At 32.7% G+C, this 144,179-nt stretch overlaps 13 protein-coding genes across 22 annotated transcripts; 6 read left to right on the top strand and 7 right to left on the bottom strand.

Moving 5' to 3' along the window:
- Nucleotides 1-4,857: 4,857 nt before the first annotated feature.
- LOC144852781 (uncharacterized) lies at nt 4,858-8,637 on the bottom strand. Its single transcript, XM_078710757.1, has 7 exons — nt 8,299-8,637; nt 7,722-7,921; nt 7,230-7,317; nt 6,856-7,011; nt 6,475-6,578; nt 5,905-5,999; nt 4,858-5,764 (listed from the first exon to the last, which is right to left on the bottom strand). Exons 1-7 carry the CDS (start codon nt 8,485-8,487, stop codon nt 5,691-5,693), a joined length of 906 nt encoding a protein of 301 aa, XP_078566883.1. The 5' UTR covers nt 8,488-8,637; the 3' UTR covers nt 4,858-5,690.
- A 4,341-nt stretch (nt 8,638-12,978) lies between these two features.
- On the top strand, nt 12,979-18,543 carry LOC144851780 (uncharacterized). The gene is made up of 5 exons (XM_078709387.1): nt 12,979-13,159; nt 14,985-15,363; nt 15,677-15,733; nt 16,163-16,462; nt 18,234-18,543. Exons 2-5 carry the CDS (start codon nt 15,220-15,222, stop codon nt 18,300-18,302), a joined length of 570 nt encoding a protein of 189 aa, XP_078565513.1. The 5' UTR covers nt 12,979-13,159; nt 14,985-15,219; the 3' UTR covers nt 18,303-18,543.
- A 1,927-nt stretch (nt 18,544-20,470) lies between these two features.
- Nucleotides 20,471-27,963, top strand: LOC144851435 (radial spoke head 10 homolog B-like). Its single transcript, XM_078708899.1, has 17 exons — nt 20,471-20,706; nt 21,527-21,602; nt 21,744-21,812; nt 21,928-22,101; nt 22,417-22,623; nt 22,818-22,994; nt 23,232-23,510; nt 23,732-23,918; nt 24,248-24,362; nt 24,584-24,758; nt 25,086-25,247; nt 25,581-25,748; nt 25,888-26,016; nt 26,241-26,319; nt 26,544-26,672; nt 27,005-27,162; nt 27,631-27,963. The coding sequence occupies exons 1-17, from the start codon at nt 20,471-20,473 to the stop codon at nt 27,733-27,735; spliced, it is 2,625 nt and encodes an 874-aa protein (XP_078565025.1). The 3' UTR covers nt 27,736-27,963.
- Nucleotides 27,964-33,233: 5,270 nt separating this feature from the next.
- LOC144851697 (gamma-butyrobetaine dioxygenase-like) lies at nt 33,234-39,515 on the bottom strand. Its single transcript, XM_078709285.1, has 6 exons — nt 39,496-39,515; nt 35,751-36,408; nt 35,263-35,368; nt 34,413-34,609; nt 34,070-34,233; nt 33,234-33,758 (listed from the first exon to the last, which is right to left on the bottom strand). Exons 2-6 carry the CDS (start codon nt 36,392-36,394, stop codon nt 33,589-33,591), a joined length of 1,281 nt encoding a protein of 426 aa, XP_078565411.1. The 5' UTR covers nt 36,395-36,408; nt 39,496-39,515; the 3' UTR covers nt 33,234-33,588.
- Nucleotides 39,516-40,470: 955 nt separating this feature from the next.
- LOC144851522 (gamma-butyrobetaine dioxygenase-like) lies at nt 40,471-51,183 on the bottom strand. Of its 4 annotated transcripts, XR_013614187.1 has the most exons (8): nt 51,053-51,130; nt 47,007-47,111; nt 45,519-46,177; nt 45,302-45,407; nt 44,552-44,748; nt 44,063-44,226; nt 43,122-43,236; nt 41,133-41,272 (listed from the first exon to the last, which is right to left on the bottom strand). XR_013614187.1 is itself a non-coding variant. In XM_078709031.1 (7 exons), the coding sequence occupies exons 3-7, from the start codon at nt 46,166-46,168 to the stop codon at nt 41,109-41,111; spliced, it is 1,281 nt and encodes a 426-aa protein (XP_078565157.1). In that variant the 5' UTR covers nt 46,169-46,177; nt 47,007-47,111; nt 51,053-51,126; the 3' UTR covers nt 40,471-41,108. The 4 variants fall into 4 exon arrangements, 3 of the variants coding, with proteins under 3 accessions (XP_078565157.1, XP_078565158.1, XP_078565159.1); XM_078709031.1 differs by lacking the exon at nt 43,122-43,236 and having other exon boundaries at nt 40,471-41,272; nt 51,053-51,126; XM_078709033.1 differs by having other exon boundaries at nt 41,261-43,236.
- A 5,350-nt stretch (nt 51,184-56,533) lies between these two features.
- On the bottom strand, nt 56,534-62,051 carry LOC144851959 (potassium channel, subfamily K, member 16-like). The gene is made up of 2 exons (XM_078709632.1): nt 61,572-62,051; nt 56,534-58,104 (listed from the first exon to the last, which is right to left on the bottom strand). Exons 1-2 carry the CDS (start codon nt 61,885-61,887, stop codon nt 57,338-57,340), a joined length of 1,083 nt encoding a protein of 360 aa, XP_078565758.1. The 5' UTR covers nt 61,888-62,051; the 3' UTR covers nt 56,534-57,337.
- Nucleotides 62,052-65,258: 3,207 nt separating this feature from the next.
- On the bottom strand, nt 65,259-70,239 carry LOC144851747 (potassium channel, subfamily K, member 16-like). Its single transcript, XM_078709343.1, has 2 exons — nt 69,762-70,239; nt 65,259-66,288 (listed from the first exon to the last, which is right to left on the bottom strand). Exons 1-2 carry the CDS (start codon nt 70,075-70,077, stop codon nt 65,453-65,455), a joined length of 1,152 nt encoding a protein of 383 aa, XP_078565469.1. The 5' UTR covers nt 70,078-70,239; the 3' UTR covers nt 65,259-65,452.
- Nucleotides 70,240-70,433: 194 nt separating this feature from the next.
- Nucleotides 70,434-100,814, bottom strand: LOC144853013 (Fanconi anemia group M protein-like). Its single transcript, XM_078711069.1, has 24 exons — nt 100,316-100,814; nt 99,834-100,006; nt 99,546-99,623; nt 98,980-99,138; nt 98,636-98,767; nt 98,259-98,500; nt 97,923-98,032; nt 97,474-97,661; nt 96,764-97,196; nt 96,369-96,514; nt 95,647-96,234; nt 93,947-95,477; nt 93,416-93,687; nt 91,657-91,780; nt 91,249-91,334; nt 88,577-88,715; nt 85,957-86,813; nt 82,107-82,284; nt 80,734-80,860; nt 77,999-78,078; nt 76,275-76,372; nt 72,349-72,443; nt 72,174-72,258; nt 70,434-72,099 (listed from the first exon to the last, which is right to left on the bottom strand). The coding sequence occupies exons 1-24, from the start codon at nt 100,812-100,814 to the stop codon at nt 72,073-72,075; spliced, it is 6,447 nt and encodes a 2,148-aa protein (XP_078567195.1). The 3' UTR covers nt 70,434-72,072.
- Nucleotides 100,815-106,057: 5,243 nt separating this feature from the next.
- LOC144851446 (retinoschisin-like) lies at nt 106,058-110,071 on the top strand. 3 transcript variants are annotated; one of them, XM_078708928.1, is made up of 5 exons: nt 106,058-106,257; nt 107,090-107,418; nt 107,926-108,079; nt 108,578-108,778; nt 109,248-110,071. In XM_078708928.1, the coding sequence occupies exons 1-5, from the start codon at nt 106,185-106,187 to the stop codon at nt 109,319-109,321; spliced, it is 831 nt and encodes a 276-aa protein (XP_078565054.1). In that variant the 5' UTR covers nt 106,058-106,184; the 3' UTR covers nt 109,322-110,071. The 3 variants fall into 3 exon arrangements, 2 of the variants coding, with proteins under 2 accessions (XP_078565054.1, XP_078565053.1); XM_078708927.1 differs by lacking the exon at nt 106,058-106,257 and having other exon boundaries at nt 106,470-107,418; XR_013614180.1 differs by lacking the exon at nt 106,058-106,257 and having other exon boundaries at nt 106,475-107,418; nt 108,578-108,931.
- Nucleotide 110,072: 1 nt separating this feature from the next.
- LOC144853012 (lactadherin-like) lies at nt 110,073-112,932 on the top strand. Its single transcript, XM_078711068.1, has 5 exons — nt 110,073-110,226; nt 110,512-110,840; nt 111,102-111,255; nt 112,744-112,759; nt 112,851-112,932. Exons 1-5 carry the CDS (start codon nt 110,130-110,132, stop codon nt 112,930-112,932), a joined length of 678 nt encoding a protein of 225 aa, XP_078567194.1. The 5' UTR covers nt 110,073-110,129.
- A 216-nt stretch (nt 112,933-113,148) lies between these two features.
- Nucleotides 113,149-116,955, top strand: LOC144851447 (uncharacterized). Of its 2 annotated transcripts, none has more exons than XM_078708930.1 (5): nt 113,149-113,332; nt 114,839-114,982; nt 115,393-115,538; nt 115,946-116,107; nt 116,388-116,955. In XM_078708930.1, the coding sequence occupies exons 2-5, from the start codon at nt 114,847-114,849 to the stop codon at nt 116,808-116,810; spliced, it is 867 nt and encodes a 288-aa protein (XP_078565056.1). In that variant the 5' UTR covers nt 113,149-113,332; nt 114,839-114,846; the 3' UTR covers nt 116,811-116,955. The 2 variants fall into 2 exon arrangements, with proteins under 2 accessions (XP_078565056.1, XP_078565055.1); XM_078708929.1 differs by having other exon boundaries at nt 113,149-113,335; nt 114,848-114,982.
- Nucleotides 116,956-117,183: 228 nt separating this feature from the next.
- On the top strand, nt 117,184-119,255 carry LOC144851448 (E2F-associated phosphoprotein-like). The gene is made up of 4 exons (XM_078708931.1): nt 117,184-117,344; nt 117,856-118,028; nt 118,160-118,264; nt 118,356-119,255. Exons 1-4 carry the CDS (start codon nt 117,286-117,288, stop codon nt 118,862-118,864), a joined length of 846 nt encoding a protein of 281 aa, XP_078565057.1. The 5' UTR covers nt 117,184-117,285; the 3' UTR covers nt 118,865-119,255.
- A 6,906-nt stretch (nt 119,256-126,161) lies between these two features.
- LOC144851443 (threonine aspartase 1-like) lies at nt 126,162-143,465 on the bottom strand. Of its 4 annotated transcripts, XM_078708919.1 has the most exons (12): nt 143,355-143,454; nt 139,785-139,852; nt 137,988-138,056; nt 137,108-137,228; nt 136,623-136,707; nt 136,073-136,200; nt 135,783-135,820; nt 127,819-127,935; nt 127,469-127,658; nt 127,119-127,264; nt 126,801-126,899; nt 126,162-126,465 (listed from the first exon to the last, which is right to left on the bottom strand). In XM_078708919.1, the coding sequence occupies exons 1-11, from the start codon at nt 143,389-143,391 to the stop codon at nt 126,822-126,824; spliced, it is 1,077 nt and encodes a 358-aa protein (XP_078565045.1). In that variant the 5' UTR covers nt 143,392-143,454; the 3' UTR covers nt 126,162-126,465; nt 126,801-126,821. The 4 variants fall into 4 exon arrangements, with proteins under 4 accessions (XP_078565045.1, XP_078565046.1, XP_078565044.1 ...); XM_078708920.1 differs by having other exon boundaries at nt 126,162-126,899; nt 143,359-143,465; XM_078708918.1 differs by having other exon boundaries at nt 126,162-126,899.
- Between the last annotated feature and the right edge of the window lie 714 nt (nt 143,466-144,179).

Genomic DNA, 144,179 nt, shown 5'->3' with positions numbered 1-144,179 from the left:
TTCAAATGAAATAGCAACAGATGAGCCTGTTGACTTATTGACAGCTACTTAACATTTTCTATTGAATATGACTTGAGGTTGCTGAAAAATTATGAGTTCAATCGTAGTCCTGTATTTGGTTTTCCATTAGTAAAATTGAAAAACTAACTGTGAAAAGCAGCCTAGAGCTATCTTTAGCTTTGTTTCTGATGTAGTTCATTGGGAAAATGGTAGATGCTACAATGTAGCAGGCAGGATGAATTTCCAGCCAAACACATTGAGGGTAGCAGACATGTATAATATTACAGAATTAATTATTACGAAGCCTGGAAGTAGGCTAGTAAAATCCTTCAAATTGTGATAACGTTCTGAAACTTGGCACAGTTTTTTGGGATTCTTTTTTGAGGTGTGCTTTTCAAAATTAATCTCAGGCTTCTTTGTCAAGGTTTTAGGGTATATTTATTTATTTAAAAAAGAGTAAAAGATTACTGCCAATTTACATTGTTGAAGCAGATTAAGATTTGCTGCAACGATTTGACAAACATTTCTGTGTCATCTTTTCATTGACTATAGTTTTGATTGCAATAATAACTTTGCATTCTAAGTCCTGTAAGTGTAATGCAGTAGACTATACTTTTTCCAATAAGACCCTATGATTAGTAAATAGGGTGTGGTCTAATAAGTATTTTGAAAGTTTACTGAAGAATACAACATTTTTTATAAATCTACTTTACTACATTAATATGATATACAGTATAATGATAAAATACGATAAAATAAAAATAAATAAATAAAATGAAATAATATAATTGAAAAATTACTACAAAGTACTGTATTCAAAATAAAAAAAGCTATCCCACGATACCAAACAGTATGGTATTTGGTAAAATTAGATGTTGACCTTTTGACCTTCATTGGTCAGGTGACTTGTTTATTGCCAAATAATTGTGTAATTATGACTTTTTGCATATGGGTATAATTGAATAAAATGATCAGTATTAATTTCTCTTTCCAATGACACCATGGATGACCATGTTTAGTGTGGATTGTTTTTGGCCATTGTGAAAGCCAAAACGGCCGCTTTCCCCTGGCCAAATTTTGTGCAACCCATCCATTTTATGTTGTTGATACACCAATGAATAACTGGGTCAAGTTTTAGAATGTTGTCACAATTTGAAGGATTTTTGCCTCAAATAAGCACCTTAACAGTGTTAACACATTACCTCCATGGTTAATACACCTACTATACTGTAATTTAGTATCACAATATCAAGAAGGAATTAACAATAGGCCTACCTTAATCATTTAAATTGGTTTTTCACGCCGCGCATTTATTCAAGAGAACGAAAGCTCAGAACTGCAACACACGTGTGGAAGCTTACTGCTTACTATGTCAGTCAACGCCCCCGCCCCCACCACCTTTATTTTTTTGTAAAAAAAAAAAATAACTGACACATGCCACGTTTACGTATTCATGTACTGCAATTTTTATAAAATTGATTCCATCGGATCAATTTTTAAAAAAAAATGTCCATTAAAATCTACATCCAACCAATCGTAATCATCTACGCACGTTTCAACGGCCGCGGCCGGTATAGCTTTCTTACGCCAAGATATAGTTCCAAGTACATGTGCTTTTTTTGTCTGAGAAATATGCTGAAGTGCTAAAAAAAGTTTTTTCGATATACCTTTATTATTCAAATCTTTTAGAAAAAAAAAGCACCATAAAAGAAGGTCCATTTATTTTTTTAGTTTGTCACTATTCCGTGAGACTCGACTAAAAACCACGTGTTAGAGTGTTGCGCTTTTTCCCCGTGACGTGTTACGCAAACGCCAAGTAGCGGGCCACGAAACACACCTATCAAGGTTTAATCATAACTCCGTGGTTTCATCTGAACAGATCTTCACTGAATTTGATTACACAACAAACAATTTAAAATCTGTATCTGTATACAGTTTAGTTACTCGAGCAATTAATAATTCTCAATGTAATTGGTATCTTTTCAACTGATCTTATCTCAGTCACCATTCAACAACCAACGGAGACAAACTATCTGTTTAAAACATGTTTCTAGGACGATGCGGCCACACACGCCAAAATTGCTATAAACTTTTATTCATTAAACATACCAAATTATTTTGCATGAAACGGATATTTCGCTACTAATGTAGCAACAAATACAGTATAATGTGGTACGATGTAGAATAATAATCTTCTAATGTAAAAGATTAAACAGAATCGTGTTGACCGCGAACTAACAATACCATCTTCCTACCCCGTACTACACCTGCACAAACTCATTTGCATAACAACGCGCGGCATACCAAACTATACCTCTGCCTATGGTATCATCGTACGTACTGTAAGCAAGCTAGCTTTTTTCCCCATGAATACTGCTTCGTTATTCACTATGATTCACTTTATTTATTTGGAATTACACCTTTAGATCGGTGGCATCCGGGGTGGCATCTTCAAAAGAACAATATAAAATATAACAATTAATTAATTTACATACAGAAATTTAGTATAAAAGCACAAAGAAGTATCAACCCCTACCCTATCCCCCACCCAACCAATTTGAATCGATACATACAGTAGATCATTACTTGACACAAATGAATATACAAAACAAAATATAGTAAATAAAATCTTTACAATTACAAACACCCAGCATTGTTACTTAAGTATGCTGCGTACTCAACCAATCCAAGTCTTGAAATTTCAGAAATTAATGTGAGAAATAAAATAACACTTTAAAAAAACTTTTTTTGAAATTATTTATTACAATAATGCATATGTATTTAAACAAATAGAGAGAATACACTAGTCAGACTAGGCATCGGCATCTTTACACATGTCTATTTATTTGTTCCTACTTTTCTGACATAACTTAGATGTTCTTAAAATTGATGGCGCCAAACATAAAATTTACTAGATCGAAAGGAGACCACAGAATAAAAAAAAAATTATGGTGTGCTCCCTTGCCTCTAGCACGGTAAGGCCCTCTCACAGCCTTGGGTCACGACATCAGATGCTTTGATGTTATTGCCTCATGATGACGTGGTGGAAAGGGGGGCGTTTAAATCTGTGAACCCCAAACACAGAAGCTCGCATAGCTTTAACTCTTTTCCACCGACCGGCATGGGGTTTGAACCCACGATAATTGTGTTCTACGACTCTCTACCAACTGAGCTATCCGGCCCTCTGCTTTATAGCAAGGTTAAAACTAGATTCGTTTTCTCAATCTTACGTCATGAATATGCAAATTTATGACGTACGATTACAATGACGTATGATAAGCGCGTATCGAATATACTATTGTCATCCTTCATTACTCGTGTACATTGTGGCATAACGGGTAGTGCTCTAGTAACCATCGTTTGAATTCTCTCAGCTCTACTAGCTGGGGTTCGAATCTCTATGAATTTTTTTTTGTATAATTTTTTTTTTTAATTTTGAAAGAGAGATGTTTAGAGTTTTTTTCTAGACCATGGAGTTCTCCATGTGTAGACTTATAATTTTGTTTCATATTTTAATTTTTAAAATTCAGATGACCATGATGACGTCATAACATACTTACGGTCTAAATCTCACCTAAATCTTTTATAATTAGTTAAAAAATAGGGGTCATCGGCCATTCTCTAGAGAGCTATAATTAATTCAAAAGAGACATATTCTTACACAAATTTGCATAAAATTACCCATTTTCAAGCACACGATTTTTAAAGTTTGACGTTCATGTGTGTCATTATTTTACATTAACAATTCATAAAAAATGAAAGGAATTTATCATAAAAAGTACAAAGAACAACAATCAAGTGTAAAAACGGTCTTTCTAAGCTGCGCACGAGCTCAGTGCGCAAAGGCGCGCGCGCAATGCAACATTTTTTTGAAAAATGTGAAATGCTTAAAATGTCCCTTGACAATCATAAAGCATATGTGTGTCCAAGTTTTATTTAAAAAATACTTTTATTTATAGTAAATTTAAGAATTTAAGAAAATCGTTTGTAGTCTAGTTACGCCATGCGACCATATTTTCATTAAACCAAAGTCAGGTGGACAATTACATAATATATATGTGTACCTAGTAGCCGAGTTACAGCTGAACTGCTTTCGCCGTTTTAGAGATCTGCTCTACAGAGAGCGACAGCCTAATAATAAAGATTTTATACAATAACAATAGGTGATCATTTTATTCTAAATGATCACCTAATAATTATTATTGAATAATAATAGTGTAATAAAAAAATGCAGTATATACATTCTCAATGTATTTCACCAGAAATATCCAGAACAACTCAAAAGAGGAAAGAGACATTTAAGAAATGTATTAATAATTAATATTGAATCATTGCCATGTATCAGTCAATAATTGATGTGTTATTTGCATATTATCTGGGTCGGTTCCAGCCGGTTCATCTTATTCTTATGAACAGCAATTGCCAGTTGATTAGTAGGCTAAAGAAATCTTTGTGTCTGCTTTTTAGTTTGAAATGCCTGTCATATTAGTTTGTAATCATGTATATTGACATCTATACAATGATTGCTCATGTATTTTAAATACGGTATGTGTAAACTGCTTGCCATTGAAGTGCTTACACAATTTTAAATTATTCCTTTCTTTTACACAAAATGTTACTAGCATTTTGCAATTTAAATGATTGAAATCCGTTTCTTTCTTCTTTTTAAAAAAATGTACGATTTTCGGTTATTTGGCAGAAATGATTATAGAGGTTATAACTTTTACAATAACTCGCGAACAAACCGCCTCCAGCAGCCTTTAGTGAGTGGGAGACGCACGTGGAAATGACGATGTACAAGAATATCTCCCCCTACTAAAACAATGCAGAAAAAAGTTGGTACATTCAGCGTGACAATTACAATGATTACTTTTCAGTTGTTTATTTACACAAAACAATACAGCAAGTGAAATAAAATATTTAAATTGTAACAAGAATGTAAACTAACGGTTAGCTTATACCTTGATCTACTTTTACACAATATTTACATAAAGTTTAAACCCACATATGAAGCAAGATGAGTGCATTATAATGCTCTGTCTACACTATCAAACTAGTTTAACAAAAAAAGTGTGATGTGCCCAAATATGGTAGTGATATGACATCATCATGTCCATATATGGCATTTTTGTGTCCATGTTTGAAAGTGTAGGCAGAGCTTAAGAAACAAAATTTGAAACTGGAGCAATCTCTTTACTTTGTAGTACAGTACTACAGTAATTCCAAGCAATGATTATGTTGAACATTGGTCCAAATGAATAGAAACAAATGTATTTATTAATGATACAGTAATTAATCAACAATCAAAATGTTTTAATGGTCATTTAAATTGTTTCCCTCAATATTTCCCTACTAAAAAATAAAAGGACCATTTGACATCTGCTGCAGTATGTAGACTTAATAAACCTTCCTTCCAATGGTATTGATGTTTCTTAAGAACATGTGGAAGCCTCTCTTATCTCCTATCACTACATATTGTAATAGTGATTATGATGATTATGATGATGATTATGATGATGACATGGTTTACTATTCACAATTATTCCATGTTATCATATTAGATGTTCAAACTTGAGTTAAGAATATGACATGACTGCTTCTTATCCACCGACCAGTCATGTAGTCATGAATAATATCAGGACCATCAAGTAATTACAAATGACTTCTTGAGGCCTTTTAAATAAATAATGTCACTTCTTGTATGCTTTCAGGATTGGGTAGATGTTGTTAAATGCATCGTTAATTTCTGATCTAACTTTAGCACCTAAAAATATAAATAGTATAAAACAGATTAATAAATAATATTTCAAGTAAGGATAATCTTGTGACGTTTTAATTAAGTTCATTCTTCTAGCTTGTCAAGTAGTCACAATTGAATGTCCACATATGACATGCACAACTTACCGGTTAACACAACTTTACCAGATACAAATATAAGTAACACAATTCTGGGCTTCACCATTCTATATATCAGACCAGGAAACAGTTCAGGCTCATAACTAAAGGAACAAAGGAAATTAGTTCATGACCATACACTATGCAAACAGTTTATGCAATTTTGTCTTTTTAAATAATAATCAAGGTTTATTTATTACAATTGTTATATCTCAGACACCGTTGTATAAGGCTAATTTATTTTGTTTGGTTGGTTTTCCAGTGGATCATATTTGTGAACTTTTATAACAATTTGAGACAGTCAACAAGGGAGCTCCAATTCATTTAACATGGAATAACCCCATTTAGGATGCAGTATAGCTAAAACTACTAAAAGACATTTTGCTATGGATGACAAAATAGACACAATTCTACAAGTCTATAAACAATTAATTCAGGTGATAAGTTGGCATAATAAATTGTCTGCATTCTAAAGCACTTGCAAGTTGCGTTTGCGCATATCAATGATTAATTTCATGTCTGTTAAGACTTGACTTTTCAAATAAGAGAATTAAAAGAATGTACACAACGCATATTTACCTTGAAAACTGCCCATGTGCTAAAACAAGGCCTTCTAACCGGATAGGAAACTTCACATCACAACTTCCTACCATATTTTGTATACGAAACTCAATGAACTTAGCCTAGAAAACAAATACAATTATGAAAATGCGAGAGGCTTAGAGCAGCTACAGTAAGTAGTGCCTTTCATGGATCTTTTATTTACATTTATCACAGAGAGAAAACTATATTCATATTTTTGCTCTTTTCTTTGTTAATGGTTTCTGCCCATGCAATACATGGTCAAGCTGCTTTAGATGAAGGTCTGAGCCATGGATTCCTCTAAGCCAGTTTTGCCAAATCATTAATAAATAAATTATTTAAAATTTAGTTGGATAGTAAAAAAGCAATGTTTATTACCGGAAAACCCAGTTTCTGTATGACACGGGCATATTTTCTGGCTGCTAATCTGGACAAATCTTCACTTTTTGCACCTGTACAAACCATTTTTCCAGAACTGAAGATCAATGCTGTTGTTCTTGGATCTCTGATTCGCATTATAACTGCTGCAAATCGCTGTAAGAGAAGGTTTTTATGTTTAAGAAAGGACAATATTGAAATTATCAACCAGTATGGAAATGTAATGTTTTCATCACTCAACAACCATTCTTGAGTGGGACAATCTATTTCCAAAGGCAAATGCTTCAGGAAGAGTATTGCTTATTGGAAATCTTTACGTTGCATTTATGCGTATCCCCTAACTCGTCATGGTGACTAGTTTAAATCTAGTTTACCTTTGGATTATACTCTGCATTTCTTGCATGCAACGCTATTTTCTTTAGATCTAATTTACAACCAAGGTTCACAGTTGACACAATATTTCTGAAATAAAAAACAAAACAAGTTTTAAATATATAAGAGTCTCTAGGACCCAGGCCTCACCATGCCAGAGGTCGTAAGTTCCCAGAAATGTGTAGGTTTTTTTTCTATTCCCCCCATTATTTAATTCCCCCAAAATCTGTGCATGGACTTTGCTAGTTTTCAGAACAGCAACTCTTAAAATTATCAAAACATTTAAAATACAGTAGTATACAGCATTTATAAAACATTTCCAATAAAATTGTCATTGATAATACAGAGAGTATACATCTAAAATAAAAATTAATATCATTTAAAAATCAACAAAATGCACAAAAAATAACTGGCAAGATTCATTAAAAGTAATGCAAGAGATAATAAAAGTAATTGTAAGTAAAATGGAGTAGAAGTTAGCAAGTACAACTCACTGTAGTTGTGGAAGAATGCCTGTGTATTCACTAGCTGGAGTTGCTGGGTTTATTGGCGTCATAGGTGAACTACTTGGTGTTGCAGGATGTTGCCATGAATATGGTACAGATGGTGTTGATACACTGGCACTGTGTGAAGATGAAGATGCGCCAGATTGTCTAGCTTGTATATTTTGTTCATCTTCTGATTGTTCACTCACCTGCAACATTTTAAAAGAAACTTGTCAATTTAAGCCCATTAATAGTAGATAGTAATGAATTTTTTCCAACATAATACTGTACTGTATGTGTGTATTATAATTGTGTGTGTATGTATAGTCATATGAATATATTTCAATGTATGAATCGTCTAAATGATAAATCGTCCCGGATTCTAATTAAAATAGTAAATACTCTAGGCCTACTGTATTAATAATAGGCCTACTAGCCTAGCCTAGGTAGGCCTAGCCTAGGCTAGGACTAAATTAAATAGGCCTAGGCCTAGCTATGTGAGTCAATCGAATCAGATAATAATTAATTAGGACTAGGCCTAGTATTAATTTTGTAACAAGAAAATTATGAAAATATGACAACGTACTTTTGGGGGGCGTTGAACCGGTGGTTGCATCAGAAGGGCGGAAGGTGTCATCGGTGCATGGTAAATGGGATTTGGAGTTCGTCCACCAGCAGCACCAGCAGAATTCGTTGTTGTAGCCGCCTGTTGTTGGACCAGGCCTAAGCCTAGGCCAGGAGAAGAAAGATTGGGAGCAGATTGATTAGAATTCATTTCCGAAATGTATTACTATCTTGCTTGTTTGACATAAATCTTTAAATATTTATGAATAAAGTGAAGTCATCTCTTTATGAAAAATACTAGCCCAAGCAAGGCCTACTCGGCCTCCTGTTATTAGCAGCCGAAAAATGAGGTATATTCAGAGCGTCATTCTGACGACTGGAGCATTCTCTACTTCTCTACGGAGCGCCATTTATGCCTTTATTAACTTCAATAATACAAATAGTACTATGTTAACTGCTCAAGTGGACCCAATTTAGCACCAGGGTAGCACAGTGATAGAAAAAAAAATAGAAATAAAAGTCACTAAATTTTAATATCATTTCGTATAAAACACTGTGCTCAAATGGACACAATTTGGTACCAGGGGAGAAGTGATATAAAATAGAAGTAAGTCACTCAAGTTTCAATCTTTTATGTTAATACTAATACACTGTGCTCAAGTGGACTCAATTTGGCGCGAGTGGATTTTTTTTAAATGGAAAATAATGAATATTGTTTTTCTTTTATTTTGAAAGAGAGATATTTTGAGGATTGTAAATGTCAAGTGGACTTTTTTTTTGCATAGACATTATTTTCAATTAAATAGACTGCCATAAAACCTCAAAAAGAAGTCCATGTGCTCCTTCATTTTTAGTACTCTTGGGTGGGCTTCTTTTCCACATGGAGTTCTTTTCGAGATTACTTTTGCAAACTAAACGAGGGGAACTGCTAGCTTCCCGCCCGGAAAATATTTTATTTACATGATTTGAAAAATCTTCTAATGTAAATAATTAACAGCATCAACATTTAACAGTGTGGCGTGTTGACCACGAATGACTAACATACCATCTTCACCATAATACACCTGCACCATAATACACCTTCACAGACTCATTTGCATAACAACACACGCACATACCAAACTGTTTAAAATAGAGCTAGCTACAAGGTACCCGAAAATGACATCTATTATGTTTTCAAACAACATGCATAAGAATCTTCAGTACCCCACTATGCTTGGGGCTGAGCAAAGACAATTAAAGCGACTGAGCTAACTGATCATTTTGGTTTTAGCAAGGTTAATAGGATATTTATGACGTAATGATGAATTACGGAATACACGTATAAATAGACTATTATCAGCTGTTCAGTCATGTTTCAGTTTGTGGTGCAACGGGTAATGCTCAGTTTTGAGTAGTATCAGCTGGGGTTCGAACCTCTACGGATATTTTTTTTATAAATATTGTTTTTTTTAAAGAGAGATATTTGGAGGGTTGAAAATGTCAGGCCTAGGCAAGTGGACCTTAAATCATAAACAAAAGTGTATGGAATTCATTTTTCCATTAAATAGACACAATAACACCCCGAATGTTCCTAATTTTTTAGTACTCTTGGGTACGATGGCTTCTTTTCAACGGATAAGCTTATTTTCCACATGCGGTTCTTTTCAAGATTACTGTTGTAAACTAAAGGAGGGGAGTTTCTAGATTCCCGCGCGGAAAATTGTATCTTTACATGATTTGAATTTCTAATAAAGATTAACAAAATCAAAATTTAACTTTTAAATTTAATTTTGTGGCGTGTTCACCGCGTAGGACTAACAACACCATCTTCTCCATTACACCTGCACAAACTCATTTGCATAACAACGCAGGGCTTACCAAACTGTTTAAAATAGCTACAAGGTCCCCAGAAATGACACCTATAGTATTTTGAAACATGACATATAAGAGTCTTCACTATCCCACCATGATTATGAAATACAGACAGAGCTAGCACACAAAAGCCTACTTAGTAATTTTAAATTTAATTTTGTGGCGTGTTCACCGCGTAGGACTAACAATACCATCGTCCCCATTACACATGCACAAACTCATTTGCATAACAACGCAGGGCTTACCAAACTGTTTAAAATAGCTACAAGGTCCCCAGAAATGACACCTATAGTATTTTGAAACATGATATATAAGAGTCTTCACTACCCCACCATGATTGGGGCTGAGCAAAGACAATTTTGAAAAAAATATTTATTGAAATATGAAATTAAATATTAAGTCTCCGGTTAAGCTCACCATGGTTGGGGCAGAGCTAAGAATGAAAGCTTAGTCCCCGGAAATTATGAAACGACCAGTCATTCAATGGTGATTGTTTCCCAAGTGTGGGACATGCAATGCACACGGCCGTGACAGTAATTCAACAAAACAAAATTATGAAATACAAACAGATCTAGCACACAAAAGCCTACTTACTAATTTTAATATTTCTATAATTTAGAAAACAATAACAATTATCACCTTTGATAATTATAATGTTAAATTTCAACTATCCAGATGCGAATTTTAGGTTGGTTTTTAAAAAAAACTCGACTTCATATATGCTTCAATTTCGAAGATCTGCTTAAAACATATTTATTTATTTATTCTGCCATAAACTTTTATTCACAACATATTAGTAGGCCTACAATACAATATCTTGCATGAAACGGATATTTAAAAATACACTATAATGTGTAACGGTAGAATTACAATTCTAATGTAAAAGATTAACAAAATAAAAATTGAACAGTGTTGTGTGTTGATCGCGAATGACTAACAATACCACCATCGTTCCCACAGCACATGTGCACACTCATTTGCATAACAAACGCACGGCATACCAAACTACGATGAGATAAAATTAATTCTCTTCTAAACACGTAACGAAGAGAATTAATTCCCTTTTTTTTACATTAAAATAAATTGAGGGCGCTAAACATAAAATTTAAACCATCAAAGCAGTTGGCGAGAGCGAAAAAAAAGATGGTAAATGTGCTCTCCCTGCCTCAGCACTAAGGCCCTGCCACAGCCTTTTGGGGTCGTTTCCACCACATCACCAGATGCATTGATGTTTTCGCCTCATGATGTGTGGTGGAAAGGGGGACATATGAACTGTGAACCCCAAACACAGTGGCTCGCATAGCCTTAACTCTATTCCACCGACCAGCGTGGGAATCGAACCCACGACATACGTGTGTTAACACGACGCTCAGACGACTGAGCTACAGATCATTTTGGTTTTAGCAAGGTTAATAGGACATTTATGACGTAATGATGAATTACGTAATACACGTATAAATAGACTATTATCAGCTGTTTAGTCATGTTTCAGTTTGTGGTGCAACGGGTAATGCTCAGTTTTGAGTGCTATCAGCTGGGGTTCGAACCTCGACGGATTTTTTTTTTATGAATATTTTTTTTTTTTTTTTAATTTTGTATGGCATTCATTTTTCCATTAAATAGACACCATAAAACCCCAAAAAGAGCCCATGTGTTACTCATTTTTTAGTACTCTTGGGTACGGTGGCTTCTTTTCAACGGATAAGCTTTTTTTCCAAATGGGGTTCTTTTCGAGATTACTTTTGTAAACTAAAGGAGGGGAGTTTCTAGATTCCCGCCCGGAAAATTGTATCTTTACATGAATTTCTAATAAAGATTAACAAAATCAAAATTTAACTTTTAAATTGGTGAATAACAGATAAAGCATGCGTAATCACGACGGAAACAGCTCAGCTTAGCTTACTGTTACACGTACGATGATATCAAATATACTACACAACGTGGTTTTGTAGCAAGGCCATAGGCATATGAGGTATAGTTTGGTATGCCATGCGTTGTTATGCAAATGAGTTTGTGCAGGTGTATACATGTAGGTGTATTGTTAGTCATTCGTGGTCAACACGATTCTTTTACATTTGAAGATTATTATTCTACACCGTACCACATTATACTGTATTTGTTGCTACATTGGTAGCGAAATATCCGTTCCATGCAAAATGATAATTTAGTATATTATGAATAAACGTTTATGGATAGTTTCTTATATACTGTATTTTGTTCCCATATTTCAAATTATAGGTGTAATTTTAATTTATAGGGAACTAGCAGCTCTATTTATCAAAATTTACAATTAAATGTCCTTCAGCAGACAGCAACCATCTTACGCCTCTGATTCCGCTTATTCCATGATTATACTTTTTGCGCCGCGCCTTTTTATGCAAGAGGACGAAGGCGTTAGGTAACTGTATCACGCGGAAGCCTATACCATCATGAAAGTTTGTTTATATTTGACATGCTTCCTATTTGAACAAACCACCAATAACGACTTATCGATCGATGTTTACGTATGGTCTATTAATTACATCACGTGACGTTTTCATCACAAATAACCAAGCATACTAATCCTATATTGACTGAAATTAATTAATTAATTAATTAATTGATATTTCATATTTTCAGCTTGTTTTTTGCGACTTTATTTGATGTCGTCTTAAGCTAAACCGGTAATTTTTTGCTTGTATTTATTTGCATTTCCATAACCTATATCGATTATTATAAATGGAATTTATATTTTAAAGGAAATTCCTTAAAATGTAAGAAAGCTCCAGTATTGTCTCGTTTGTAATAATCAATGGCCTTAATTGATCGACAGCATATGTCTCATCACAAAAACACGTCATATGCTCGTGAATAAAGTTATCCTTCATTAATATCGATCCTGGATGCTAGCTACAGTATTTTACGATTAATGCTGTTATTCAGTCTCCGCATATTAGATTTAGTAAACCGCCATCGCGTCGATATACTCATTGTTCTGTGTAACCATACTTGCTTACACATCGACTGCTGCTGTGTTTCTAAAAAAAGAGGTAAGATGCATACATTTATTATGTTTATTTGTTAGGCAGCGCGTTTCTATCGAAAGATGAGAACCGACTATACTGACTTGAAGCTGTTGTTTTTGCTTACAGCCATTTTCACTTTGCATAAGCAAGAAACACAGTATGAAATAATATACAGTAATAATCAATTCTATTTTTGTAATTGCGAAACGTATGGAGCATGTTGTTGTAACAGTGTCCTTCATTGTTACAGTCGTATTATATCTTCTATGTCGTTTTCATTGTTATATACCGTAGTGTTCATTCTAGGCCTCTAATAGACGTTTTCATTGTTATAGAACCATTACCTCCGTCTTGGAGGTTAATATTTAATGCAATGCATCCAGAATTCTAAAGACAAGAATAAATAATGTTCGGTCACAATGTAGGCCTCTTCAATTTGTTACAATAATATGGTTATGATAATATTTAGGTAGGCCTATATATTGACAGGCAACGATAACAATAATTAAATTTAATATGAATGAACCGTATCGGATTAAATAAAGATGTTTTTACATTGGCTGTCAGGGTTAGCTATTATAATGTTGTCATTTTCAATACTGTATCTTTATTAACGATTACAAAAAGGTTAAAATGACTAATGTCATGGTTGATCATTTGGATAGGCCTATACTCCAAGAATGCACTTTTCTTACCAAAATTTTGATTTTCATTCTCAAATGACATTATAACTATATTTCAATGCAATTCAAATATTTGCTGAGAACCTCCAATCATTGCTAATTAATTACGAACGACATTACGAGCGTTGGATGTTGCTTGCTTACCAGGGAAGCTATACCGCTAACCACGCTCTCATTATAATAATATAATAGTAAACCAGACGTTTTATGTTAGGGCCTACGCCTGTATATTTTAGAATGATTCTATTATCGGTAATTAAGGTAAGTGTGTTATCTTTATCTTCTTGGATACTGGGCTTGTATACTTGTTTTGTCATGTGTCTGTCGGTAAAATTCTCTTTACAGAATATTAATTAATCTGAAATACCCAGAAGATGAATAATTGATAACATTGAATTGAGATAATTAAATTACGAAAACAGACAAGATTGACTGGGTAACGATTGAGTTAGCAATTTCATTGTACGATAGTAGTCTACCGAATATTAATCTAGGCTATCCTCAAGATATAGGTAAATTGGTCGTTAACTGAACTTTCTAATAATAGAATTAGCAATAATTGCCGCTGCACTATTTAGTGAGACATCATGGTACTAAATCATGTGTGTATTAGGCATTTGATATTATTAAAATATTTCATAATCAAAGAGAAACATCTTTTGAAACTATAGTGATAAAATTAAGACTGATAAACCGTTCACAGGTATTATTTTTATCTGAATATCGGTAACTTTATCGACTAGGCGTATTGCTCAAATGCGAGAGGCGTTGTAAACTCTTCTTACTTTTCTAAAAGGAGAACTGGCCATTAACATCGCTCGACATTTGTAAAATATATTTTTTTAAATAATTGTAATATTATTGCGCTCCGTGTAAAACGCAGTCAAAGTAAAATAAGAGAGAGTTGATGACAATAAACAGAGGATACTTATTTATTTATAAGGCATCCAGGCGTTATTTCTTTGGCTGTTGCGATAAGATGAAAATGATGTGAAATAAAATGAAACGAAACGGAACGTAGCACAACGAAATGTGCACTAACATTCGAAATGAACATCTTCTGTATTTTATTAATTAGACCTCTATACTAAATCAAACATATTTATATTAGATGTTATTATTTGTTCTCAAGAAAGCTTATATCGTATTTTGTTTAATTTTAATAGAAAATAATGTGTTGGAATGAGAAGTCATGGTTAATATAATATGCAGTTCCGCCTCATTAATGGAATCGACAAACATTTAGCACGGTGATGACGTTGCCATCTCAACACTGTGTTGAAGGAATGTGGGTTGCTGAAATAATTTAACCCGAGGCAAATATACAGTATAACTCTCGTATTTACTGACACATAGGTCATCGTAGCCGATTATGCTGATAGTATTTTGAACTAAACTAAAATGTGTTTATCAGCTATTTTGGGCATCTTCGCATTCTTCCATCTTACGTTGGGTTTAGTAAGTTTCACTGTTGGATGTATCTCGTCCAGTCAAGCTATGGTGTGGTTGGCACATACAGTGTCACCAATATGGAGTGGAGTTTGTGTAAGTCTCTTTTGTTTTAAAACACAGTGCATTGGATGTGGAATAGTAGTATGATTCTCCTATTCGAGAGCCACTTATAAGCATGACACAAAATACCTATTATATATATATATATATATTATAGCTTATCTTCTTTCAATAAGCTACATGTGCTTATGGATTGATCGAACAAAACAACAAATCTATACATAACAAATTACAAAAAACAAAAGCGTTTAAAATACAAAATTTACAAATCAAAAAACGCAATAATTACCAGATGTTCCTGTTTTTAAATCATAGCTTTATTTTGTCGACATTTTATTTGTTTCAGTTTATTGTTTGTGGTGTGCTGGGTTTTATTAGTGCTCGGAAACAGACACCATACACGGTAAGTATAATTATCATTACGTTTTCAAATGTCAACCATGTCCACATGAGGCATCTCTCAGCATTGAGTGAATTCCGTGGGAGAAGTATAGTAGGTTGCTGAACAAAGTGAAGTACGTGTTCCTTTCCACTGTCTTTGTGATACGATGCAATGGATCATAAAATACAATATAGTATTGTTTTTTATTTGTATTTTGTGGAAACCCACCTTTATTATTTCCTCTCTTTTTTTCTTTGTTTTATCATTACTTCTTACATTATAAGTGTACACCACTTGAATGAATGAATGACAGAATGAATGTGTTAAAATGGTAAAAGGTCGAATACTTAATTTATAGGAATTATACTCTAATTATTGCAATTTGTAGCACACAAACATAATACTCATGATTTTCAACAATGCATTAAAATATATGTTTATGTATTCTAGGTTTTATGTTTCACGGCCTTCTCCGTAGTAAGCATTATCATAGGTATTATTAATATTCAACTGCTACGACTTGGCCTTGTTGATCACACAACTGATGGAGAGACGTTTATGAAGAAAGATAAGGATATTTTAGTAGTTATTGCATTGATTACCGCGTGTACAGAATGTGGCATTAGCTTAATCACAGCACTTGTCAGCTGCGGAATTGCAAAACACATTAAGAAACTGACACTGGGGAAAAATGCTAATATTTTGTCGAAAGAAGAAAGAGTTGCTGAGCGTCAAGAACAAATCCGAAAGGTAATTAAGAGAGCTTTGCCTCTCATAAAATACAGCTCACTTTACGTAACATCAAACGACATGGGTTCACAAAGGTAATTAAGAGAGCTTTGCCTCTCATAAAATACAGCTCACTTTACGTAACATCAAACGACATGGGTTCACGCAAAGATTCTTACATATACATTACAAGTATTTGATTTTTTTTAATTTAACGAATATTTTCATTTCATATATTTATTTTCCACACATTGAACAAAATACTACAGATAATTATACTTCTGAAAAAAAGGATACAAAGAGGACAATGTGTGAAAGGAGATCAACATAAGTAATAATACTTTAAGCATTGACCACCTAATTATAATAGTGTTTCTTTTTAACTAACTCATTAAAATGATTATACTAATAAGTCTATTGGATAAATTAGGCCTACATTTCATAATTTTGTTTCGAATTCTTTCAAACTCTAGTTCCTGATCTAGAAATTGTTTCTATAATTTATTCATACAATGTCCTACTTTAGAAAATGGGCTCTATTTTTTCAGTAATTGAGCAAAACGCGTTTTCATATAAAATGCAAGCTATAATTTTCTATTTTGATAAATCTCTCTCAACAAAAATCGCATTAATAAAACATAGGCCTAATTGCAATATAGTTTACATAGAAATTAGCAAATAATATTATTTATATATAATATATGTAAATTGTATTATAATTTGTTAGAAGTTCATCAATAAAGAATGCAACATAGTTTTCACTTTAATTTTAGGAAATTTTTTAAACATAAGCACTTTTCTAAAGATATTAATTTTACTTGAAAATTGGAGCAATCACAGTATATATTTAGTCATAATAAATAAATAAATTGGCCGATAAAATAGAAAATTTAGTTACGTTATGTATAAAAAAGGTAATTTAGATAGGCCTAAGGCAATTTTTTTTAAGATAATGGAATTTAAATATCGTTAAATTTACTGAATATTATATCTAAGCAATGTCAATGTAAATTGTTCAACAGAGATGAACTAATTTGCTCCATGATTACCATTATAATTTTTCAAATAATGATAATACCATGTGATTATAACGTCATAATTATGTGATTTGGATTGAACGTTTGTACCGTATATTATTTATTTTACAATATAATTTGTTGTTTTTATTTTTATTTTGTTTTTAAGTTTCATCAGCAAAGAGTGAAATTACAAGTAGTAATGTCACACTTCACTGGTTTTATCTACTATTCTTTTATACAATTATTTTATACTTTATTTCCAATTGTCTTTACAACTTTAACTTCTTTCTGTCTTTTTGCGTGAGTTTACTTTTAATTTCTTATTTCACGTTTGTTTCATTTTTTAAATATAATAAATGTCGTAACTCATGAGTTTCTTTAAATTATGCATTATCAAAACACATTCAACAAAACTTAAGTTAATCTTGAAAGATATGGTGCATTTCTGTTGTTATTTTGCGCATGTTGCTTTATTACTTTACATTTGTATTTTATAACATGTATTTAATTCAGCGTCGTTTAGCTTTGAAACTAGCTGCTTTCGACAAAACAAAACCTCATATCATATCTCCACAAAACGATACAACTGGCAACATATTAGCAATGGCTAGTACATTTTAGGAGAAAATGGAGATACGGGGTTTATCTCTAAACTAAAGTCATTTTTGTTCATTTTCCTACTGTTTTCAAGCTGCTTTCGTACGCATTTGCTTAAATGAACACTATTGTAGCTTTGTATAATTCTCAGCTTTATTTGTCTCTTTCTTATCCAGCAAAAACAGCAAGAGAGAAAGGCAGCCGCTAAGGAACGAAGTCGAACTGAACGTTATAAACACGTATAGTATTGGCTTAAACACGCCACATGACTGCTGACACCACTATGGACTAAGTCTTTGATCTGATTACTATATTTTGTATCTTGGCAAAATAGTTGAGCATCTTGAACTTTGAACTTCAGATGACTATACGACCAGTGTTTCTAATCTTATAGATAATCGTACTACTGCATGCTTCTTATTGTTTGCTTTATCTTTCAATGGAATATCCATGGTCTGTATTGTAAATAAAAATAATTAAATAATGCATACTAGTACATGTTATAAAATCCAGGCCTAATGAAACAATTACCAGCTAGAAGTTGAAGGGATTATACATCTTACACGAAGGCATGTGATCTATTACGTGTACATGTTATAAAATCCAGGCCTAATAAAACAATTACCAGCTAGAAGTTGAAGGGATTATACATCTTACACGAAGGCATGTGATCTATTACGTGTACATGTTATAAAATCCAGGCCTAATGAAACAATTACCAGCTAGAAGTTGAAGGGATTATACATCTTACACGAAGGCATGTGATCTATTACGTGTAAGATGACTATATAAAGATATTCCCTTTAGGCCTAATGAAACAATTACCAGCTAGAAGTTGAAGGGATTATACATCTTACACGAAGACATGTGATCTATTACGTGTAAGATGACTATATAAAGATACTCCCTTTAACTTCAATGTATCGATCGATTAATTATTATGTCATCATAACCTCCATGAAAGGTCAATTAACGACGTTAGAAGAAGAAAACGAATACGATTTTGAACACCATGCGTACATAATGTAGCTTTAAAACATATCATGGTCGTGTCGTCAGAAAACCTTGCAAAACTAGTTTCCGAAGACCACCTGAAATGTTTGAAAATTGTATCTATTGGATAATTCAGCAGACCTAACATGGGACTATTCCATGAACTAACAGAGATGTAGTAGGCCTACCCCGAATATTCTCTATACAATAAAATAAATTTCTTTTGAATTGAATACAGTATATACTTTTACATTATCAACCGACTTAACACATCAATGGATTAGAAACCCACAGATTATCCTATAGTAGACCCTCATTGTGTTTGCTTTATAAATGAGGATGCACGACCGTATGACAGGTACAGTACGGACACTCACTTGGGATAGGCCTAGTGCTGTCTACCATCTTGTCAAATGACTTGCGAAATTATATGCCAAAATATCAAAACTTATCTATCTATGAAGAATTACAATTAATGCATGGTCACTAGACGAATAAAAAAAGATACTTAGGCCTATAATAGTTAGAGCAGGGAATTAAGAGTGAACTTTACTCTTCCCTGGTTAGAGTAGTAGACGACCACACTGATAAAATAAGCCTGTTGTTGGCGAGCCCCCTATAAATTGTGTAGCAATGGATACTGTTCGTCTATTATACGTTCCTCATATTACATAATTCATCGTTACATCATGAATATTATTCATCAACGTCATTGAGGGAACGAAGCTTGTACGAACCTTTTTATTATAAACAAGATGACCGGTTAGCTCAGGCGACTGAGCGTCGTGTTAACACGAATGTCGTGGGTTGAGGTCCCACGCTGGTCTGGTGGAATACAGTTAAAGCTATGCGAGCTACTGTGTTTGGAGTTCACAGAATTATACGTCTCCCTTTCCACCATCATGAGGCAGCAACATCAGCATCTGGTGATGTGGTGGAAACGACCCCAAAAGGCTGTGGCAGGGCCTTAGTGCTGAGGCAGGGAGAGCACACCATAACATCTTTTTTACCCCTGTGGCTTACGCCACCTCCGAAGTTACTTAATTTTATGTTTACCGCCCTTAATTTTAAGAAGACAATAAAAAAAATAATTTATTATTTCGACAGGGAAAAAAAATTGTTTTATTTTATTTTTTTGTAGCTATGTTGAATGTTGAAATTTCGACATACGTATGTCTAAATTTTGACATATTCTTTTTTTATTTATTTTTTGCTATACACTGTACATAGCTACATGTGGCTGCTGAGACGTAATGAACTGTTTATTATTCATTCACACGACGACGAGTGTTGTTCAGCCTAGCGTGACAGTGTATGCAAATGAGGCAATCACCAACGTAACCACCGTTGTTAAGTTGTTGCTAATGACAACAACAACAATATTAACCTATAATCGAGGGCGCTATTTCTCAAAACAAAAATGGCTTCGAAATCAAAAAGTAAAGAGAAGAAAAACTCCAAAAAAGATAAGCCTGTTGTTATAGAAGAGCCCCCTACACCACCTGAGAAAAATATTGATAGCATAGATAATGAAATTTTAGAACAAAATCCTACAGATGATACTAAAAATGCAGAACAGGAGCTTCCAACAGAGCCAGCGAGAAGTCCGGTACCCGATGTTGAGGAGCCGTCGTTATGCGAGCTTATTGTAGAATGGTAAGTGCCCTACTGTACTAGAGAGGAGAGCCTATCTACGGTGGCTAGGTATTAGGTAGGGATGCTAGTCAAGTCGCCCTATCGCAAAGTCGCCCTATCGCAAAGTCGCCCCATACAAACTCGCCCCTTCCAAACTCCCCCAAAACAAAGTTGCCATCTGTCCCTCTGCACAGTCGACTCACCCCATTTTGACCCATTATTACATACAAAGTCGCCCCAACGCAAAGTTTCGTCCCATCACAATAAAGTCGCCCCATCACAATAAAGTGGCCCCTAAACGTTAAAATACCCTAGGCCTAAAATAGTGTAAAATTAGGGTGTGTAAAATTATGCAATGATATTCTTGCGCAATTTGAACACAAAATTACACAGATAAAATGGGAACCCCTGCAATTCAGTCTCAGGTCGCACTAGCTCGGCAATGCTCCCATCCAATCCATGAATTTCTTAGTAAAATGATCATTATGCGGTTAATTATAAAAACTAAAGGCGACTCACAATTTCTGAAACCAATTGGAGCTGCGCCTTCTGGCAACTGCTTCCTCATGTTTCTGCTGACTGGGAATTCCCCTTTTTAAAAAAACATGCACTAATCATGGACGAAACGATATGTACGATCGTTTTTTCCATGGTCAAAATGTGGCGTCAACAGTTGTTTTTGCCCATGCACGCAAACATACTAGTTGACGCAACAATACACACATTATTCACACATTTTTGTACATTCTTGAGGATGATCGATTATTTAACATTTTTATGCCAAAATCGCTTAAAAAATATGAAGATGATACATACAGTATTTTACCATTACTATTTTCAGTTTTAATGGAGAGGTTATGCATGGGCTCTTTGAAGGAAATGGTACCGCATATTTTTATGGAGGTCATGTTTATCAAGTAAGACACATGATCATTGCTCATTACAAGCATTTTTTAGCTTTCATAATGCCCCAAATTATACACTTGTCCATCTGTAAATGAACTGGTATGAAATGTTTAGATTAGACGTCTAGATTATGATTATACTTCATTTTGCAGGGTGAATTTATTCAAGGTTTAATGCAAGGTCATGGTATCTACACATGGGCCGATGGGGTCAAGTATGAGGTACAAGATAATTATTTAGTATTTGAGATTGTTATGTTTTAAAAAATTACATTTTATCTAAAATAAGTAAATAAAGTTGTTTAAATTGATATTGATTGATATTTTCTTTTTTTAGGGTGATTTTAATAATAACAGTGTCACAGGAAAAGGAGTTTACACATGGCCAGATGCAAGTACCTATGAAGGAGAAGTAGTGAATGGCAAACGGCATGGGCGTGGCACATTCCGTAGTGTATCATCACCATCATCGTACACAGGCAACTGGGTACATGGCAAAAGGGAAGGACCGGTAAATGTCACATTAAATCAAACCTTTAGTAAAGTTCATGATTGGTAAAGAAATGGTGAACATAAATGTGTCTTTTTCTTTACCCAGTCAGCTTCAGCTTGGCAACTTTTGTACAGTTCAAAATCACTATGTCTTTTCTACTAGCTGCGATTTTCATTTTCATCGCTCATTGAGTAGCTTTCCGCCCAATCGTCTGCCCTCCCCGCGTTTTTTGTGTAAATCGTTTTTTTCCACGTACCGTGTAATGTTACAGTGTAAATTGGTCTTAATCCATATAAATTTAAATTAAATTACTATTCAAATCATTTACTTTAGGGAGTGATAAGGTATGACACAGATGGAATGTCTTTCTATGAAGGTGATTGGCTGGAGAATAAGCGTCATGGTTTTGGAGTGAGGAGGTATCGCTCAGGTAATGTGTATGAAGGTGAATGGCAGAACAATCAGCGACATGGTGCAGGTGTTATGCGCTGGATAGACGTTGATCAAACTTATGACGGACAGTGGTACAGAGGTGTACAGGTAAACTGCCTAAATTTTAGTTAGACAGGTAGTACGATATAAAGTCCAAATTCAATTCAATGTACCGTAATCCTTGATAGAAATGTGGAATGCTTATGTTGTTGAAAACATGGTTTATGCACATACAGTACATTAGTTTGATGGCTAGAAGTGTTAAATGAGCCAATACCATTTTATGGTCCTTTTCATTATAGCATGGACAAGGTGATCACAGTTGGTTCTTGAAAAGACTACCTGGTTCTCAATATCCATTGCGTAACCAGTATATTGGACAGTTTGTGTATGGCAAACGTCACGGTTATGGCACATTTTACTATGCTAATGGAGCCAGGTATGAAGGAGAATGGGAGAACAACATGAAGAATGGTAGAGTAAGTACACTTTCTTGAAATTCAAACTTCAGCTTATATGTTCATTTATAAGCTATTGTAATTAAGTTAAATGGTGGTGGGAATATTTCATTGACTGCTCTATTTAACCGCCGTCTATATATTTACTCTCACCATTAGATATCACTTTTCCACAAAACTAAAACACTCTGGTGTGTCATAATGATAGATAAATTACTTACTAAATTAGAAAATAAACTATTTTTATTTATCCATTAGGGTGTGTTTACCTTTAAAAATGGTCGGGTTTTTGAGGGAATCTTTCACGATGATCGAATGGTTGAGTATCCAGACTTTGCTATGGATGGTACAAATACACCTGATATTACAGGGATTCGAACCAGAACACCTGACCCACTAGGTCCAACGTACGTAGGTGACAACACCACTGCCAGAAGTTTTGAAAGTCGTAACACATTAGGGCCAAGTCTAACACTTGATATTGAACATCTTCTGAACCAGTTTGATGATAGTGATAGAGAAGAAGAGCTACAACAAGTATGTTTTATTAAGCTCTTCTTTGAAATTATTCCATTTAAATCAAATAATTCTTGGTGAAAATATCTTACCACTAAACATTTATTATTTTACTTTTTTATTCAATTTTCAGTTAACCTGCACCAATAAAACTAAATTCAAAGCATTAGTTTTCTTCGCATTTGTAACATAACATTACAAATAACTTTTATTGCAATGAATATATTACATTTTGACACTAGGTTATGTTTGTAACACTGCGTCACATCACACATTTGCGTAAAGTGTACAGTTTTTATAGCAGTTTGGGCCATGACATGGCTTTAGACAATACATTCATCATGACCCGTCTTCAATTTTGGCGTTTTTTGAAAGATTGTAAATTTCATCAAAATGGAATTACTCTCATGGAAATGGACAGAATTCTTGGTAAGTATTTTATAACCTAATTCTGTTTTTCAAAAGCACAAACTGTTCCTGCAATATCTTGATAAATTATGCATTTAAATATTCATGACTATTGTACTTCTCCCCAGGCATAATGGAAACAATGTCTGTAGGTAGGCTTACTATCTTTATCAACAACATTCAATAATCATGAATATTGAAATTAAAAGCCAGCATCGTTAAATAGTGTGTCAGACCATGATATTGACTTGGTGATAAATATCTTACAATTTTATTAACAGCCCACATGCGTACACAATATTTCCATGATTGTTTTATGCCGAGAATGACATGATTTTACTTTCTTCTAGCTCCTGAAGATAAGAAAGCCACAGACATCCATTCTCCATTGGACAAATTACTATTAAGAGAATTCTTAAACCACATCATCACTTTGTCGTACCACATGTATGAAGAAGATCACAAGTAAGTAGTGATTTAAATTTTCCAGGATGATTGAAAACTAATATTTTCCATATTTCGTGCTACTCAGTCTACCTGTGGCGCACTTTATACTGTAGCCTTGTAGTGGGAATATCCTGTAGGAAAGTATGTAGCACACATTGGACAATGTTTTCCACTTTATGATGTGATCTTTCTTAGATTTAATTAATAAAATTATACATTTTCAATTTCATTTTTGTTAGTGGCGAGGGAACGATTGTGTCATGGTGCTTTTCCAAAATGATTAACAACAATATCATTCCTTTTGCATGTGACGTGCAGGGACGTTTCCTTTACGAGCCTAGATATGCTGTTAATGCTCTTGGTTATTTTGAGCGGACCATGGAGCTCTATTATGCTGTTTGTACTCCACGAAATGTAGGTTACATTTATTTGACTAATTGAAGAATTTGCATTCGTCAATCAATAACAGAACACAAAATAGAAGAAGCACAAATTTGCAGATTTTTAAAATGAAACCTTTACACACACCAATCTTGCTTAGATTTTGTATTTTAAATGATGTATTTTATCTGTATTTTACCAAATTTTAACCTTTTTAACTCATTTTATGTGAATTTTTAACTTTGAACAAACAAAAATAATTTCCATCCATGTACTATATGTTAGGTGTTTGACCATGAATAAATGAATACTGAATATATTGAAAATTGGTAATTTTTACCATTTTTGTATCTGATATAGGAGAATGAATGTGAGTTGTCGCTTACAATGCGTGAGTTCCTGTTCATGCTCAAAGACTACAAACTTATTAATCAGAGACTCTCGCCTAAAATGATCATTCAGATTCTAGCCTATGAGGATCCAGCCGCTTATGATTCTGAAGATTACAATCTTGAGTTGGAGGTAATTTTATTGATATTGAATTTTAGGAAACTATTCTCTACAAATGAAGGTTTGGTATGTAATGTGTAAATCTGTAATTTATAAAAGATAAAATACAATGAGAAAAAAATATTATGCAAAATCAGATAAACTGGATAGAGGTAGAGCTAAATAAAATAAAACGATACAAGATGAACTAAGATGACTTATTCACTACAAAAGTAATATATATATATATTTTAATTTAAATGAAAAGAAAAAGAACCCCAAAAATCAGTTACAAATATCTCACCTGGAAAAACTAAAAATGAAATTTGGTTTAGAAATTTCTAAAGTTGTGGTTTTTTTTTTCAGTTGACATTTCTAGAGTTCTTTGAAGCTTTGATTGGTTGTGCAATGGAATTTGTTACAGAAGAAATTGTAAAAGACCCAACGACTCCTCGGCCTAGCACCACTATATCAAATGCTGCACAGAGTAGCTATGGAACATCTACACCTGCCACAGCATCTAGAGCTAGTCAGGTAAAGAATCAGGAGTACCTTCCTCAATAGCATTCCATTCCTGTTTTTTCAACTAGACTTTAATAACTAAATTTGCCTTTACAAACAATTAATTACAAACATTACAATTAAAGTGATGCTTTAATTCTTTACATTATAGGTTGATGAAAATGAAGAGCAAGGAGTTACTAGAGGAGCCTCCCCACATCAAAGCATGTCACCTCCAATATCGCCAACACAAAGAGTTAGATCATCAACAGAGGAACTTCCTCATAAAGCATCTAGTGAGGTATTAAATATTAAAATACAATTTATATTGACATACATCTTCGAAGGAATTTGAAGGAATTAAAGCTCTGTCTACATTATCAAACTAGTTTGACAAAGAAAGTGTGATGTGCCCAAATATGGTAGTGATATTCCCAAATATGGTAGTGATATTATTGTTGTCACATAAAGTTTGGTGTAGACAGAGCTTTAAGATGTATTTTGATGATTTTGTTTTAACTATAGAAGCAAGGATCATTTGCCGTAAGTCCAAGAACAGAAGCAGGACCTGAAAGTGCGCTGGACATTAAACAGTCTAAATCAGGTAGACATCATTTAGTCATTTATTTTGTTATTGCTGATGTGCAGAGTAAATAAGTTAATAGAACCTCTATTGAGGGGACACCTTATACATAGTTACTTCATTCATTTGTAGTATACAAACTTATGATGGTTATCTATTGGCTATTAAATTAGCAGATAACTGAAATAATAAACCAAACATAAATCGATCAATCAGTATAACATTTTTTTTTTATATTTCTTTAGATGTTGGTATTGAAACCAAGATAAATTCAACACAAAGCATTGCAACAATGCTGTCTGGTGGCATTGATGAAAGTCAACCTCTTTTACAATCTATGTTGTCAATGGGTGAAGTCAATGAACAAAATCAAGGTATTCATCTCTATTTCATTCAAAGTTAAACATTCTAGCAAATAAAGTAATTCCCAAACAGTCATCTCATCATCATCTTCCTATAGTGTGCAGAACCTCATTTGAGTATAGTCACACATGGTTGAATTGAATTGAATTGACCCAGAGGGCCCAGTTATGATCAGTGGATGTGATGTACTAGTACACCGGGGTAACCCCCTACTCATCTCAAAAGATTTACTAGGTTAAGTGCACATGAGATAGATGTGTAGATTTTCTAGATTGTAACTCAATTTTACAACATTTATATGCTGTATAATTATTTAAGATTTTGTTTTGCATGTTGCCTTTAGATGATGTAATTGAAGAAGAAATGGATGATGAAACACGCGAGTTTAATTTCTGGACGCATCAGATTAATATTTTCTTCTTAAGGAAGTTGTTTCCTACATATGAACATATGGAAGCAGTTAAACAAATTCAACAATCAATCAAGGATGAAGAAGAACAGGTGAGAGAAATTCAGTGACTAATCACAATTACAGTTCCATCATCCGTAGTATGATGATGATTATGATTTTACTAAAGCAGTCAGGGAAAAATGCCAAAAGGCTTCCTACTTTCTAGGAGTTTTATCAGATAATCTATATTGTTTTGACAACTCTTGTAACATGAAGACAGTGATGATTTTGCCATTTTTTCCTGTAAATTAAACAAGAAGTTGATTGTAATTCTATGAGTCATGACATGGGAGTGGAGAGAGATGTACCATGCATGTATATCACAGCCTTTAGAGCATCAGACATGCCAACCCCTGGGTTATACAAATCTGGTGAATTAAAAAGACATGGAGATTTAACAAAAAATTTCCAGAATAACCAATAATGATGCAAGGTGTTAAACAAATAAATATTTTTGGGCGTTTCCCTTTTTCACTTGCCTTTTAGTAACAATTTGTTGTTTTTTATTTGCACTTTAGGCTCAGTTGAAACAATCTCTTTTGCTGAAACAACAACAAACCAATATGGAGTATACAGAAAAACATTTAGCATTTGAGACCAGTGTAACAGCAGTTCAGGTGTGAAGTATTTGTCAGAACACAATGCAGAGTTCAGATCTAACAAAATACACAAAAGAAAACCTACAGAATACATTGCACAATTGGTGGTGGTGGACACAATATAAACTTTCAGCAAAGAGAGATGTGATTCATTGATAATTGATTGAACTACTTATAAAATTTGAAATGTAAATGTACTGAGTGTAACACAATTATTTTGCTGTTTGAATAAAACTGGTTATTAAATATGATATTTTGCTGTTTTTGTTTACTATACATACCATTCTTCATTTCAATATTGTTCACTACTGATAATAAGATATCGACTTTTTAATATTTATTTATTATCCAATAATAATGCCATATATGCACATATATTGCATTATCATCATCTTATAGAGTGATAGTAAGCAGTTTTGTCAAAAAATAAAAAGGTCGAAATTTGGTCATTTTTGGAAAATTTCCTTGTACTATAGAATAGTACAGTATTATAGTATAAATAAAAAAATTATTTTATACCAACTTTATTCACATCATCATACATAAATAGTACAATACAATATGTATGTGTGTGTGAAAAGGAGCCAAAAATAGCTTTCGCTAATCAAGGTTTGACTCCTGTCACAAAAAATAAATTAGTCATAATGCATACATTTTCATCTATCAACAATAATTCAATAAGAAAGAAACAGCAACTATATAAAAGAAATAACGTAAACAAGGGCTAACATTAATATTTTTGTAAAAGTAAACATTTAACTTCATTTATGAATTTAAATCTAGAAGAGGTACATTTTATAACTAAGGGTAAATTATTCCAAAGTTGAGCTCCATTAAAAGAAATTCTAAATTTACCAGCATCTGTGCGAGCTTTCGGAATTGCAAAATTATATCTATTACTAAATCTGGTACTAGCATTATGTGTAATTAAATAAAAGTATTCCATTGTTTGATGTGGTGTTTTGCCGTTAATTTGGTCGTGAACAAACTTAACTATACTTAATTCAAACAACTTAAAAACGTCTAAAATACCCAGATCTTTAAATAATGGAGAAGATGGAGCCATAAAATCAGAGAAAGTTATACATCTAAGACACATTTTTTGGACAAGTAAAATACTATAGGATATAGATGCGACTTATACGTGCTACCCCAGACTTCTAAACCATAAGTAATATTTGATTGAATAAGTGATTTATAAAGCATAAGTAAAATATTACGGGGTACAATATGGCGTAAACTAAACAGAATTCCAGATTTCTTTTTCATCCTATTTTTAATAAAGTTTATATGGCTCTTCCATGTGATGTGTTTATCTAATTTAACACCTAAAAACTGAATTTCATTGACTTCTTTAATCATAACATGTTTGTAATAAATATTGTTTGATTTATTAATAGTTTTAAATCGGTTACAAAAAATAATATAATTAGTTTTAACTAAATTAACAGTTAATTTATTAGCGTCACACCAGTTTGATATTTTTTTTAAATGATGATTTACCATAGACAAATTAATATTACTGCCTGCAAAATTGTGATATAAGGTAGTGTCGTCAGCAAATAAACGATATTCAAAAAAACTGGAAGAATTTGGTAAATCATTAATATAGATTAGAAAAAGAGTGGGTCCAAGAACCGAGCCTTGCGGAACACCGCATTGAATTGATAATTGATCGGAGCTTTGACCGTTCGAAAAAACAAGTTGGGATCTATTTTTTAAATAATCGGTAAACAAAAGTAACGGTTGCCCTCTAATACCATAATAATATAATTTGGATAACAAAATTTGGTGATTAATTGTATCGAAGGCTTTAGAAAAATTAATAAATATACCTAGTGAAGACTTATTATTATCAACTTGGTAAAGAAAATTATTAATTAGATTAATTAGGGATAATTTTGTACTATATTTTTCACGAAAACCGTACTGGTGTTTAAAGAACAAATTATATTTTTCAAAGAAGATAATAAGTCTGTTATTGATAATTCTTTCAAAAATTTTACTAAATAAAGGCAAAATGGAAATTGGACGATAATTACCGGGGTTATCTGTATTACCTTTCTTAAATAGAGGTATTACTTTTGCTACTTTCAAAGCAGTGGGGAAACGACTATGTGTAAATGATAAATTAATAATGTAGGATAGCGGCATTACAATGACGTTTGCAGCTATAACAATCAATTTAGCCGGTAAATCATCATATCCCGCTGATTTTCTAATATCAATACCTTTTAATAAATGAAGAACTTCGTCATAACATGTAGGGTTTAAAAAGAAAGATTTGTCTGAAACATTTGTCAAAAAATCAGAATACATTGATGTAGATGCAATTTTCTCTGCAAGGTTGGGACCGATGTTAGTGAAATACTGATTAAAGGTATTTACAATTTGTTCGGGAGTATCCTGAACTATTTCATTACCATTATCGTGTTTAATTATTAATTTTTCAGGTAGGTTATGATTAGATTTGTTTTTCCCAAGAAGATTATTGATAGTTTGCCATGTTTTCGAGGAATTATTCTGGTTGTGTAAAAGTAAAGAAGTATAGTAATTTCTTTTAGCTAGTCTAAGTACTTTTGTTAACGTATTTCTATACTTCTTATATATGGATACTTTACTAATTTCATGTCCTGATTTAATCACCTTTGAATACAACTTATATTTTTTATCAATTGATTTTTTAATTGATTTGGTAATCCATGGTTTGTTTTTTGTTTTTGCTTTTTTTTTTTTTTTTTAATCCTAGTAGGAACGGTTATGATTTGATTTAAATTAACACAAGTTAAGGCTGTAGAAAATGCATCTATCGACTTATCATCGTCCGATTTGGACAGATCAATATTAAAGTCTCCTAGCAGAATACATTGATGTTTATCTATTTTAATAGAATTAAGAACATTTATTAACCCGTTGTGAAATTCATGTATACTAGTGTTTGGCTTTCTATAAATAACACTTACAATAATAAAGTTATTACCATCTGAAACCTCTAACCACAAAGATTCAGTATTTGGAACAGTATAGGGAAGAACTTTATATTTAATTGAAGAGTGAATATATGCAGCAACCCCGCCGCCTCTACTATTTTCCCGACAGTTATATTCAAGAGAATAAGAATTTAAATGGAATAATTCTGGGTTGTCTATTTTCCATGTCTCTGAAACTCCAATAATTTTAAATTTGCCTATCAGTGTGTCTTCATAGAGCAAACGAGTTTCTTCAAAATTTTTTTTAAGGGAACGAGCGTTTATGTGTGTTACAGTGAATGCATGATTGAACACAGTGCTGTAAGACGCATTAAATGCAGACGGTGTTACTGCATTTTTCACACTTTTGTTATTTAAATTAATGTAAAGGTCCTCCTCAAGATAGGAATCTATAAAATCCTGCATACCAGGTTACTGGCATATCTAACTAAAGTAACGTAAGCCCAACTGAGACAAAGACTAAAATAAATACACAAATACAAACATTTTTTCAAAAACGTCATTATAAGAAAAAACAAAGTTTATTTCTTCAATACAAAGAGTGGAAACACGGTAGTCCTCTCACCGCCAACAAAAATTAATCTCAGTACAGTATAAGTTAAGTCTACTTCTTGGTCTCACTTACTTCATTAGGGTACACTCTCTTTAGTTTACCATCAGTACCCTTTATTAACATGTATGCTGGAACAGTAAATGGGATTATAGCAAACTGTCCTCTTTTTCGTATTTTAATTAAATCAGCTCTTAGTTTTGCCCTATCCGATCTAACTGAAGCGGATACATCGTCGGTAAAAACACCGTGTTTTCATGGTAATATTTACCTTTCAATGCTTTCGGCGCTGAGCGAAGAACTAGTTCCCTGTTCGCGTACCGAAGGAGTTTTACATGTATAGGGCGTGGCGATGATCTGGTAGCGGCTGCAGCAGAGGCTAATTTTCCCATGGGGCTACGATGCGCTCGTTCAACTTCTATTTCTTTATCAATTTTTAAAATCGATTTAACTATATCTAAAAATACTTCAGTACAGTCCAAAGAGTTTTCCAAGCCTTCACACACACCACATAGAACAATATTATTTCGCCTAGATCTGTTTTCCAAATCATCTAACCTTTTTTCTAGCTTCAGTAGCGTACGTATCCTTGTTGACACAATTTTCAACTTTACTTTTAGTTTCATCTAGATCGCTTATTAAAGTGTTAACTCCTACCTCGAGTTGGTTAGTAATATCCTTGATTTCATTCTGATCCTTTTCCAATTGCTTTTGTTTTTCTTCTATAGTAGACAGCCTGGTTGCAATACCTTGTAAAAGTTCTTCTATGCTGTCGCCCAGCTTACTTAATTTGCATAATATTTGTTCACCTTTATCTCCGATTCCAGTGGTAGTATTAGTTGTTTCTTCTACTTCTTTATTTCCTTGAGACTTTCTTTCAGGCTTTTTATCCTTTTTGTCATTCATTATGTCTTCTTTAATAAATTGCCAAAGCTTAAATAAGCTTAAATAACTGTGACAAATAATAAAAACTAGCTTGGCGCCGAGAAGGACGGGAGCGGTTTTACAACACGTCTGCACTCAACAGTTGCATTATGAAGGGTAGCTGACTCATTTGACTGATGTATTTTGCTTAAGCTGCCCCTACCCAGCATTGCATTATGAAGGGTAGCTGACTCATTTGACTGATGTATTTTGCTTAAGCTGCCCCTGCCCAGCATTGCATTATGGGTAGCTGCCCCTGCCCAGCATTGCATTATGGGTAGCTGCCCCTGCCCAGCATTTTTTTCATCTCTTCTTTTACTCTTTCTAGGATCTTTCTACCACTGTTTAAAAATCTTTTTGTTCATTTTACGTGTTTCAAGTAAAAACAAAAACAATTTTTTTAGTTATATAAAATATACTTTAATATGTTTGATACAGTGTGCGCACATGCTTATTTCATTCCTTAGCTCCAAATATGGAAAGCTTTGTACTCCCTGAACATTGGAAGATTCCAACATTATTAATTGACTCTGTCTTTTTACCAATAGAAATATATATATATAAAATGGTTTCTACCAAATTATGTCTAATAAGATAATCTATAAAGCAAGCAAATCATAATTGACTGATAAATGTTATGTCCCATGTCCCATTAATGGAAATCTTGAACAATTAATAAAACGTTCATATTTTATAAAAATAAATTCTATACTACGTTATAGCTCATTAAATAAATAGGGTTTGTGAAATATCTATGGTATTCCTTCTGTATTGTACAACCTAAGTGAGTCATCATATGTTATAACATTACATTTTTTGGCCCAAATTAACTGAGCTAGTGTGCAAATACACTAGAATTATACCCTAAAATCAGCTGTACTCCAGTGACTTGGTTTGACTGTTAGTTAGTTAGTACACTGGAATTTTTTAATCCACCTGACCGTCTGATTGTTTAGTTTGACTTGGTTTAACCAAAGAAAGTTCAGTGTGTAAATTCAAAAAACTAAATAAAAACTTAAATTATGGAAGATATTACAATAACAAGAATACCCAAACAGTTATACCAATAAAAACATTATTACTTTAATACATACACTAATAGTAAATTGCAAATAATAATATTTACCTCTCAATTACATTTAATTAACAACCAAATCTTTTATAAAAATAATAATGAAGATAAATAAAATTAAACTTTGAGTAGGCCATTTTGTAATTTTAATAAGTTATTCACTTTGGCTGATTTCGGATTTCGTTAACAAACTAAAAGTTGAAGCAGAAACCCATTTTCTTTTGTTCAATAGACTTCTAAAAAAAGAATTTTTCTCAAAATGTTGGGTTGGTCAGGTTTGTTACTATTACTAAAAAAGACATTTACAGTCAATAGTAGGCCTAAACCATAGCTTAATAAACTTATTCCTTCTTTCCAAGTCTTTCAAACAACACACGATAAAAAGAATTCATCTCATCCCAGTCAATATAAGCTCCCTCTAGGTGGCGCTGTACACCTTCAATTGATGGATCAATTGTGTACTCTGCACGACCATGGACCAGACGTCTGTTGTCCATGCAAATGATATCTCCTTTAAAAAGAATATAATAATAATTTAAACTAAAAACCAAAGATGAATGAATTCTCTGGTCCATTCTATAGAACATAGACTTAATTCATCAGTGACAGAGCAGGTATGCCAGTGAGCGCTCACTGGCTTAACCCAGGAGCCCCTGAGCTAAGTGCCCAGAGGAAGAAACAGGCATTAAAATATGTCAAAAAGGGCTAAAAGCACCCAAAGTGGTCTCAGGTCTCAATGTTACGCCACTGGACCAAACCGAGTACTGTGCAAAAGTCAACTGAGCAAATTGGAAAAAAAGATAGTTAAGAGCAAAAGTTTACCTTCAGACATCTTGTATTCCACAATGTTTTCTTTTTTTTGAAGATAGTAAACAAACACTTTAAGGGCTTTGTAGACATCATAAACTTGTTCAGCAGGAACATTCATACTATGGTGACGACCAAAATGGATGCTTACTTGCCGAAGACGTCCTTCATAATCGTAACTACATAACAATTACAACTTTATTAGTACACTGTACATACACTTCTTTTCGTTAAGATAGACTTTTTTGATGAAATTTTGGAATGAAATGAATTGGTTATTAAATAAATGTTCTAGAAATGAACTACGAATATGTTAAAAAATGAATGTGAAAAAACAGTATGATATTTTAAAATGTACCTAAATGCAGGTTTGGAGCTTCTGAAGTAGAAATCGTTGAATTCTTTGCCAATGTCTGTAAACTCAAAGAGTGTGTTTTTGAGAGTATTGTAAACGTCTGGCTCTTCTTTCTGTAACTCTGGTATAATTTTGAATGTATCAGCCAAGATATTGCTGCCTCCTGATGATGACTGCTTTATGCAATGAAGCATCTGCATCTAATTACAAACCAATAACAAAATAATTTTAACATTAATTATTTGAGGCACTGTTTGCGTTTTGGAAGGAAACGTTTCTATTATTAAATTACTCTCAGTCACCATCATATCACTCAAAGCAGTACCTAAACATATATTGTATTTTCAAGGGAGGGATTTGTTTGAGTGGGACATTATATTTATTATTTTTGGGCTTAAAATTATGACATTTATGCTCGATATGAAAAACACCAAACATCAAAGAGTAATCAAATATAGTACACATTTTTAAAGTAAGCTTTTTCAGGTAAAAAAATATTATATGAGGTAAATGACGTTTGGTTAGACAATTATTGATTGTGTTTCCTGAAAAATGAATTGTTCAGTGGAGTCGACCAATGAAAAGTTTGCTTGAATTAATTGTCTTTCTTTTTGACAGAATCTGTTAAATACAAATCGGGAAAGACTCTTTTCTTCACAATCGACTCAATCACACCAAAAGTGGCCCAGAGTGGATCCCAGAAGCAAAATAAAAATAAAAAAATGTATTGCTCAAACATCAATTCACATTTTTAAATGTTTAAAGATGACAACAATTTGTATTATAATGTTTTTACATAAAATGTAGTTTTGTGACCTTAAATTAGATTGAAGAACGTGTCTTAAATACTTACTCCTGGTTGATTGTACAGAGCACAAAGATCAGAGTGGAAGTCAATTGCTGCACCCGTGTAGGTAATGCTGCTTGGATCCAGTTTTGACATCACATGATACGTTTCTCTAAATAAAAAAATGTGACCATTTCACCAAATTAGTAAAGTAAATCATCAACAAAAATAAGATACTCCATTATGGATTGATGTACTAGAGATGGATCCTGGTATGCAGAGAGATGAACTGTCTGTCACAATGGCAGATAGGAAGTTATGAAGGAATCTAGTGATAAGTTCGGGTCTAAGTAAAGTACAAGTTTGGACTTAATAAATCATGAACCTATAAATTATAGATCCATGAATAAATTGCGGTGCTATCAAGTATGCATGGAAATCCCACCGTTTTGACAAATGAAGAATTTTCTCTCTTCTAAATCGAGCTAAGTATGTCAGGATAAACTACATAAAATATATTCCTTCTGTTTTTCAATTTAAGTTTTAATACATACCCGTAATATGTTCGTTTTAAGTATGCCACCTTTTCGCCAATTTTGTTTACTTGCCCCACTTCACAATCCGCATTTTGTATAACTGCAATCCCTTTTGTGTGCAATGCAGTTAACCACGCAAACAGATCTTCATCCTTTGTTAATATGTCAGAGAATTGAAATTTTGGAATTTGCAACTCATTACCCCACAATTCTTGTTTCAACTGACGTAATGGATCGGAGAACGCTGGAAAATGTTCGCCTTCAAGAAAGGACAATGGGTAGAAACCTTCATGTCCATCAGACCAGTTGATGACAATATCCTTTCCACTCTCACTTACATGCATACTTTTTGCTTCAACATCAATATCCAGGTCAACAAACTGCAATAACCTTTGTGATGCTACCTCATGGTAACACTTACTACACTTGCAGTTATCTCTCAGCCAGACATATGGGTAGTTTTTTTGCTTTTCATCAAATTGAAGTGAGAGCCATTTATTTTTGGCATTTAAAAACGCTGGTGGCACATGGCTTGCATCAGACTTCGGCAATTGGGACATCCACTGCTTTCTGATACTTACACGCTGATGCTTAATGTAAGAGCCACATCCTAGTAACTTTTTTGTTTGAACAAAAGTTGATCTTAGTAATTGAGATGCCATAGTCTACAGTACTACTACTACAAAAAAAAAACCTGCTTTACTGTTAGTGCACTTACATTGAGTACCTCAAGACTCTATGTTAATTTTGAATGCAATGTGGGTGCTTCCACAAAATTTACTATTGAAATAGTAAAATTAAAGCCCCCTTCCCTACGTTTTTTAAATCTAATTTAAGATCACAAACTATATTTAATGTAAAAATAATACTATATGGTCCTATTGCGATAACTTTTTTCGTCTTTAAATGGTTAAAAATGTGAAAAATAAGTCGATTCTAATAATTATAGCGGCCCGCTATAAATCCCAAAATGCATTGCGCACGGATTGATATTTTTGTTTTTCACCTGTAATTCGCCCACTTTTCGATCGATCGTGAGGCCAAAACAAATAGAAGACTCCTAACTTTTCAGCGAAAATACCGGGTTTTCCCCAATTTGTATCAACGGAGTCTGGCAAAAATAGAAAGACAATTAATGCAGCAACTATACAACGTCAGGCTAGGTATATAGCTAGCGTACGATGTTCGTACATTACCGATGTTTACCAGTTAGGCCTACAAAACTAAGCCTAGCTAGGCTAGGCCTAAGACCGTCTACGAGAGGTCGATCGCCGCGAGCTACTTAGGTAGTGCATTGTTTCTCACTTTTTATCATAATTTACCATAAAACGTACATTTAAGACAAGGAATGACATGGTTTAATGTTTTTAAAGTGATATATATGTATTATTTTCCAAAAAACGTCCAAAATTGCAGGGAAGGGGTCTTTAATAATGTAGAAACTGTATTATGTAGTTAATTATTGTAGACATCATGCACCATATAAAAAATCACCTTTTATGTGGAAGCCTAAAATATGGTTCCCAGGACCAAGACGCAGTCAAGCAAATGTTAATATGGTTTGATTTGTAAGCCTGGGTGGAAAGAGACAAATGTAAGTCAAGTGTCTTGCCAAATGATACAAGCAATGCGCCATGAGCAATGATCCATTCGTTGGAATAGAATTTAAGAACTCGTACAGTACATTATTTTATCAAAAATGTTTAAATTGGAAATGAACGATAAACAATAATAGAGCCTACTTAAACCATTGAACTTATAGATAAATCATTTACTTTTTTCATTTTACACACAGATGTTTAAAAAAAAAAAGGTACCTCCACTTTATAATGGTATATACACTGTCTCTGGGTAGTAGACACACAAAATTGCATAGACATTGTTCTGGTACAATGAAGAGATAGGAATTGGTGTGCTTAACTATACACGCTAATTATATTCCAAAAAACTCCAACAATTAACAATTCACGAATGGAGCAAGCAAATTAAGCTTGGGGTCGCGGACATGTGGGCGGGGAATCGGATTTGAAAGTGTGAGATAGTCGACTCTAATACCTAAGTTCACTCCTCAGACCCACGATCATGGTTAGGGCACCGAGGTAACAACAAATCAGTGATTAATTGCTGTAAGATACTAGAGGTATACATTACATGAAGTTAGTTTAGTTTGGTGATTTTTTTTTATGATAAAATATTTTGAAATGCAATTATTGAAAAAACTGAGCAATACTGTATGATAATAATTAACAATAACATTTTACCAAATCAAATCGGAAATGAACCCCAGATTAAAAAGTACAGACCTTGTCTGCAGCTAAAAGAGCAGGATAAACTCTAAAAAGGATGGCCTAGATGAACATTACCTGACACAAGCATATTATACCAGGTCTTGGTAACAGATTAGGGTTAGCCTCCTGGAAAAATCTGCTTTATCTTTAAAGGGTGGCTCCTAGATGGGCTCCTAGATTATCATTTATTTTCAACATAAAAGTATATAACAATATAATTATGGGAGTATGTTTCCATATATGTTGATACAAAATAAATGACTGGGGTAATAAATTTCAGCGCTTAGAGGTTTCACAACATTAGGCGCTATATAAATCCAGGATATTATTAATATTAATTGTCAACGAGAATAAAATTAAATATCAGTTGGGATTCACGTCATCCATTTGTCATCAGTCTGTGTTTCCTCAGCAAAAAATTAACTGATAAAAATTGATAAACTGCCTGTGGAAACCGATTACGCTTGAGAAAAATTAACCAATAATTATCTTCAAATCGTATAATTATCGAATAAATGCAACAAATTTTAACCTTTGACCTGAAGGACAAATTGTTGTGTTGTGATTGGGCACTTAGTCGTTTGGTAATGAATGATCATGTACACTTTTTTCACGCTGCTGCTCTAGCCCGCTACGTCCCATTAGGACTACTCAATCAGAAGCTAAAGCAGGCAGCAGTTATAGTATCTAAGGATGACAGAAATGCGAAAATGGAAACTCCACTATAATTTATTGATTCCAGCAGCTACAACCAAAAAACGTCTGGGAAAAGAGTCTATTAAGACATGTCATGCTAAAATTACAAATCCCAAAGCATTTCTTGTATTTATGAGTCTTATTTGACTGTAATTCACTGTCAGATATTCATTGAATTATTATCAAAACAGTCCATTAAAGTTTGTGTTTGAAATAGGATACTTCACACTAGAAATATCTAGGTTGATGAAGTGACCTCCAGACTTGACCTTAGCAATAAAATTAACTAAAGTGACAGAAATTGAGTATTCACTTCTGTAACCAAAAAATAATATTTATTCACATATACAAAAGAGAAAAGAAACTACAATTTAAGTATTTGTTGCTTTAAATTACCCTTTTTTCAGGTAAAATAACTATTATGTGACAATAAAATGACACATTCAAAAACAAATTTGAAATAAAAAATATTTGTCAATAAGCGAGCAGCGTTTTTTGTAAGGAATATTTCTTGTTTTATATATCACGCCTCGCTCAAATATTCGGCGTGCGTCGCATGCCTCGCACTTTGTCAACACTTGTGATTTGAGTACAGCATGCAGCAGCTATACATGTTTATGGGACCTCATCTGGGCCCTGGGATTTTTGATGAGGAGCTGAACCTGACTAATCCAGAGGAGATACAACCAAACAAATAAGTAAAACAGAAACAATCAAAACCTTGATGATACGGTAGGTCTATAAGCTAAAAATGATAACCATTATTTATAAAAACTTACGTTCTTCAACGTATATTCACTATTGGATCATCTAGGGAGATCGCGTTACAGACCGTCTATTGTAGCAGCAGGCGTCCGCGACGAGAGTTCACAAACCTCGACAATACCATTATATTTACATAAAACAAGTACTTTCGTTTTACCATGAACTCAGAATAGATACCTACTGTACTATAACCAGTTTTAACCGGATTTCTAATTATTATTTCTTTATTAAATGATGCTTTTTTTAAATGATATTTAAGAGATAATAATAATAATTATCAATTATTATTAGTTTAACCGTCAGTAGTACCGTAAACATTTTGTGTAATGTAAAATATAGTCTGAAATTTATGTTCCTAATTTTCTGCTATTATGACGGGAGTGTTCTTAAAATTGAGGGCGCTAAACATAAAATTTACAAGATCAAAGGAGGTGGCGTTAAGCAAGAGAAAAAAAAGATGTTAAATGTGCTCTCCCTGCACTAAGGCCCAGCGCCACAGCCTTTTGGGGTCGTTTCCACAACATCACCAGATGCATTGATGTTGTCGCCTCATGGTGTGTGGTGGAAAGGGGGTCGTATCTGTGAACCCCAAACACAGTAGCTCGCATAGCTTTAACTCTATTCCACCGACCAGCGTGGGACTTACATTTTTCCTTCTGTAGTTGATTTAGCTGATCAATCAATTAATTCAATCAGCAATCAATCAACTTTTATTTCAGAACTAAGTCCGTCGTCGCCGTCGTCGTCATCGTCGTCATCATCATCTTTAATGTGCATTAACTTTTTGTGTATGTAGTGAGTTTTTTATGTTCTGTGTGGGTCACTATATTTTCGGTGATAGCGTTACATCTACTTTTCCATTGTGTTTATTTGTAGTGAAAGGAATGGCCCGGATTAAAGGACGCATTGAAACAAAATTATTGGTATGCCTGGTTTCGGTTGATTAGGTCTTACTATATCGCAATAAATAAGACAAGCAAGATAGCAAATTGTGAATACTAGTATTTTATTTCATTTTCATTAGCTTGGCTACTCTGTGCAATTTATACATTTTGCATAAAAGAATAAAGTAGAAAACAAAGACTAGTTTATTGAAGTTCACAAAGAAATTATTAGTTATCTTTTTATGTATTTTTTTTAAAATATTTGATTAACGTTAAAGCAGTTATTCTGTTTTGGCAAATGCCTATAGGTGAAATTTATACATTTTTATCAGGCCTACTTTTCTGAACTTGCCGAATAAAATTATATACAATTGTTATTATCAGCTGCATGTTAAGACTCACAGTACCATTTGTGGTTATGAGTTTTTATTTAAATTAGTGGTAGCACTAGATCAAAACCTGAACCTCCAAATTCAGTCTCATACTATTGGTTCCCACTAGTACGCAAAACAAGGTCATAGGTCGCAACGCAAGTGAATCGACCAATTACAAGTCAAGCTACAGAATCGCGCTTTTGAATGATTGCATTGTGGTTTGTGTCCTTGTGTTGCATCCTAGTGGAAACAGAGCTTAAACATGAAATCTGCTAGATAAAAAAAGGAAGAGCCAGTATTTGGCCATATCCCGTGTATTTGTTTGTATTTACATTTTACAGTCAACTAATAGACTGGCCGCTTACGTCACTATTTTGTAAATCTTTCGAGCAGCACACGATAAAAGGAATTCAGCTCATCCCAGTCAACGTAACCTCCCTCTAGGTGGCGCTGTACACCTTCAACTGACGGATTTACCTTGTACTCTGCACGACCATGGACCAGACGTCGGTTGTCCATACACATAATATCTCCTTTAAAAAGAATATAATTTAAATTAGTAAAAATGTTCTCATTGCTGGAAAGGACATTTGGGTCATCAATTTTGTCTCTACAGAAAGGGAATTGTTGGCAATTGTTATTAAAGTTGGAAAACGACTCTCTGGGTATTACTAAAATACAATCAATGGAGAAAACAGTTTATTTAAACTTATTATAGGTGAGAGAACAACTAGCGTAATTTACAGTAACAGTAAATATCTTCTTTATAATATTACAACATATCATCAGTACAGTATTCATATTTTAATCATGTCAATTTTAATAAAACTTGCACCCACTACTTTACAATGAAAAACAGTTGAGTTTAATTTCTATTTTTTTCTGAATTTTATGATTTTGACCTTTTTACGTATCAATCAACCAATCAAAATTGATTCCTCAATTAGACTACGTAAAATGATCCTCTGCATTATGCTGGTCAAAATTAAGAAATATAAGTTGGTTCGGTTGTCCAGGTTGTTTTATATTTTTTTACTACAGCTAACTTGGTTATATTTAAGTTACTGAATATAAACATTAAGGTGCCATTTATTCAACCAGTCTTCAACCACCATTTTGAATTTCAAAATGGTTGACATTCAAAATGCTAAAACGATTCCTCTACTCATTTTTATTCCATTCAATGTATATAGTTACAAAGTTATTCGACAATTACAAAAAGTCAGTTATTATTATTAACAATAAACCAATAATTGGGATTAATTTATTACGGTTATAGTTTGTTAAACAATACAGGCCCCACTGCTGGATATGGTAACAAGGAGACGATGCTAACTAATGTTAAAAGGCAGGTTACGTTCCCATTAATTTATATAGATTATTTTTTGTATAAAACAATGGATAATTATATTGCAGCAGAAACAGATCCATAAAGCAAACTTAGCATACTTACTAAAAGTGTCAAACCATTGGTCATGTGACTTGTTTTATTGCTAAATAACTATGTTTTTGTAATGAAATAAATAGATAAGTGTTATATCATCTTTTCAATGACATAATACATGGCCATGTTTATTGTGGAATGTAGGTCTTCCAAATGACGTTGAAGGAATGGTTGAAAATATGGCTCCTAACATTTTAATTCAGTAACTCGAAAATAACAAGGTTGGCACCATATCCAACGCACTAAAATTGAAAGCTGAGGGATGGAGTATGACAAGATAGAAGAAGATGGAAGTTCCCAAGGGCCAAAATCACAGGTGAAACAATGCTATGGAAGTTCCCAAGGGCCAAGATCAAATCACAGAATCAAAGAAATCTTCGTGGAATGGGCTGTGCTGACTGGAGGAGTTTCCCAGGGTACGTCACTGGCTGCTTTGATATCTTAGCAAAAGTTTGCTACTACTGTAATGATTCGTTGACAGGTGTTGACAATCGATGCCTGGAAGTATATCGACGACCAAATCATTGAAGACAATTAACTTAGGTTGTGCTTAGCCCCCTTGATCAATGGAATGCTGAACTTAAATTAAATCTATCTAAAGGCCAGGAAAAGCAGGTTCTATTTTGGTCATCGACATCTTCCAGGCATCGACATACGTATATCTAACCATCTGTTACCCGTTTTTCACAGGTTAAACTTCTTGGCATCATGTTTGATGATAATTTAAAATGTACAAGTAACACGTACTGTACCGCTTACTCGAATCGAAAAATGTTGATTGTCACTAAAAGAGCTGGTCTCAATGCTTCTGAACTTGTTGACATCTATGTTCGACCTGTTGCTGAGTATGCTGCCCCCGTTGTGGCATCCTGACCTTACTCAACAACAGTGCACACATTGAACAAGTCCAGAAACGGATCTGTAGGAAACCAGTATACCTCGTACGACAATGCCTTGTTGGGCGAGTTCGGTTTGGAGAGACTGTCCAATCGTAGAAGTACACTATGTAAAAAGCTGTCTGCTTCTAAATCTGAACGTCACTTGGACTGGTTTCTAAATACAAAATACTCTCCGTAATACAAATATATACAAGCAATTACAATTTAAAACGATATGCGTTTAAAAACAGTTGAATATTCCCAACCCCCTTGAATTATGTATGCTTGCGACAGATTTAAGTCCTATCCCTGCTCATCCTGGGTTTAGTAAAAGACTGGTAATTATAAAATTAATATTTTGCTTAAATGTTTGCATGCAGAATGTATATTTTTGTTTTGCCGCTATTTTGAGGTAGCCTTTTTGCATTGTGGTTCATGATTGGTGATGATTTGTTGGTGCCCTTAATTCACTTGCAATAATTGTATGCTTACTGACAAATTAGTTTCTTTTGCAAATACCAAATATTTTGTGCCTTTTTTTAAAGAAATGCGTCAGCTTGAGAGGCGTTGAAAGTATGAGACTCGCGCAGACGCAAGACTCGCGCAGGCGCAAGGCTTGGCAGGTATGCATCAAATACAGATTCAATAATATTATACCTACCATCATCTGTTAATTCAAGTTAAAAGTTAATTAAATTAGCAAGAAACAAACATTTATTTATATTTAAGTAACTTTTGTAAATAAAACTTTGTATACTTTATAAAAATATTGTAGTCTTTGAGAACTACAAAAAAAAATTACAAGGTCACGCGCAAACAAATTAGCAATTAAATTACGCATTATATACCCTTTATATAAATCTGCAAAAAAAATGTATTCATATTTAAGTAACTTATATTAATAAAACTTATATTATTAGGCATATAGGCGCGGACAATTTAGCAATTAAATTACGCATTATATATCTTTTATTAAAATCTGCAAATAAAATTGTATTTACCTTCAGACATTTTGTATTCCACCAAGTTTTCTTTTTTGTGGAGATAGTGAAAAAACACTTTAAGGGCTTTGTAGACATCGTAAACTTTGTCAGCAGGAACATTCATACTATGGTGACGACCAAAATGGATGCTTACTTGTCGAAGATGTCCTTCATAATCATAACTATATAACAATTACGACTTTATTAGAACTTATATCGTCATTTATAATGTTCTTATTAAAGTGTGGTTCCCACTAGATACGCAACGCAAGAATGTACGCGCCACCGAGTTGACCAATGACAAGCCACTGTTCGAATCGCTTGTGATTGGTCAAATCACTTACGTTGCCAAGCTTAATGTATCTGTATAGGACTATATTGTAGGCATTGCATGCAACAATATCACAATAAGCATTTTAGATGATACGTCAGTTAAATTATTTTTTTCTGTGTTCCGTCGTGTGATATAACTTGCAATTGTTCTTTTTATGATATTTTAAAATGTACCTAAATGCAGGTTTGGAGCTTCTGAAGCTGAAATCGTTGAATTCTGTGCCAATGTCTGTAAACTCAAAGAATGTATTTTTAAGAGTATTGTAAACGTCTGGCTCTTCTTTCTGTAACTCTGGTATAATTTTGAATGTATCAGCCAAGATATTGCTGCCTCCTGATGACGATTGTTTTATGCAATGAAGCATCTGCATCTAGAAAATATAAACTCAAAATTTAAATAATTAAATTTAATTACGTTAAATAATTAGGGATGCCGAAAATCATTGATAAGTATGTTACAGCAGGTAAGAGTAAAATGTTTAATCTTCAAATTAGAAATAATTAATAAAAAATCATTATTTTTTAAATTATTAAATAGAATATCAATAAAAAACATAATTTATGAAGAACAATAATAAAAGTTGTTACGCCAAAGAGTGGAGAGGCGTTTTTTGTAAGAAATATTTCTTTTAGTTTTGGACTGCCATGCCCGCGGGCTATAATTTATTGATTTAATTTTCTTCTGGCGACCTTGACCAACGATTAAATTCTTTTTTGTATTATAATTTTTATTGTACTTTTATTGGCTGAATATTTGAAAGGAGCATACATTGTGTTGCTTCGTGACTTAGAAATACACAATTGAGTTCATTCATTTAGTTAGCTAAGACTACAAGCACTTTCTCGCGATTTTAAGCTTGAATTTTCCTACTTTTTTTCTTCTCTGCTAAATAAAGAAACCTGGAAATATAAGTATGTACTTACTCCTGGTTGGTTGTAAAGAGCACAAAGATCCGAGTGGAAGTCAATTCCTGTACCTGTCCACGCAATGTTGTTTGGATCCAGTTTAACAGTCACTTGAAACGTATCTCTTAAAACAAAATATTATTTGATATATTTCATAATACTATCGCTGATAATCATTGAGACAAATTGGTTTTTTTAAGGATAACATTTTCTACTTTCTTTAAATAATACATACCCGTAATATGTTCTTTTTAAGTACGCCACTCGGTTGGCAACTTTGTGTAATTGCCCCACTTCACGCTCCGCATTTTGTATAACTGCAAACCCTTTTGTGTGTAATGCAGTTAACCACGCAAACAGATCTTCATCCTTTGTTAATATGTCAGAGAATTGAAAAGTTGGGATTTGTTCTTGCAACTCACTACCCCACAATTCTTGTTTCACCTGACGTAAAGGATCGGAGAATGCTGGAAAATGTTCGCCTTCAAGAAAAGACAATGGATAGAAACCTTCATGTCCATCAGACCAGTTGATGACAATATCCTTTCCACTCTCACTTACATGCATACTCTTTGCTTCAACATCAATATCCAGGTCAACGAACTGCAATAACCTTTGTGATGCTACCTCATGGTAACACTTACTACACTTGCAGTTATCTCTCAGCCAGACATATGGATAATTCTTCTGATTTTCATCAAATTGAAGTGAGAGCCATTTATTTTTGGCACTTAAAAACGCTGGTGGCACATGGCTTGCATCAGACTTCGGCAACTGGGACATCCACTGCTTTCTGATACTTACACGCTGATGCTTAATGTAAGAGCCACATCCTAGTAACTTTTTTGTTTGTTGAAAAGTTGATCTTAGTAATTGAGATGCCATAGTAATCCACTAAAAAAAGAAAAAAGAGAAACAATAATACAATACCATTAAAATATTTATAAAAAATAAAATTGAGAGCACTTGAGAAATTGTACACAGTAGTAAATGAGGTGTCCGAAGAATAAATTACTGACTTTACTAAGTATGGTAATAATGTGGTATTTTATTTTTATTTCTTTTGTATTTCATACGCATCCAACAACAGCAAGTAACTTGTCAATTACAGGATGGATAAACTATTTAATAATTTATCGTGCTTATAAACTCATTTGAGGCTTAGCGAGTGGAGTTGAAAAGTCGTGAGTTACAACCCTGGCACTCAGGATAGAAACTCGGACCTTGGGATTGAAAGTAAGCACATTAACCACCAAGCTACATCTCCACTACATTATATATCTTAAGTTAATAGAAAAAGGCCTGACCAATTATTTCTTTCGAAAAACTGAAGGTTGTTACATCCGGATGGCGAGGTTTTCTCATGAAATCTTAGCTTAATATGAATGGAACAACAATCCACACTGGACAATGTCAGATACAGATACGGTTTAAACATTATGTTGCTCTAATGATAATGAATTTAGTTTAGATGTTATTTGACTTCCCTTGAAATCATCAACCAATAAATAAACAAATCGTCTGATTTTTCTTATTGAAACAATGGACTACAACGCCATTTTCAAAGCTATAATGCATGCCTGTGCCTTTGCACTATTTAGATTAACACATAAAATGTGATATTATCCACATTACTATTACAAATTGAACTAGGTCTACTACAAAAGTATAGCAATGAATTATGGTAGCATAAATTAAAACAAAAAATGGGAGCCAAGCTTACCAAAAAGCTACTACTACACAAAAGGGATTCGTCCTTATGTCTTCACAGCGTAGCCTACACTGAACAAAACAAAATACACAAAGCCAACGCAGCCAGTACACCTGGCTGAACATATGCAAATGAGCACGATATAACGTACAAAACAGGTGGCAGAAAAATAATTACAAAATATTTCAGGTGAGCTCCTGTAAATTAGAGCAATTAAGAATTTTCCAAAAATCTCTTTAAATAATTGAAGTTAGGATGAATTTTGAATGAAAAACATTAACGGCTGTAAGAGCAACTACTATGAATATGTCGCCAATCAAAAGATCGAAGGAATTCCTATCTTTGCAAGGTGAACTCGGCGTCATGTTGTTAGATTGCCTTGGTACAAGTTTGTACATTTTGGACTAGACTTGCCCCAAGTCTGTATTCATCGTCTTATTTATTTCTTCTTTTTTATTTCGATTTTTGTCTGAAAACAACTCAGAATAATTTTGTACCAATAGTTATTTCTCTTTAACAAAACCACGCTGAGATAAATTGAGTTAGTTTTCTAATACAAATACTGTCCATGCGCAGATCTACAGTTAGATTATTAGACATAAGAAATGTGTATCTTGCTTTATAAACGTTTTCACGTTTCCATGATTTGATTCAATAGGCAGCAGTTTTTCACAATTAAAAGATAATTTTGTATGCGAAAATACAAACCACAGATGGGGCGAGTAATTCAGAAACAACTTAAGTTTAGGTGTACTCTAATTAGATTTCACTTTTGTTGTACAGTTCAAGGTCACTGTTAATTTTATTTTATTTGGGCTCTGTCTGCAATTTTGTTTTAAATTACTGATTTAGATTCTATGGCTGAAAACTAATTGATAAAACAAAATGGTTACTGAACCGTTTTATCTTAACTTAAATAATACTATTATTGTATCACCGCGACAGATCGACGAATAAGATCTTTGACTTCAATTGACAAATGTAATTATATAATATATAATACCTAAACGGTTTTAGCCTAAGGGTGGTTTTCCGGATATGGTGCAAATGTCTATGTTGTCAATTATAATTATTTATAATTGATGAAATTCGGTACAGCTCGAGTACAGGATCGTAGTGGTGACCTCTTTATATATTATGCACTTTTTTATTTCCTGCAAACAGGACTGTATCATCTGCGATTACTTGATCATTTCGTTTTACTGAATTCCAATTTCCAATTCAATTAAAAATAATACTGTTGTTATACTGTTGACAAACCTAATGCATGCAGATTCTGCCTAATGTCACATTTCATTTCAAACCTATCCATTATCAACAATGACACATTATCTATGTTGTTATTATTTGCATTGACCTATTTCCAGTAAAACGATATCTTCTTCATGTTATGTTAGCAAAGTAATGCGTCTCCAAATTTCTGGTAGAACATTTTCACCAGCTACCATGTTGTTCTTGCAGTTTTACATTGTCCGAGAAAGCCCGGGATCGTTGCAATGCAACAGTTAGTTCAGAATGGTATAAAAGCGAAGATGTTGCATTGTAAAATATATTGTGTTGGGTGTGGTCTACAAATTGTATACACGTTTTGGATGTTAGCCTATACAATCGCGTGAAGATGACATTGCCTATATAATTAATTCTCAAGTTGAAAATCATAAGCTTGACTTTTATAGGCGAAGGTGAACGAAATTAATGTTAATATTTACAGTCAATTTTGATCTTAACAAATTATGTGACGATAAAGCATAATTAAGTTTGTTTTCCAAACTTTGATAATTAAATTGTTTATGCCACAAACGGTAGGCTATAAACAAATTACGCCCTCTGTTGGTGTATTATGACATTTGACATGAAATATGATGTTAAATGTTAACAAAATGTTATGTTGTTTGTTTAGTCGAATTCGACAATTTACATATCCCATTATTTGTAGTTACCGTACCGTATTATATTATTAGTGCAGACAGACCATGTGACGTTCTATGAGGCGATTTGCATCAACCAATCAAAGCACCACCACAATTTAGAAACACAGCCGATCACGAGAAAGCTCAGCTTTGATTGGCTACGAATACGTGAAAGCACATGGTGTTTTTGGAGTTGAACCCAATGGAATATTCCAAAACTTATTATTTTTTTAATAATTTGATTAGGCCTGAACTGCCGACAAAGTATACTATTTGGTACCGTACAAAACCCAGATTGGCGCCATGAAAAACACCGATACTCTTCCCACACTTTCACACCGTTATAACAACACGTTTGGATTATTGAACTTTTATAGAGAACATTTAAAAGGAATTTTATAATGTATTTTATAACCGCTTTGTATTTAATTGGCGAATATAATAATTCCAGGTGTAAGTTAATCCACAACACCCACATGAATATTTAAACATTTGATCTTTCATGTCTATTTCTTACATGTGTGTGGTTTACATGTCTATTTCTTACATGTGTGTGGTTTACATGTCTATTTCTTACATAAGTGTGGTTTTGCTTGAATTTTATGACCGTTACTTGCAGAAGAAAGTTTCTTGAACTTACTCTATTTTTATAGTCTGATTAGTAAAATTGATCTTAATGTTAAACAGTTAGATTTAACGATACTTAGTACGGGCCCACAAGGCCAATAATAGGTCGATAATTTTATTATTGTAAAGTTTAACGCTGATCACCACAAACAATATTTTCCAACGTATTGTGCTTTTGTAGAATTTAAATAAAGAAACGTTAAAACGCCTCCAGTTTTTATACTTTATAATTTATATCGAACAAGTTCTTGGTGGTTGTTCTTGTGTAACTTGCCAGTGTTCCAAATGTTGTCATACTTTAATAAAAATGTTTTGACTTTCAGTCACTTCTGTATATCGCGTTAAAAAAATGTAATATGGTACTGACCGTTCTAGAGGTACATTGTTACCTTGATATCTTCCCGTCACTGGTTACTTTTTAAATTGTTGTTATAGCTGTTACTTTTTCCTAATGTTCCATTTATTCTTATATGAACTTTTATAGACATTTCAATAATTTCCAAGTATTAATAGAATAATAAAACGTTTAAAAAAGAAACCAGGACCAAATCATCACTACTGATCATTCAGCTTTTCCAACCATTCATCATAGACCTATCTAGATAAAGGCAATGCCTGTAGAATATCTTCAAGTTCGTTAAAAACAAATTGATCAGCGCTTCTTATATAATGGCATACTTAGTTCTTTCCCTATAAAAATATTGTTTTGGCTTTTCTCAATCCAATCTTCCAGAACGAGACCAATTGATACGGTAACTTTTGAATAGGTATAAATGGGTTCAAATATTTGTTTCCATTATATCAAGGTTATTGCTATCAAACAGACCTGAAAGTTGTTGAATACCAACATTTTATCACATCGAAAATAAATACATTTATACGGGATGTTTAGATTCCAAAGTATATTATTTTCAAAGGATTGGTAAAGTTTCTCTTTTATAGGTAGTTCCCACGCTGAATATTTTATTTGAAGACAGTATATAAAACTACTATCGTAAATACGGTACATAATGTACAGTTTATAATTTTCAGTTATTTACGACAACATTTACAGTATCCGATAACCATCTGTTGGCAGTGATTCTTGTTATATAATATTTGGAAATGATGACAACGAATAATTAACATCATTGCTAAAAATATATAAATAATAATTCGACACCAAACGAGATATAAAATTTGAAAAGAGACTGAAAAACAGGACATAGAGTTGATTGGTCAATAAATTTCGAAAATTATCAAAACGTAATATTAACGGGTACTGTTCGGCTGGCGTAATAGTGAACGATCTATGAAACGCCAGCCATGTAAAATGCGGAATGTTTGAACCAAAATAAACTAATTATTTGCCGTTATCTATTAATTACATATTTTAAAGTTTAAAATGCTTCTGATCAAGCATCTTTAGCAGCACGGCATCACCTGGCCCACCCCTGGGCATTTTACTCACTCAGGAGAACTGAATCTGACTAAATACCCCGTGAAACAATAAAGTAAAATAGTCAAAAAAAAGTTTTTTACCTTGATAGATGTTTAATATAAAGCAACAACAAGATGATTATCGTAAGTTCTTGACAACAATTAAACGCGTCTTTTCATAAATTCTAAAGATCGCAAACTGTGTGCCAGGCAGGCTGTTCAGGAGCTGAGGAACAGCATCTCGACGATACCATTATTGAAGAGGTATAAGAAGTTACTGTAGACATTGTTAATCTTTGCCGTATATGGCATATATTAAGTTGAACAAATATAAAAACAGAAGGATGTCAATGGAAATTAAAAGCAGATTGTTTAATAATTCATAGAAAGAGAAGAGTGGCAAACTGAAACTTAACTTCGTTGAAGAGATCCTAGAATAGTACTACAGTACTGTTAAAGATGTTAAAGTCCCCAAAACCTGAAAAAAAAAATTAAGATTAATAAAATCAGACTTTGAATAGGACATTTTGTAATTGTAACAAAGTTATTAACTTCTGTAGAAGAATTAAAAAATTAACAAACATAATGATTTTATTTATCGAAAGACGGTTAAATTTGACCAAATATAATTGTTCAAGGTCATTTAGCAGTTTATAAATAAAAATAATCACATAACACACGAATAAACATGGACAAAAACATCCATAACCTAACCGGGCTACCATTTAAATCATAATTCAAGTCAATCAACTATAGGATAATTGATGATTTTCCTCCAACAAAAGTTTCAAGAAAAGTTTTAAAAAAGGTTCATTTTTAGAAAATTAAAACTGCAGATGGCTGACGGAAATTATACACTGTTTTGTAAATCGTTATCTTTATATCAATATACAGCAAACTCAGCCCTTACGACAACTTCCGCAAATACGGTTTTAATAGGGTTTATGTAACGACTTTACTGTCACGTTTTACGTTTACTAAAAAGTGGAAGGGAAAAGAGGGTCGAGGGTCCCAATGCTATATACCAAGTTGCAAACATAAGTTTAAAATTGGTTCTTCTAACCTTTATTTTATAACCTATGCTAATTGTGTCGCTGCTGAAGCTACATTTCGCTTTGCTATTGCTAAGTTTCCTATTTCAGTATAACTGCTTTAACTTTTTCATGAATGCTATTGCCAAAATTCTACTATTGTTTATTAGCAACGTTGTTGCTAATATCTACTATTACTGCTTTTACTGTTATAGTGCTCAACGGTTGCTTAAGCTGCTAAAACTTCTATTGTTATTTTTTTTCTCTGGAATTTTACCGTCATGTGCTACTATTTAAGTTTTAAATGTATGTGTTAAAATACCTACTGCAAAGTGGAATCGCCGGGTTGTTTTAACAAGGTACCGGCTGCCGGGGAAAAAAAGCCTGCAGCATGATATTGGCTTTACATAACCCGGCTATGTATTGACAAATATTTTGCGATAATGTAAATCATTTTATACAATTTGGATTGTAGTTAAATATGGTGTACTTTTGGATGGGAGTGGGCGCATGCGCGATGCGAACATAGGGTCACATTTATGCTGCTGTAATAGTTTGATTGATAAGCCAACAGTTGTATAATACAAAATGTACCTATAAATAATGTACTCAAATGAAATTACCCTTTTTCCTTCACATATTATATATACTATCAATTTTATGTTGTTCGTCGTAGTTCTATATCTGTAACTTTATTTTCTAATAAAATCTTTCTGTTTGATCACACATTTTGTACATTGTATCATAAAAATTGACGTGTATCACAATAATTAAATTATATATGTAAATTATGTTATCATCATGAAATGAAACTTAAATGTAAAGTACAGGTTTAGGTTCAGAAAAAAAATCAGCGACACAATAATAAATAATCAGAGTTAACATAGTATTGGTATTATTAATAGAATTGTTTGCATGCATGTCATATACTGAGCTACAATCAGGTTGCTGCGAAACACGCTGTACAATTTGCGATTGAGGTCATCGAACTATATATATGTATTCAATCTGTCTGTGTATTGTTATCACTTGTTTACATAGAAAGTGTTATGGTATTATGTTTTATAGAAATATGATGCTGTAGGCCCACTTACTTACACACTCGTAATATTATTTACAGAGGATAAGGAATATTTAGGTATAATACAAATAGCAATATTGAAGATGTAAGCGTATCGCATCATAAATCATTTTTGCAGGCAATAATCAATAGTAATATAAAGGTTTAGATGTTTTTTTTCACTGACGGAACTTGTCCAGAACTTGTACTATAGTACAGGGATTTTTTCAAAAATGGCTAAAATATGCATTTTTAAAAATTCAATTATTATGCAGTAATATTGCCATATATGCGCATATATTGCGTTATAACCATCTTAGAGAGTCATAGTAACCAGTTATATCAAAAAATAAAAAGGTCGAAATTTGGTCAATTTTCAAAAATTTCCCTGTACAGGGATTTTTGCAAAAATGGCCAAAATATGCACTTTTTAAAATTCAATTATTATGCAGTAATATTGCCATATATGCGCATATATTGCGTTATAACCATCTTAGAGAGTCATAGTAACCAGTTATATAAAAAAATAAAAAGGTCGAAATTTGGTCATTTTTCGAAAAGTAAAGTTCAACGATGCAAAAATAACTAGATTTATTTGTCAATGAACTAAACTAATTCTCTTCAATCGAAATTGTATTTGATTCTTTTAAATTGTAGGCTTCATTTGAGAAATTAAGTCTCCAGATGGCCGGAAATTATACACTGTTTTGTAAATTTGATATCGTTATCATCATCATCTTTATATAACAACCCTTGGAGCAAACTCAGTCATAGACAACTTCCGCATTTATAGAGAAGGGAAATAATAGAATAATTTAATATACCTCCCTGGATAGATTTAGAGCTTCAGAGATACCAACTGCACGTAGTACAATGAATAAAGATGACGATCTCAGTCAAAATGTTGAAAATATGTCATTACAAATAATGGTGAGTATGTTGCTGATAACATGATCCTGTCACCGCCAATTTCTGCTTAGTTTTCAGGTCTAATTACTATCATATAGGCTTACATAACACTTATTTTTTAAATTACTAAAGGTTACAAAATTCATATATTGGAATCCCAAATTCTAACAAAAAAAACCCAAAAATGAATTGATTCCAAAGGAATTTTCTATTCTGAGCTGTTGCTGCTGAAAATCTTCATAATAATTATATCTAACTGTAATGTCATTCAATTTTTATAATGATTTTCCAAATAAAATTAAAATCAAGTTACAAGTTATTATTGTAGTACACACAAATATTTTATACATCTCTCTGAGTACACATGACTTTATAAACTATAGAGCGAGCTATTGCGCAAGAAATGTTTAACAATTTATCCTTTTCGCTGAATATAGTACGTCGTCTGTTATCGTCTGTTCTCACTCGTGACACGCAAGTCACTTCTGTCGAATGCCTAGTATGAAGTTGGTTACTTGTTCCTAGTCAGTAATTCACATTCTATCAAAGAGACAGTCACAAATATTAAACAAAAAATACTAATTTAAATCTAATTTAGTTGATATTTCATCAATATGTTAGCCTTCAGGTCAAAGTTTAATTACTTTTTATGCATTTACGCCCTCTACAGCGAATAACTACCTTTACAAACGTTATAACACAAGTCTTGACCTACATATTATTATCGTCCTGAATGTCGGTGTTAATATGTATATAGGCCTACTTACAGAACATGCCTATTATGTTTCAGAAAAATTGATATTGGTGACGTCACAAAAGCTTATATTAAAATCTGACTCACCTGTGTCTTCTATATGAGATGAAATATTAAGTTATAATTATTAAGTAGTGAGCCCTCTATCAGAATATAGTTTTCACTGAGAACATCTTTTGCAAAGTACTTCACTCAGTTTCTGGGTGAGTGTTTTCATTTCTGTTGATTGTTCAGCGCTTAGAGAGGCGCCCTGCATTTTGCGCTGTATTAAATTTAACTTTATTATTATTTTTTTTATTATTGTGTTTATCATGAACCATTCTTGATAAAAAATGTGGTAGTTGCAGAATTTTCTCTATAATAGGTTCTTTTTTAGGAAAATTAACGAATTCGATTAAAATAATCTAAAATACGTACTTGCTTTGAATGATACCGGTAACCGCCGAACTCAGACATTAAATGATAAAGGATACGCGTTAAAATGCGTTATATTTATTTCCCTTTATAAAACATTACATAATTATAAACGTATTATTCAAATTGCACAAAGAGCAAGACTAAATAAAACAAGTTCCATTATTTTAAACCATGGATGCGGCCACAGACAAATATTTGATGTAGGTTCTCTCGTTCTTTCATGACTCTTACTAGGATTGATTTACTGTAGTAATTTATAGTTAGTCAGTTAGATCTATATATTATTCTAATATTGCATAAGCATTATAAATTCAAATACAAACCTATTGTTATTTAGGAAGGCCATCTATGAAATGCATCTTAAACTATGCCCGCTATCTCTATTAATAAATTTATTAAATGTCTGTCATTTGATTGGGCGATTGTGGTTCACACGGTATTATATCATCTAATTAGATTCCGGTCATTTTGATTGGACGATTAAGCTATATAGAGGGTAAAGGTACCTTCTTTAGATGTTATAAAAAAACAACAAATACCATGAAATAGTACCTTTTTCTGTTTTTTTCTCACGTACGAAAAAAAATAATTCCGGCCCCGCGTAAAATCTAACAGCGCCGCCTGTTGTTTTGCAACAACTATTAACCGCAGGGAGATGTGACATCTTCATACGATAAAGTATTCAATTCTATTTTCATCTCATAAATTATCTGTACCATCGAACTCATAAATATTCATTATTTTTATAATATTGCATAAGCATTAAATTCAAATACAAACCACCCATTGTTTAGACCATCAATTATAAAGTCCATTATCAATACCCACTAGGTCTATCTACTACTATGTTCGATCGATTATCCAAAAAGTATGTTTATCTGAATCTGTGTATTAAGAATATTATGAATCATAGATAATACAAGTAGGTTAAAAATAATCCCTTTCGTATAGTTTAGTATAATTATCTTGTTATATACATTATAAATAAATTGTAACAGGCGTATTGCCTAACTTATTTTGGTTGCACAGCCGTTTGAACTTAATAAAATAAGGAGGAACTCAGCAATATTGAAATGCTTTTTTGAAATGACAGCCTTATAAGCTTCCCCGTGAAGTTTTCTGAAATATATGTGTGTACCATTTATTGTAGCTCCAGCCAAAACAAAGACCATCAACGTGACCTCTTAAACCATCTTAGAAATTCGATTGACACTATTCGTTCAAGGAAAAATGTCGAGGTTTCAAAATGATTTAATCACTGTACCCTCAAACCATTAAAACAACCCGATCGATTTCATAAAATAAATACAATTTAGACCCTTTTAAAAAAAAATCCTACTTACTTAAAGAATTGACAAGGAGACGAGTTGCAAGTAGATATTATAACATTTTTTGAGTAGATTATTGTCACTTGATTGGAGGAGGAGTGTGCTTGTCACGTACTTTTTAATAATACTCCACAAGGCCTATATCAAGCATTCGTACTAAGTGCAAATGATTGCGAGGAGCATGACTTTATACCCTCAGACCCAAACAAATTGCCACTTTAATAGTTCAGGGAACATTTAACCAAAACACTAATAAGGAGTTTTCACGGCCAAAAAAACCAAAAACATTTTAGTATTTGATTTTACATTGTTTAGGCCCTATTTCAAAATCTGGATCCGGGATTTTGGTTAGTAACATTTCACAGCAATTTGGCTTTACTGTGCACGGGCATTAACTATGGAAATGTGGCGATACTATGGGGGGAAAATGGGTGTGGGTTATGTATCAGTTAGTGTACTTTACAAAACATGCATTTACACAGTATAAGTTACTGTCTTTATAAATATGAAGAAGAAACTGCTGAATGTGGAGTATCGGCAATGAAAACTATTATGCATTTGGCAAAGAAAGTATCACAATTATTATGCATCTATATTTAAAAAAAATCCACTGTAAATGAATATAATGATTTTGGTCTTTTTATTGATGGAAAATTCCTTTAAAGGAGTTTAAATCAACCATTTGGCACATTCAAATGTCCGTCCCTTTAATAGGTGTCCCTTTAATGGTGATTTTTGTTAAATAAAAATGGTAGTGATAGGTTATGCAATGGAATGTGCACAAGTTTTTGGATGTCTGATTGCAATAACGTCATTAATTCATCGACTTGCACGGTTTATCATATCATAGAACTCCTTCCTGTGATTGTCGTCAGTTCTTGCTAATTGTTACAGTATCGTTTTTAATAGATCCTCTAATTCTGTATCTAAAATACTTTCAAATCCCGACCCAGTAGTATTAAAAGATGTTTCTTCATTTTCGGATATTGTGTAAAGATCAGGAATTGCTAAAATTGTACCCCTACGACTTGCTAAATCGGCCGGAATGGAGAAGCTACTATTGCCACTACATGATGCTATAGAAGCTCTTCTCAACTCCATCAAGACTAAAACTCGTTTTACAGCTCCCCAAAGTCGCGAACGTACACTCTTTGATAATTTGTTCCTCTGATAACGCCTGGTTGTCGCTTTAAAAATTGCAGCTAAGACACCTAATCCAAGAAGAAGATACAAAATAATTACAATTGCATAGAAGGTGTGCTCTGCTGTTTTCGAACTAGATCCCTCACTTCTGGAACCCTCAGCAATTTCAAGATCACCAAAGCCGATTGTACTTAACGTAATAAACGAAAAGTATATTGCTTGAATAAAACTCCAATCGTCTTCAAGTAAATAAATGAGTAAAGAAGGCAGAATCAAGATAACACTCGATACGAGAGCACATGTAATAAATATTATCAAATTATTACGTAATCGAGGAGCGCTTATAAAACGTATCAAACAAGAATTCAGCCTTAAGACAAAATCTTTGACTTTTCCCTCGAACAAGTCTCCGATAACGGATAGTAGCCATCCTGTCAAAGGGATACCAAAAAAGGCGTATGCCACACATATCACCTGGCCTTCGTTGGTTTTTGGAGTTATATACCCATAACCTGCAAGATAAAAACAAAATCAGACAGTGGTGTGTTTGTTTTTTAAGTGTGAATTTCTTGATTAAAATATAGCAACAAAAATGTCACATTAGCCGTTTACCTAAAGTTCATTCTCAACGTCACGTGAACGTATCATACAGTTTATATATTTTTAAAATCAATGTAAAATATAAATTACAATATATACGGTTTGCAATGTGTTGATGTTTCATTGCAGAAAATATAATTATTATAACCTTAAATGAAGTGGCGATTAAATGTAATAACATGCATGACATTATAAACTAATTACGTGGCCTAATATGTAATGCCTTTCTACACTAAAAACTGGAAGAACTGTAATACAAAAATCGTGTTGGAACGCGGTACTAAAAGGAATTAGGCAATGTGATAATCTGGGAAAGAGGTTTGAGGCTATATTCTGAAAGATTAAAAAACAGTTTGTTGGTTAAGTAAGCTGATGATAAAAAGTGTTGTGTTGTAGAAATATGATAATCACTATAATCTTTAACACTCTAAGACCATATTTCTACAACACACACTCATCATCAACTTACTTCTAACCAGCAATTTGTTTAAAACATAGACGGCTTAACCGGGAAAATGACCCGTCAAGAAAAGTGTGCAGGCAGATAAAAGTCTAGGTATACATTTTGTGTATTGTTAAATAACCATTGCTATTTTATTAGATTTATGGTAATTCAAAGAAAGATTGTTGGGGACTCCATGACCATATGTTGCTTCAATTATATGATACGATCCCTAAATGTAATCTAAATGTCACGGGGGTGGGAGTCTGTGGAATATGAAGAGAGGTAACTTAATTCTGCAATTCAACAGAACTGAACAACGTAGCGGAATAGATACAGTAGTATCAATAACATTGATTAAAATAAACACTCACCACTTCAATAACATTTAGTTAGATTCTAACATTAGCATTAGGGCCTATTTGTGTTTGCACATTTTCTCATAGCAAATACATTGGTTGTGTTATACAGGCTTTAATAACCAACACATTAAGTTCTATAGACCTACAGTACTACTAATGATAATCAGCTAGCTAGGTCGTAACTCTCGACTTAGTAGGACGCGTCATATTTCATAATTAAAACGTTACAGTTTATAAATTAATTACCATACTAATAATCATAAACGGGACTGGAACACACTTTCACCATATACAGCACATACTTCAGCAGTCATTTAGGGTGAACCGCCATTTGCTGATGCTGCTTCTTTTGTAAACGAAAACTAACAATTGCCTTGGGCAAACCATCTTCCAAAATTGGCCTATTTTAAATGTCAATAGAATCATGAACCTACTAATATATTGTTATAGCATAGTTTTCTTCAAATTTAACATAAATCATGATACTATCACTTCAGGAAAGAGTGAACATTTCATACTTCTCTGGTACAATTTTATCTAAATCTAAAGACACAATAAAAGACTATAATATTTACGTATTATTTCTCTTTCCAGTGACTTCTAAGTCTACGTTCGTTATGATAATGTGGTTAACAGTTGGCAAAGCAAGTAATCTTAAACTCAGCAGTTGTGTTTCTAACCACAAAGTGGAGAGTCGACAAAATACGTAGAGGCCTACTTGTAAATTGCGCTTGACCATTTTCAAAAACACAATTATTTTAATGATCTGAACGTTTTATATTCGGCTGGAATAACGTATGTTGGGGATTAGGGTGACGGTGGACAAAAGAAAACGCATCCTGAAGTAATAATCAAAATGATTGCAATTTTCATAGTAGAATGGCGTTTATTTGATGATCATTATATTCACTATACAAATTGTGTGACAAACGTTAGTATGTTAATGCATTGCATTTCAACGGCATCGGGGATCCATAAAATTAAAAGTAGACTATAGATAGTATAAAATTAATTGATTTCCTTTAAATACATCGTGTAAGTAACACGGTTACATATAGAGTAGGCATATATTTTCAATGAATTCTTTGAAATACCTCACGTTAGTAAATGGCTGTCAGTACTTTGACTAATTGCTACGTGACTCTAAATCATAAAGCAAATTAGATGTTCAAATAAATATCAACACACACACAAGGTAATGAACGAGCGATGAAATGAAACGACACAGACGATGATAATAATGTAATGAGTAAGGAAGAAGAATTGATAGAAGTGATAATGATGATGATGAAGATGGTGAAGACGATGATAATAATGTAATGAGTAAGGAAGAAGAATTGATAGAAGTGATAATGATGATGATGAAGATGGTGAAGACGATGATAGTAATGTAATGAGTAAGGAAGAAGAATTGATAGAAGTGATAATGATGATGAAGATGGTGAAGACGATGATAGTAATGTAATGAGTAAAGAGGAAGAATTGATAGAAGTGATAATGATGATGAAGATGGTGAAGACGATGATAGTAATGTAATGAGTAAGGAAGAAGAATTGATAGAAGTGATAATGATGATGATAAAGATGGTGAAGACGATGATAGTAATGTAATGAGTAAAGAGGAAGTATTGATAGAAGTGATAATGATGATGAAGATGGTGAAGACGATGATAGTAATGTAATGAGTAAAGAGGAAGAGTTGATAGAAGTGATAATGATGATGATGAAGATGGTGAAGACGATGATAGTAATGTAATGAGTAAAGAGGAAGAATTGATAGAAGTGATAATGATGATGAAGATGGTGAAGACGATGATAGTAATGTAATGAGTACGGAAGAAGAATTGATAGAAGTGATAATGATGATGATGAAGATGGTGAAGACGATGATAGTAATGTAATGAGTAAGGAAGAAGAATTGATAGAAGTGATAATGATGATGAAGATGGTGATAAAGATGATGACGGTGATCATGATATATGATGACGGTGATCATGATATATGATCATTACTATAGAGATGATAATGACACTGATCATGAAGATCGTTATGATCCTTGGAGATGACGACGGTGATAACGATGGTGATGAAGACGACGACGGTGATCAAGATCACTATTATGCAGATGACATTGATCACGAAGGCTTGATCTTTGAGGATGAAATTAATTGATAGAGAATAGGATGATAACGGTGAAAAAATGATGTTGGTTACGGCACATGAATACTATGTCCTTGATGATGTAATAATGATAACAATTAAAAATCAATATTATCGTGTCAATATTAGAAGCGTATTTGGACAGCTTGTTAGCTGAAATTTTATCTTTCAAATTAAATAATAAAGTAAAGTGGTGTATTATTTATATTTTCAATAGTCATAAAGATTTTCCATTATAGGCATAATTAGGTAGGAGTAACTCGTTGCCAATTAAAATTACGTTGTTGAAATAACATTAGTAGATATTGATAAAACGAATAATGTATTTTCGTAGGCCTACTGTACTGATTTAGTTGTTTTAGTTGTTAGGCATAAGAAATAAAATTAGAAAATGATAATTATGACAATTTGCTTACCGATGGTAGTTATAGTTGTGGCACTGAAGTAAAGAGATCTTGGTAGTCTCCAGCGTGAACCATTAACAAACAAGTCATTCGACACAAATATAGCGCCATTGTTTTCAGCTTCTATCAACTTCTGGATAAATGCATGAAGTTGTTCACGTTCAACACAAGTATTATTTTCAAGAAAATAATCCAATTCATCAAAGAACAACCGGCGTGTTTTCTTCTCGTGTTCACTCTCACAGAAGCTAAACGTGAGTCCACCGACAAATAAATATGCATAAAATGAGATGAGAAGCACGATGAGTCGCCGTGCTGCCTGTTTCATATCTTCCAACAAAGTGTATTTAAATGGTAGCCGTATGAATCATTTTAGCGCGCTCACTCCCCAGTCAGTTGATTCGATAATAACCGACTTTGTCGTTTGGAAATGCTCGTTAACCAATAACATTACTTGCCGCATAAATCGTACACGACGAGTAACAATTATATGGAGAGAAAAGTCACTGATGATAATGTTCATGCTGGGTTTTGTTTTATATAGTATACCCGGAAGCGTGCAATCACCATTTGAATTAAACAAATTTAAAAGGCGTATCTTTTTTCTTTCCTTTATAATTATATTTATTCTTCATAATTTCTCTAAAACATATATTATTATATTATGATGAAATAAACATACATACATTTCCATATCATGCTAAAAGTGGGTCGGAGGTGACGTGATGCGTGCAAGACGCAGGTTCTTGCGTGACATGCACCAAACGATGACCAACCGAGAAAGAATGTAAGCGTAGACATTAAAAGCAAGCACCAACAGAATCGTCTTCACACTTATTAACGAAATGGTCACGTTTACAAATAATTTAGTTCGTAAGTTAGTATATTTTAATAAGTGCATTTTATGCAGCAATATGTCAGAGTATGCCACCATATCATAAAAAAATACATTGAATTGTTCCATTCGTTGTATTATATGACAATGGATTTTTAATATCTTACCAATCAAATTCAAAATCTATATGGTTTCCGAAAACACCGAAACTGCGCTGTAGTCCGTTCACATTTAACGCGAAATGTATGAAACGCGTTTCAATACTGGTAGTTTCACTCAAAGCCATATAAAAAGTATTTATAAGAATAATTTTTACTATATAAAAACAAGTAATCTACAATTTGTTATCGCATCATTTCATTGACACTTCATAAACTTATTTAAGTTAAATTGGACGAAGCATTCAAGGTAGCCGAGTTGAGAAAATGATTTGGGGTTGAATGAATCTTGGAATCGATTTGAACCTGCCACGTACGTCCACAGAGGCTCAAACATTAATTAATCCATATTGATTTCAGAAACATTATATGCGTTAACATTACAAGCACGCTTGGTTAGTTTCCACCAATCGATTCCTTGGCTTGCTATTCACTATAAAATGTTACTCACGAATATCAATGGTGTTACATAGGCATAGGATTTTGTGTAATCTTCCATCCAAATCAAAACGGAGGTATTTGGACCGATTATGTTGCGATTCTAGGTTTATTCTTGTTTCATATATAATGGCTATTCACTCGCAAAAGACTGAAAGGAATTTTTAGTCGATGGTTTTCCGAAATAAAGAGAAAAATAAATCATAAAAGCAACAAAATTAGCATGTAAAAATGCATGTTATATTAGAAATATTGAAGAGGATGACATTTCAATTACACTTTACAATTACTTATTTAATTTAAAAAAGAAGTTAGAAAGTGTTGTTTATATCATGATAAATAGACTTCCGAATCAATCAGACAATCGAACGTCAATACTTTCTCAATTTACTTCATTTCATTTTACTAACTACTGTATTTCATGTGTTATTTATAAACAATTTGAATTCTTTATGATTGTTTACATTTATATTTTACCTTTCAAATTGACAGGCATGATTAAAGCTCTGTCTACACTATCAAACTAGTTTGACAAAAAAAAAAGTGTGACGTGCCCAAATATGGTGGTGATATGACATCATCATGTCCATATACATTTTTTGTTTGATAGTGTGGACAGCAGCATACTTCTGTTCTTTATCCAGCTTTACTTATGTTTCTTTTTAAACAATATGCTGGATTTACAAAGGCATTTAAGCCTTAAGTATAATATTTCTGAACGAAACATAATTTTTTTAAACCTACCTTTTATCTGTGACAATTTTCAATAAATTGTTCAAATCAAGTATTAAAACTGGTATGGAGAAGATCTATCTAACTATCTAGAACTGAAAATCTGAAGGAACAAAACTTGTGTCTGAGGTAGTAAATTTGGAAAGCACAGAATGGTATCATTGGCTATTGAGTATCACCAAGCATCTCCAGGTATCATTGGCTATTGAGTATCACCAAGCATCTCCAGGTATCATTGGCTATTGAGTATCACCAAGCATCTCCAGGTTGAATTTTTTTCATCTCATAAATTATCTGTACCATCAAACTCATAAATATTCATTATTTTTATAATATTGCATAAGCATTAAATTCAAATACAAACCACCCATTGTTTAGACCATCAATTATAAAGTCCATTATCAATACCCACTAGGTCTATCTACTACTATGTTCGATCGATTATCCAAAAAGTATGTTTATCTGAATCTGTGTATTAAGAATATTATGAATCATAGATAATACAAGTAGGTTAAAAATAATCCCTTTCGTATAGTTTAGTATAATTATCTTGTTATATACATTATAAATAAATTGTAACAGGCGTATTGCCTAACTTATTTTGGTTGCACAGCCGTTTGAACTTAATAAAATAAGGAGGAACTCAGCAATATTGAAATGCTTTTTTGAAATGACAGCCTTATAAGCTTCCCCGTGAAGTTTTCTGAAATATATGTGTGTACCATTTATTGTAGCTCCAGCCAAAACAAAGACCATCAACGTGACCTCTTAAACCATCTTAGAAATTCGATTGACACTATTCGTTCAAGGAAAAATGTCGAGGTTTCAAAATGATTTAATCACTGTACCCTCAAACCATTAAAACAACCCGATCGATTTCATAAAATAAATACAATTTAGACCCTTTTAAAAAAAAATCCTACTTACTTAAAGAATTGACAAGGAGACGAGTTGCAAGTAGATATTATAACATACCTGAGTAGATTATTGTCACTTGATTGGAGGAGGAGTGTGCTTGTCACGTACTTTTTAATAATACTCCACAAGGCCTATATCAAGCATTCGTACTAAGTGCAAATGATTGCGAGGAGCATGACTTTATACCCTCAGACCCAAACAAATTGCCACTTTAATAGTTCAGGGAACATTTAACCAAAACACTAATAAGGAGTTTTCACGGCCAAAAAAAACAAAAACATTTTAGTATTTGATTTTACATTGTTTAGGCCCTATTTCAAAATCTGGATCCGGGATTTTGGTTAGTAACATTTCACAGCAATTTGGCTTTACTGTGCACGGGCATTAACTATGGAAATGTGGCGATACTATGGGGGGAAAATGGGTGTGGGTTATGTATCAGTTAGTGTACTTTACAAAACATGCATTTACACAGTATAAGTTACTGTCTTTATAAATATGAAGAAGAAACTGCTGAATGTGGAGTATCGGCAATGAAAACTATTATGCATTTGGCAAAGAAAGTATCACAATTATTATGCATCTATATTTTAAAAAAATCCACTGTAAATGAATATAATGATTTTGGTCTTTTTATTGATGGAAAATTCCTTTAAAGGAGTTTAAATCAACCATTTGGCACATTCAAATGTCCGTCCCTTTAATAGGTGTCCCTTTAATGGTGATTTTTGTTAAATAAAAATGGTAGTGATAGGTTATGCAATGGAATGTGCACAAGTTTTTGGATGTCTGATTGCAATAACGTCATTAATTCATCGACTTGCACGGTTTATCATATCATAGAACTCCTTCCTGTGATTGTCGTCAGTTCTTGCTAATTGTTGCAGTATCGTTTTTAATAGATCCTCTAATTCTGTATCTAAAATACTTTCAAATCCCGACCCAGTAGTATTAAAAGATGTTTCTTCATTTTCGGATATTGTGTAAAGATCAGGAATTGCTAAAATTGTACCCCTACGACTTGCTAAATCGGCCGGAATGGAGAAGCTACTATTGCCACTACATGATGCTATAGAAGCTCTTCTCAACTCCATCAAGACTAAAACTCGTTTTACAGCTCCCCAAAGTCGCGAACGTACACTCTTTGATAATTTGTTCCTCTGATAACGCCTGGTTGTCGCTTTAAAAATTGCAGCTAAGACACCTAATCCAAGAAGAAGATACAAAATAATTACAATTGCATAGAAGGTGTGCTCTGCTGTTTTCGAACTAGATCCCTCACTTCTGGAACCCTCAGCAATTTCAAGATCACCAAAGCCGATTGTACTTAACGTAATAAACGAAAAGTATATTGCTTGAATAAAACTCCAATCGTCTTCAAGTAAATAAATGAGTAAAGAAGGCAGAATCAAGATAACACTCGATACGAGAGCACATGTAATAAATATTATCAAATTATTACGTAATCGAGGAGCGCTTATAAAACGTATCAAACAAGAATTCAGCCTTAAGACAAAATCTTTGACTTTTCCCTCGAACAAGTCTCCGATAACGGATAGTAGCCATCCTGTCAAAGGGATACCAAAAAAGGCGTATGCCACACATATCACCTGGCCTTCGTTGGTTTTTGGAGTTATATACCCATAACCTGCAAGATAAAAACAAAATCAGACAGTGGTGTGTTTGTTAGGACATTTTAAGTGTGAATTTCTTGATTAAAATATAGCAACAAAAATGTCACATTAGCCGTTTACATAAAGTTCATTCTCAACGTCACGTGAACGTATCATACAGTTGATATATTTTTAAAATCAATGTAAAATATAAATTACAATATATACGGTTTGCAATGTGTTGATGTTTCATTGCAGAAAATATAATTATTATAACCTTAAATGAAGTGGCGATTAAATGTAATAACATGCATGACATTATAAACTAATTACGTGGCCTAATATGTAATGCCTTTCTACACTAAAAACTGGAAGAACTGTAATACAAAAATCGTGTTGGAACGCGGTACTAAAAGGAATTAGGCAATGTGATAATCTGGGAAAGAGGTTTGAGGCTATATTCTGAAAGATTAAAAAACAGTTTGTTGGTTAAGTAAGCTGATGATAAAAAGTGTTGTGTTGTAGAAATATGATAATCACTATAATCTTTAACACTCTAAGACCATATTTCTACAACACACACTCATCATCAACTTACTTCTAACCAGCAATTTGTTTAAAACATAGACGGCTTAACCGGGAAAATGACCCGTCAAGAAAAGTGTGCAGGCAGATAAAAGTCTAGGTATACATTTTGTGTATTGTTAAATAACCATTGCTATTTTATTAGATTTATGGTAATTCAAAGAAAGATTGTTGGGGACTCCATGACCATATGTTGCTTCAATTATACGATACGATCCCTAAATGTAATCTAAATGTCACGGGGGTGGGAGTCTGTGGAATATGAAGAGAGGTAACTTAATTCTGCAATTCAACAGAACTGAACAACGTAGCGGAATAGATACAGTAGTATCAATAACATTGATTAAAATAAACACTCACCACTTCAATAACATTTAGTTAGATTCTAACATTAGCATTAGGGCCTATTTGTGTTTGCACATTTTCTCATAGCAAATACATTGGTTGTGTTATACAGGCTTTAATAACCAACACATTAAGTTCTATAGACCTACAGTACTACTAATGATAATCAGCTAGCTAGGTCGTAACTCTCGACTTAGTAGGACGCGTCATATTTCATAATTAAAACGTTACAGTTTATAAATTAATTACCATACTAATAATCATAAACGGGACTGGAACACACTTTCACCATATACAGCACATACTTCAGCAGTCATTTAGGGTGAACCGCCATTTGCTGATGCTGCTTCTTTTGTAAACGAAAACTAACAATTGCCTTGGGCAAACCATCTTCCAAAATTGGCCTATTTTAAATGTCAATAGAATCATGAACCTACTAATATATTGTTATAGCATAGTTTTCTTCAAATTTAACATAAATCATGATACTATCACTTCAGGAAAGAGTGAACATTTCATACTTCTCTGGTACAATTTTATCTAAATCTAAAGACACAATAAAAGACTATAATATTTACGTATTATTTCTCTTTCCAGTGACTTCTAAGTCTACGTTCGTTATGATAATGTGGTTAACAGTTGGCAAAGCAAGTAATCTTAAACTCAGCAGTTGTGTTTCTAACCACAAAGTGGAGAGTCGACAAAATACGTAGAGGCCTACTTGTAAATTGCGCTTGACCATTTTCAAAAACACAATTATTTTAATGATCTGAACGTTTTATATTCGGCTGGAATAACGTATGTTGGGGATTAGGGTGACGGTGGACAAAAGAAAACGCATCCTGAAGTAATAATCAAAATGATTGCAATTTTCATAGTAGAATGGCGTTTATTTGATGATCATTATATTCACTATACAAATTGTGTGACAAACGTTAGTATGTTAATGCATTGCATTTCAACGGCATCGGGGATCCATAAAATTAAAAGTAGACTATAGATAGTATAAAATTAATTGATTTCCTTTAAATACATCGTGTAAGTAACACGGTTACATATAGAGTAGGCATATATTTTCAATGAATTCTTTGAAATACCTCACGTTAGTAAATGGCTGTCAGTACTTTGACTAATTGCTACGTGACTCTAAATCATAAAGCAAATTAGATGTTCAAATAAATATCAACACACACACAAGGTAATGAACGAGCGATGAAATGAAACGACACAGACGATGATAATAATGTAATGAGTAAGGAAGAAGAATTGATAGAAGTGATAATGATGATGATGAAGATGGTGAAGACGATGATAATAATGTAATGAGTAAGGAAGAAGAATTGATAGAAGTGATAATGATGATGATGAAGATGGTGAAGACGATGATAGTAATGTAATGAGTAAGGAAGAAGAATTGATAGAAGTGATAATGATGATGAAGATGGTGAAGACGATGATAGTAATGTAATGAGTAAAGAGGAAGAATTGATAGAAGTGATAATGATGATGAAGATGGTGAAGACGATGATAGTAATGTAATGAGTAAGGAAGAAGAATTGATAGAAGTGATAATGATGATGATAAAGATGGTGAAGACGATGATAGTAATGTAATGAGTAAAGAGGAAGTATTGATAGAAGTGATAATGATGATGAAGATGGTGAAGACGATGATAGTAATGTAATGAGTAAAGAGGAAGAGTTGATAGAAGTGATAATGATGATGATGAAGATGGTGAAGACGATGATAGTAATGTAATGAGTAAAGAGGAAGAATTGATAGAAGTGATAATGATGATGAAGATGGTGAAGACGATGATAGTAATGTAATGAGTACGGAAGAAGAATTGATAGAAGTGATAATGATGATGATGAAGATGGTGAAGACGATGATAGTAATGTAATGAGTAAGGAAGAAGAATTGATAGAAGTGATAATGATGATGAAGATGGTGATAAAGATGATGACGGTGATCATGATATATGATGACGGTGATCATGATATATGATCATTACTATAGAGATGATAATGACACTGATCATGAAGATCGTTATGATCCTTGGAGATGACGACGGTGATAACGATGGTGATGAAGACGACGACGGTGATCAAGATCACTATTATGCAGATGACATTGATCACGAAGGCTTGATCTTTGAGGATGAAATTAATTGATAGAGAATAGGATGATAACGGTGAAAAAATGATGTTGGTTACGGCACATGAATACTATGTCCTTGATGATGTAATAATGATAACAATTAAAAATCAATATTATCGTGTCAATATTAGAAGCGTATTTGGACAGCTTGTTAGCTGAAATTTTATCTTTCAAATTAAATAATAAAGTAAAGTGGTGTATTATTTATATTTTCAATAGTCATAAAGATTTTCCATTATAGGCATAATTAGGTAGGAGTAACTCGTTGCCAATTAAAATTACGTTGTTGAAATAACATTAGTAGATATTGATAAAACGAATAATGTATTTTCGTAGGCCTACTGTACTGATTTAGTTGTTTTAGTTGTTAGGCATAAGAAATAAAATTAGAAAATGATAATTATGACAATTTGCTTACCGATGGTAGTTATAGTTGTGGCACTGAAGTAAAGAGATCTTGGTAGTCTCCAGCGTGAACCATTAACAAACAAGTCATTCGACACAAATATAGCGCCATTGTTTTCAGCTTCTATCAACTTCTGGATAAATGCATGAAGTTGTTCACGTTCAACACAAGTATTATTTTCAAGAAAATAATCCAATTCATCAAAGAACAACCGGCGTGTTTTCTTCTCGTGTTCACTCTCACAGAAGCTAAACGTGAGTCCACCGACAAATAAATATGCATAAAATGAGATGAGAAGCACGATGAGTCGCCGTGCTGCCTGTTTCATATCTTCCAACAAAGTGTATTTAAATGGTAGCCGTATGAATCATTTTAGCGCGCTCACTCCCCAGTCAGTTGATTCGATAATAACCGACTTTGTCGTTTGGAAATGCTCGTTAACCAATAACATTACTTGCCGCATAAATCGTACACGACGAGTAACAATTATATGGAGAGAAAAGTCACTGATGATAATGTTCATGCTGGGTTTTGTTTTATATAGTATACCCGGAAGCGTGCAATCACCATTTGAATTAAACAAATTTAAAAGGCGTATCTTTTTTCTTTCCTTTATAATTATATTTATTCTTCATAATTTCAACATATATTATTATATTATGATGAAATAAACATACATACATTTCCATATCATGCTAAAAGTGGGTCGGAGGTGACGTGATGCGTGCAAGACGCAGGTTCTTGCGTGACATGCACCAAACGATGACCAACCGAGAAAGAATGTAAGCGTAGACATTAAAAGCAAGCACCAACAGAATCGTCTTCACACTTATTAACGAAATGGTCACGTTTACAAATAATTTAGTTCGTAAGTTAGTATATTTTAATAAGTGCATTTTATGCAGCAATATGTCAGAGTATGCCACCATATCATAAAAAAATACATTGAATTGTTCCATTCGTTGTATTATATGACAATGGATTTTTAATATCTTACCAATCAAATTCAAAATCTATATGGTTTCCGAAAACACCGAAACTGCGCTGTAGTCCGTTCACATTTAACGCGAAATGTATGAAACGCGTTTCAATACTGGTAGTTTCACTCAAAGCCATATAAAAAGTATTTATAAGAATAATTTTTACTATATAAAAACAAGTAATCTACAATTTGTTATCGCATCATTTCATTGACACTTCATAAACTTATTTAAGTTAAATTGGACGAAGCATTCAAGGTAGCCGAGTTGAGAAAATGATTTGGGGTTGAATGAATCTTGGAATCGATTTGAACCTGCCACGTACGTCCACAGAGGCTCAAACATTAATTAATCCATATTGATTTCAGAAACATTATATGCGTTAACATTACAAGCACGCTTGGTTAGTTTCCACCAATCGATTCCTTGGCTTGCTATTCACTATAAAATGTTACTCACGAATATCAATGGTGTTACATAGGCATAGGATTTTGTGTAATCTTCCATCCAAATCAAAACGGAGGTATTTGGACCGATTATGTTGCGATTCTAGGTTTATTCTTGTTTCATATATAATGGCTATTCACTCGCAAAAGACTGAAAGGAATTTTTAGTCGATGGTTTTCCGAAATAAAGAGAAAAATAAATCATAAAAGCAACAAAATTAGCATGTAAAAATGCATGTTATATTAGAAATATTGAAGAGGATGACATTTCAATTACACTTTACAATTACTTATTTAATTTAAAAAAGAAGTTAGAAAGTGTTGTTTATATCATGATAAATAGACTTCCGAATCAATCAGACAATCGAACGTCAATACTTTCTCAATTTACTTCATTTCATTTTACTAACTACTGTATTTCATGTGTTATTTATAAACAATTTGAATTCTTTATGATTGTTTACATTTATATTTTACCTTTCAAATTGACAGGCATGATTAAAGCTCTGTCTACACTATCAAACTAGTTTGACAAAAAAAAAAGTGTGACGTGCCCAAATATGGTGGTGATATGACATCATCATGTCCATATACATTTTTTGTTTGATAGTGTGGACAGCAGCATACTTCTGTTCTTTATCCAGCTTTACTTATGTTTCTTTTTAAACAATATGCTGGATTTACAAAGGCATTTAAGCCTTAAGTATAATATTTCTGAACGAAACATAATTTTTTTAAACCTACCTTTTATCTGTGACAATTTTCAATAAATTGTTCAAATCAAGTATTAAAACTGGTATGGAGAAGATCTATCTAACTATCTAGAACTGAAAATCTGAAGGAACAAAACTTGTGTCTGAGGTAGTAAATTTGGAAAGCACAGAATGGTATCATTGGCTATTGAGTATCACCAAGCATCTCCAGGTATCATTGGCTATTGAGTATCACCAAGCATCTCCAGGTATCATTGGCTATTGAGTATCACCAAGCATCTCCAGGTTGAATTTGTGTTTGAAAAACTGATGCAACTCCTTAGCTCTACTTTGCGAAATGTTGGCCTTCTTTTCAAGCTTATCTGGTGTACTGTTCATAATGAAAAAAAAAAATAATTTCTCTAATTGAATGAACTATTGATTTGGAATAAATAAGAAAATTTGATAAATACAATCTTACCAAGAAATTAATTCGCTGAATGTGGAACAATTCTTTGAAAGACACATGGCACCGGCAAAATTCAAAAAAGGTATAGAAAGACAAAGCTTGAATATCTATAGAAAAACAAAGAAGATTCAGTTTACATAGTAATTATGATGATGATGACAATAATTAATTAATAATACTATAATTTTGTTGATGGTTTAAGGGAAAATGAATATTGAATGAGTGTAACCTGCCAAAACCAGACAAATGTATGATTTTAATGCAATTCAACAAACATTTATTTCATCAAATGCCATACAAATAATACAGAGCATAAAATGAGGACCAACCTAGAAGTAAACTGGTCTCAGTTGGCCCTTTAACATGGTTACACAAATAAAAAGAACAAGTGAGAATAATGAAGCATCAGTAATTATATATAATAAAAATGAAATGTTTAATATTTAAGTAAAAGATATTTCTTTAATTCTTTTCTAAATTGAATAAAATGTTTGATTTAGTTAGAAGCAGCAAGACGAATTGTGGTAGTTTTTGCAATATCTTCAGAAAATGATAGATTATAGCCAAGATTTGATAAACATACTATGTAAAATATCATATCTCAATGTACGAAATCCACACAAAGGATCATTATTTTAGTTACAGTTGTGACACTCAATACTTGAGTAAATATGAAATTGAATATTTTAATTACGGATGTATGGTTTACATTACATTGTTGCTGGCAGTAAGAGCAGTAATGTCAAGCTACATCATCAAGTGTTGACAATAATAGCTTTTACTGTACTTAATACTTTGATTATAGACACATTGTTGACATTATCCTAAGTACTGCTAGTGTTCTAAGCACACAACATGGAACTACATAAACTGAAGTCCCATTATTAGGAACGGTTTATTCTCAGTTTGTACAAAGGTTTATTGAAGGAAAAAGAAACATATTCTTATGTAATTTTTACAGTTTTGGTAATAATTTGTTAATAAGCTTTGGTTGTGAGCCGACAATAAACATTAATGTATATCATACTATCAATTTTTATGCATAATATAATTTAATTAATTGAAAAGTTATCAAATCGCACTATTAGGTCATTTGCCTGGCTTCAACTGTATCAAACCAGATTCAAACTTTTCCCTTTTCGTTTAAATGATCCACACAAGCAAGATGCAACATGTAAATTGATACGCCTTCATTTGATCTCTTGTGTGCGTGCGTACAATTGAGGGACTAGTGCAGTTCCTCCGTACTACGCCGAGAGTGTTAAGGAGTCACTATCCAATTGGGTTTGAACATGAAAGCCTCAGTGGTCTAATGGTTAGAAAATCTGCATATTCAAGCAAAAGACTTTTTCTCATTCTCACAGATTTCATCATCTTTATCATTTCAAAATATATATATTTATTAAATATATATATTTGAAATGTTAATATGCAATATTGAAAAAGAAAAATAATTAGCAAATAATTTTAATTGAAATTCAGTTGAGAACAAGAAGAATAAGTTCAAGATTCCAGGTTATGATACTCTAGTCACCTTACACAATCAGAAAAATTTTCCTGAATATAATATCATGATACTTCCAGAGGGATTATTTTACCAAATTATGCCAAAAGACTATTAGCTGTACACTAATGACACACATTACTTTTCAATCAAAGTATTTAGAAGATAATATCTTTTACAAACTGCAGATATCAATAAGTCGTTACATTAAGTAAAATAAATCGAGCAAAGAATTTAGATGATTACAGTAACTTGTATTAGGTATCCACATTCTAGGTTATTTGAAATTATCCAATTGTTAATTAGAAAAATAAAACAGAATCTTATCTCTCCCCTTGTTGATTTATCACCTGTGGGAGACCAGTACATTTTTCTTGTAGGAATATAAAATATAAACTTTACCAATAATAAAGTTCATAACTAGAAAGTCAATTTTGATGCAATATAATTAATGTTTATCAGATGAAACAATAACAAGCTGTCATATTACTTTGAATGAAGAGGAAGCATATGATTCATATTATATTCAATATTCAGATATAAATACTCTGCAACAGAAAGAAATAATTATGCTAAAAATTGTACTTTTGAATATAATTAAAAACAGTTTAACGATTTTAATAGTTGCCCATAATGAACAATCTTATTGTTAAAACACTGGTATTTACTGTACTAGTGGTAAATCTATTATCAATTGGTTTTATTGCACATTAAGTAAATAAAATATACATGACAACACAATGAATCAAGTCTCCAAGGGTCCTGGGTTCAAGTCCCGTCACATGTCAGGATTTTTTTAAGGACAAAATTACAACTCCACTCCCAAAGACTTGTAATAAGACTTTGTTGATGTAGAGCATCTTGTGTATATGTTTGTCTTGTGAACCTCTGAGGGTCCCTAATGATCAGCAATTGCTGGATGGATCACCCTCATTAAATATGGTAAAAAAAAAAAATCATTTCAAATATTCATTTATCACCGGCAACAGAAAAATTTATTAAAGAAGATGAGGTGAGAATGATCAGATAAACCTACAACACAAATCAAGATATATAGTTTACAAAAATGATGTATTGTCTCCCAAAAACATGAAAAATGAAGATAATAATATCATATTAAAATCAGATTTTAATAAGCCATATTGCAGTTAACCACATTAAATGAAAAAAAAAAAGTTAAATTCAACGAAAACCATTTTTTAAGGTAAACATTTTTTTTTTTTCCAATTTTTTATCCAACTATGTGAAAATGACATTAAAATGGCATATTCACTTCAGCAAAAACAATTAAACAAATTATTTTCTCAGAGGGACAATTATATAATTAGTATTAATTACTTTACGATTTACCAGAGCAGACAAATGAATGTCAGTCTATATTATATCAAGAAATTCTTGTAGAATCTTTATGAAATTCAATCCACACTTAATTTAATGTTTTCAACAAATGTATATTAACTAGCAGGTAACCGTTCAATGGACGGGCACCATCTTATAATGATTGTAAGGTTCGGGAATCAAAAAGATAGTACAGTAATATAGTACAATGCAGTATAGACACAAATCTATAAATGGATGTGCAGAATCTTATTGAATTCAATCCACACTTATTTAAATGTTTTCAACAAATGTATAGTACATAAATATTCCAGACTACAATTCTATTGCAGAAAAGAAAATGGAAAGGCACATTGAAAGTACATCTGGCTGGTTTATACACTTTGCATATTAACATTCTCATTTGTCAAACTGTTTTCTGTAACAAATAAATAATCTTGCATGTTTATTGCTTCATTTATGTGCAATCTAAGGAAACGATCTAATTAAACGTCTCATCAGACATGCAAAATAAAAAGTGCAGCTACTCGCTATTCTAGTGGAAGGAATATATTGTTTAGTTGTTTAAATTTTAGTTGTCTAAATAACGACTTAACAGAAAGGAGACGTGTAAATTTGATCTCTTATGTTTGACCTTTACCAGGTTTTATGACTTAAGTTAAGCACTGAAGTAAGTACAGTAGTAGGTTTAATGAATGACTTAAGCACTGTAGTAGTAGGTTTCATTGAATGCTGCTTTTCATGGAAATTTTAAATAATAAGGTATTCAACAGTCTAATCACGTATTCATTTATTGATAAATTATCATGTCAAAAAATGTCAATAATGTGGGTCACCTAATTTCTACTGTACTGTATACTATATGAAACAAAATAGACAGAATTCAGCACTAACAACATATTATTTTCTTGCGTTATCTTTTTCTGTGTACATTTAATGTACGTGCATGTGGCGTTTGTCGTGCTGATAACTAACTCGTCAAAGTGGCGAGTTCAAATCTAGTTGTATTTGATTTCACTACAATATCCCTATTGTAAAATACGTTTGTTCATTGACTTTAAGCTTTAGAATTAATGATTAAGAGAGTTTGACATACCTGCTCTTGTTTTTCTGTCAACTTTTCCAGTAATTGGATTGAGAAGCCTTTCCTTGATTCCATGTAAGTCAAATCTGCTAACACAGAAGCTGTTTCATCTGGAATGAAAAAAAATTGGCATTATAAACTACTTGACACTAAAGCGTGATTCTCACTAGCGACACAATGCAATGACGTATCGATGCAAAGCGCTGAATTGCGTAAACAGTGGGAACGCAATCGTGCTGCAAACATCTCAGGTTTGATTTCACGCAGGAGGGGGAAAACACAATTATTAGAAGGGCATTGTCTTACGTTGCATAGGTTGAGCTACGTTGCGTCGCTAGTGGGAACCAAGCTTAAATAACTAATGCATGTTATGCTTTTCGGTACAGGGGATCCTGATGGTTTTGATTTTAATTTATTGTGAAATCCAATCATTCAATCTATCCTTGTTTAAAACTACTTATTTAAAGCAACCATTTAACCTAGTATTGTTAAGAAAATTGAGATATCAAAATGCTAAATTCTTTTTCAACATTTGAGCTATCTGCTTAAGATAAGTTTTATAAATGAGCATCATTTCATGCAGGTTGTTATGATTAATTTTGGACAGTGAATGAGGTTGCTGAGCATCACAAGCATTCACATAAATAAGGATTGTGATTTAGTTGAATGCAATATATGTATGAATAGTTTTGTATATAATTTAATAAGATATAAAGCCTTTAAATTACAGCTCTTTTTATCATATCCCCAAGAGCATGCTATCCATCAATTGTTGGATTAGTCTCACAGAATATCACACAATTTTTTAAATATTCAGAATAAAATATTTCTCTATAGAATTTTCCTGGGCAACAACTGGCTTTTTATTTTATTGTGTCCCCGACTTTTGCTGTTATTCTTGCCTTTTTAAATTTTGTATTTGTTTGTGTTTTCACTGATTGTGTGTGTCCATTTTATTATGATAGCTTTTATATTTTTATATCGTATATTGATTAAACTTCAATTTGTTAAACCAAGTTGTAATAAAGAATATGATTATTATAATTATTCAATTAATTAATCATTTGTTATAGTCTCTGTTAATTTAAATATTTTTATGATTTAAAAGTTAAAATCAGAAATAATTGTTAATTGTTGAGTATCAGACTAGTAAACTGAATCAATGCTATTTTCAAACCATGGTTGACAGAATTTTACTACATGTATTAAAAGCTTCATTTCACGATTCTGATGCAACTAGATTTCATTAATATTGTTTTATTATTTATAAAATGTCATAATTTGTGAGTGGATGGAAAGGGTGTTATGACCAGTTTGTTGGTACAAAAACGCTCGTAATGGAAGGGTTCAGTTGGCTATTTGAGGTACTGTAATGAGGTACTAACCAAAATTGTACTGCCCTTGGAAAGGGTTGTGGGTTAGAGTTGGTGCTTTGGGTTGGGATCGAAGGTAGGGGAGTAAGGTAATGGAGTATAAGTGGAGTATAAGTACTAGTGGTAATGTGGTATGGTGGTGTTTAATGTTTTTGATGTTTTATATGAAATAAAGAATAATAATAATAATAATAATAATATAAAATGATGTGTACTTAACAAAACTTTATTACATCGTTTGTGAAGAGTTGGGTTTTATCCTGGTGCCTTAGTATATCATTGTTGCACATAATATAAAAGTTATCACCTATTAACCTGCATCAAGTGTACTTTAAAATGTTATCAAATATAAAAAATAATTACCTATTGAATCAGTGAAGATAAGCTTCAAGTGTGTTCTGATTAACTGTGAGAGTGTCCTATCCAAGTACTTGGTACGATTACTGTCAATCAGAAATAACGTGCAAGAAAAAGAATAAAAGAAATTAAGAAAATTAATTATTAATACAAATCTTATTCATTCATTCATTTGCATATAAAATGTATAGGAATTATGTTTGCTCTGAGAACAGATAAATGAAAAACAAAAACAATTACAAAGTGTCACATCACTCTTGTAGGGTATACTGACAATTGTTCTCTTATTAACTATGAATTTTTATTGAGGGGGATTGAGGTTTCAATTTGCCTGCTGTATCGAAATCACCTATACTTTCTGTCTTCAGGTCTTATCCCCACTGACTATTTTAAGTATAAAGTACAGCAGGATTTATTTTGTCTTCGTAACAGAATAATACTACCACCTGCTTTAGTTATAATTCTTTTTTTATAGAGTAGCCACGTTTACGAGCAATGCTCTTTTGTTTTTTCCCACCGTATTTGCTTTATATTAAATTTCAATTTTATTATATTATCACATGTATGATTCGGAAATAAATAAAGATGAAAGTTGAAGCTATACTGCTTCAGCTGCAATAAATGTTATACAGAGAAAAAAATTGAAAATATTATTTATTAAATACTTTTCAATACTATAAAATGTGTTTTTTAAATTTAATTTAAAAAAACACATTTTATCGTAATTGTCTAATTGAATATTTTTTTAGATAATTATTTTTTTAGATAATTGTTTTAAATTTAAATGTATATAGTAGATTCGTATTAGTTAAGTATATTATATTATATATATTTTGTCATTTTAAGAGGGCCCCTGGATATCAGCTGGTCTGCGGGTTCAGCTGGAAGGGTTACCTTCTATAAATAAAGTTGAAATAAATAAATAAAATAAAAAATAAAAACTATTCAATTTAATCACCACTTCTACCTGGAATCCAATTTCATGACTAGACGTTGTAAAAATGAGGTGTTTTGGCTGCAGATTGTTGACCAATCAAATTGCAGGTACATTGTGATAGTAAATATTCTCAGTAGCCTCTAATTTAACTGTTTAATAATCAACCTTTCTACTGTTTATATATGCAATATTTAGTATTGATGAATACAGTGAAATGTGAAGATACAACTCTCAACATATGTTATTGTGTGTTTACTTTAGGTAAATATCATAAAACAAAATATTGTACTAGCATGTCAAATCTAATAATCATAACTTGATTTCACATTATATGAGAAAGATTTTAATTAAATTTCACAATTCATGATATAATTGAATTAAAATACTGTAAATGAATTAGCAGCTGCTGAATCTGGGCATGGTGTCTAAGGCCCTGTTTCTGCTGCCAAACAAATAGTGCATATAATACGGTATTTTTGGAATACTGTCGCACATATCATACAGTATATTTTTGGCAGAAGAAAAATGGTGCATTATAAAAATTATACCATATACCATTATTTTCCCCACAAAATTTGTAGTTAACATACAGTATTTAAAATGTACTGTAACAGTACCACCCAAAAGGTACAGAAAATGGTGTACTCAAATATGGTATCAATTATATTTTAGACCATACTGTATTTTGAGGATATGCAGCAGACAGGCCCTAAATTAACTGTTGGCTATTTCTGGCAATATAAACTCATCATCAATCATATTTAAAAGTCAATGTATTTCGTCAACAATGTAGTAATTGTTGCTAAGTTTTCTCAACACACAAAGAACTGTTTATTCAAAATACAATGACATCAAATGCAAATCATTTTAACCACTCAAAATAATAAATTACCATGCCAACAGCAACAATAATATTCTATTTTTTATATTGTCCTAAGAAAACTAATAAATCAAAGAGTTTAAGCAAGATAAGTCATAGAAATGATTACTATTGTCTGCTTTTAATGCTTTTATTTTAGACATGAAAAATTCATTTTATTACAATAGGTTTGATTTGATATGTTGTCTGTAGGATTTGTATTGTATAAAGAAATAACAAAAAATACAATTATTATCCATTAAAAAATGTTTGACAAAAGACTAAAAAAGACTAAAATGTTATCATATTTGTATGCTCACTCTAACCATCTTCTTTCTTTTCTACTATAGGTTTGTGGGCCATCTTGATTACATTTTTTATTGAAGTTTAATTTACTCATTCAATGAATATTCAAACATTTGATATTTGAATTAATAATAACTATAATAATTAATATGTAATCGATTTAATGTGAGCAACAAATTTCTTTGAAAGGATGAAATAAAATAAGGATGCATTCTGAAAAGGTTTGGCACATTTTAGATAGCCATGTTCTATAAAAAAAATTAAATAAAGTAAACCCTTACAAACACATTGTACATTGACAGGACCCAACAAAGTAGGGGTTCTCTGAATAACAATTGGCTGCATCATTCTTCTTTTAATAAGTATATGTGAAAATCTATCTATAATTTCATGCAACGTATGTTGAATAGTTGTAATATTCTTGTGTTGCAAACATATGCTCCATAACTCAAACAAGTATTGTAGATGGAGTAGAATCCTATATATTTAAGCTTAGAGTTTGCGATTTTTTTATTTTACGTTTGTTGATATGGATGAAATATTTCCGAAATAAAATAGATTGAATTGGGGATCCAAAGGAGGGTGTTATACCATTGATGACAAGTGCACATATAGCAATACAGTTGTATCAGTACTTACATTATTCTCTTCTCATCTGGTTTCTTTAGTCTATCTGTCTCGACAATTAAGCAAGGTCGGTCGAACAACTGACAAGCATAGCGTACCTGATCAATCAGTTTATTTCTATTGGCTCCATTAGCAAAATCTAGTTGTAAATGCAATAATTGGAAAAAATGTGATTTGTCTGAATACTGCAGCAGATAGGAGTTGAATATTGGTTTAATTAACAGTATACTTTTGTAAACCAAGGTTGTAAAAAAAAAAAAATACTGGTGACCTTTGTAAAGAATATTTCAAGCCATATCATCATAAATTTTATTTTTAATGCTGGTAGATTAAAAATGTTTATTATTGATCAATGATAATTTCACACTTGTGTACTTTTGAGTTTTTTTTGCAATTTTCCACTTTTTAAAAATCTTCCGCATTTAATTTTTTTGCGGATGCTAAATTTTCAAGCCCAGACAACCATAATAATATATGTTAGTTTATTACTTGGTAAAGTTTACAAGCATAGAGAAAGGTTTTCCCTGTTCTGCTGTAATATGGAATGGGTATAGTAATACATACTTTTTTTTCAATTTATTTCATAACATTTATTTACAAACTCTGACCAAAAAGGAAAAGAAAAATACAATGCATATATTTAATGATATAGAGAATGAAGGCAGATGCCTGGAAAAATCATCTTGTGGTGGGTGAGCCTTAAAAAAAATAAAAAGTAATAAATAAATAAAAACACAGTATGGAAAAGACATACATAATATTATGTATGTCTGCATGTACGAAAATAATAATAATTTCTATGTAACAGGTTATCTTGGCAGAATTCATAAGAGTTCCTGATCTAAAGATTCTTGATTTAACGACCAGATAAAGCAACTTGTTAGATCGGAACCTAATTATGCAGTATAGACAGCCATTGGCTCTACTTATGTATGCTATTATATAGTAAGCCTTATGATAAGCATGATAAAACTAATCTGTAGTTGAGTTTTTCTAAAATACTGTATGATTATTGTACTGTTTAAATTGTTGACGTTTTGTTAAAATAATGAACTATATCAGTATATATATCAGGTCATTCTTTTTCTTAAATGTACGTTCTGTGGTTAACCTATAAAGACAGAACAGTGTACCTTAAATGTAGTTCAAGTTCTTTAAGTTCTGTCTACACTATGTGACAAAAAAATGTGATGTGCCCATATATGGACATGATGTTGTCATATCACTACCATATTTGGGCATATCACCTATTTGGGCACATCACACTTTTTTTTTGTAAACTAGTTTGATAATGTAGACAGAGCTTTATGTCTCTACTAGTTTGTGGCTCTACAAGTAACCTCATAACAATGTTAACATATGAATGTCATACTCCAAACACTAACCTGAAAACGACTTGCGAATGACACCCATCCGATTGCTGACCATGAAGTCACATGCTGTTAGCTGATGAACCATTGAGTTAAGATTGTGCTGTAGTTCTAGAGATGATGCAATGTGTGGACAACTTGATAACACTCCAGGATTCACCAAAACAATTGGCTCAACACCACATCTTTGAATCTAAATGAACAAAATATCAGATCAATCTTCTAAGTGCAGTATTGACTCAACTTTTTTAAAGAATTGTTTCATTAAGACAAATGTGTCTACTGTCAACTAATACTGCATTAAACATAATTATTTATTATTATTTCTTTATTGACAACTGGGGATATAACAGTGTCCAACATGGCACACAAATAGTACGGTACAAGCATGAAAATAGCAATAACAAACTTAGATAATATTTTCACTAACTTTAAGAACTTTAAAAACAAATTTTGACAGTAATGAATGTTCAATAGAAAGGCTAAGGCAACGTCAATTTTGGCGTATGTGTGCAGTAAATGGGCATTCACATAATGAGTGAAGCTCAGTCTGCACCTCGCCTCATTTACAAAGATGTTCATCAGGTGGCGTGCGAGATCACTGCCCAGATTTCATTGTAAGGTATATACGATATAAGTCGTAAACGTGAGAAATCTAACCTTTCATGCTCAGGTACATTATGATCAAAATACATTGGATGAATATCGAGAGAATTATTACATTATCAACCGAGTAACAAAGTACATTGACACGATAACAGTTATTGCTAAGGGAATATATTATTATATGAAATACAATACAAGATTCCAAGCAACATGAAAGTGGATTAAGGTTTTACAACTAGGCTAGGCTAGGCTAGGCTAGGCTAGGCTAGGCTAGGCTAGGCTAGGCTAGGCTAGGTTTTACAACTTCACTTCAAACAAATGACTATCTCCTCTTAACCAAGCTTTAGATAACGAAAGAAGAAAAAAAAAATTTCATATCATAAGATTGTTGACAAGTTTATTGTTGAAAAGTTCCAAAATTATTTCATAAAGTTTTCTCCATCTATCAGACCGAACGTAAAATCAAAGGCAGTTCCGACAATAAACAAAGTATAACACTGGACTCATGAATTCAAAGATTAATATTTTGTATAAATTAATGTCTCCATTCGTCTACCACTCACTAAATTGTAAACTAATACAGTAGGATGTTTACATCCCTTTAGGACAAATGTGATTAATTGATTGTTGAAAGTTTCACTAATTACTTATTTTTAACAGAATTAGAATATAGAAATAATTTGAAGATTTGGATTGAAATGCATACATCATAATAAATGAATTTATACTCGTCGGTTAAAATGTATATAAAAAAAAAATGTAAATTTATTATTTATAAAAGTCAGTAGAGTTTTAGGCCATTATTGTTTTTCATCTTCTTTTTACATTATTTTAGAATAATGTATTTTAAATCTGTAAACACTGTTCATCTATTACAATAATAGATTAGGTAGTATATTTCATGTTCTTCCATTTCAAATAAAAGGAAGTTTCAACGTAGTTATATCACCGACAAATTAATTGTATTATGTTAAATTGGATCACAAGTTGACGATAGTATGTTTTTATGTACTGCAATATACAAATAATGAATGTTTATGAGTGCAATGGTACAAATAATGGCATGATCGTTTAATAGTGCATACTATTGCACGCCAAACACGACATTCGTCCAATCAAATGACAGGAATTTATTTAGGTGTTATATAACAATGAATATTTGATGCGTGTAACAGTTAAAGTGATAATGAGTATAATAAATGATTAATTTGGTTATTATCAAACTTGATTTGTAGGTTGTTTGACATGTTCAGACAGGGCTTTCTTTCGTCAGTTTAATAAAAGTCACAGAAGAAACTAGTTTTAATTATTGTGACTGTGAATCTAGAGTCTCACATGCTCGAACATGGAGAGGTTGAGCAGGGCGGGAGGATTGGGAACAGCCAATTAAATCTGGGTCAGGGTTAAAATCATTACATTATGAGGTTTGAAAACTATATTGCCTGCTTATTATAGATATTTAATTGAATTGTACAAATGCAATTTACATAATTATAATAAACATATGTTTAAAATAATATTAGTTTGTGTAAATATCAGAGAGAAGAAAAACATAATTATTTTAATAATATTAACATATTTCCAAACATATGCTTAAAATAATATAATACAGTAGTATTAAAATAATACAATAGTATGTGTAAATATTGGAGAGAAAAAAAACAATCATTTTAATAGTATTAACATTATTTCCAGATGGAAGTATCAAATACTCTCTTTTGTATTAGAATTTCCTACGATTGGATCAGATTTCAGTAATTTGTATTTGACCATTTAGTGCCATTCAATGTCAATACAATAAGCTCTAATAATATGAATGCTAAATATTGGATTCTGTAGAGGGGATTCATCTGTGATTATGCACACCAATTATGTAGGTTACTCGTTATGCTGTAAGAAATACGATAGCGATAACCACAAGGGTATTTACTACTATAATCTAGGACAGCATAGATCTACATGATCTATTTACCAGCAATGTACTGTATTGCCATTGTAATGTTAGTTAAAAGCCCTTTGCAGTTTAAAGGAACCCATTCAAGGAGATGAGCACTCAGTTAAAGGAACAGAACCTTTTGAAGTTAATAAAGGAAAAGCCACTGTCTGTTAGTGTTATGCCAGAAAAAAAAGAGATTTGCTCTAAAATGTTATTTCCATGGGTAAAATGAATGGTTTATACTACCAGTCCCAACAATTCTAAAGTTAAAGGGATGAAAGAGATTCAGAAGTACGTATTTCAAAATTGAAAACATTGTGTGTGATCCATTAAAAAACATTGAAAGAAGGGAAATGTTCAAAATGATTACATTTAAATAATTTGAATATATAAATATTAAATAAAGGATAGGAACTCTCAACCAGCCAGCAACAATGGCAATGAAATTTAATAGATATTAAAAGAGCCTGTTCTGGAACTTTATGATTTAGTGGTTCAGGGGAGTAATTAAAATAACCAGAATTGTATTGGGAATGTTTTAAAATAAATTTGAAAACCATCATTGGATTGTACTGTGAACGTTTTATACATCATCATTGTATACTTTTTTATATTTTGTGAAAAAATAAAATTGAAAAAAAAAATTAAATACTTTTTCTGTAGCAATAGTTATTTTATTTTATGCATTGTGTTAAAAAAAAAAATATGACCTTCTAAATTACATTGGAAGAGAAAAATGATCATCAGCAGGTTATAAAGAAAATATTTTGAAAACAAAAATATTTGTTTTTGATAAGCTCAGTAGCCTTGCTAACAATCTAGCTGAGCTACTCAAAATAATTATTAATATTAATTGGAATTAATAGCAGGAGGACAGTGCTTTATCTGAACAAATCCAATTACTGTCAGCTGATAAATTGATGTATGCCACAATTAGAATTAGTGCTGTAAACAATAAAGCTCACTTACCATTAGCATAATATATTGTAATTAGATTCTAATCAAATTAGAATTTAAAATTACATTAAATTATTCTCTTATATTTATAAAATACAAACAAAATCAAATTTACTTGTACTTTTATTAAAGTTATAAAACAGTACAATAACAAACACATTATTTAAGTACCTTATTAATTTATATTTTGTAATTGTTTATAAAAGAAAGAAAATAAATGTTTACGTTGAACTTAATCTTGAATATTATACCTGCACTTAGAAGAAAATGTTCAGCTTTCTAAATTCTACAAGGCATTGATGGCAAACTGGCGTCATCGTCAGAACAAAAGTTGCCTAATTAAAGTAAAGAGCTATCACAACTTACCTTTTGACTCAGTCCATACTGTTCCTTCAGATTACATATTCCTTCATCCACATTTGTTTTTTCTTTTGATGTAATTAGTTGATGACTTGAGGTTATAGCTTTGTCATTATTTGATTTCATCTTTGTGTCGTTATTGTCATGTATTTTACCATTATTTTTTATTCTGTTTATAATGTTAATTTGATTCTTATCAGTTGATAAATCTTTCAAATCCGATTTTCTAAAATCAGAATTTTCAGATGTTCCAGATATTTTATCTTTTTCTGCCATTTTCCTTCTGAATTCTAACTGTTTTTCCTTTTGTCTTTTCAGTCTTTCTTCTCTTACAAGCTGTTCACAAGTTTTGTTACAACTGGAAACATCATTACGAATTACAGCTTTCATTGCAGTATTTTTTATTGGATTATCAACTGTTTTAACTGAAGGTGACACATTTATTTGCGTGCTCTCAGTGTTTCTATGTTCTGAAGAATTTGATAAATGTTTATCTTTTATAACGTTCTCCTCTTCACTGGATGAATCATACATGAAAACTCGCTTCCTAGTCTGTAATTTACTTGATTCTTTATTATTCATTGGTGTTTGTTTACTCTTATTGCCACGCCTTGTTTTTGTATCAATAATATTATCAGGATTAATTGTCATCTCAAACATATTGCCTTTATTAGTTTGTTGGTGATTATCTTCTTCATAAACAACAAAGCTATCATCTCCATAATCCTCATCTTGTTGAGGTATCTGTGAGAATATCATCTGATCATCATCGTCTCTTTGTGGCGCAAGTCTATATCTGTTGTTGGTTGTCTGATTATCAGAGTCCCTTAATGATTTTAAGTAAAGCGCCTGCACATCACCTCCTGAAATTTAGATAGTAAATGTTATGTATGTCTTAATGCAAAAGAAATTTGTTTTTAACTGTTCTGTATATATCTTTCAAATTATGTATTGTATGCTTTCATTTTTCTGTATTATTATAACTTTTCTTTACTTTTAAACCTTGTAACTGGACGATTTTGAAAAGCAGTACTACGTTACTGAAAATGCAATCCAGTCAAAAGAAAGAATATTAATAAACAATAAATAATTTCTCTAATGGTTGTATACATGATATCGATATTATCACAATAAATATCAAACAAAAAAACAATTTCTTGATTGTCTTCATCATAAATATACCGTATAATATGGGAATTAGGTGTGGGATTATACTTGGAGTGAAATAACAATGGAATTCAACATTTATCATACATTTTAGTGGAGGTGGGATTATACCTGAGCTTGGGATTATTATACTAATATATACTGTAAAGCCCTTAATGTTCGCGTGCCCTTAATTTTCGGTAAAAATAGGACTATACTTTTTATTTACTTACTATTATTTACCTGTCATTTATATTGTGAATACTTGTACATAAATTATTGTTTAATAATTAGATCATAATGTTTCCTAAGTTGTAATCAGAGGAATTTGTAATCGAAAAATTACAATGCATTTAATAGATCATGAACTATAGTTGAACTGTCATTTATCAGCAGTGGATATAAAAGACATGATGAATGAATGAACTCTTACAGCGTGAAATTATGACAAATAAGAGCCAACTATTAATGTACAGTATTTTAGATTCAGATTAATCAATAACTATACTTCATTTAATATAGTTTAATTAAATATGAGTTTGTACGCCAACTGTAAATCAACTGTTTCATTATAACATCTTGAATAATGTGCATTTCTATTGCAATTTTTTTTTTCATTTGGAGTACATAATTACAAGATGTTTTTAATGTCACATTAATAACTGAAAGGCAAGTTTGAAATTGAGAACACTCTAGAGGCAACAGATCATGTTATTTCATGGAAGTGTTCCAATACACTCCAAAGTGATGTAATCATCACGCCCGATTACAATTTTTCTTACAAGACTTGTCATCTTGTTTGTCGTGATTTATGTGCAATTTTCTAAGGAATTGTTATAAATATTCAGAGAAAGCATCACTTTAATATCAATGCTCCATATGGGTCATTAAATAACAGTAATGAATATTTTGAAAATTTCAAATGTGAAGTAGTGGTTAAAGGTAAGGATTTGGAAATGACTACTCTTCATACTACACAACAATGTTTTTTCTAAAACTCTGTCTACACTATCAAACTAGTTTGACAAAAAAAGTCTGATGTGCCTAAATATGGTAGTCCAAATATGGGCACATCACATTTTTTTTTTCACATAAAGTTTGATAGTGTAGACAAAGCTAGGCTTCAAGCATTAAAATGACAGACACTACTACAGCATACACTCTTTTGGGGATATAACAGTTTTTATTTATTTTTAAATAAAGTATGTGGCACACACTGTAGTCTTCAATGTATCTTTTAGAGTCTCGTGTAACCACTATTATCAGATTTTTAGTTTGAAAAATATTTTTCTACACATGACTTGACAATTAGGGGACGGTAAACCCATGCTTTTTAAAGTTTGATACAAAGTGGTAAATTAATCCTATTCTACAATTAGCAAGTCCTGTGCTTTCTATTTTTTAATTGATCTATTATAATTGGTACATTATACACAGAATTTATCTAATACATATTGACATAGAACTTAAAAATACATACCAGCTTGAGAACAAACTGTGTTATCATTAATGAAGTCCAATATGGATTTATCAACTTGGCTGTTATCATTCTCATCTGATGAACAGTCTACATCACTATCAACATCAGCTTCTAACTCAAAAAGGTCTTGTATTGCAAGCTAAAACAAATAACAAAACTATTATCAAGCTGTGTAGCATGTATATTGTAAAAAAATGAACTAATACCCTTTTCACATCTGCAAAAAGTAACAACTTGTTACAAGTTGAAACCAAGTTTGCATAGTGTGAATTCAATTTTGTAGAAAATCTCTCGAGATTTCACTGGGGACCTCTGTGAAATCTCTGGTGATTTTCCACAAAATTGAAAAACACACTGATGAGAGGCGAAAAGGTTAAAGACAATTTATAACAATATATTATATATGATATGATATATAACAATTTGTTATTATACTCAAAAAAAGTTCAGTACAAAATCTCTAATAATTTCCTTGTAAATCAGCTTTTTAGTGAATAATCAAGTTAGTTTTAGAGAGCTTGCACAATCTAACCTTATCAAGTCAAAGAAGTGGAATAATAAAAGTCATTGAAAGCTCCACTGTACATTACAAGCTCTATCACACACACAAATACAAATGTGAAGCTTTATTCCAATTCAAAAAGTATGACAAACATTTTTTGGGGGAAATAGACATGTCTGAATTGAGTAGTACTGTAGAAGTAGAATTTCATTGTACAGTATCAGCGGTCAATTTCTGAAAGTCTATTGCAAAAGTCTAAGATTCAGTTTCCTTATTCAACCACGCAGAAGCTATTTAATTTCACTACAGGAAATTAAAATAAATTAAGACTAATTTGTAAACAAAAACACTGTCAATACCTGTACACTGTAAAACATTACTCCATCAATATAAATTCCATTTAAGCAATTACAAGCAATTACAAGCAGATACAATAATAACCGTAACAAACTATCTATATTTGTTTTACACTCAAACAATAAGTAGGCTAAAAATCAAATTAACTTCAAGTTATTCACATTTGATTAATCATCGATTTTAAAGATGACTTGAGCCAGGTTGTTGACAATGACATGGTTATATTCTTATCATTTTATTGACAATCAAATAAAAAACATAAAACTAAAAGAAGAAAAAGAAGCCCATGGGTTTTTTTTTTTTTTAAATACTCTTTGGAAGACTTCTTTTCAAAATGTTTTCGAGATTACTTTTCCAAACTAAAGAAGGGCTCTTTTGGAAATAAATTCTACTACAATAATGGCAACTAAGACATTATCATGGCATTTTTACATTTGAAATTCCATTTTCATTATTAGTTGGTACTTAAAAGGCCTCTAAGCATTTGACGTCCTCTCTGCTATGTCTTTTTGTACAATCAGTTATCAGCTCTTGGTGGCATATGCTGTAGACGTAACTGCTACTTATCTCAAGATGCATAAAACAAGCTATAGTAGCTTTTGGCAAGGCTTTTGTATAAAATGATGAGTTACTGTGTCAATGTTGATGATTAGTTCCCAAGTTATTGTATAGTGAAAAGCAAAAACAGATTGGATTATAAGACTCATCACAAAGCAGCAAATGATCAATAAATTTAAAACCTGAATATTACCTACTTAACTACTGTATAAAACATGCTTTTCAAATGAAACATTTTGATTTCATAGAATAAACAATTATTGAATCCCATTTATTAAAAATTTGTCAAAATCTGAAATTGTAGACATGCAGATTCGTGAAACAAAATCTAATTTAAAATGTGTGTTTGTTGCATTTGCTATAGACATCTATTATCTAGGGCATACGCTGTGACTGCTTGCCAATAGATAGAGTTTATCAGCTGCTGCTTGAGGTAAAATAACCCGATGATAAATCCAAATTATCTTGTTGTTCACATTTTCTATAGTGGTAACGAATGATAAACACCCTGACATATCATGAAAGAAACGAGTTGTAGTACATGTATCCATGTACACGTGTGTCCCCATTTAGTTGCCAAAATTTAAGTTGTTACCTTTCTCAAAATTCTAAAATTATTAAAAAGGTTTCGAGTTTGTAGCTGGCGTAAACTAGTCAACCAATAATCGTCGACACCTGTCAAAACATGTGACATGTTCCACTAGACGGTATTTGTGACCTGATGTATTATACATACGAGATGCCATATGTGCTAAAATATTTATCTTATATTCATTTTAAATATGGTCTAGAACTTAGACTACATATTAATATGTGCATACATATCATATGATAATAACTTGACTAAACCTCTTGCGGTTGCCCAACAAATTATTAATTAATATAAATTAATAAATAAAAATGCTACTAATTTTACAATGCTTTTTTAGTGTCTGGTACAATCTCATTGTATTGATGGTACAGGTCAGAAGACTTATAATTTAATATTCTGATTGAACTACTACAAATTATTCCACTAACATGTACCATAAGAAGAGGGTAAACAAAGTGAGCTCACCATACCCTAGAAAGGTAATTTTCAATTAATAATTTTTGAACTAACAATGAGGATTAACATAAATCCCCTCAGGATTGAATACATGCATTCATTAATCAAAATAAGTTGAAACTAAAATTAATTTCAGATTGTGAAGCTGAAGTGAGAATAATTAAGGAAATTTTTTAAAATCTGAATAAAATATATGAATATAAATACCTTTTCATCCTGTCTGTGTTTTCGTTTATATTTAGAATTTGAATCTATCTGATTTTTCTTTGTTGTGATAGGCTTTCTAGCAACCCCTTAATAAACAAATGAAAAACTAAATTTTACTGTGAAAACAACCATCCAAGTATTCAAAGAAACATAAATTATGATGCAAATATGCATGACATGTGACCCACAATCGTCCAATAAAATGACAGAAATTTATTTAGGTGTTTATATAATATGCACTATTGAACGGTCGTTCAATAGTACTTGTTAAAAAAAAAATTGTTTAAAACTGTAATTTAAAAGTGTAATCTCATATCGATTTTTAAAATAGTATGGCCAGTATCTGAAATTTTTAAATGTTTCAAAATGTATTGTCTATTTATATTTTTTATAACATTTTTATTTTACCATAAGCAACTTGGAAATCTTCATCATCATCATCACTAAGGTGATTAAGTAAAGTAGATACTGTTTCTGATGACTTCCTAAGTAGTCTTTGTTTCAAGGGAATGACCAATTCATCACAGCTTATCTGAAACAACATCATTATATAAGAATTAATTACAAAAACAATAAATAATTGTCACTAAAAATGAAAGGTAATTCATGGTAAAGGTATTTTATGTGCAAATGATACCCTAGTGTCAAATTCTGTGTTGCCATAAAAAGCAGGAACAATAATTGTAAAACATTGCTTGAAAGTTCTCGGATAACATTTAACAAGTTAAAAATACAAAGGCTATCGTAGACGAACATTGAGATAAATTTGTGATTGTAACATTCTCAGCAGTTTATTGTTGTAGTATTTCAAACACTTTTTTTTCTTTAACTTTTATTTTATTTACTCTGGACGCAACGCCATTCAAGAAGTATGACACTGTTTCAATAGTGTAGCTTTCAAATATCACAAGTGGTCAATATTTATTCCATGCAAATTTACATAAAACCATAAAGAGAAGCTCATTTGCCATTTTGCTAGGTAACATTATGCAAAACAAACATTAAACTGTCTACACTATCACACTTTATGTGACAAGAAAATGTGATGTGCCCATATATGGACATGATGATGTCATATCACTACCATATTTGGGCACATCACCACCATATTTGGGCACATCACACCTTTTTTTATCAAACCAGTTTGATAGTGTAGACAGAGCTTTACAGTATCCAGTCATAAATCAAGAGTTCAATGGCAAAATACTTTTTCAAATTACTATACTTGCTCAACAAACAAGGATTTTGGTTTTAAATGTGGTCAATGCATCATCCTAGTTTTCTTTCAATTAAAACTACAAGGTAATTCATCACTATGACAAAAATAATACCTCAAGCCCTATTAAATAGATAGCAAGTCACTATTGTGTGCTAAGTACAGCTCAATCAACCACTAAGACGCAGACACATCTTTAAAAAAAAACAATCCTTAGCCTCTCTCACCCTGCTCACTGCTGCCATGTTGTATTTTTTTTACTCGTGGTATTTTTTGGAGAAAATGAGTGAGCAATATTTTTGTATACTTTGTCTATGTCAATTATTATTTTATGATTTAATAATGTTGCTATTATATATTGTTGGAAATCAATACTTTAACACTGAAGAGTCATGCAGTATAAAAACAGTAATAATAAAATTAAAAACAAAACTAAACCCTAAAAGGTAAATTAAAATAAAGTGCTATTCCGAAAATGTATAGCTGTGAAAATGGGGACATTCATTATACTGTATTATGCCATGGTTATCATCATCCTCATCTGACTGCAACAGTGTGTGTAACTTCAATTTAAGTATCTGTTAAGCATTCCTCTAAGAACTGTTGGTTCTTACTAAAGATACAATGCAAGAAAGTTGACCATGCACAAAGCAAAATAACATCATAAGGTATCAGTCGACATAGTGGACGCAAATTGGAAAGTCCCTCTTATATGTATGTGGCCAACGAACCACTTGATCCTAATGATAGTGTGAAAAGCAATGAAATAATACAAATGTGCACTCACTGACTAAAGCTCTGTCTACACTATCAATCTAGTTTGAGAAAAAAAGTGTGATGTGTCCAATATGGTAGTGATATGACATCATCATGTCCATATATGGGCACATCACATTTGATAGTGTAGACAGATCAAAATAGCAAGCATAATTTTTGACAAGTTCAAAATACCTTATCCTCTTCACTGTCACTGGATATGACTACACATATGGACTTCTTTGCTTGTTTGGTTGGTGTTTTAAATGTGGGAGTTGACAACACATTCTTCTTTTTCTTTAATTTTGGCTGAATTTCATCTTCACTATCATTGGATATGACTGCTTGTTTGGTTGGTGTTTTAAATGTGGGAGTTGACAAAACATTTTTCTTGTTTTTTAATCTTGGCTGAATTTCATCTTCACTATCATTACAATCCTGTAAACTGTTTCTATGTGTCTTAGAATCTACAAGAAACAAAGTATAGAAAACATTCATTTCATTCTTCAGTTCAACCAATGCACAACAACAGGATGCTGAGCTCCGGAGAACAAAGGGTTTATCTGTGACTACAACATCAGTTCCACATGAAAGTGTCTCCTTAATAGAGGCGTACCAAAGAAGGGGTTCTAATGCATAGGAAATATCATTATTTTTTTATTTTAATTATTGTAATTAAAATAATTAATTCATCTCAGATTAACAATGTATATAGAATGGCAATACCTTGCATTGTGGGAGAGTCCAACTGAAAACTGTCTGCAAGAATCTTTCTCTTTTTCTGCCCAGCAGGTAATGGATCACTCTTTCTTTTAATTCCTTTTGTATCAGTTTCTTTTACTTGATTTTTCTTATCATCTAGAGATGACGTCGATATTTCAAAACACTTGTTTGTGTTGAAAACAGTGCTTTTAAGAATTGTTGTATTGTCCTCGGATAATCTTCTTGTTTGTACCATATTGGGCGATGCATTCTGATGTGTTTTTATCGATAGCTCATCAAGTGACAATGACTGTCTTACTTCTGTTGCATCACTTAAATTAGGTTTAAACTGTGGTTGGCCAAAGTGATTAGGAGTTGAAGAATTCGACGGAATGAATGTAGTTGCTGGTTCTTTGATAGGTCTTCTTCTGGATAACAAAGATCTCCCTGACTTAATATTGAATTTGTTTGGTGAAGGTGGAATTATTTCATCATCCTCCTCAATATTCTCATCATCATCATCATCATTTAAGAAGTCATTAAGATTAAATTGCAGATCAAATTCTTGTTTATTTCCTGATTTTTCAATTTCTTTAAGTCCAAGGCAATCTTTATTCACCAAATCTACATTACTACAATTTGGAATAAATCCCTGAGATGGTGGAGGTGATATCCCAATAGTTCTCACACCTTCTTTAATGGTTGGCTTAGATGAGATACAGTCTTTGATATTGTGATGCTCTTGCAAGTTTTTGCTACACATTACATCTTCAAGTGAGATATCATCAATATTTAAGCCTTTTGTTGTCTTGTTAACACATAATTTGTTATCGTTAGGATTCCTAACTTCCATTGACTTTTCACTCGCTTCATTTTCAACATCTGACAAATCAAAATCCCATTCTGAATCAAGATCAACAGCTTCAATCGCTTCACTTTCATTCTCCATCACAGCTTCTTTCACATCACAAACTATGTTTGTATGATTTATCTGTATAGTGTCAATTCCTTCTGAAACTTTTATTTTTTCTGATATCTGTTCAGATTTCTTACTTAAATCACCAAATTTAACTAAAGACTTATTGAAAGAATCCAAGTTGTTAATAGTACTTTTTGATATTTGAAGACTTTGCTCAAGATCATCAATATCATCAAGAAAATCAAGACTTGAAATATTTGGCGCTTTAGGAGGAACGGTCACCCTGTCTGAAACTGCTGGCAATCTTTCCCCACAAATTACTTGGGTCTTTGGAAATACAACAGATATTTCACATTCCTCATCAGGCATGTTAGCATCTAAAGCTCCCTTAAATGATTGATTTATCTGCATACATTCTGATTCCTCAGTGACCTGCTCTGAATAGAAAGAAGATTTTACAAGTTCTTTATTTTCTTCCACGTTATTTAAACCATTGTCAAAAACACTTTTACACTGAAAATCATCATTATCATCATCAGAATGCACAGGTGATAAATGTTTGGTTTTCTTTTTTCGTTTACCACAAATGCCATTGTTTGCCTGTCTTGGTGAATCTTCTAATTCTGACATCTTTTTCTGTATTAATAACAATGACAAAAACAACACCAATAATAATAGTTAATTCTATATAGCACATAAAATCAAGCTCTCAATGCGCCGCACATTATTACCCCGGCCATTTGTTGGATCAAACTCTTATAATAATGCAGCTAGTAATCAGTGCAAAGATAACATAATGCCATACCTGATTTGAAACTGCCATTTCTTCATTTAAATCTTTATTTCCTTCATAAACTGCTACTCCACCATCTTCTTTCAAATATTTGCATTGAAAATCATCGTCATCAGAATACACAGGTGGATACACAGGTGACAAAATCTCAGGTTTTGATTTTTGTTTATCAGAAACACCTTCTTGTTTATCAAAATCCCTGTCGCAATTGTCTTTTTCTTTTTGTTTCTCAGTGCCATTTCCCTTATTTGTACTATCACCAGATATCCAATGTGATTTACTTTTTGGAACATGATTTGCCTCGTCTTCCTCTCGATTATCATTTTCTCCCAATGAACATTTGCCATCCAATTGCTTGTTGATACAGAATCTCTGAATCCCTCTCTTATTTCTAATGATGTCATCTTTATTTAGGAATGTAGCCATTTCCATCCCATAGACATCTTCTCCGTCAGCAAACCCTTGCACTTCTAAAAACTCTTCCATTTCAACAAAATGTCTACAGCGTTTTGAATGGTCAACTAATTTAGTTGGCTGAAATTTAGTCTGCCAAATTGACCACTCTGATAATGAGAACTCACCAGATACACTTTTTGGTTTCTAAGGAAAAAGATAAATAGTATAAACTTTACAAAAAAAATAGTTCATTAGTATATATAGTTCATGTTAGCTTTTAAAAGTAGACAATAAAACTAAATAGTAGGGTACAGTACATTATAAGTGAGATATTTTACCTTTTGAGATGTTCTGTCACCTATAGTCAGGAACCTCCCGCCAGCAGGAATGGTCTTAACAAGATTTTTTTCATGATCCTCTAGTTTGTAATGAAGATTCCAATATGCAAGTTCCTCTACATTTAGGAATGAATCATCTTTTCTACCTAATGAAAAAGTATACCATATTTACATTTTCCTTTCTTTCACTTTACTAATAACATATATAAAGTGGAGGAGCCTAAATGAAAGCATAGCTTGTAGTGAATAGGCCCTGCTTTGAATAAATATTACATGTTAAAAACAAGTCACAATAAAAACAGTTCGTTGAATGGAACCGTTAAAAACTTGATTGAACAATTGAATAGAACAAAAATGAATTATAATATCAACCAATCGAATGACAATAATTTTACCTTGGAAATTGTTATTTTTCATTTTAGATTGGCGTGAGGCTGAGCTTGATGCTTTATCTGTTTTACTCTTGAAGGCTGTTGCTACTGTAAGGTACATCTTATGTACAATAGGATTCAAACCCTTTGGTACCATGCGCTGGCTATTGTTATAAAGATCAAGTTTTTTACTACTGTTCTGCAGCGCTTTATGGATTCCTTTCTTATTTGACAAACTCTGATTGTAAACTTGTTCTTCTTTACCCTCTGTAACTAACATTACGATACGGCCTTTTCTCTTTCGACCGGTTCTCCCCATTCTCTGCACCAGGCGTATTGGACTCTTGTAAGCATCGTAACAAACAATTAAATCGACATCCCCAATATCCAAACCTTCTTCTCCAACGCAAGTAGAAACAATAGTATTGTATCCCCCTGTCCTAAACTCTTTCACAACCTAAACAAAATCATTAGATTTCAATTTAAATATTCAACCAACACAATTTTAATTATAACTAATTTTATTTTAGTAATGTCTTTAGATAAAGTACAGTAAAACATGGGATCTTGAAAAGGTAATTTTAAAAGCTGGGTTGCACACATATATTCATTATTTGAAGTGTCAGGAAAATAAATTATTAATCAATAAATTTGATTTGAATTTTGTCATAAATGTAAAAAATGAGATATTTTTAAAATTGGCAGAGAAAACGGTTTTATAAATACATGCTTACCCGAAGTTGTTCTTTCTGGGTAAATCCTTTAGTTGATTTACCAGCGGATGATTGGCCGACAAATGACATGCATTTAATCGTTGGTTTATGTCGATTTAACATATCTGTTATTTCATGTACACTGTCACGATACTGAGTAAAGATCATCACACGTGTGCTCATTTGTGCATTTGAAGTGTTTTCCGTTTCTATATAACAAAAAGCATTTCATTTATAACAAGATTCCAAAAACAGCCTTTCAATCAATTTTGTGAATTTAAATCACATTTTAAATTGTTTGATGTATTTATTAATTAATTCTCTGCTGAGTTTGTAACAATGTATAATGTTGTATGCAGGGCCCCAATGAAAACCAGTTCATACAGTTTGGGCTACCCTGGGTAAAGAAATGTAATAATAAAAAATATAAATAACTTAAAATAAAGATACATTTGAATATCAGCACTTACCACTTTTGAAATTATCAAAATGCAAATGTACAACTTCTTCCAGTTTCTTTAGTTTTGGATGGCTATAAACAAACGGCTTCCTAGCAACTGAACTTGAGCAGTTTAATGACCTATTAATTATAAAAATTAAGATTAAACACCATTTTTTTTTTAATGCAATTGTATATAATTATTTATAGACATTTTAATTATCGTAGTTGATATGTACCATTTGCTGTAACCTTTTATAAGACTTTTTTCCTTTGATGTATTGAAATGTTAAATTTCAATTTGTTTACAAATTGCAATCAAGATTGATTGAAATACAGATACAATGCAGATCTTTTAAAATCTTACCTATCAGCAGCATTAGTCTCCTTTTCTATGCTAAATTTCATTTCCAAATCACGCATCAAGGTTTGGAAGTTATGACTGCGCATAAGTTCTGTCTTAGCTCTTGATAATCCTTTGGATCCATCAACCATGCTTGTGAGGAAGCACTGTAGTGAATGCATACCGTGTTGAAGTAACAACTCATAGCCGTGGTACAGACTAATAAGAATAGCAAAGTCACCTTCTGCTACACCTTGCTGAGCTCTCTGTAACAATTCAATATTTCTACCTTTATTATTTTATTTCGGTATATTTATAAAAAACATACAAACAGAAGCACTTTTGTTAACATTATAAAAAGACATTTTTTAAAGCTCTGTCCACACTATCAAACTAGTTACCTGCATGTTTTGAGGAGGGTCTTGTCTGAATGCATCACGACACATCAGTACTTGGTACTTTGTCAATGATTTAACATTCTTTGTGTATAGACACCTGACATTATTGAGCCTGTTAACATAATAGCTAATAATCTGCAATAGAAAAATAAAATAAAATGTCATACTGTATATTCTCAGTAGCTAAATTTAAGGATGGAAAAGTTGTAATGACACATTGCAGAATTATTCAAGAACTTCTAATACATATTTTTTATATCTTGTGTATTTTTATTGTTTGGAGTGCAGTTTGGAGATCCAATTCAATAGTGCTTATGAAATGAATAAAATAAAAAATACACACAAACCTGTATGTACTTATCTTGAACAGCCTGTAATTCATCTCCCAATGGCACTACATACTTGTCTATTGTCCTGCTGTGAACATATTTCTGAATATCTATTGCTTCTTCAGATCTTATTTCAATATGTGATATCTGTAAATTGCTTATTACCTGCTGTACAGCCTATAATACATAGTAAAAGTGAATATTTTTGTTAATAACTGTCATTTGTAGTTGCAAGAAAGCTACAGAGATGCCACATATCAATGAATTGCATTCAAGAGGAAAAAGTTTAAAGCCACACTCTCTACAATTGTTGACGTTTTGTAAATATAATGCATAAACATTAAACCAGGTCATTGCTTGTCTTAAATGTACATTTTATGGTTAATTATGATAAAAAGAGAAAAATGTTTAGTAATTTGTAGATGTTGACTCCCTTACCACAATTGCTTTGTGTACAGCATTAAGAACTGCTTGGTAAATGTTAAACTAGGCTACAATTAGATATACGGCACTGGATGTTATTTGTGAGTATTGCCATGAGACTACAAGATGTATTTGAAAGAGTTAAAAATGATATAATATACCTTAAGATCAGTTCCTGGAGTTGCACTTAAAGCCAGGACTCTAAAGTTTATTGTGTACTTGGAAAGCTCCCTCACTACCTGCCAAGAAAACAATAATTGATTGAATTTCTGTTGACAAATAAAAAATACACCAAAAGGCAGATGTGTATAAAGTATAATATATTATTAGAGATTCTAGGCTGTACAAACATATTTAAAAATTGTTTTTGAAAATAAAGTTAATTTGGTAAATTAATCAACTTTAATACAAATAGGACAAAGTCTGTCTTTTATGTGAGGTATACATACTTGGCAGTAAGAATGATTTCCCAGGGCCTTATGCGCTTCATCTACCACTAGACATTTCACAAGATGAGCAGGGCAAGCTTTACGGCTTAAATCGTTCATGAGTACTTGAGGTGTGAGGAAGAATATCCTTCTTGACTGCCAGACTTGCTTTCTCTCTGGAGGATGCATGCTCCCTGTATATAAAACATGTTGACACTTTTAGTACTGTATTATTATTATTTTTTTATCTTTCTTTCTTTATTTCCATTCATCATACACAATCACAAACATACATAAATAAACATAGAACAAAGAGGAAAAAAAATAATGGAAATTATTGTTATATAACAAAAAAAAGAGCATGAATAAAAAAAAAAAGGAATGACTTATCCCTAATGATAATGTACTTATCAATGGTAAGTGAGAAGAGTTATGATTCCTGATTTAACAAACAAATATGGTATGTTAAAATGAAGAGTTTACAATCCAGATCTGTTTTATACCTGTCATTTCTGCAGTGTGATTTTGTGGTATTCCCATTATATTATAACAAGCTTCAATTTGCTGCGCTACCAGTGGTTTTGTTGGTGCCATGAAAACAATCTTCCCTGATGGATACCATCGATAGAAATTATACATAACAACTGCTGCAATGAAAGTTTTACCCAAACCAGTTGGTAATGTTACCAGTGTATTCTTGAAAAGAGACTGCTCAACGATGTTAAACTGGTAGTCACGAACAGGCAAGTTTGTTGGATAAATCCATATGTGTCCAGAGGATGTATCAAACCCTGGTAGATCTTCCAATGGGGTGCCTTGTGTTTGTTTAGCAGCACCACTGCTGTCCCATTTTTGGCACGCTGCCAGTAACGTTTCATCATCAAGGTCATTACTATTTTCTCCGTCGTCATCAAAGCATTCACTTGATGTTTTAGAATTTGAGGCATGGCTAGACGGATTTGTTCCCCAGCTCTGAAATAAGGTTGACTGAACTTTCTTCATCTTCTAAATTTCATCATTTTAAAATCTACAATAAAAAACAAAATTGTTATTTATTATTTTTTCCAATTTTTTTGAGGCCCTACTTACTAAAAATGATATACGAGGACCGACCAACAAATGTAAATTATCGTTGACATCCCTACTACTACTACTACTAGGCCTACTAGACTAGCTAGGGCCTGTCACGCCAAATGAGGTACCGCTGCCAAATGAGGTACCGCACTTAATTTGGCGTCTAAGGCGCCAAATTAGGTACTATTGCAAAATGAAGTTCTATTGTCATTTTTTAAAATACAGTTTATATAAAACAATCATATTTAAGCCAGTATTAAACTACAATATGTATTATGTGTTGTTACGCCTGTTATTAGATCACCATTACATTAAATTAAATATAAAGCAGAAAATAGTTATCCTTTTTTGATTTTCGTCGAATAGATCGAAGCGGAAGTGCTTCGGTCATGGTCCGCAAATTATATGATACGCCTTGTGTGCCAAAATCTTTTTACTGCTTTTTAGTTGTGCTGCAGTGCACTGTCTGTGATCAAGCAGAATCTGAGGATTTACCTGTGCTTGGGGGTCTGTCTATCAAGGTACAACATTTCGACGAAGCCAATTTAATATTTTCATTTTTTTTAATATCTGTAGAATGCGTCGTCATTTATTCTGAAGCTAATACTGTAGGCCTATATACCGTAATCAGGCGGTATTAAGGCTAGTTCACGTACAGTAGAATTCACGTAGAATTATGTGGTGTTGTTGCTTGATTGTAAATTGCCCAGATTCTTCATTAGAAAAGAACTGATATTAAGGTTAATTCTGGAACTGATATTAAGGAGTTTTTAGAACAGATATTAAGATGTCCTCTATAAACGGAGTCCTCACAAACTCATATAAGAGGTCCTCTTGTGAAATCAGGTTCCCGTCGAATTTATTTCAGCTAAATTATCATGGATTTCGTACCCACCATTCCATCGATAGCTTTTTTTCTCTCTTTTGTGGCGCAAACATATTATTTAACACATTTGTTAATTCCCAATGTCGTTACAATTCATCAGTAACATTTTTACATTTATCAATTCCGTATTACCTCCTATTTCATTAATGTTCATATTTTTCTATACACTTGACAATGATCATCATTATCATCTATATCTCGTTTTAACATATTTTACACATAAAGAATTTGTGAGATTTTCATTTGTTTGTTTTCATTTTACAACCCGGATTATACAATGTAATTTATATACAAGATGAAACGAAATAAAATCAGATCAGTACCACCTGTAACTCGTATCACAGAATTCCTTTTCTGATAATCGTAGCAAATTAGAAATTATATTAGCATAATAGTATTTCTTAAATCTACCCATTTTTCTATACTTGTTTCTTTATTGTTATATGTTTCACCGTGATTCAATGTTATATAGCATATTGCTTTTAAATGAATTCCATAAAAATTTACCCACTGGCTTATTTAATGCTGATTTATTCTATAAATAGTGAAGGCTGCAAATGTGTAAATATCGGCCTAATCTACTATTCCATCGATATAGCTAATTAAATTACTGTATGTCAATAAATAATATATTAACTTGATTACAGTAGCATCCCACTCTCATCACCCCACAAAGTATAACAGTGCATGCATGTTCCACATTATGTACGACGTATAATTGATGGAACGAACAACCGAGATGAAAATAACGCATGCAATCTCCATTGCAAAATTAGGTTCCATTTAAGTATAAATTCTAATATTCCCGACCTCAAAATAATTAGTGTTATAACTAACTGTATTTAGCTTCCTAGAATTTCGTCCACCCCTCCAAACGTGTTTCCAACATCGTATCAAACAAGGTGACCGACTTCATTGCAAAATTAGGTTCCATTGCATTATTGCGAATTTAAGGTTGTTCCCCCGACTTCGAAGTAATACTTGCTTAGAATTTCGCTCAACGCCCCATTCCCATCCAAACTTTTTTCCCACATTGTAATATGATCTGAACAAACGACTTTATTTGCGAATTCACGTTGTGTTCCCAACCTTAAAATAACTCATGTATTTAGCTTGCTTAGAATTTCGCTCACCACATTCCCGTCCAAACATTTTCTCACATCGATATGAACAAATGAGATGACGACTTCATTGCAAAATTAGGTTCAATTATTTGCGAATTCACGTGCTTTTTTCCAACCTCAAAATAAGTATCATGTATTTAGCTTGCTTAGAATTTCGCTCACCCCATATCTCATCCAAAGTTTTTTCCCATCATATGAACAAGATGACACGACTTCATTGCACAATTATGATCCATTATTGCGAATTTATGTTCAAATGTTCCCGATATCAAGGTAAAAAGTACCAGCTGAATAAAATATCTAACATATTGCAAAATTAGTCTCTATTATTGGGAATGTTTCCGACATCAAAGATTGTTAAAACTTGATGAAAATGCCATTAGGATTGGTTAATTAATTAGTTAATTACCATTATTTATTTATTGTGATATGCATGTTCAACTGTTACCTTCTATTACGGTACGTGACATGAAAAGATTGATAACAAAAGAGAACAACGCAATATCTCAAAATTTGGTTTCATTATCTATTTATGTTCTAAATGTTTCCGACCTTATGAGTTATTGTTTTGATGAAACAATTTGATGAATTTCCCCTCGAAGTAGGCCTACCTGTCCTGCCATCCCTTATTTATTTATTATAGGTGACACACACACGTGTAACAAATGAGATGATGAAATTATAACAAATATCTAACTAACAATTTGCGACTTAGGTTCGCCATTATTCCGAATTTATGTTTTAATGTTTCAGACATCAAAGTAAATATAGTGTTATACTGTAGGTATAATAAGTGAAATAAATGTGATCATGTAACTCATATTCTTAAAGAACTTATAAATAAAAAACATAAATAACATTATACATTTTAAAAAAACGGAATTGATTAAAAATGAAACTAAAAGGTTAGGAAACTGTATAGTTAAGCAATGTTAAACAAAAAAATATATACAATATAATCAATAGAATAACGGGATACATTCATATTCAATGAATAATCATTTTAATTTGACATAAACATAGAAATTCATAAAAACGAACAAAATAGTAACGGGAATAATGTACCGACGAAAGGAACGTCAAATCAAAATATTACTAGGAAATAATGCAGAAATGGCGTCCCATAACTCAAACAATCAACGTTTTAGCGCTAAAGGCAAATTGTCCCAGACCATGTCCGCATAACATGCAGACGTGACTTCAGACACTTCCCTTTGGCGCTAAAACGAGTAGTCTTCTTTTCCAGCTGCTTAGAAAGGGGTCGGTAGGCTTCCCATCATGCATGTCGAGTTTTCTATATTTTTCGATGGCAGTACCTTTCGTTTTTTACACTAAAATCGTAAATTTTCGTCGTATGTTTCAGTTATAATGGTTTAATTTCATACAATGAATAAAGATTATTAGGTTAGAAATACTCAGGTTATTAATTTTCAGTTTGTGTTTATTTGGAAATAAATAATATCAATATTTAATAACACGATTAGCTCGCCAGAAACGTGCTGCCAAATTAAGTGACCTAGCCTTGTGCGATACAGACCACGCGCACCTCATTTGGCAATGTCACTTCATTTGGCGTTACAGGGCCTCCCAGCCTAGCTAGTAGTACGGGAACAGGGAAATCAACTTTGTTTTGATTCTTCTATCTAGTCTAGGCCTAGCTAGCTAGCTAATTAGGCCTGCCTGGGTTGTGGGTTAGGCCTAGGCCTACTACTACTACTACTAGCCTATGACTAGATAGGCTATGCCTACTAGGGTAGCCTATTACTAGCTAGCCTAGCTAGGCCTAGGCCTAGTACTTACTTTGTTTGGCCTAGCGCCTCTAGTAGGCCTAGCTAGGCCTATGCCTAGGCTAGTTCTAGCTAGCTAGGGCATCGATCCGTTCTAGGCCTAGCTAGGCTAGTTGTAGTAGGCCTAGGCCTATTTATTTTATTATTATAGGCCTAGCCTAGACTAAGCCCGGATCAAAACTTATTTAATTTAGAGCTAAATTAGTCAATAAAATACCTTATTTTGAAGACCACTTTAAAATCAAAATTCGCGCAACACAATGTTAGCCTTTTGACCTCTTCATGTACAACGACCTTTTATACATAAATTGCACCCTCTATGGCGACAAAAGTTCCACATTTTATAGTCTCTTCTTCCAAACGTGTTTTAGGGTTTGAGCATGCCCAGTTGAGTTTTAATATTCAGTTAAAAATTCAAAAATGCAATTGTAACCCGGGTGTTCTTAAAATTGAGGGCGCTAAACATAAAATTGACAAGATCAAAAGATATTATGGTGTGACTGTTCTCCCTGCCACAGTCTTTAGGGGTCGTATCCACCACAACAGATGCATTGATGTTGCTACCTCACGATGTGTGGTGGAAAGGGGGACGTATAATTATGTGAATCCCAAACACAGTAGCTCGCATAGCTTTAACTCTATTCCCCCAGCGTGGGACTCGAACCCATGACATTCGGTTGTTAACACGACGCTCAGTCGACTGAGCTAAACGGTCATCTGGTTTATAAAAAGGTTAATACAAGCTTCGTTCCCTGAAGATGACGTTGATGAATATGCATATTCATGACATAACAATGAATTACGTAATATGAAGCACGTATAAATAGACTATTGCTAGCTGTTCATTCATGTAGGCCTACTTTGTGGCTTAACGGGTAATGCTCTGTTTTAAGTGCTCTCAGCTCTAGCTTGAGTTCGAATCTCCTACGGATTTTTTTTTAATGGAAAATAATTTTTTTTTTATTATAAGAGATATATTTAGAGGGTTAATCTAGGAAATAGGTAAGCTATCTTTGCGATTCCTACAGTCACACACATTTAAAAAAAAATAGAGCTGCTAGGTCCTCACAAGATAAGATATATAAAGCGTACATATCCACAAAGGCGCATAAATTGCACTTATCATGATATGAGTGAACTGTAAAATAAGATTATTATAAAATGATTATATTTTCGTTGTCTGCCGGCCACACGTTCTCACTCTCATATAGATTGAAAACTAATGTCGTCAATATTATTTCCGGTCGAATTCCGTCGATAATTATAAATAAAACACGTATTATGAATACAATATATTACTATCATTACTGTTATTATAAGTGCTTGTTCAATTATTAGACAAACATGGTCTCCTAACATTGTTTGCTCCTAATTAAAGTTATCTAGAAATATCGATTTAATATTCTCTAGTTATACGGTGGTATTGTGACTGATATCCTAATTGGTATCTAGCTAGTATCGTCATGCATTATGAATCATTAAATATCACTTGGTTCTTCGCATGATGATGTTTATATTGACTGTCTTATCTCCATGCTTTTTGGGAATAATGAATCTTCACCCAGCAATGGCTGGTAAGTTTTTGTTTTATATTGTATAACATGGGAAAAGATTCTCTGAAATATTTGATAAAACATATTTCAATAACATAGTATAAAAGTGACTCCAAATAACGAGAGGCAAGCCATGATTCAACGTTTCGATATCTTTATTTGATCATCATCAGGAATGAACAATAATTCCAAAGGCAAACAGTTATAACTATTCAAAAGCGTGTAAATTAGATATAAACAATTAGCCATACAAAAAGAAATCAAAAGTAATCAAATATTTCAATGCACATGTTTTTATAGCCACTTGGTACTGACGATAAGTCTGTTCTAACGGAGAACCTGGTAGCATCATTCATTTCATTTATCTTTTATTTCGGAAAAAAAAATTCTCCATAGCTCAAAAACAAATTAGTGTACATTATTATAAATATAACAAATATATATATATAATGTTCTTTGCCTACTGTGTTTATATATATATATATATATATATATATTTATAGATATATAAAAAAAACCTACGCCACATAGTCACGTGGTTAGAACAATAGCTTCATCCATCTACCATGTAGATTGGATGAAGGAAAAACAAATTCATGAATACATTTTATGACAATATTGCCTGTCCTTCCCAACCTGCACAACATGCCAAACACCTTACGTTGTAGTTCGTAGAACGAGCAGATGTGGTTTTCTACAGACATGGTGCTGGCACTGCATGACCTAGGTTTATTAAGGAGCAGGTTTCTGGTGAATGGAATTCAATTGATGCTATCGCCCCTGATTAATAATAATATGGGAAAAGTTTCTCTGAAATATTTGATAAAATGTTTCAATGCACATGTTTTTATAGAATCTTGCACCGAGCCACTTGGTATTGAAGATAAGTCTGTTCTAACGGAGAACCTGGCAGCATCAAGTGAATGGGATTCATTTCATGGATTCCAACGTGCAAGACTCAACACTCTAGCAGACGTGAGTGGGACAGGGGCTTGGTCAGCTTTATATAATGATCAAAACCAATGGATCCAAGTCGATTTGATTTCTGTGAAAACAATCACTGGTGTCATTACTCAAGGTAGAAACCGTTACAATCAATGGGTTACCGCTTATGAAGTATTTTACAGTGTAGAAGATAACAACATGTTTGATGCAGTAACTAATTCGTATGGTCAAGTTACGGTAAGTTGACCTATTAATTCGTACGCTCATTGAGTTTTCTGGCAAAGTCTGGCAAATCGCGAACATTTCTAGTAAACACACTTTGTAAATAAATTGTAAAAAATATAAATGTTCATTTTTTTATTGTTTCTTTTGCTTAGCTGGACTCATTAAGTAGATTTTGCGATGCACCTGTGACGTCACAGTAATTTACTTTTTTAAAATTTGTGTTGATCGAAAACAATTATTTACCTGAAAACAAAAATGTAATTTAAAGTACAAAATACTTAAATTGTCTATCAGTGTTCTCTTTATAGAATGCTCCTAAATTAATTTCCTAAAAGGATGTTCTATTGTAAGATATTGATCATCATCAAAGATACAGAATCCCTATTAAGTGTTCTCTTTATAGAATGTCCTCTAAATTAGTTTAGTAAAAGGATGTTCTATTGTAAGATATTTTTCATCATCAAAATGACAAGAAAAACCATGATTCTGATGATAATCTTCTTTTGTTTTCCTATATAGGAATTTACCGGGAACTTTGATCAAGACACTTTAGTTACAAACATGTTTACAAGTGCTGTATACGCCCGGATTGTTCGTATTCATCCAACTAATTGGCACTCTCACATTAGCTTACGATTTGAAATTCTTGGATGTGCGGCCACCGACGTCGATGGTAAGTTGTATAATAGCGATAGTCCAATCAACTCAAGCCACAATGAGAACAATAGACTTAGACTACTTAAACAATATTGCAACAAATCCACAGTCACAAGGCCATAATATCAGATATATCATATAATCTATATATAAATTTATGTAAGGGAAAAAATCGGTAAACCGCGCATTATTTCTAGAATTAATTTACTCGATGGTATATAAAGTTGGTTCGTACGTTCGGCACTAATTTGAACCACCTAATGTAACCTTGTTTACTAATTAATTTGAGTTAGATAATTATTTATTGACGATTAAAACGAATTGAGTTTCAAAGATTTATGGTAGTGATATTCCAAAATATGGTAGTGATATGACATCATCATGGGCACATCACAAGTTTGATAGTGTAGACTTAAGAGTGTTCCCAATATAATTGCGTGTGTTCATCATAAAAAAATGCTAAATATCTCTACTAACCAGATATTACATAAAGCATTATGTTTATGTTTTACAGTAATGGTCCATGCGGCATATTTCAAATCAAGTTCTCTGAGCAATACAGAACTTACAAGACACTCCCTGGTCTGTGCTTTACAATGTATACGAATAGTTGAATGTAAAGCATTTAAGAGCGTAAACGGAGGATGCATCCATTTTACATTTGATGATGATGACAACGGTTACCAATGTAATACATCTGGTTGTATGCAAGAAGGTGATTGGCTAATAGTGTCCAATGAGAAAGCGAAATAGTAGGCTGAAGTGGTGGTGGAATGAAGAAGAGGATCGCAACATAATATCGTTTATTTATGTGTGATTAATTTGTAGAAACTGTTACGTAAAACCATGAAGAAATAGTTACCCAATGGTAAAACATACTAGTCTGGGTTCCAGACGGAGTTTTGACTTATTAGTAAAAGATAAATATTTTGGCACATGTGGCGTTTCATACGTATACTACTTACGCTTGTATTTTCAGACAAAAATAAAAAAAGACAATATACAGATTTGGGGAAAGTATAAAACATACCTGTATATTAATGCTGTTGGTACAGATGGAATCGGTGTCTTGTCTAATGTATTACACATGCTTGAAACATATCATTGGATTATTGTATTGTTTTGATTGAATTGAATGGATTTTTATCTTCAATTCAACAAAACATTTATTTTCTTCCTTCTAGAAAGTAGGCAGATGCCCGAGAAGGTTGAAATATTGCATTGGGCCAGTCTAGATTTAGACAACGGAGAACAATAAGGACCAAATAGTCACAATACATGACGCATGGCAGGGACAATATAGGACAACTTGAAAAAAAAAGAAATATATATGAGAGAACATATCTTGTGCTTGTCCGGGACTGAAATAGATACTCGAAAAGAGTATAGATTAAGGACATTCCAGAGCGTGACCATACCATGACGCAATTCTAATGATCATCTCTCTGGGTTCAGGTCACGTCTTTGCAGCAGGACTAAGTACATTCGACAACAATTAAGCTAATTGAAATTGCTAATAATAACTTTAAATCAGGTAGCTAGCTAGTATGATTATTTTATTCTATCCATGATTAAGTGCAATTTATGGGGACCTAGCAGCCTTTATTTTGTTAATGTTTGTGACGGTAGGAATCGCAAGGAATGTTTACTCAACAGGACCAAAAACCGTCATTTTGTGAATCCAGTAGGTGAGGCCTACACCAAACAAATTGTAGACTCTTACTGGAACAAAGCTAAGAGCAAGTTTAAAAAAAAGATTATTATAAAATGATTATATTTTCGTTGTCTGCCGGCCACACGTTCTCACTCTCATATAAATTGAAAACTAATGTCGTCAATATTATTTACGTTCGAATTCCGTCGATAATTATAAATAAAACACGTATTAGGAATACAATATATTACTATAATGATTATTGTTAGTATAAGTGCTTATTCAATTATTAGACAAAGATGGTATCGGTGACATTCGCATTCGCTCTTAATAAAGTTTATATAGAAATATCGATTTAATATTCTCCAGTTATACGGCGGTACTTGCGACTGATATCCTAGCTAGTATCGTCATGCATTCAAAATCATTAAATAATATGATGTTGTTTATTTTGACTGTCTTATTTCCATGCTTTTTGGGAATAATTAATCTTCACCAAGCAATGACTGGTAAGTTTTTGTTTTATATTTATTAATATGGGAAAAGTTTCTCTGAAATATTTGATAAAATAATATTTCAATAACATAGTATAAAACTGACTCCAAATAACGAGAGGCAAGCCATGATTCAACGTTTCGATCTTTATTTGATCATCATCAGGAATGAACAATAATTCCAAAGGCAGACAATTAAACTATTCAAAAGTATGTAAATGAGATATAAACAATTAGCCGCATACAGGGTGTTACAAAGAAAAATCAAAAGTAATATTTCAATGCACATGTTTTTTATAGAATCTTGCACCGAGCCTCTTGGTATTGAAGATAAGTCTGTTTTAACGGAGAACCTGGCAGCATCAAGTGAATTTGATTCATTTCATGGATTCCAACGTTCAAGACTCAACACTGTAGCAGACTCGAGTGGGATAGGGGCTTGGTCAGCTTTATATAATGATCAAAACCAATGGATCCAAGTCGATTTGATTTCTGTGAAAACGATCACTGGTGTCATTACTCAAGGTAGAAACGGTAACAATCAATGGGTTACCGCTTATGAAGTATTTTACAGTGTAGAAGATAACAACATGTTTGATGCAGTAACTCATTCGTGTGGTCAAGTTACGGTAAGTTAACATATTAATTAAAAAATACTTTTTAAAAAATTTGTGTTGATCGAAAAAAACTATTTATCTGAAAACAAAAATTTAATTTAAAGCACAAAATACTTAAATTGTATATCAGACAATGGTTTTAAGTGTTCTCTTTATAGAATGTCCTCTAAATAAGTTTCCTATAAAGATGTTCTATTGTAAGATATTGATCATCATCAAAATGACAAGAACAAACATGATTCTGCTAATGCTCAAGGGTTTTTTCCTATATAGGAATTTACCGGGAACTTTGATCAAGACACTTTAGTTACAAACATGTTTACCAGTGCTGTATACGCCCGGATTGTTCGTATTCATCCAACTAATTGGAACTCTCACATTAGCTTACGATTTGAAATTCTTGGATGTGCGGCCACCGACGTCGATGGTAAGTTCTATAATAGTGATAGTCCAATCAACTCAAGCCACAATAAGAACAATAGACTTAGACCATGGACCTATAGGTCCATGCTTAGACTACTTAAACCATATTGCAACAAATCCACAGTCACAAGGCCATAATATCAGATATATCATAATCTATATACAAATTTATGTAAGGGAAAAATTCGGTAAATCTTGAGTTACTTCTAGAATTAATTTACTCAATATGGTATATAAAGTTGGTTCGTACGTTCGGCACTAATTTTAGTAATCGAAACCAGGTTGTTGAAATTGATGATGTTAAATCACTCCCGCTTGGTATCGAATGTGGCGTTCCACAAGGAAGCATTATTGGTCCCATTTTATTTTTGTGTTATATAAATGATTTACCTTCCAGTGTAACTTGTAAAGTCCTCATGTATGCTGATGATACAGCTCTGATTGTTTATGGGAAAGACACTAAGAGTACCTCAGATTCGCTTACACATACTATTGAAAGCTATAACCAATGGTTTATTGATAACAAATTATCTATTCATCATTAATTTTTTCGACTTTATGGGCTATCCTAGGTTTCTTGTGTACTGTGCAATACTTTACATGTTTCTATTTGCATTATTAATCTTTATCTTGTAATTTTATGGTGAAACCTGAATAAAATCAAATAAAATCAAACCTAATGTAACCTGGTTATTAATTAATTATTATTATTATTAATTTAAGTTAGATAATTATTTATTGACGATTAAAACGAATTGAGGTTCAACGATTTATGGTAGTGATATTCCCAAATATGGTAGTGATATGACATCATCATGGGCACATCACATTTTTTAAAGTTTGATGGTGTAGACTTAAGAGTGTTCCCAATATAATTGCGTGTTTCATCATAAAAAATGCTAAATATCTCTACTAACCAGATATTACATAAAGCAGTATGTTTATGTTTTACAGTAGGCCTAATGGTCCATGCGGCATATTTCAAATCAAGTTCTCTGAGCAATACAGAACTTACAAGACACTCCTTGGTTTGTGCTTTACAATGTATACGAATAGTTGAATGCAAAGCGTTTACCAACGTAAATGGGGGATGCATTCATTTTACATTTGATAATGACGACGATGGTTACCAATGTATGCAAGAAGGTGATTGGCTAATACTGTCCAATGGGAAAGCGAGTAGGCTAAAGTGGTGGTGAAATGAAGAAGAGGATCGCGACATAATATCGTTTATGTGTGATTAATTTTTAGAAACTGTTACGTAAAATTTTGAAGTAATAATTACTCAATGGTAAAACATACTAGTCTAGGTTCCAGACAGAGTTTTGACTTAATATCAGTAAAAAGATAAATATTTTGGCACATGTGGCGTTTCATACGTATACTACTTGCGCTTGTATTTTCAGACAAAAATCGAAAAAAAAAAATAAAAAAGACAGTATACAGACTTGGGGAAAGTATAAAACATACCTGTATATTGCTGTTGGTACAGATGGAATCAGTGTCTTGTTAGTCGTTACTCTAATGTATTACACGGCTTGAAACATATTAGATTCTGGTATTGTTTTGATAGAATTGAATGGATGTTCTTCCTTCTAGAAAGGAAGAAGGAAGTAGGCAGATGCCCGAGAAGGTTGAAATATTGTATTGGGCCAGTCTAGATTTAGACAACGAGCAATAAGGACCAAATAGTCACAATACATGACGCATGGCAAGGACAATATAGGACAACTTGAAAAAAGAAATAACGAAAAAAAAAGAGAGAGAACATAAATGTTATGCTGGCCCGGGACTGAAATCGATACTCGAAAAGAGTATAGATTAAGGACATTTTCCATTATTCCCATTATTGTAATAATTATTATTTTTAAAAAAGAATGGTCGTGGATTTTTGGACTAGTGGTACTTCTTTAAAACAAGAATTTATCACATGTGATTTATGCAAATTATGCATTCCAGAGCGTGACCATACCATGACGCTATTCTAATGATCATCTCTCTGGGTTCAGGTCTTCACTAGGACTAAGTGAAGTCGACAACAATTAAGCTAATTGAAGTTGCTATTAATTACTTAAAATCAGGTAGCTAGCTAGTAGGCCCATGATTATTTTATTCTATCTATGATTAAGTGCAATTTATGGGAACCTAGCAGCTTAATTTTGTTAATGTTTGTGACGGTAGGAATCGCAAGGAATGTTTACTCAACAGGACCAAAAACATTTTGGTTTCTATTTTCTAACGTAAAGCTATTGAACGTCGCCCCCAGCCTGTACTTACTTATCAAGTTTATGATTGGAACTGCAGTTCAGACTTCATATAAAAATGAAGATTTTTTTTCTTAACTATTACTAATATATTTATTTTATTTCAAGTAATATAGATTATATAAATTATTTAAGATAATTTATTTAAGATAATATCAAAATATGTCAATAGGGCCTAATTAAAGAAATTACAAAGAACCTTCAACCAATAAATAGTCAGTTAAATTATAAAATACCCATTGGTAAATGTAATACCACTTTTTATTATCGTGGTATAAAAGCTTGGAACGATCTACCTAATGACATAAAATATATTAACAATAATAATATTTTTAAACATGCTGTTAAAAAGCACTTATCGAGTCTCATACCATTATAACAAATATATAATTACATGTAATTAATATTTATTTATAGTCATCAAATTTTAGTGTATCATATTTCTATTATATAGTCTATTTCTCTATGCCATTTTGTATTGTGTACTCTGTACTTGTACTCTGTATTTGTAATGTTAACGTTTTCTGTTTTTGTCGCTCTAGTTTATCATAATAGGACCCCGTTGGAAATATGGGCTATCCTAGGTTTCTTGTGTACTGTGACAATACATGTTTCATTTTGTTTTTTAAATTTTTGTCTTGTAATTTTATGGTGAAACCTGAATAAAATCAAATAAAATCAAACCTAATGTAACCCTGTTTGCTAATTGAACGTCGTCCCCTGCTTTACTTATCAAGTTTATGATTGGAACTGCAGTTCAGACTTCATATAAAAATGAAGATTTTTTTTTCTTAACTATTACTAATATATTTATTTTATTTAAAATAATATAGATTATATAAATTATTTAAGATAATTTATTTAAGATAGTATCAAAATATGTCAATAATTAAAGAAATTAAAAAGAACTTTCAATTTAATAAGAGATAAAGGCAGTGAATTCCAGAGTTTAGGTCCAGTGTATAGAAATGTGTTCAATTTTAAGATTGGTTCGAGTGAGCTTAGAATAAAAAAGGAGTTTTTGAGTATAAATTAAACAACGAAATCAAAGAACATTCTAATAAGTGTCTAATTGATGTACCGCCGCTCAAGCGCTCTCCACTCTCCGCCCATTCTTTTGAAACACGCCTTGCGCTAAATCTGTACTTCACAAAAGTAAATCTAACAATACCTTCCTTAATAATAATGCAGCAAAAGCTATAGAAACATTGATTCGCTCCGCCCTAAAAAAAAGTATAAATTCAGAACAATTTTGCCAATTGTACCATATCTTTCCTATCACTTTTATAAATTAAGACATATTGCGATAAATCTACAATTTAGGTACCGGTATGTTACCAAAGATTGGTCCGTACGCTTTCAATGGATTAGATGACTACATGGAGTTTTTCCAGCGTAGAGGTCTGTATCCCACAGCGAAGAATTGTGGGTATTGCAGCATTCCCATGTACACGTCAACCCGTAATCGTAAGTTATGTTTTGCATCTACAATAATATAATATTGTTTATATTGCCTAAGAACGGACTGTACGCAAACAAATGCACTAACTATGCAATTATACGTAAGACAAAACATCCAATTATACGAGGACATTTTTAAGAGTTACGATTTAGAAATATAAAAGTTATACTTATTCAATTTGTACCTTGTATTTTTAATTATTAAGAAATCAAATGCAAAATGTATGTTGTTGAATCCTGTGTGCTTTCAATTTTTACCAGTTTTATATGTTTTTTAATGTATATTGATAAATAATTGTATGTAGTTAAGTTCTTCTGGGCCAGACATATCATGTTATGGTGACTCTGTTTGGTTTTGGGGTTCCTGGACATTTTTGATTTCGAATAAATGAAAATGAAACTTTAATATGTTAAAGGTTCTGATGGATTGGTTTGGCGGTGTCATCGCTGCAGACGAACGATTGCAATGCGAACTGGGACGTTCTTGTCTGGCCAAAAGATAGAAATGGATAACTGGTTGAATCTGGTTTATTACTGGGCCACAGAAACACCTGTAAAACAGGTAATTAATCAACAATATTTCCCAAATTTAATGTCCATTATAATATGCTGTGTCATTTTATAGTTATTTCATTTTTTTCATTATACATTTATTCATCAACAATTTAAGATAATTTTAACATAAATTGGATAATCAGAACAAGAAAATAAACTGTTGATAGGGCCACAAACGGAGGGCCACAAGCGGAGCCTTTTCTCATGAGATGATCAATTCTATATTGCATTGTATGGTGTCTTAGTATAAATATAAAAACTTAACTTACACAATATGTGTCAATATCTATCCACAATACACACAAAAAATAAATAACAACAAACATAGGGACTGCATGATGTGTATGATGAGACCGTATTGATTTATCCATTAACAATTAAGTCTACTGTATTTGAATATTTATTTATTTACAGGCTATTGTTCACACTGGTCTGAAGCCTAAAGTGGTCATTCAACAGTATCGGTTCCTCCGGGACCTATGCTCTAGGAAGCTATTGGCAACACCAGCAGCATTATTCGGGGGCCCTGGTGTCATTGTGCAGACCGTTGAACGTTGCTTCAGCCAAAGTAAAAAGGTAAGGCTCTCACGTTTGTTTGATTTGTATTGAACGTTGCTTTGGCAGAAAAAAGACTAAAACAAATAATGTAATCATTCACGATGACATTGTTAAAGACGTCAACGTCTCCAATTTTATTAAAGCTGTTCTTGATTCCATCGCCATTTTGAAAACTAAAAGACATATACACTAAGTGTTGAAGATCAAATCGGAATTTTTAAAATGAATACCTAGCTGCTTTAATTTAAATGTTTTTGCTTTAATCGCATCATCATAATCATTATTATTTTTTAAACAGAATGGTTGTGGTCAACAGTGGATTTTTGGACTGGTAGATACGTCGACGAAGCCAACACGTGGTTATCTACATTACGTGGAAGATCGTGAAGCGACAACACTTTTACCCATCATCGAGGAAAATACCCAGGACGGCACGGTCATTCACTCGGACAAATGGACCTCCTATAGAAGAGAGTCCACCCTTCATGGAATCGCCGACAACCGTCATTTTGTGAATCCAGTAGGTGAGGCCTACACCAAACAAATTGTAGACTCTTACTGGAACAAAGCTAAGAGCAAGTTTAAAGCTATGAAAGGGGTTAAGAGAGAATGGATTAATGAGTATTTAGATGAGTTTATGTGGAGGGAGGAGTATGGCAAGGATCTGCTCCAATGTTTTGAAAATATTATTGACCACATCGCTGAAATTTATCCTCAGTAATCTCAAGATATAAGATAGTTTTAACATTAAAACTGATATGCAATATGTTTAAAATGTTTTTATTTAAAAGTGCAGTTTTTATAGTAATTTGGGTATAATACATGTTACCGGTAGAAGTTGAAATATAAGAATTATTAAATTTAAATTTAAAAAAACCAATTCATTATAAAGTTTTTCTGAGTTTGTGTTGTCGTATGTTTTGTAAGGTTTTGTTTCTGCTTGTATTTTTTGATAAAATAAATAAATAATCCAATCAAATCGATTGAAAAGAACAACATTTTGTTGCTGAAATATAATTATAATAGAAAATCAACAGGTATAAAAAGATTTGTTTTTTCTATATTGCCTTTTTGGCGTTCCATATTGCGTCGGTAAAATAAAAACGCTACAAATGCGATGCGATCGCAAATAAAGAACGACGTTACCAAAACTGTCATTAAAATACTACGCTAGCCAGCCAAGGGCCTAGAGTAGAATGACAGATTATATAATATACGAAGATAGTGATGAAGAGGCAGCAGAAGACCAGCAGAGGTTAGATTTTTGTTAGAAAATGAGCTCCCTGTAAAAATGTATAAAAACGTACTAGGCCTAGGCCCTAATAACCACTCATCCGATCCTCACTCAGTCAGCTCTCTAGCCAACATGGCTAGGCCTAGGCCTCCTAGATAGAGGCTAGGCCTATCCTATTAAATTTTAAATGATTTTCCCCCATATATATATATATATATATTTAGTCAAATTTCAAAGTATAACTATAACCATAAATTAAAAGCGTTAAAAAAAAGGTTAACCTTTCTTTAAAGTTAAATGAAAGGTGGCATCCCTCGCTAGCTAGCTAGGCTAGGTAGAGGCCTGGCCCTGGTGGTAGGATTTTATGATATAAATTGATGTCAAGACCCCTTGGATTTGTAGCCAAAAGCATCATAATAACCAGCAAGCCACAACCCCACTCATTCAAGAAAAACAAAAAATGTTTGTTTATTAAATAATATTAGCAATTCTCATTTAATAACTTGTATCTTATATTTATTATTATATTTAGTTCTGAAGATGAGCTTGATATTCTTCTTCATGGAACACCAGAGAGAAAAAGAAAACTGACTCGGTCTTTAAGTCGTGGAAGTCTACAATTATCATCAAGTGAAGATGAATTTGATAAAGAAATGGAAAAGGAATTAAATGAAACAATGAAACAATATGAAAAAGCACAGCTCAGTAAGTAGTCCGGGAGTATTAACACAAAGGGCCAAATATGCTCAAGCTGAATTTGTTAAGATAGTTCTCAAAAAATCCATTAAATATCCTAAAAATTTTTCTTTTTAACATAATTTAATTTTTTTTCAAAGGTAAATCTGGTGACTTGAGATCTGATAATTTGAACCCTGGGAATCCAGCAGAAGAATGTTATGATGATGTTTATTTTGATTCAGATGATGAAGATACAAAATCAGGTATAACAAAAAACTATGGTGCAAAATAATCTATAACAGAAGTCTAGAAAAACAATTTTTGTTGATTTATATATTTGTTTATTTTGTGCAGGTAAAATAAAACACAAAGTATTAACAAATGATGAGCTAATGTACGATCCAGCTATTGATGAGGACAATCAGCAATGGATAGATAAACAGAGAAAAATGTATCATCCCAATAATAAGCATCCACCAGGAGTTGGACCAAGCTCTTCAAGCGACAACAGCAGCAACCCATCTAAAGGACCTCTAAGTGATGCAGTACTAAACTGCCCAGCTTGTATGACTACATTATGTATTGACTGTCAACGTCATGAGAAATATCACCATCAATTTAGGGCAATGTTTGTTATTAATTGTAATATTATCCATAAAGAAATACTGCGATATAAACCAAACATTACAAAGAATCGTCACAAGAAAAAGAAAAAAAGTAAAGAAGATGTTGCAGGAGGAAGTTGTACAGACCCAGAGGAGGTGTTCCACCCTGTTCATTGTAGTACATGTAAAACTGAAGTTGCAATGTATGATAAGGATGAAGTTTATCATTTTTTTAATGTTTTATCTAGCGTAGCTTAGCAGCATATACCAATCATCAATTTTGATATAGACAGTAGTACCGTATTTATTTAAATGCCTCCCTCGAATAAATTCCCCTTATAGTACATCATTTTAAACAACCACACCTCCTCCTCCAATAAACGCCTGGGGCCTTTTTTTTTATTAAACACATGTATTTGTTGTAGAATTCAATGTTAACATGATCTACAATTTACCAAGCATTTTAATGTACTGTATCTAGGGGTATTTATTTGATGCACCGTGAATAATCACTACCCGCATACCCCTCCTCTGAACAATTTATTCAAATAAATATGGTATTCTCCCCAGGATAAGATCCAATCATTATTTATGAACATAAATGACTGCTAATGTACTGTATTATCAATAAAAATTTTACTTACTATAATTGTTAAAAGGCCTATTTTTTTATACTCTGCAGTTGTAATAAATATGGGAGGCCTTCAGGGCCAGAACAGACAATGTATAAATTTGCCGAAAGGACCATGTGAGAGCGTGTGGTGCAGTGTAAGTTCTAATCGCTTGTCGCATTGAATCCTTAGGCAAGACACTTGACTTACGTTTGCCTTAAATGGGTACCACAACCGCCGTTTATTCTCACCCCAATATTCAAACATTAATACTATCTCAATACTTTGTTGCCAACAAACTATTAATCACAATTAACTTCATCCTGTTTGGGACCCCCTTCATCCTGTTTGGGACCCCTCCGAAGTTAAAAACATTGACCCGTCTCTCCTGATGACGTGTCATTTCACTATACAAGGACGATAATTCAAATCCTTGATCACGGTTTTAGTGAAGGTTTTTTCTTTTTGATGTAAATGGCTAATTCCGTAATCTCCCAGGGTACTCTCTATCAGCAGGTATGAACTTTCACTCAAATGAACAGAAAAAATTGATGGCAGCGCAAAAGACAGTACAAAAGAAAAATAAGCCAACTCCAGAACTGGATGGTTTATGTTATTTATTGAACGTAGAAAATGCATTGAAATCAAAATATTTAAACCACATAGATACAATAGAACAAGAAACCATTGTCATTTACAATACACATGTCATAGAAATATGATTTCATTTATTTCAAGACCAATTAACTTTATAGATATGAAATTAAGTAAAAATTAAATTTATGTGCAGTAGTTTTCTTTAAGTTAAAACGTAATTACAGTAGATTTAAACAGAAATTTATGCAAAACAATAATAGTAATACTTGATATTAAAACAGTACGAAATGTTGAAAGAACAACACTACCAACAATTGAGGGAACAGCAAGGTGTATCGGAAAGGTTGTCTATTTTATATTTTAGAACTTAACGTCAACTTTGCATTATGCAGCTATTGCAGGTCACACAGCCTGCTGCAGTCTGCTGTTGGATGCAGGAGCAGACATCAATCTCAAAGACTTTGCATTATGCAGCTATTACTGCTGCAGTCTGCTGATTGATGCAGGAGCAGGTGTCAATCTATCAGACAGAGTAGGTCATACATTCTGTCATTGTCATATTTTTGTATTTTGAAACACTATGATTCCTCTATAAGAAAGAAGTTGGAGAAAGACCTCATGATCTCATACCTAGCGACTTTCCAGAAAATGAAGAACTACTTCGTAATACATAACTGTAAATATGATTTCATTTATTTCAAATATCTGGTGCAAGACCAATTAACTTTATAGATATGAAATTAAGTAAAAATTAAATTTATGTGCAGTAGTTTTCTTTAAGTTAAAACGTAATTACAGTAGATTTAAACAGAAATTTATGCAAAACAATAATAGTAATACTTGATATTAAAACAGTACGAAATGTTGGTTAACAATCCAATGGCTGAAGGAAAAATGTGTGTTTAGAAAAGGCTTATTAAATAAAATGCAAATACAGGATCAGCTACGTTGATCAATCATTTCTTTTCTAAACAATCTAATTTTTAAAAAAATGTCTAATAATCTTCAAAATTTACACTGTGATTGGTATTGTCATGTTATTAAAAACAACCCTGATACAGTACTTAACAGCATGTCTAGGGAACTGCCCTTGATAAATTATTTATCACATACTAAGGAGGGATAAAGCTGGACAGTGTCATGTTATTAAAAACAACCCTGATACTAATTTGTTTACAACAGCATGTCTAGGGGACTGGCCTGGATAAATTATTTATCACATACTAAGGAGGGATAAAGCTGGACAGTGGCATGTTATAAAAAACAACCATTATACTTGTAATTTGTTTACAACAGCATGTCTAGGGGACTGCCCTGGATAAGTTATTTACCCTGTACTCCTTCCTAAAAGGAGACAGAAAGACAGACAATGGCATGTTATAGTTACAGGTGACTGCCCTGGACAGGTTGTTTACCACTACTAAGGAGGGAGAAAGCCAGACAGACAGTGGCACCTTTAACACTGACTTGTTGATTTGCTCCCAATGAGAGAAGATGTGTTTGTGGTATTGTCTGCCCATTTATTAATGTGCTAACGGATCCCAATAAGGTGCAAATTATGTAACAGACGGTTAAAAATACGAATGAAAGAACAACACTACCAACAAATGAGGGAACAGCAAGGTGTATTGGAAAGGTTGTCTATTTTATATTTTAGAACTTAACGTCAGCTTTGCATTATGCAGCTATTGCAGGTCACACAGCCTGCTGCAGTCTGCTGTTGGATGCAGGAGCAGACATCAATTTCAAAGACTTTGCATTATGCAGCTATTACTGCTGCAGTCTGCTGATTGATGCAGGAGCAGGTGTCAATCTATCAGACAGAGTAGGTCATACATTCTGTCATTGTCATATTTTTGTATTTTGAGTCTGCTGATTGATGCAGGAGCAGGTGTCAATCTATCAGACAGAGTAGGTCATACATTCTGTCATTGTCATATTTTTGTATTTTGAAACACTATGATTCCTCTATAAGAAAGAAGTTGGAGAAAGACCTCATGATCTCATACCTAGGGACTTTCCAGAAAATGAAGAACTACTTCGTAATACATAACTGTCATACCAGACAGAATTTAATATTAATTTAAGAAGAAAAAAATGTGGTGTACCATTGTTACATAGAAAAATATCTTGCTAAAAAACGAAAAAGCTAAATATGTCATTGGCTACTGGCAGAAAGACCAATCGTATAATCAGGGAGTTGTACCTGTTGGTATAATGATGGATTTAAAATCTCACCAAACAAACTGGTTGGGAATCTGATTAGTAAAGATTTAGGTATTTTTTATACATTCATTTACTGAAATCTAATGTAACTTAAGATTAACGATGAGATTTAAAACAAAATATATCAACCCTTAACCAAATTCATTAGATGGGCCCAAGAAAAAAAACTTTGTGATGGCACATTGGAAATATTACACTTTTAACTCTATACATATAACATCTAAAGAAGACTGTAAAGTTGTTGCTTATTGTTAAGATATGAATGTGAAATGAACGTTAAGATATGAACACGCTAAGACAAGAACGTGAAATGAATTTGTAAACGTAAGAATGTGAAATGAATATGTTAAGATATGAATAAAAAAAAAAAAATTGTTGCTTTAGATGAGTTTACCAGGGGGTACTGTTGAGGATTACAGCAAACATATTGAGGACTCACTAACAAATATTGCCTCAACATTGTTGAAAACAACAAACAACACTATCAAAATGTCTGAAGTTATCAAATCTTACATAGTTGAACAATTCAAGAAAAGGACATCATCCACAAACCGCACTTTTGCCGTCAGAAATATAATTACAGACAAGAACGACAGAGTGGTCTTGTGTTGCCCATTGCACAGGTGATGTTATATTTGTGGCCAACTATAATCATCCTGGAATTTATATGTCAAATATAAGTTCAAATGACAGCACAGAAGTGCTACAGAGATATAAAAAAAAGAGGACAAGGACAGCCAAAACAATGACCATTCTATTAAAGAATGGTATTACAAAACTGTTGGGGAAATGTCCAAGACAGAGAAAGATTCTGGAAATTTGACAGCCTGCTCCACCCAGGGCGTCTTACGAAAGATTATCTTATGGATATTTGTAATAATGCCATAGAGATTGTGCAGGATCTATCGGAAAGTTTACATATTGACCAGGTAGATACGCCATGTGTAGGAAGTTCATTCTAATAGCTATACCAGATTTCACTCTGTGGTACTTATTAAAGAGAACAATCGAAGAAATGGAGGAGTACAATTGGGAACTGGCGTTAGACTACCCATACCCACAGGCATAATGTATTATAGTCTAATTTGTCAATAAATTTTTTGGATTTTTTTTCATTTGGTTTGTTTAGCGAATGCCAAAGAGCTGTTGAAGCTATAGTTAGTCTATCGCGGGCTAAAGTAAACCATATTGTATCTGACGGTAATATCTCAGATGTTGGGTTACTCGAGGATTTTGTTTTTGGTGACCAGGACTTTGATTTGCCGGTCAGCCAAAGTTTTTCTAAAGCCAGTAGCCTTTCTCTTATGGATATTTGTAATAATGCCATAGAGATTGTGCAGGATCTATCGGAAAGTTTACATATTGATCACGTAGATACGCCATGTGTAGGAAGTTCATTCTAATAGCTATACCAGATCCCACTCTGTGGTACTTATTAAAGAGAACAATCGAAGAAATGGAGGAGTACAATTGGGAACTGGCGTTAGACTACCCATACCCACAGGCATAATGTATTATAGTCTAATTTTTCAATAAATTTTTGGGACAACAGACATATCAATATTTATGCAATTCAAAATTCTTGGAAAGATTGTGTATCCTCAATGTAATTGCATTCTTCTTTAGATGCGTTTATTAAGAATTTTAATTGATATACTGAAAGCACTTTGTAAATTTGATGGGTGTGCTAGATATACATTTACTATACAGACAAGTCTAAAAGGAAAGCGAATAGTAAAGATGATTGTAGAGCAAGAAGGACGAATATGCCATGAAAGCAAAGAAGGTGAAAAGAGGCACATAAAGAGTGATCGTCGACGACTAGTAGGGATAGAAAGGGAACAGACAGGAGTGCCCATGTGGTATTATAACACTTTTAAAATTCCCTGGCCAACTATAATCCTCCTGGAATTTATATGTCAAATATAAGTTCCAATGACAGCACAGAAGTGCTACAGAGATATAAAAAAAAGATGTTAAGAAAGATAAGAAAAAGACCTTTCATGGTGACTTTTGTCAAGAGGTGGACATTGTTAGACAAGGATACGCAGATGTACACCCTTCAGCGAAGTATACAAATGGTGGATTTATACAATATTTCCATTTAAAATTCACATGATTGATGAACAAGATCAGCTCTATTTAGACCAATTACGACACACTCGCCATCCATTAAATGGAATGACTTTGTAAAGTTGACAAGGGTATTTGTGGAAGCGAACAAACAGGATATGTAGCAAGCATTTTTTAAACAGTAACATCGAAAATTATTTTCATGTTTCGGAAATGCAGAAGACTGGGGTGGTAGTAAGGCCAAGATTAAAAACCAATGCTTATCCCACCGTAAAAGCTCCGGTACGTGAGGAAGAATTAGGTCTACCACCCAGCCCAAAAAACAGAAAGTGCGGCCTCGGACTGCAGCATATCGAAGACGCGAGGTTGAAAGGGTAAGTAAGATTTTATTAATTTTTATAAGCCCTGGCCAACTATAATCCTCCTGGAATTTATATGTCAAATATAAGTTCCAATGACAGCACAGAAGTGCTACAGAGATATAAAAAAAAGATTTCAGAAAGAAAAAGACCTTTCATGGTGACTTTTGTCAAGAGGTGGACATTGTTAGACAAGGATACGCAGATGTACACCCTTCAGCGAAGTATACAAATGGTGGATTTATACAATATTACACAATATTTCCATTTAAAGTCCACATGATGATTGATGAACAAGCACAGCTCTATTTAGAACAACTAAAGAACGGTCCAGTGACACTGCACCTCTTGCAATCACTCACTCCAATATTCTCAAATAAACTAAAAAAACATTTATTTCTTTCAACAGAAAGTATAAAGAAGATCAGTGGTTGCTACTGATCAGTAAGAGGTTGCAAACAGGATTACATGAAGGGGTCAGTCAGAGCACGATCAGGCCATCCTATGAGCTATATTAAAGAAATTGAATTAAAAATATCAAAGAATATTCCTTTTTACCCGTTCATATTTTCCGCAATAATGTTCCCTTATTCTTCAATTTATTTTACTGTAATATTTTATGGGCCAACAACTATTCTTCAAATATGAATAAAATACACATCCTTTGTAATGTAATGCTGATATATGTAAAGTTTTGATTAGCTTTCTAAAGTCTGACAAAGGATGTCAAATTATCAGGCCTTTGAATCCATCCGCCCCTGCACATTCTAGATTTTTGGCATTCAAAGCCTTAGGCATTCAGGAGGGAAGAGAAGACATTTTAGTAAATCAAACGCAATTTAATGACATGCACTATGGGCCCACCTTTTTAGGCCTAGGCCTGACATCTTCAAAGTATAAGTGCGATTATTGAGGACTTGGCAGCTCTATTATTTAAAATGTTCTTAGCTCAGCCCCAACCAGGGATATATAAATGTAGGAAAGTGAGACTCCTATATTTTGTTTTATATTTCAAAGTATACATTCAATTTCCGGGGACCTATTTACGATTTTTGCACAGCAACCAGCCTACGCCTCTGTGCAGTACGTGGAGGTGTAATTGGAAACAGGGCGGTTAGTACCTACGGGTAAATAATACTGGACCATTACCTGTTTGGTGCTGGCCCTTTTTTTAAAGTCAATAGTTGTTTTTTTCTGCAAAATTTGTATACAGAAAAAAAAAAAAAGATAAAATATAAATAAATAATGTATCAAAAGAGACATATGGTACAACAACACAGATATTTGAAATGAATTGGGGTTTTTTTGCGTACGCACGCTTTGAAAGTTAAAAATCAATTTCTAATCAACTTTCTACACGTTTCAGGACATTTTAAGCATTTCACATTTTTCAAAAAATGTGTTGCATTGCGCGCGCGCTTTTGCGCACCGACCTGTATAGTATATCACAAAATACTGTGTTCTTTAAACACACTAAAATAATATAACATAATGTATAAACCTTTCATATCAGTAAGTAAAAGTTGCAAACCAACCCCCTTTTTGTCAGAAAGTATATTTCTGATCAGTATGAACCTGAAGTGACCAGACCTCATGTTGTCATAGTTGAAAAGCACAGCCTCCTTAGTCAACCAGTATTGTAATCAGCATGTTACCATAACTGAAGTGACCAGATTTGACGTTGTCATAGTTGAAAAGCACAGCCTGCAGTCAACCAGTATTTGTGATCAGCATGTTACCTTAACCGAAGTGACCAGACTTCATGTTGTCATAGTTGAAAAGCACAGCCTCTTAGTCAACCAGTATTTGTGATCAGCATGTTACCATAACTAAAGTGACCAGATTTGACGTCATAGTTGAAAAGCACAGCCTCCTTAGTCAACCAGTATTTGTGATCAGCATGTTACCTTAACTGAAGTGACCAGATTTCATGTTGTTATAGTTGAAAAGCACAGCCTCCTTAGTCAACCAGTATTTGTGATCAGCATGTTACCTTAACTGAAGTGACCAGATTTCATGTTGTCATAGTTGAAAAGCACAGCCTCTTAGTCAACAAGTATTGTGATCAGCATGTTACCTTAACCGAAGTGACCAGATTTGACGTCATAGTTGAAAAGCACAGCCTCCCAGTCAACCAGTATTTGTGATCAGCATGTTACCTTAACTAAAGTGACCAGATTTCATGTTGTCATAGTTGAAAAGCACAGCCTCCTAGTCAACCAGTATTGTGATCAGCATGTTACCTTAACCGAAGTGACCAGATTTGATGGTGTCATAGTTGAAAAGCACAGCCTCCTAGTCAACCAGTATTTGTGATCAGCATGTTACCTTAACCGAAGTGACCAGATGTCATAATTTAAATGCACAGCCTCCAAGACAAAGAGATTCACCCGTTTTGCTTTCTTTCGATAGTCTTGACATCTTGACCTAAACAAAGCAAAACATGTTTACATCATTCATTTCAATGTGATTTTCTGTATTTTCTGATAGAAAATATATATTTATATCAACAAGGCAAGGTGTACTGGTCCAGCTCAGCCCTGTGCTGAGCTGGTGGCAGCTTCTATAAGACACGAAGAGACCCTTTGTTGTATGTGATTAGTGAATTTGAGAGGGGTAAACAAATGATTGAATTGTTTTGTATACCTTTGGATATTTATCTCTAGTAGACATGTAACCCAGACACATGCTATCTGTTGTGTGAGCCCAAACAAGTTCAGCATTATTTTGATTGTAACTCAACACAATAGCACCACCTAGCTTCTCACTATCATTACAAAGCAGTGGGCTATCTGTAAATACAAACAAAAAATTAATTCATCAATCTGACAAATTATAGGTTACCACTATAAAGGCCTACAGTAGGCAATGCACACAATAAATCTGTGATAGCAAAAGAAAATATTGCAGAAAACAATGTGAAAGCACAAGACTTGTACCTGTACCACAATACTAACAATCTTTCTATAAAACAATAATTTAATAGCTGCACTTACTAACAAAGTCATTAGTGAAGGTTTCTTGAATAGCTTGAAAAGGGTTGTCTTTATTAAGTACATTCTGGCAACACTTTGAAGCCAAGTTTGTTCGTATAATCTGTTCTCCACTACCGGTTGCCGAGCAGGATACTCCAAAGTTATCTTCTTCACAATTATGTGACCAGCAACCACAACCAAACATGGCTGCCTAAAGTAATATAAAACAATTGTTAAACCTTAATAAAATAGTAAAATGCTAGAACAGAACAGACATTATCTGAAAACTAATTTTAAATGACTAAATTAATGTAATATTTATCTGTATTTCGTGCTAAATATTTGGTTTAAGTAAAATAAAAAGTCTTTACATGTCCAATTCGCCCAGGATGTTTTAACAAAATTCCTCCACTAGAAACCGCAGAACTGATGTTTCCACTTGTATCCAGACATATTGCACCGACTGTATCCATAAGAAAACTGGACCCCTGTGGACAACAACCACAGTAAACAACATTAAACAACAACATTAAACATAAAACATAGCTTTATTGAAATTATGTCCACAAGAAGAATTTTACAATGATAAAAAAAATCATTTAACCAAAAATATAAAAAACAGCACAGTATGATACACAATATACTGAATAATTAAAATATAAAAAACAGCATAACATTATACATAATATACTAAAATAATTAAATATAATGTGATGATATATTTTTTTTTAAATGTAAGAAAAAGATGAAGACATCTTCGATCTAATTGTAAAACAAAGGATATGAAGTATAAACAGACAGCAATTAGACCTTTAAAGGCTTGTTTCTGTTGTATTTTTTTAATTTGTTGCTGTAGTACATTTTAAGAGGAGAACCAGCTGGGAACACAGTTTCGTTTGTACAGGTTTAAATTTGCCTCCGAATTTGTAACAATCTCTGATGAATAAAGTCCTCTTTCACAAGAAATGGTGTAAAAAAGACTAAAAAAAATCCACCACTGTCACAATGGGAAACGGAGGGAGGAGAAACCTGTAAAATCACAGCTTCAAATTTGTCAAAGAATAAATACGACAACAGTATTATTGGTCTTTACTGTGACGATGATTTAGTTAATCAAGAAAAATATTTGTCAAGTTGACAATTGATGCAAACAAGGACTGAATGCATTTAAAAAAAAATGTAACAGCTAGAAAAAGATGATAACATCTTAGATCTAATTGGATATGAAGACAAGATGATAACATCTTAGATCTAATTGGATATGAAGACAAGTCCACAAATGATCCAATGCTGACTCAATGGATCAAGACGACAAAATAGTATTTTTGTTAGATGGATTAGATGATATTATTGATCTTTACTCTGATGATGATGATTTAGTTAATCAAAAAAGATATTTGTCAATTGATGCAAACAAGGACTGAATGCACCAAATGAATGGTCACTCCCAGGCGACTGTAAAGAGAGAAGACACAAGCTTAAGCTTTGCCACGCCAGAATCAAGCAATAAATTCAGTATAAATAACGGTGACCCTGGGTAAGATACATGTTCCAGGGTGCTTCAAACCACTCGCCTGCAGTAACAGATAGAAGGCCCAAGTGCAGTGGTGGGCATTAAACCCGATGGAAGAGGTGGGCCTCAGCAATTGGAGAACTGAGGCCTGGATGATGAGGCACCATTGTTATTTACGATTGACACACTTTTATCCAGTCACCTGGGATACGGACTTATCCGTAAAATTGTATTTTTTATAAATGTAAGAGAATTAGAAAAAGATGAAGACATCTTAGATTTTAAAACAACTGGATATGAAGTCCACAAAACTTCCAAATAATCCAATGCTGACTCACGAGATGGCTCAAAACAAAATAGTATTTTTGTTAGATGGATTAGATGGATAAGAGGAATTAAGATTTAGTAATGCAGGATTAATTCATCTTTTCATGAAAGAAACACTAGAAAAAAGTACTGTGGTACTTATTTCACAATCAAAAAACATATATGAATTCATAAAATGGAAGAAGGAATTGTCATTAGACAAAAGTTCACAGCACCAACAATTGATTGGCGATTGACAATATTTATATGAATTGCACCAGTAACATCCAGAAGTAGGTACAATATGTAAAAATCCAATGTTACTACTTCTGTCAATCTGTATGCTGTGGGAAGAAAATCAAAGTCTTCCTAATAATAAGACATTTTCCATGAAATATTTTGTAGTATGTTGAATCAGTTTAATAAACAACAACATATAAAAAGATCTCTAAATTAATAGATGCTCCAATGGAGTATGAATACTGCTATGACTTTGTTAGGAAAGTGTATGTATAATTTTATACATATTTTACATTATATACTGAGCAAGAGCAGACAGCTTTTAACATGAGCCGTCCAAAGACTAGAGAAACATCTGGACAAACCAAACAGGAATCTGTGAGGAAATGGATGCTAAATTTTCCACTCTTGATCATATTACTGTCCTCAAAGCTTGATAGAATAGGCGACCAGCTCAACACTATTGAATCGTGCTGTGACTACATCGAATCCAACCAACATGACTGTTAACAATGCGCTATTGATGAGAACACCAAGTTGCATTTGTCGCAATATCTTAGCTAATAAGACCTTGAGAACAGATCAAGACGAAATAACAAATGGTTTGAATACCATCGCTACAGGAAGCAGGAAGGATGGCCCAAGATTAAGAGACTTAGGCAGGAAACAAACTGTAATAACAATATATGAAATCTTAGAATGTAATTAAATACATTCACTTCTGTATTTATTTAATTTTACAGCTGTTGAATTCTGTGCTTCATTTTTATATTATGGATGTGCAGTTTTCAAAGACATCTTGCCTAAAGAATACTACGTACATTTTTGTTTACTTTTGACAAAAAATTATGACATAATTTCTATTTTTATTGACTAAAAACAATCTCAATCACCTCATCTTCATCAACGGAAGAAGAATTCAATTTACACTTCGATGCAAGAGGAGATTGCCCAGAGTTCCTTGCAAGTGGCAGAGACTTTTAGTCTTAATACCAATTCATTCAAATGCTACATTCTTGGTTAAAATTGAGGATGCATGTCATGTTTTGTAATGTCAATATTTCCTTTTGTTTAAAAAAGCAAAATAATCAAACTAAGTTCACAATCGTGTTTTCATACTAATTTGATTAATTTAGACCAATCAGTGGTTACTGAAATGTCGGATATGTTTAGATACAGTACCATTCTGTAGATTTTTTTTCTCTGATATTGTTTTAAAATTTCAGCTCATCAATGTTTGAAACTTCACCGTTTATTACCATGAAGATGAGAGTTTTAGCAATCGATGGAAGATGGAAATGGATCGGACATGTATTGAGAATGAACCGAAATATATAATACACCAAGAATAGCATTGACATGGCCACTTGAAAGCAAGAGTGGGGAGACCTAAAGAAAACTGGAGAACTGTAGAAAAGGAAAGGAACAAACTTGGGTACATTTCCAAGATAGGGAAGTGTGGAGGACAGAAATACTAGGCCCTATTCTTCATGGTGGGGGATATTTCTGATGTTGATGTTCTATGGGATGGAAAGTTGGTTCCTACAGCTATTTGTAAACTGTCTTGTAATCCACATGAACTACACAGACAAAATTACTTTGCTATACAATGGAACAGAACTTTCAAATTTACGAAACAACAGTTTCTGAAAATCTTAAGAAATGATTAAAGGAAAACACATCCGTATATCAAACATACTATTACCAAAAAACCTGAAGCAAATTATACGGAAGATTCAAAGATTTTCCAAACGTCAACAATTGACATTCCTGAATCAAAACTGACTGAATTTTATCATCCTGCAACACACACAGTGTCCGTGAAAAGAATTACAGAAGGAACGGCTATGGGATCTACTTTATTGCTAAATAGATCCACTCATTGCTAACATCTTCCTGGAGGAGCTCTAACAACTAGCACTTTACTCCAACAAGCGACCAAAACTCTGGCTTTGATATGTCGACGACATATTCATCATTTGACAGCACAACGTGGACCTAGATTGTTTTCTAACGCGCATTGACTTTGAGGGTTATGAAACCAAAGTTTCAAAGAATCTTCACCAAAAAATGGTTAAAGGAAAATGCATTCGAATTTTAAAACACAGCATTACAAAAAAACCTCAAGCGAAACTGACGGAATTTTACCATCCACCCACATACACAGTTTGCGAGACATTAACAATGCCGGCAACAATAACACTAACAGAGGTGCAGTAATAATCACATTCACTTTTTTAAAGGTAATGCCATGCTAAAAATATATTGAGCATAAGAAAATAAAAGTATTACACATCACATTCTTACAGGTTTTTTTCCAATAAAAGAAGGAAATGGATGGAAACGGAGGGATGTCTTTTAGGTCAACAATCCAGCAGAGAGACAAAAAAAAATTAAATGCAAACTGTGGGACAGCAACAGTTCTAGATAGATGAAGTAGTACAGTAACAATAAATGTTTAGTGCACAAAAGGACATTGAAGGTTTATGCACTCGCAAGCTTATACATGGATGATGCACAAACTTCAAAATGAGCAGCGCGTCAACGAAACTGTGCTCTCAGCTGGTGTTCCTGCTTAAATGTACATATGAAGATGAAAATGTGTATTAAAAATATAACATCTTGAAACAAGATCGTCGCTGTCCAAAAAAGCTTATGCAATTTAGCCGAAAATCACTCCTCCATTTTAGAAATTTGGATCTGTTGATTTTATAAAAATGCAAAAAAAAAATGAAATATTTAATATAGATAATTGTTCTATGAAGATTTAAATTATGTATAGTATAATGATGAAAAAAATCACTACAGTTTACTACTACATTATAATAATAATACTATTATATTATATTTTATGACTGTCAACCCTGTTAATGGTGACGTTTTGTCACTGTAGGGTGATGAAATAAAAAAATAAATAAAAATACAGACATGAAATTGGCAATATTTACCGCCAACTTGAAGACAATTTGTAAACATAGATTTTTATGTTTTATTTTAAAACATAAACATCTATGTTTTAACTAAACCATTAAACTAGACATATTCTTATTAAAATTTAATTTAAATTGTATTGCCCCCTGAAAAATGTTTTTATTGAATAGGCCATTTGAAATACAGTATTAAAAAATTGGATCAGGGAAAAAATAATATTACCTGAAAAACTTTTTTTTAAATTCAAAGTTTATTACTCAACATTTGCCATATTTTGGGGACAATACTGTACATCTTTAACATAATGTTGTTTTTCTAAACACATTTCATAACATGTTTTTATACAAAGGTAATTATCTAAAAAAATTCAGTTAAAATGCTTGTTTCATAAGAAATGAAAACTCATTGTCAGGTTCATTTTTTCACCATTGTCAATGTTTTTAACTTAGATGTCAATTTTGATTCACAAACTACAGTGTAGTAATATTACATGTTTCAATCCATAGTGGTGCAGTTCAATTTGTACTCATCAACAGTTGCAATAAACATTTGGTATGGTTGCAATGCATGTGACGTTTCAATCCATACTGGTGCAGTTCAATCTATTTGTACTCTATCAACAGTTGCAATAAACATTTGGTTTGGTTGCAATGCATGTGACGTTTCAATCCATACTGGTGCAGTTCAATTTGTACTCCATCAACAGTTGCAATAAACATTTGGTATGGTTGCAATGCATGTGATGTTTCAATCCATAGTGGTGCAGTTCAATCTATTTGTACTCCATCAACAGTTGAAATAAGCATTTGGTATGGTTGCAATGCATGTGACGTTTCAATCCATAGTGGTGCAGTTCAAATTATTTGTACTCCATCAACAGTTGCAATAAACATTTGGTATGGTTGCAATGCATGTGATGTTTCAATCCATAGTGGTGCAGTTCAATCTATTTGTACTCCATCAACAGTTGCAATAAGCATTTGGTATGGTTGCAATGCATGTGACGTTTTAATCCATAGTGGTGCAGTTCAATCTATTTGTACTCCATCAACAGTTGAAATAAGCATTTGGTATGGTTGCAATGCATGATGTTTCAATCCATACTGGTGCAGTTCAATCTATTTGTACTCCATCAACAGTTGAAATAAGCATTTGGTATGGTTGCAATGCATGTGACGTTTCAATCCATAGTGGTGCAGTTCAATCTATTTGTACTCCATCAACAGTTGAAATAAGCATTTGGTTTGGTTGCAATGCATGTGACATTTCAATTCATAGTGGTGCAGTTCAATATATTTGTACTCCATCAACAGTTGAAATAAGCATTTGGTATGGTTGCAATGCATGGGACGTTTCAATCCATACTGGTGCAGTTCAATCTATTTGTACTCCATCAACAGTTGAAATAAGCATTTGGTATGGTTGCAATGCATGTGACGTTTCAATCCATAGTCGTGCAGTTCAATCTATTTGTACTCCATCAACAGTTGAAATAAACATTTGGTATGGTGGCAATGCATGTGATGTTTCAATCCATACTGATGCAGTTCAATCTATTTGTACTCCATTTTTCAAATTCCACAATTCCTTACGAAAATATGTATCCTTACATTTTATTTCCCAATCCAAACAATTTAGTTACTTTCCTTTTTATTTATTCCAGCTTCCGTTGGTATTTAATTTTCAAAGTCAAGTCAATTCCGCTTTCCTTTAATTTCCATAAATTGTTAATGAATGTTTCTTTTTGGAAGTTCTGGAAATGTATTCAGATGGCAACATAGTGCAAAACATCTGACCAATGAGAATACAGCAATAACAATTCAACAATCGTTGGCTGCCAAGCTCCATGGTAAATAATGTTATGGACAAAATAACTAATCATATCAATTCAATGTTTTTATCTTTTCTCTCAATTGTTCCTTGTCATTCAATGTTTTTGTCTTTCCTATGCATTGTTCCTTGTCATTTAATGTTTTTGTCTTTTCAATGCATTGTTCCTTGTCATTCAATGTTTTTATCTTTTCCCTCCATTGTTCTATTCAATGTTTTTATCTTTTCCCTACATTGTTCCTTGTCATTCAATGCTTTTGACTTTCCCCTGCATTGTTCCTCGTCATTTAATGTTTTTGTCTTTCCCCTGCATTGTTCATGTTGTTGTCTCTTTATCATAAACAATTTAAAGTATGTTCTAGTTCTTCTTTTTACTTCTTGATTTAAACTGTATGATATTTTATTTTAACAAGTTAACGTACAGTACTGTGGTATAAAGTCAGCAATGGCCTTGTATCATGCAGTTTGCAATGCAGTGAAATAATTGTCATTCAGTCACATTTTAACGGTTATTTCCAATAATTGTCTTCAGAAACCAAATAAATTCCTGCAAATTTCTTGCAAATCGCATTAATTATTATCAGTGACATGAAGGCTTGCTTGTTATTTTGTGGTGTTTTTTTTTTTGGTGAATCAATCATTACTAACAGTTATCATTTCCCTCCATGCTTTTTATTTATTTCAGCACAAATTACACAATGGATAAAGTTTTATTTTAGGCTTAGGGAGTGAAGTAAAAACAGTTTCTGGCAAGTATGTTTTGCATTCCAGTACGTTGAACTTTCAAATACTTGACTGTTACAAAATCGTAACTCCATCCCGCACATACATTAGACTCTAACATTTTACATTTCATTATGTTATTTTATATATTTGTTTACTCATAAGTCAGAATTTAAACAAGAGTGTGATTAAATAAATACACAACAATTTCATAAGTTAAAGATGTATTGTCTCCAAAAACATGAAAAATTAAGATTAATAAAATCAAAATTTGAATAGGCCATTTTGTAGATTTAACAAATTTAATCACTATGGTAACAAAAAAATGAAAAAAATAATGTTTTTATTTGACAAATGACAAATAAACAGTTAAATTCAATCAAAAACCCATTGGCTGGCAGCCAATTTTACTATTTTGCTTGAAATTACAGTTTTTTTCATGTAAATAATTGTTTTTTTTCGATCCAGTTTTTGGTCAAAGTGAATAACTATTACGCGACATTAAAATGGCATATTCAACAAAAAAATTGTAAAAATTATTTTTTCAGCTGCGACAATACATCTTTAATACAAAATAAGAATGTTTTTAACATAAATCATTAAATGTGATCACAGCTTACATACAACTAAAGCCTTGTCTACACTATCAAACTTTATGTGACAAAAAAATGTGATGTACCCATATATGGACATGATGATGTCATATCACTGCCATATTTGGGCACATCACACTTTTTTGTCAAAATAATTTGATAGTGTATATAAGGCTTAAAGATAATGAACCCTACCTACCTCTTGGCATTTCTGGAAACCTTCATGTTTTGTTACACCTTCATGTTTTGCTACACCTTCATGTTTTGCTACACCTTCATGTTGTGCTACACCTTCATGTTTTGCTACACCTTCATGTTTTGCTACACCTTCATGTTTTGTTACACCTTCATGTTTTGCTACACCTTCATGTTTTGCTACACCTTCATGTTTTGCTACACCTTCATGTTTTGCTACACCTTCATGTTGTGCTACACCTTCATGTTTTGCTACACCTTCATGTTTTGCTACACCTTCATGTTTTGCTACACCTTCAGAGAATCGTCTTTTGTACTTCTTGTAACTTTTCAAGGAACGTTCTGTGGTCATTGTGCCTGGTAATGCTTCTTCAATCCCATGATCCTTTGCAAACTGTTTGGCACCATTGCCCACGAGAAAACTAAATTAATAAAATTTAGACAATATAAATTTATTACACAAAACAAATGTTATCAATGAAAAAATATATATATTTTATTGTATTAAATATTAATATATTTATAATTTGTTTAGCTCTTTTGTATTGCATTATTATTGTTTATCATTTGACATGCCTAACTAATAAAAGTTTGGACAATTTAACAGGCACATTCAGTGGCAGATCCCGGATTTTGAAAAAGGGAAGGGGGGACAGGGCATACAAATGTTGAAATGAATGGCTGAGCTTAATTTGATGTCCAATTTTTGCATTACAGTTTGCAAAATTTGGGAATGACCGGGCCGGATCCACCCCGGACATTGTCTCCTTGTCCCTTTCGTTATTGAGTTTGCATTTTCAGTCAATGCAACACAGTAGCGGGACAAAACAGTATAAATTGTTACCATGGTGGAACTCTACCTAGTGGCATTTTTCCCTTCATCTGTTCCTTTAGCAAACAATGTGCAGCTTCTATAGGATTTTTAACACCTGGAATAAATAAAAATAAATGTTTTGGAGACCCGACTACAATTGTTCATAGTTGTTTAGGGATATTTCATTCTAACTCAACAAAAGGCATGAATGGCTTCAGAGGATTTCTTTTATTTTAATCACTTTAAACTTTGAGTTCAAATCCCATTTTTTTTATTATCACCCAAAATGCTAACTTTATTTTACAAGAATACATAATGCGTCATCTAGTTATAACTGTAAATTGTTTAGCACAATACACTGTTTAATTCAGGCTTAGTTTTTATCTTGAATTATCTGTTATTGTGCGATTACTTTTTTAAGGACATTCCAATATATTGAGTTACAAAGCGTATGACCTAAAAAAACTATTTAGTTGAAAAAGTAGCTGAATCTTGGACAGTTTTTGTTTTTTTACCTTGTAAGGCTCCCACAGAAGCTGACAACTTGGCTTTACCATCCATTACACTAGCATCACATTCCACAGTGCCATGAAAAGTCAGGTTCGATCCAGTTCCAGAATTTGTAAACGGATCATCCTATTTTGTAAAGAAATTTATAGAAACAAACATTAGTAAAGTATTGAGGCCAACTTAACAAGGTGAAGCCTCCTCTTACATAAACAATGGTGCTGGTAGGGAGCCTGTTTGTGAAAGACAGGACGAGTCGATAGGTGAGAACACTGTCGATCGTGCAGCAGGTCACCGACCAGCTATACCGTAAATTTTTTCCGAATTATATTTTCAGCTAATAGCACCTTGTTTTGTCTATACTGCTAGCCTAGTCAACAACGTCATGCGTGTATACCACCAATGACATCATGCTATATTTAGACGTTGAACAGGGTTTGCCCACTGTCTGGTCATGGTCTTGGTGAACGTTTAAACAATGGTATATTAAATAGTATCAGTATATGCAATCAAAATAGGCAGGATATTGAAACGTGTTAACTCCAAAATCAATGGAGCGTGTCTCCTGTTTCTGCTGTACTATCATGAATATTCATTTGCTTATTTATTAATAATCAATTTGCTGACGTAATTACTTAAATCCACAAGATTATGAATAAAGGAGCGTTAGTGTGTTAACCGCAGTAAACTTTGTGTTTACTACGTTACACGGAGTAATATAATTTTGACACGGCCCCTTATTATGATCGTTTGCGAAATTCCAAAATACTTCTCTACAAATTAGATGTGCATTCAAAAAACAAGAGACACAAATGAGTGCTTCCATCTAGTACTGTAGAAAGATATTACAAATATCAATTTTGATTTGTTTGATAAAATTGATTTTACCTCTAATACTTTCATAACAGCAACTAATGTAGCTAAAGATGAAGAATGGCTCTTTAACATTTCAATGCCCTATAAATATAATATAATAATAATAAATAATAATTAATAATATAAATAATAAAATATGCAAAATAAACATTTATTTCTAATAATCACTATAAATTTCTTATTAATACAGTAGGACAATAATTTAAAGTGGAGCTCCACTTAGACTCTCAGCTTATATTATGTTTAAGTAAAAAAAAAGTAAAAAAAATATGGAATGGCAATAACATTTTATTAATATACTGCACTTTTCAGTAACTTAGGGGTTATAAATATTAGTTTACAATACAGTATATCGCGAAACGTGTTACACTTGGTGACGGACGAGTTATAGTCACCGTGGTGAACGCGTTGGTATAATTTCTCCCTTTGGGTAAATTATAGTGTCAAAAAATGGCGAATCAATTTTATACACAATTAATTCAATTTGTTTAGGCCCAAGTAATATTTCAGATAAAAATGTCAGTATGTTTTACATAAAACATCATGATTTGCACTGTACAACAGCATAATCTTAATTAACTAGGACTAGCTAGGCTGCCTACTCAGCCTAAGCTAGCTAGGCTTGAATTCATGTCTAGGCCTATGTATTCATGGGTTTGAAAAGGCTTGGTCGTTTCGCCCCATTTATCACTCTTGGCTTTTCTCGCACATTACGAATTTTGAAACACAAAATCCTCTAAAAACAAACTGTATTGCCCACATAACAGAATAGTATGGATGTATATATGGAAACTTAGGCCTGACTGAAGAGCAATTCAAGTAGCCTATCATTATTGGTAGTTCGGGCGGGGCTTTGTGCCAGAACAAACTTCACTGCTGTAAGGCTATCACGGCCTAGTTAGGCCAAGCAGCATTGGTACATACCTTGTAGGCCTAGGCCTAGCTTTATTGAATATATAGCCACGCCTTTCTCTGATCTTGTTAAATTTGATATTTTAGTAATAATCTCATAATCACATCATTTCACTGTGAAACATGATATCGTCACATCCAGAATGTTTTAATATACTTTTCACCCGTTAAAAACAACATCGCATAGAGAACAGATTGCCAGCCATGCCAGCAGTGTGTGATCTTGAAAAATGTCACATGATCATACTCTCTAGTATATTGGTGAAGTGTCTATTGATGCAAAATTGCGCAATGTATACTTAATAAAAAATACCAGAAATAGAAGGATCTGGAAAAATGGGTGGAGCTCCACTTTAATGTTCTGTACAGAAACAGCCGTGCAATTTAATGTCTTCATTTATGTATACAAACAATATAATATAGTTTTGCCATGTACATCTCACATAATATAGTTTTAATAAAAACAGGTTTTTTTGTATCATTCCCTAAAATTTGGCTTAAATCATTTTTTTTGCCATTCAAAATCGGCCTGTTTGGGCTTTACAGTTTACACGTTTAATAGTCGCATGTGGTGACGTGTAAATTTGGAGATAAACCAGCTGTTTCAAAAACCCAACTCATGAGGTAGATTGTTCTTAAACCGCATGCTGATTAACAGCAAGATAATGAGCAATTTGACCTTACTATTGTAAAAAGAGGCATGAAATATGACCTTGCTGGGTAAATATTAGTTTGCATGTGCAAATTTGTTGTTTACTGAACAGTTCGTTTGGTTAGTCCAAAGAGTAATTTAGATTACATGTGCAATTGAGTTTAAAGTCCAAACACAGCCTTAGTAGTTAAATTTACACAACCATTTTTGGTAAGTTAATTAAGTAAAGGTTTATGATAACTTACTCTTGCACATGCCAGCTTGCATACTTGATTGTAACCGGCTTCTTTAGAGGGAGCATGATACCCAGCACCTAAATATGAATAATACAAATGCTCGATTTTAGTTTAGTGTGTGTACAGTTTTTTTTTTTTTTAGTCCGGACCAGAATTTTCCATAGATTACAAAGCTGGAATCTGTAATCGATCAGGGTAAAAAGCGTTTTTTGAGAAAAAAAATAACGTAATTTGTTGATAAAAGTTTTACATACCTACTATTAATTATCTTCTTAATTTATTAAACTATCCCAAAACAATTAAATCAAATTATTACAAACGTATTCTGTATATTTCAAGTCTAAAACTTGCCAGACAGGCCAATTAGGCTAGGCCCATGGAGTAAAGAATAAGAGGAGACACAACTTGAATAGTTCAATCAGTTCACCGTATTTACCGCTTCCTTAAGGCTATGCTTGTAATGAGTATTTAATAGGTGCTAAACACTGCCGTTACGTAACCCAATTAGCAAAGATTACAATGTTTACTGCCCGCGGTCAATTTTGGTGTAAGTACACATGCGTATTAGGACGTCACAATACTCTTCCTAGGCGATGTGCGTTCAAGCGTAAAAGGTGTACTACAGTATACTGTTTGTAGACCTACTGAACTTGTATTCCGACCTTGTTTATTAATTTTTATAAAAAGCAGCGCTATTCTACTGGATATCTTTTATTAATAAATTAATAATACGAGTTTTATACGGCACCAATAAAGGAATTATATGTATATGGTTTACTGTGTACTAAATGTTGGTAATTTCTCCAGACAACTTATCATGAATCATGATGGATTAATGGGGGGGGGGGGGGGGCTACGGGGGCTGTATCCCCTCGTCGGAGAGCCTATCTCCCCCACTCCCCTGTCTGGGAAACGCGAGTACTTTTCGTCGGGGAATATGATATACAGTAAAAATCATTCGCGTTCACTTCGTATAACTTCAGCGCCTAGAAAAACCGCGACGTTCCATTTTTTTAGTACGTCGGAGCGGAGGGCTATTGCACTTTATATGCATGCATATTGCCAGCGATCTAATAAACAATGAATAGGTACGCGGTTCCCCTTTGTACGAATTGTTTATCATTGGGCCTGCTCCATTGCGGTTTACGTGTGATATCATGTTCCATCCAGGGACCAGAATGTGTACTGTACTAGTTACTTTCCAGGCGAAGTTTACAGCCGCCTCAGTCGTGTACTGTGTATCGACGTACGCAATACAGCAAACGGGTACGAATAATGTTGGCGATCTATTGTTCGTATGTCCGATTTTTTAATTTTACGATTAACCGCTAGGCCTATGTACCGAACTGCACATAATCCTTTTAAACAATGGCTTATAATTACAAATAAGCATAGACTATATTTGTAATAATTTTTAACCAACACATATAATTTGTAGTTGTTGTTACGGGTTGATACTAAACGAATATTCTCGTAGTACCATTTTATACCATATTTTATAATAACGACTATCCGAAAACTAATTGATTAATTTCTTCTTTAATAAAATATTACTACTATTTCTAACGTTATTACAATTATTAATATATTAATATAGACCTACATAAAAAAAACCTATTGCTATTATTATTGATATTGTTTATTATTACTATAGGCGCGCCTATGCCTGAACCTATTAGGCCTACCGGTTACGGTATGCAATAAATATGTCCATCATTATGGGATTAAATATTATCCTTATTTAGGCTATTTATTAAATAATAATATATTACGAACTGAGGCCTACTAATTTATGTAGTATAGGCCTATGTGTAGCCACAAATCGTTAAACGATATATAATTTAGTTCTACAATTTCACTGAACTCTAAGTATGTGATCGTAAAAATCATATATTTTATGATATTAATATCATAAATAATTTAGTTATACAATATCAGACTAAAGTAGAAGAATTTTAGTTTTGCTAAACGGTCATAATATAGACTGAAACATAAATTAAATGTCATATACAGTAATAAAAATAAGAAATTGTGTCGTTGGAATTCTAATATACGTATATTTTTGAATATTCATGAGAACAAATTATATAATTTTTTTCTAAAATATGATTTTAAAATAAGTTGGAGTCTTTAATATGCTACAAAATGCACTAGGGTTCGTAAATTAAAAAGTTGCTTAAACGGTAAAATTTCGATTTACCAAATGATACGTCTATGGCTTGATAAAAAATATGATTAATTTGTTAGCTGGTATAAAAACTGCGATATCTCCGTGAAAATTTACTCGATTTTTAAACGGTTTTTTCGAGAAAAAAGCTCAAAGAACAATGAACAACTGCACAACGGTCATGCTTCACTATGATGTATTAGAAACTACTGCGCAGCCTCTGTTTACTTTTCTTGTCACCGATGTCATGCCTGGCTTCTTCCTTAATTAGGGTGTTACGTAATCAGAGCCGACTCTGCAGCGAGCTGCACGGGTAAACAGGATGTTCTTCAAAGGATCGTTATGGGAAGTTTATTACCCTATGCTTAAGCACTACCGCACAGCGTGATACTAATTGGATTAACTGGATAGCTAGGCCGTGTTGTGCCTCCTCTTATTCTTTACTCCATGGGCTAGGCCTAAGGCGTACCAGGACATCATCATCCCTGCCTGCTGGAGTGCATGGAAAGCACCCAGCACATTATTGAAATAGCACATCGCGAACTGCAACGGCTAGCTACGATGACCATACTATAAATTTAGCTTAGTTTGTGAATGTTTTTTCAATAAAAAAAAACATTCGACTCTCAGTCAATATTTGTAAACTATTGTCTGGGAATTCCATTTTCCCTTGCTGCTACTGATTGTAGTAGCTTTCAAAAGGTAAAATATATGCGGTCCAGACCCGACTTAATATTTAAACTTCAAGAACAGGTTCGTAATTTAAAGTTTGTATCAAAATATGCAATAATAAATTACGAACGCCTCTCATCAGACCAATGTCTAGGATACGTAAATGAGAAGGTAGACTGTAGAACCTTGGTTTTACGTACCTTGATTTTACGTTCCCTGGATTTTACATATGCATAAAATGACCGATGACGTCATCATTTTTCGTAATTTAATACATAAGCATTACTTTCTGGTCTGTTGTTAAATTGCACCCTCAATGTATGTAGGGAAAATAACACTATGTAATAAATTACTAAAAATAATGACATCAGCATTATTTTTTATTTATTTTAAAACTATAGAGGGCGCTTTTAGACATAATCACAAGACAAACTGACAAAGAGCCATTTATATTTATGGCTTTTTAATCACTCAGCAATGAGTTCTGGAAATATAATAATAAATTAATAATGAAATATTAATTTAATCTCTATTATTCTATTAGATTACGCCAGCCGGATGTTATAAAACTGCCATCAATATTAGTTTCTACATTTTTTGGGAAAATGAAACATATACATTCTGGCAATTAATTCATCAATAAGACTAAGAAGAGGGCGACCGGACCATATTGTTAGTTTTAATTATTATAGCCTAGCTAGCAATAAATAGGCCTACCTACAATACAAGTATGTGTGTACCTACGTGTACAGCAATTACACCCTCGCGCGAGATCATATTCTGAAAAAACAAGCTAATACTAGCCTATACACAGAGGACTAAAATATGATTCCTTCTCTCTTCTTCTGCTCTCTCTCCCCAAAAGAAAATCACATGTGAATTTTACAGCTTTCGATCCCTTTATGCAAATGATGGATCATGACGCAGTTTTTATTTTTTCTGTGGCGCCCTCTGTCGCCAAAACCAACCCGCAGCATAAGATCTTTGCCCGCAGCTTAATTTTAAAATTGATGGCGCTAAAAAATAAAATTTATAAGATGGCGTAATTTAAAGCGCCGCAGAAAAAAAAGAAGATGTTATGGTGTGCTATAGAATAGCAATATAGGGCTGTAATCTAGAGCATTTGATAAATTCTTTAAAGAAGCACCACCAAAAATATTTCAACAAGGTCTTGATGGATCATGATGAGTGACACATTGGGCCCGATAAAGCATGTTCCATTCATCGCCAAGCAATAGGCCTACATTTGTAAACGTATATTAAATCTATGAAAACAGTATTTTGTTTAATAATGTTGGTTTGTCTTCAACATTAAAATGCTGTAATCTAGCTGTTTAATCGGTGTTCAGCTATTAAAAACAATTATTGTAGAAGGAGATAGGTAAATGCGCAAATGCGAAGCATCCTCTTATTATGTGTGCCGCATCGACATCCATACAGTCTTATACCACGATCGGAAAACACCTATTTGGAAAAATATTTTCTAAATTCGTTTTAATTGTCAATAACTAGGCCTAATTATCTAACTCGACTTAATTAGTAAACAGGGTTACATTAGGTGGTAA

This window comes from Antedon bifida, chromosome 9 (assembly GCF_963402885.1).
Source record: "Antedon bifida chromosome 9, ecAntBifi1.1, whole genome shotgun sequence".
In the NCBI taxonomy this organism is placed as follows: Eukaryota; Metazoa; Echinodermata; class Crinoidea; order Comatulida; family Antedonidae; genus Antedon; species Antedon bifida.
Note: the sequence above shows the minus strand (reverse complement) of the source record. Positions and strands in the feature narration are given on the sequence as shown.

Coding starts and splice junctions, on each gene's coding strand:
- LOC144851747 (XM_078709343.1), bottom strand. CDS start 70,077: ATGAAACAGGCAGCACGGCGACTCATCGTGCTTCTCATCTCATTTTAT. Junction 66,289..69,761: donor CACAACTATAACTACCATCG/GTAAGCAAATTG, acceptor TTTATCTTGCAG/GTTATGGGTATATAACTCCA.
- LOC144851448 (XM_078708931.1), top strand. CDS start 117,286: ATGACAGATTATATAATATACGAAGATAGTGATGAAGAGGCAGCAGAA. Junction 118,029..118,159: donor ATATGAAAAAGCACAGCTCA/GTAAGTAGTCCG, acceptor TTTTTTTCAAAG/GTAAATCTGGTGACTTGAGA. Junction 118,265..118,355: donor TGATGAAGATACAAAATCAG/GTATAACAAAAA, acceptor TATTTTGTGCAG/GTAAAATAAAACACAAAGTA.
- LOC144853013 (XM_078711069.1), bottom strand. CDS start 100,814: ATGAAGAAAGTTCAGTCAACCTTATTTCAGAGCTGGGGAACAAATCCG. Junction 96,235..96,368: donor GTGACAGAACATCTCAAAAG/GTAAAATATCTC, acceptor CTTTTTCCTTAG/AAACCAAAAAGTGTATCTGG. Junction 80,861..82,106: donor CATTCGCAAGTCGTTTTCAG/GTTAGTGTTTGG, acceptor ATTTACAACTAG/ATTTTGCTAATGGAGCCAAT.
- LOC144852781 (XM_078710757.1), bottom strand. CDS start 8,487: ATGAATTCTAATCAATCTGCTCCCAATCTTTCTTCTCCTGGCCTAGGC. Junction 7,012..7,229: donor ATGCAGAGTATAATCCAAAG/GTAAACTAGATT, acceptor CTTCTCTTACAG/CGATTTGCAGCAGTTATAAT. Junction 6,000..6,474: donor GCACATGGGCAGTTTTCAAG/GTAAATATGCGT, acceptor TTGTTCCTTTAG/TTATGAGCCTGAACTGTTTC.
- LOC144851446 (XM_078708927.1), top strand. CDS start 106,921: ATGTGGTTTTCTACAGACATGGTGCTGGCACTGCATGACCTAGGTTTA. Junction 107,419..107,925: donor ATTCGTATGGTCAAGTTACG/GTAAGTTGACCT, acceptor TTTCCTATATAG/GAATTTACCGGGAACTTTGA. Junction 108,779..109,247: donor ATCTGGTTGTATGCAAGAAG/GTGATTGGCTAA, acceptor TCTTCCTTCTAG/AAAGTAGGCAGATGCCCGAG.
- LOC144851697 (XM_078709285.1), bottom strand. CDS start 36,394: ATGGCATCTCAATTACTAAGATCAACTTTTGTTCAAACAAAAAAGTTA. Junction 34,610..35,262: donor CTCTGTACAATCAACCAGGA/GTAAGTATTTAA, acceptor GTTTGTAATTAG/ATGCAGATGCTTCATTGCAT. Junction 33,759..34,069: donor GGAATACAAGATGTCTGAAG/GTAAACTTTTGC, acceptor TTCTTTTTAAAG/GAGATATCATTTGCATGGAC.
- LOC144851435 (XM_078708899.1), top strand. CDS start 20,471: ATGGCTTCGAAATCAAAAAGTAAAGAGAAGAAAAACTCCAAAAAAGAT. Junction 23,511..23,731: donor GAGAAGAAGAGCTACAACAA/GTATGTTTTATT, acceptor TTTTGACACTAG/GTTATGTTTGTAACACTGCG. Junction 24,363..24,583: donor ATGTATGAAGAAGATCACAA/GTAAGTAGTGAT, acceptor CATTTTTGTTAG/TGGCGAGGGAACGATTGTGT.
- LOC144853012 (XM_078711068.1), top strand. CDS start 110,130: ATGCATTCAAAATCATTAAATAATATGATGTTGTTTATTTTGACTGTC. Junction 110,227..110,511: donor TCTTCACCAAGCAATGACTG/GTAAGTTTTTGT, acceptor TGTTTTTTATAG/AATCTTGCACCGAGCCTCTT. Junction 110,841..111,101: donor ATTCGTGTGGTCAAGTTACG/GTAAGTTAACAT, acceptor TTTCCTATATAG/GAATTTACCGGGAACTTTGA.
- LOC144851780 (XM_078709387.1), top strand. CDS start 15,220: ATGTGTTTATCAGCTATTTTGGGCATCTTCGCATTCTTCCATCTTACG. Junction 15,364..15,676: donor CAATATGGAGTGGAGTTTGT/GTAAGTCTCTTT, acceptor TATTTGTTTCAG/TTTATTGTTTGTGGTGTGCT. Junction 15,734..16,162: donor GGAAACAGACACCATACACG/GTAAGTATAATT, acceptor TATGTATTCTAG/GTTTTATGTTTCACGGCCTT.
- LOC144851522 (XM_078709032.1), bottom strand. CDS start 46,168: ATGGCATCTCAATTACTAAGATCAACTTTTCAACAAACAAAAAAGTTA. Junction 45,408..45,518: donor TTAAAAAGAACATATTACGG/GTATGTATTATT, acceptor TTTTGTTTTAAG/AGATACGTTTCAAGTGACTG. Junction 41,273..44,062: donor GGAATACAAAATGTCTGAAG/GTAAATACAATT, acceptor TTCTTTTTAAAG/GAGATATTATGTGTATGGAC.
- LOC144851447 (XM_078708930.1), top strand. CDS start 114,847: ATGTTACCAAAGATTGGTCCGTACGCTTTCAATGGATTAGATGACTAC. Junction 114,983..115,392: donor GTACACGTCAACCCGTAATC/GTAAGTTATGTT, acceptor AATATGTTAAAG/GTTCTGATGGATTGGTTTGG. Junction 115,539..115,945: donor CAGAAACACCTGTAAAACAG/GTAATTAATCAA, acceptor ATTTATTTACAG/GCTATTGTTCACACTGGTCT.
- LOC144851959 (XM_078709632.1), bottom strand. CDS start 61,887: ATGAAACAGGCAGCACGGCGACTCATCGTGCTTCTCATCTCATTTTAT. Junction 58,105..61,571: donor CACAACTATAACTACCATCG/GTAAGCAAATTG, acceptor TTTATCTTGCAG/GTTATGGGTATATAACTCCA.
- LOC144851443 (XM_078708918.1), bottom strand. CDS start 143,391: ATGATCTCGCGCGAGGGTGTAATTGCTGTACACGTAG. Junction 136,201..136,622: donor CTAGGTAGAGTTCCACCATG/GTAACAATTTAT, acceptor TTATTAATTTAG/TTTTCTCGTGGGCAATGGTG. Junction 127,265..127,468: donor CTTCACTAATGACTTTGTTA/GTAAGTGCAGCT, acceptor TTGTATTTACAG/ATAGCCCACTGCTTTGTAAT.